At 46.0% G+C, this 142,950-nt stretch overlaps 1 protein-coding gene across 1 annotated transcript; it reads left to right on the top strand.

The window, feature by feature from the left end:
• Positions 1–2,215: 2,215 nt before the first annotated feature.
• On the top strand, positions 2,216–73,195 carry eif2ak2 (eukaryotic translation initiation factor 2-alpha kinase 2). Its single transcript, XM_068020462.1, has 21 exons — positions 2,216–2,423; positions 6,484–6,623; positions 10,027–10,150; positions 12,223–12,365; positions 15,390–15,519; positions 24,000–24,070; positions 25,737–25,836; positions 29,663–29,775; positions 30,159–30,267; positions 32,742–32,809; positions 41,548–41,626; positions 42,702–42,730; positions 43,799–43,856; positions 47,412–47,452; positions 49,769–49,888; positions 52,226–52,309; positions 56,464–56,653; positions 63,073–63,201; positions 68,606–68,710; positions 69,416–69,478; positions 69,578–73,195. The coding sequence occupies exons 2-21, from the start codon at positions 6,496–6,498 to the stop codon at positions 69,686–69,688; spliced, it is 1,995 nt and encodes a 664-aa protein (XP_067876563.1). The 5' UTR covers positions 2,216–2,423; positions 6,484–6,495; the 3' UTR covers positions 69,689–73,195.
• Positions 73,196–142,950: the final 69,755 nt, after the last annotated feature.

Consider the following 142,950-nt stretch of genomic DNA (forward strand, 5'->3'; position numbering starts at 1 on the left):
GCCTGTCCACCATCTACAATGTACAAGTCAGGAGTGTGATGGAATACTCTCCACTTGCCTGGATGGGTGCAGCTCCTACAACACTCAAGAAGCTCGACACCATCCAGGACAAAGCAGCTGCTAGATTGGCACCCCATCTACAAACATTTACTCCCTCCAGTACCAATGCAATGTGACTGCAGGATGTACAATCTACACGATGCACTGCAGCAATTTGCCAAGACTTCTTTGACAGCACCTTCCAAACTCATGACCTCTACCACCTAGAAGGACAAGGGCAGCAAATGCATTGGAACACCACCACCTGCAAGTTCTCCTCCAAATCACACACTGTTCTGACGTGAAAAAATATTGTTTTTTTCATTGTCGCTGAGCCAAAATCTTGATCCAAGGATGGTGAAGGATCATCCAATATGGGTGCGTGTGCCTTGGAGGGAAACTTGGAGGTGATGGTGTTCCCATGCACTTGGGGCCCTCACCCTTCTAGCTGGTAAAGATCGAGGGTTTGGGAGGTGTTGTTGAGGAAATTACTGTTAGTTGCTGCAGAGTTTGATAAGACATTTGGCAAAGAAGTGAGGCTGTGTATTGTTTTGGGAATTCCAAACACCCTGCATAATGAAAATAAGGAAGACCAGTTCATAAGGGCAGGGCGCATTATACTTTAAGACCTTATGGCCGTACTTGTCGCTACCCCTGGGACCTGCACATGGCCACGTCAGTGGTGTGCAATGTCTTCTGCCTGTGTTTCACAAGGCAGCACTTCAAGGAGCTGTGCCAGCTGTTGCCCATTTATCTGTGCCCAACATCTGGATCAGGGATGGCTCTTCCTGTGTAACACCTTCATCACCACTCCTGTGGAGAGGAGGCATCAGCTGAACAGAATACAAAGTTTTCACTGGGTGACAGGGTTTCATCTATTGAAAAGAGATGCAATGGAACCCACGTGGGCACCAGGCCTCTTAATGCAAACTGCATGGCTTTCATCAAGAGAAAGGATTTATGACTGATTTTATCTGCAGGGGTTAGCAGATTACAGGTACATCATCATGTGTGTCGATGACCACTATCCAGGAAGCAGCTATGATGCTTCTGCTGTCCAAGATGCCCCACAATTTGAAGGGTGAGAAACGTTGAGGACAGATGGTTCTCAGGACACCAGGGCTGCTGATCCCACTAAAAAAGGCACTAACAGCAGACTTGGCAATGTATTCCTGCTCATTGGTGCCCCTTCAAATGTGTCACGAGTCAGCAGTGAAAAACACCTTCCCCACTATTAGCACTCACCCTGCATAGGTTTTGTTTTGGGTTGGGGGGGGGGGTTTGCTGGTTTTTTGGCTGGCACGGTCACGACGGACTGAATGGCCTCCTTCTGTTGCTGTAATTTTTCTATGGTTCTATGATATATATTATATTATATATTGTTATATATTATAATATTTTATTATACAAGGCCTAGGTGAGACCACATCTGGAGTATCGTGTGCAGTTTTGGTCTCCTTATCTGAGTAAGGATGTTCTTGCTATGGAGAGAGTGCAGCGAAGGTTCACCAGACTGATTCTTGGGATGGCAGGACTGACGTATGAAGAGAGATTGAGTTGATTAGGCTTGTATTCTCTGGAGTTTAGAAGAATGAGAGGGGATCTCATAGAAATCTACAAAATTCTAACAGGACTGGACAGACTAGATGCAGGAAGGATGTTCCTGATGGTGGGGGAGTCGAGGACCAGGAGTCACAGTCTAAGGATAAGGGGTAAACCATTTAGGACTGAGATGAGGAGAGATTTCTTCACCCAGAGAGTGGTGAACCTGTGGAATTCTGTACCACGGAAAGCAGTTGAGACCAAATCATTAAATATATTCAAGAAAGAGTTAGATATAGTTCTTAGGGCTAAAGGAATCAAGGGCAACAGGGGGAGAAAGCAGGAACAGGTTACTGAGTTGGATGATCTGCCATGATCAGAATGAATGGTGGTGCAGGCTCGAAGGGCCGAATGGCCTACTCCTGCTTCTATTTTCGATGTTTCTATGAGCACCCATTCTGCATCTCACCTCATTGACACACTCTCCTTTCATTAGCCCCGCCTTCCTTAACAGTTTCTCCCTGCAGTAACACTCTTTCTTTACATTAGCCCCTCTCCCTGCAGTAAACCTCTCTCTCCTTCTGCTTCCTGTCATTCACCCTGTTTGCAGTGATACAGTCATACAGCGACCTATCTCTGACAGGAACGCCGTAATACCTCATCGCCTGGCTCTCGGGAGCTGCGCCGGCCTCGAACCTCTGCCTCTGTGAATTGGAGGAAAGCGAAAGTAAAAGTCCCAGAGACCGAGAAACGAAACTCGACGTCCAGCTGAGCGAAGAGGGAAACAGCTTTCAGTTGGAGATGGACGGCTTCCAGTGAGGGAGATTGAGACTGCAAATACTGTGAGTTGGTATATTTTCTATTGAAAGATGTAGACTAATGTTACAGCTACATAATGAGTGCATACCGTATATGGTCATCTCAAAAGCTGTAAAGTGCTATGAGGACGTCCTGAGGTTATTAACGATAGGTACTATATGTGAGCAGTGTAACCTATACGAGGGTGCGGAAGAAAACTCACGTTGAACCTCAAAACCGTAGTACAGCTGCAGTAATAGGGAGACTTGAGCACAGAATTAAGGAGGTGCTGTCTTTCACATGAGACGTTAAATCTAGGCCTGGACTGCTCTCAGATAAACACAGAACTGGGGCACTTGCACATATAGTGCCTGGACGTCGCAAAGCACTTTGCAGCTTTTGAATTGTTGACACTGTTACATAAGAATAAGAGATGACCATTTAGCCCTTCGAGCCTTTTCTGCCGTTCATTGAGATTGTAGTTGATCTGTGATCTAACTCCATTTACCTGCATTTGTCCTGTAGCCCTTACTACTTTTGGTTAACAAAAACCTAGCAATCTTGTTTAAAATTAATAATTTCTGTTTGCAGAAGGACGTTCTGAACTTTTACTCCCCTTTGCATGTTGAAATGATTGCTCATTTCAATCCTGAAAGATCTGCTACCCCCAGACTTCTTATAATGTAGGAAACACAGCAGCAAATTTGTGCACAACAAGGTCCCCAAACAGGAATGTGATAAGACCAGATAATCTGTTTAATGATGTTTGAGGGATAAATATTGACCAGGACACTGGGGAGAATTTCCCTACTCTTCTACAAATAGTGACCATGGGATCTGTTAAGTACTCCTGAGAGATACATAGGTCCTTGGTTTAATAGCTCACCTAAGACAGCACCTTGGTACTGGATGTAACAGCCTGGATAATGTGTTCAATTCTCAAGGTGTGCATTGAACTTATGACCTCTGAAATCTTAACTCTGGCTTTAAGCAGCATGTTTAATGCCTGCTTTGCTCTGGAGTCAAGTAAAGTCAGGAAATTATTTGTACAGATGCTGCGTTTGTGGTGTAAAGGCATCTTTAGAGTATTGCACAAGAACTGTATCATGTTTCCAATTCAGGACCTCTCTAAATACTTGTGCCTAGCAGAAAGGGCCACTTGTACAAAAAAGATCAGGTTTCCCATGAGCTGTAATATGACTTTTTATAGGAAATAATCAGGAAAGTAGTGTGCCCAGTTTGCAATCTCTTGTTTGCCATCAATGGAGTGAGTGGGGAGGGGTGGGTGATTTTGACTTTGGATGGTAGTGTAGATCAGGCAATATCTGATCAGCAGCCTGATATATATACATCCTAGTTTTTGTTCCCCACTGAAGTCCTCGGAAGGTCTGATGTTGAGTTCAATCACTTGAAAGTTCTCCAAATATTTAAAAAAAAATAGTGTTTTGGAATCAGAGAAATCATCCCAAGTTTTCCTTATCCAAGAGGATGCTATGCTCATTTGTGGGAGCCTTGCTAAGTTCAGTTAGAAGCCAACGGGACAGATAACTGATAATCAACTGAGACTCTCCATCTTGTTTCTGGGAACATAAAATCCTGGGTCCCCATGGATGAGGGAATGTAATACACATTGTCAGATAGGAATGGACCAGAGCCGCAAGGTAACGGAGCCTCCACATCTACAATACGCTCTTCATGTCTTGCGGGCTGCGCCATCATGCAAGACCATTCTGACTCCCTTGCCCAGGCAGCAGCAATATCCTGCCTACAGCAGCTTCATATGTTTGCACCACGCCACGTCAATCTGTCCAGTCTAGTGCCCAGCCTCTGTGTAAGTAGAATTGAGCAAAAGCAGTGCGATTTGATGCAGGTGCATCATAGCTCAGTGGGCGTCACGCTCACCTCTGAGTCAGAAAGTGGTGAGTTTAAGTTCTGCTGCAGAGACTTGAGCACAAAAACTTTGCTAACACTCCCACTGCAGTACTGAGGGAGTACTGCACTGTCAGAGGTGCCATCTTTCGGATGAGAAATTAAACCAAGGCTCCATCTGTCCACTCGTGTTGGTGACAAAGATCCCACGGCACAATTAGCCGGGGCGGGGTGGGTGGGGGTTCTCCCTGGTATTCTGGCCAATATTTATCTCTCAATCAACATCACTAATACAAATGATCTGGTCAGCATCACATTATTGTTTGAGGGATTTGCTGTGAGCAATTGGCTGCCACGTTTCCCACATTAGAACAGTGGCTGCACTTCAGAAGTACTTCATTGGCTGTGAAGCGCTTTGGGGCGTCCTGAGGTCACGAAAGGCACTCTATAAATGCAAATCTTTTGTTTTTATTTGAAATTGCAGTCCAGCACAGAATAGATTTCTCTCATAAAACAACCTGACTATTAACTTCAGGCTGCCTTTGGGCCTAGTAGGACAGACAAGTAATATAAGATGCAATAGGCAATGACAGGTGTTCTCATAGTAGCTTATCACGCTACGTTCAATAATCCCAGCTACTGTCACTACTTTCTGAAGTGGTTTTCTTTTATTTTTAATAGTGGTCCAGGTGATGTGGTGAGATTTCTAATCTCCTGTCCTGTGACACAGAACCTAACCACATTGATGTTGGGCCTGCAGTGGTTGCTGGTGACAGCAATGCAGGAAATCATTGCTGGTGGAAGAAGTTGACCCACTGTCATGTCCCTTGTTACTTGGAGAGAACTCTCCTCAGCAGAATCCCTTTGCATCGGGGACAGTGATGGATCCGATAATGGTGGATGAATCCTGTGTCTGTCCTTGTACAGCAGCTACTACTTGGAGGGGTTGAGGTGAATAAATTAAATGCATTTAAGGGGAAGCTAGATAAACACATTTTGAAAGGGTTTGATAGGGTAGACGTAGAGAGAATGTTTCTACTGGTGGTGGAGACCAAGAGATCATAAATATAAGATGGTCATTAATAAATCCAACAAGGAATTCAAGAACAACTTTTTTCCCAGAGAGCAGTTAGAATGTGGAACTTGCTACCACATACAGTCATTGAGATGAATATCACCCCTGCATTTAAAAGGAAGCTAGATAAGCACATGAGTGAAAAAGGAATAGAAGGTGAGATGAAGAGGGCTGGGGGAAGGCTCATGTGGAACATAAACACTGGCATCGAACAGTTGGCCTGAATTGCCTGTTTCTGTGCTGTAAATACAATGAGTGTCATTTATTTCTAAATGTGCCTACTTTATTGCCCCGAAGGGATGGAGAGATGAGGAGATAAACACTGAAAGCTGTTCCCCCAACTAACCGCTTTCGGAAGAAGGCCCTTGGGCTTCCATTAATAGCACTCTTGTCGCTGAGTCCGAAGGTTTTAGGTCCAAGTCCAGGAGTTGAACACATAATCTAGGCAGACACATCAGTGCTGTAGTGAGGGGGTGCTCCATTGTTGGATCTTGCTATGCACAGATTGGCTGCCTTTTTGTCTATGTAATAACAGTATGTGCATCTCATTGGTTGTGAATTGCTCCGGGCCATTCTGGGAATATGACGGGCAACTGCCATAAATGCTCGTTCTTCCTTCTTTGAATCTACACTTGATGTGATAGCTAGATTGAAAAGATAGGAACTGGAGGAACCTACTCAGGCCTTTGACTGATCTATATCTTAACTCCATTTATCCATCTTGGTTCCCTAACCTTAATACTTTTACCTAACAAAAATCTATCAATCTCCATTTTGAAAATTTTAATTGACCCCCAGCCTCAGTAGGATTTTTTGTAGCGAGCTCTAGGTTTCCACTACTCTTTGTGTGAAAATGTGCTTCCTGACAGCCTAGTTCTAATTTTAAGGTTATGCCCCCTGTTCTGCACTGCCCCCACCAGAAGAAATAGTTTCCCTCTACCCTATCAACTCTTTTAATCATCTTAAACACCTCAATTAAGATCATTCCTTAATCTTCTAAACTCAACGGAATACAAACCTAGTCTATGCAACCAGTCCTTGTAATTTAATACTTTTCACGGTATCATACAGGTGAATCTGTGCTGTTTTGTTAATTAATAGATTGTTTATTACTTCATGATATCCTGTTTTCTTTGAATTGAGAATTTTATATTTTGCAGCCAGTGGAAGAAATGGCGACTCAAGTATCACCAGAATCTGCTTCACACACATATGTGGAGAAACTCGCGTTGTATGCTGGCAAAATTGGAAAGTCCTTGACTTGGGAATCGAAAGTATGCGGGCCCGCTCACAACATTGAGTAAGCAATTTAGGAATATATTTCTTTGACCTTGTCATCCACAACTGCAACACTCCATGGCCTTACTCCTCCCCATATCTGTAATCTCCTGCAGTTCTACAACCTGCCAAGATCACTCTGCGCCAATTCTGGCCTCTTATGTATTTCCCATTTTCATCACTCCAGCATTGGCGGCCGTGCCTTCAGCTGCTGAAGCCCTAAGCTTTGGAATTCTCTCCCTAAAGCTCTGAGCCTCTCTACCTCTCTCTTGTCTTTTAAGACACTCCTTCAAACCTATCCCTTTGGACAAGATTTTGGCCACCTGTCCTAATATCTCGTTATGTGGCTTTATGTCAAATTTTGTCTGATAACATTCCAGTGAAGCATCGTGGAATATTTTACTACATTAAAGGCACTACATAAATGCAAGTTATTATTGAGTGCGTCTTGTAATTTCAGTGCCAGTCAATTTTGAGCTTTCAGTTAGCCAGGAATATTAGCCATGCTATTGTTGGAATTTCGGCGTTTTGACTGTGACCAATTTTTGAGTGCCAGAAAGGAACCTTGCTTGCCAGTTGTGCTGGGTTTGTTAGTATGTGGGTTGTGTTACTGGCCTATTAATCCAGCAAATGTAGTTCAAACCCCACCCATGGGCAATTTGAGAACTTGGAATTCAGTTTTTAGAAAGCCGGTGTCAGTAAATGTGACTATGAAGATGTTGGATTGTTGTAAAAATCCAGCCCATTAACTGATGTCCGTCAGGGAAGGAAACGTGATGTCCTTACCCAGTTTGGCTTATAAGTGATTCCAGCCGCACACCATAGAGAGAGTCATAGAGAGATACAGCACTGAATCAGACCCTTCGGTCCACCGAGTCCATGCTGACCATCAACCACCCATTTATACTAATCCTACATTAACCACGCTCTGGAAGTGGTTCAAGAGTTCACCTACCTAGGCTCAACTATCACCAGTAACCTGTCTCTAGATGCAGAAATCAACAAGCGCATGGGTAAGGCTTCCACTGCTATGTTCAGACTGGCCAAGAGAGTGTGGGAAAATGGCGCACTGACACGGAACACAAAAGTCCGAGTGTATCAGGCCTGTGTCCTCAGTACCTTGCTCTACGGCAGCGAGGCCTGGACAACGTATGCCAGCCAAGAGCAACGTCTCAATTCATTCCATCTTCGCTGCCTTCGGAGAATACTTGGCATCAGGTGGCAGGACTATATCTCCAACACAGAAGTCCTTGAAGCGGCCAACATCCCCAGCTTATACACACTACTGAGTCAGCGGCGCTTGAGATGGCTTGGCCATGTGAGCCGCATGGAAGATGGCAGGATCCCCAAAGACACATTGTACAGCGAGCTCGCCACTGGTATCAGACCCACCGGCCGTCCATGTCTCCGTTATAAAGACGTCTGCAAACGCGACATGAAATCGTGTGACATTGATCACAAGTCGTGGGAGTCAGTTGCCAGCATTCGCCAGAGCTAGCGGGCAGCCATAAAGACAGGGCTAAATTGTGGCGAGTCGAAGAGACTTAGTAGTTGGCAGGAAAAAAGACAGAGGCGCAAGGGGAGAGCCAACTGTGCAACAGCCCCAACAAACAAATTTCTCTGCAGCACCTGTGGAAGAGCCTGTCACTCCAGAATTGGCCTTTATAGCCACTCCAGGCGCTGTTTCACAAACCACTGACCACCTCCAGGCGCGTATCCATTGTCTCTCGAGATAAGGAGGCCCAAAAGAAAGAACATTAACCCCATATTCCCTACTACATCCCCACCTTCCCTCAATTCTCCTACCACCTACCTATACTCGGGGCAATTTACAACGGCCAATTTACCTATCAACCTGCAAGTCTTTGGCTGTGGGAGGAAACCGGAGCACCCGGCGGAAACCCACGCGGTCACAGGGAGAACACCAATGTGACTGAATCTTAACTACCCCTGAAGTGGTATGGCAAGAGACTCTGTTGTATCAAAATTGTGACAAAGAATCCTCAGGGTACCATGGGAGCACTTTCACAGTGCGGACTGCAGCAGTTCAAGAAGACAACCCATCAACACCTTCTCAAGGGCAACTAGGGATCAGCAAGAGATGCCAGCCTTGCCAAAGATGCCAATATTCCAAGAATGAATACATGAAATGAAGGAACTCAACCCTTATTTACTAATGCTCATAGCAACAAACCAGTTTCCATGGTCTACGCATGCCTCCAGTGAAAGGGTTAGTGTGTCACAAGAATAACAATTACTCTTTTCTCAAGGTTTAGGATACTCATCATATTCTGGTCCCATAGGTGGACAAAACATCGCAGAGCAAGACTATATTTCAGGTTGACATCAGAATTGCTAGATGAAAATAGGTCCATCTAGTTCACCTTCTAACATCCTGGTAGTCGCACAATATGTAGAACAATTATACCAATCAACCTCTATCAAGTAGGCTACAACAGACCAAGGCATGAGGATAGGAAATCCTCAATGGTGGAAAGTTTTAGGAACTAGAGGTTCAAAGTCACCTTGTTCTCCCAAGCATGGACCACACGTCATGTCTCAAATTACTCATATACTGTATCCCAAAAAGTCAAATGAAAAATAATAAATCATAAACTGCATTAATTACAAGGTGTAAATTTATACAGAACCAAAATAAATCAGTAGCTATGATATGGCCACTTATCTCCTCTGTATATTGTCAAGCAAGGCTCCATGCTGAGAGCCCATGATCCCTTATATTTCCATGGATCTTGGCAACCTCAATCACTGGTTGGAGAAATGGAAGGTGCAGTTTAATACTCGGAAATGTAAGGCTATGAGATTTTAGAAAGGGAAGATTGATGTGAGTTATGTGCTTATTCTTTCTTGAAATTTTTTTCCTCACCATGTTTTATAATACATAAAATGTACAGTACAAAACCAACTATTCAGCTCAACAACCTTTTATTCCTTTCTCCCTCATGTGTCACCCTTAAATGCATCTATGTTATTCACTTCAATTACTCCTTGTGGTGACGAATTCTGCATTCTCACCACTCTCTGGGTAAAGAAGCATCTCCTGAATTCACTATTGAATTTATTAGTAACTATCATATATTTATGGCCCCTAGTTTTGTCTTGTCTTACAAGTAGAAATAACTTCTCTACATCTACCCTATCAAATCCTTTCATAATTTTAAAGACCTCTGGCAGTCTTCTCTTTTGTTTTGAGAGAAAGGTACCTCAGCCTATTCAGTCTTTCTGCAGACTGGTCTTTGCTCCAACGCACTTGAACCGCGGAGCAAAACAAAGCAGGTCTGCATGAATCTCGAGACCCTCAGCTAATTTTTTCAGCTGTCTTATGTATCAATAAAATTCGAGACAGGAAATAAGAAATGTGTACTGGTTGCTCTTAGCCCATTGCTCCTTTTGCTTTACTTTAGCTTCACATTCTGTGCAAAAATTGGTGAACAAACATTCCCCGAAGCCCAGGGCAAAACCAAGAAGGATGCTAAGTACAGTGCAGCTAAAATTGCTTTTGAGCATTTGAATCTTCCGGATGATATGGTGAGTAGTATTTGTTGCACTTTATTCCTTAAAAAAATAGTTATGGTTTTATTTTTCAATCTTTTTAGTGTTTGTCTTCAATGAGGCAACACTGAATTGTCTTTCAGATGAGACGTTATACCCTGTCTGCCTGCTCGGGTGGCATGAAAGATCCCAGTGGCCACTACACATAGAAGAGTGTGGGAGTTTTCCAGGTGTCCAGACCAACGTTCACCCCCTTGGCCAACATTCCCTCTTCAACCCAATGAGCAAAAACCAAAATAATTACCTGCTCACCTCATTTGCTCACTTTCCACATTTGTCTACCCAGCAACAGTGGTTACTCTTCAAAACAAATTTGACAGTTCTAAAGCATTGTGAGACATCCTGAAGGCACAGCAAGGGGCTACATAAATGCAAGCTACTTCTTTCTATAAAGGGTTGCCAAGATAACATTCCTCGTATCCCAAGACACAAGCAACCCTTTGACTAGATGTGGTACCATGCAGTTCTAAATGAGTTGCAGGAAATCTATGTACTAGGTGATCCAGTTCCTTTTCAAATTGTTCAGACCAATGGCTCATCCTCTAACTCTTGTTTTTTTAACCTTTCTAGGGCTGTGTTTTTTCTTCCACTGGCCTCTCCACCCTTGCCCCTTCCCTCACCCGCCCCGGATTCTTCTTCAATCAATGACCTCTTCCTATCATGGCCCAACCCAATCCACTCTTGATCACCCTCCATCTGTATCCATCTCCTTCAGATTGTACATCCTCATTGCTCACAGTCCCAATCCCGATCCCAGTGAAATTGCTGAACCGCCACCCTTTAATGCCTCCTCTTCTAGCAAACTCTATTTCCTTCATTTTCACTTGCCTGTCAAATTATACTCAGTAACTGCCCATAAAGCCCAAATACGTGCATTTAGATCCAGAAACTCCCCTCGTCAGACTCTGATGCAGTGGAATGTGGCCAATTGTCCTTTCAACACGGAGATCCTTTGCTCCAGAGACACGATTATTTGATCCTTGGGTCAAATAAGTAGAAAGAAAGACTTGCATTTAGACTTGCTCCCTTCAAAACCGTGGGATATCCCAAGGCACTTTACAGCCAAAGAACAACAAAGTACTTTTGAAGTGTAGTCACTGTTGTAATATAGCAAATGCGGCAACCAATTTGCTCACAGCAAACTCCCACAAACAGCAGCATGATAACAACAAGATCACCTTTTTTTGATTTTTAGTGATGTTGGCTGAGGGATAAATATTGGCCCAGGACAAATGTTCTGATTCTACATACACTGAGGCTCCATGATGGCCCACATATCCTTCTCCACACACATCACAAGGGTTCCCAGCACTGTCATCTTTCTGGTTGTTCCTGGCTAAGGGACACCCCCATACAATGTGCCATTCTTGGCTAACTTAAAAATATGGTTACTGTTAGCCTGAACTCCCACGTTCAAACCCATGGGAGTCAAACTCTGCCTATTCACTGCACACGAATATTAACCTGACCTTGTGGCTTCAGGCTAAAAGTCTGTTTAGTCCTGATTTGAGCAACATTTCCTTCCTATATCTGATACCTTTGTCCTTCATCAAAGCTGTTTTATTGATTGGTTGAGAGAGAACAATCCAGTGTTGGGTTATTGGGCCTTAGTAAAAGGCAAAATGGGTCACTGATCTGCCCTCACCTCCTGCTCAGAGTCCAACTTGGTACATTGACCAGGAGAGGGTTTAAGGTCACAGAAACCAGTTGTGGTTGGCCAACATGCGCTAGTATTTCCGCACATGTCTCTGATTTGTGATTTGCATCAAATTCTGCTCTTCCCTAAGTGCAGGAAGATCTTCTGTTCCCAACAGGTTATGCAATCGTTAAAGGGATAGACTCATGAAGTGACATTTCCCAATAGAATGATGGCAGTATCCTATTAATCTTTGGAGCTTAAAGCTTTCTCAAAGAATGACCTTCAATTGGTAATTAAACATGTCTAATACTTCTTGTACACAGATGAGAACTTTTTAAACACTTTCAGTGTGAGTTGGTGTATGGTTGTATAAACCGAGGCAGTGCCTTCTGATTTGTCTGTGATGTAGTCTTTTTATAGTACTTCACGAACAGTATCCCCAGCCGGCATAGGAAACTACATCAGCAAGATCAATGAGTACGGGCAGAAGAGAAACATTCATATTGATTACAAGTCTATACAGAAAGATACAGGGTTGGAACACGTACAACAGTAAGTTAACCTTTTAAAAATAAATTATGATGCTGTTCTTTCTCTTTCTCAGCCACCCCACACAACACAGAATTCTTGTTTAAGCGACCACCCTATACAAAAAACCATGCCAGGTTAATGGGTCTCCCCATGCCACTGGTTAATGGAACCTTCCCATGTACTGTCCCTGGTTAATGAGCATGCCCATGCTGTGTACCATTCCTGGTTACTGGGTCTCCTCATATAACACACCATCCTTTACTAAGAGGTCTCAGCATACAACAAACCATCCCTGGCTGATGGGTCTACCTCTCCCATTTACCATCCCTGGCTAATGAGTCTCCCTTTCCCATTTGTCATCCCTGGCTAATGGGTGTCCCTCTCCCATTTACCATCCCTGGCTAATGAGTCTCCCTTTCCCATTTGCCATCCCTGGCTAATGAGTCTCCCTTTCCCATTTGCCATCCATGGCTAATGAGTCTCCCTTTCCCATTTGCCATCCATGGCTAATGAGTCTCCCTTTCCCATTTGCCATCCCTGGCTAATGGGTGTCCCTCTCCCATTTACCATCCCTGGCTAATGAGTCTCCCTTTCCCATTTGCCATCCCTGGCTAATGAGTCTCCCTTTCCCATTTGCCATCCATGGCTAATGAGTCTCCCTTTCCCATTTGCCATCCATGGCTAATGAGTCTCCCTTTCCCATTTGCCATCCCTGGCTAATGGGTGTCCCTCTCCCATTTACCATCCCTGGCTAATGAGTCTCCCTTTCCCATTTGCCATCCCTGGCTAATGAGTCTCCCTTTCCCATTTGCCATCCCTGGCTAATGAGTCTCCCTTTCCCATTTGCCATCCCTGGCTAATGAGTCTCCCTTTCCCATTTGCCATCCCTGGCTAATGGGTGTCCCTCTCCCATTTACCATCCCTGGCTAATGAGTCTCCCTTTCCCATTTGCCATCCCTGGCTAATGGGTGTCCCTCTCCCATTTACCATCCCTGGCTAATGGGTGTCCCTCTCCCATTTACCATCCCTGGCTAATGAGTCTCCCTTTCCCATTTGCCATCCCTGGCTAATGAGTCTCCCTTTCCCATTTGCCATCCATGGCTAATGAGTCTCCCTTTCCCATTTGCCATCCATGGCTAATGAGTCTCCCTTTCCCATTTGCCATCCCTGGCTAATGGGTCTACCTCTCCCATTTACCATTCTTGGTTAATGGGACCTTCCCATGCCGCAACTGTCCCTGGTTTGTGGTTCTCCCCATACTATGTACCAGCCCTGGATAGGGGAACAGGCAACAAATTGCCTATAAGTTGTTCTGAGATTTATTGGGGATGACTCTTAGATTTATTTATTTATTGCTCCATTCACTGCAAGGAAATAGCTAGTTTCTGCTGGTCTTCTTGCTGTAGCCGAAGACTTAGCACATCAGGGATTGAAAGCAAGAAGCCACACATTTCTACTTTATGACCAAGCAGTGCAAGATGGTACCATTTCAGTTGTTGTTTTCATGGACTTGCTGTGGACCTATTGATGTAGGGTTCCTATTTTTGACTAGAAAAATAGTTTGATGTTCAAATGTGTAGCGCAATAACTGAAGAGGTCCCTTGTTTCTCAATATATTTTCATTCCTTTCATCTGTGCTCGCTGACCTATACTGGCTCCCAGTGCAGCAATGCCTCGATCTAAAAATTCTTATCCTTGTTTTCTAATCCCTTCATAACCTGACCCCTCCTCGTCTCTGTAATCTCCTCCAGCCCTGCAACCCTCTGAGATCTCTGTGCTGCTCCAATTCTAACCGCTTGCATATCCCCAATTTCCATCACTCCACCGCTTCAGCTCTCTGGGCCCTAAGCTCCAGAATTCCCTATCTTAACCTCTCCACTTTGCCACCTCTCTCTTCTCCTTTAAGATGCTCATCTTAAGATACTTCTTTGATCGAGCTTTTGGTCACCTGCTCTAATATGCCCTTATGTGGCTCATTGTCAAATTTTGCTTGATAATCGCTCCACTGAAGCCCTTTGGGATGTTAAAGCACCATATAAATGCAAGTTATTTTTGTAGTATGCAAAGTCCTCTGTTGAACAACGAGCGGGATGGCGCATATTGTTATTTTGAAGTGTTCCATCTATTAGCCCAGACTAATACTAACCAGACGTGTGATAAAGATGGTTAAAGCTGGAGCTTGAATTTGATGCCCTGGGAATATCAGCCCCATTCGAGGACTGAGTTGTCCTGGTGTCCCTCTTCTGTCTTGGCTCTTAATCTCCCAATGCCTCAGCTTTAACTTTCTCCTTCTGTGTTAAAATCCCTCCATGACATCATCCCCTCTATCTCTGTAGCTTCCTGCAACCCACACCCCCTTACTGCCCCCGTCTCGCTGTCAAACTTTCCATTCTTCTGACTTGGCATTCCCTGACCGTTAGCAGCCAAGCCTTCAGCCATTCAGGCCCCATATTCTGAAAATCTCTCTCTAAATACTTCCCATCTCTCCACTTTCCTCTCGTCCTTTAAGATGCTTTTCCCAAGTTCTTGCTTGCCTATCCTAACAGTGTCAGCTGCGGCCAAGTTAATGCACTCTCGTCTCTGAGTCAGATGATTGTGGATTAAACCAAGGCCCTGTCTATCCTCTTAGGTGGATGTAAGAGAACCTCTGGCATTATTTGAAGAAGAGCAGGGGAGTTACTGCAGTACCGTGACCAATATTTATCTCTGAACTAACATCATGCAAACACATGATCTGGTGATTATCACATTGCTGTTTGTGGGATCTTGCTGTGCACAAATTAGCTGCTGCATTTCCTACATTACAACAATGACTACACTTCAAAAGTACTTTTTGGCTGTAAAGTGGGATGTTTTGCAATTGTGAAAAACATTATATAAATGCAAGTCTTTCTTACTTTCTCTTTGACGTGTCATCCATTTTTTCTTGATGGTCTGTGTGTGAAATACTTTGGGACTTTTAATGTTAAAGGGGGTATGTAAATGTCAGGTTTTTTGCATGGGGTTAATGTGGCAATAGGTAAAGCACCTGTCATTGTGTTACAGGTTCTCCTGTAGAGTTTTCATGGATAATAAAGAATATCCAATAGGCTTGGGTAGAAACAAACAAGAAGCCAAACGTGAAGCAGCAAGACTCGCCTATGAGATAATTTTCCCAAATCAGTCACTTTCCGAGGTACGTGTAATTACTCAGTGAAAGTGTGCAAGCACTATTGGACTACGGCAGCAACAGGGCCAGAGAGTCTGGAGAACCGTGGAAAATAAGATAGGAAATCTTCACTGGACTCCTGTCACAACTAGCCCACAGGGCCATTGGGCTTGTACTGTGACCAGGTTGCTTGTTCTCTCTGTCCATTCAACTACAAGAACTGTGTGATAGATAATAAAGGAAAATGGGGAGGGACAAATTATATTGGCAAAAACAATCTTTGAAACCTAGTGGTCATAATGTGTCACTGAGTGAATTTTCCACTAATGTATTCTACTTCTCACACTTTCGAAACATCTTCAGCTCAGGATTTTGACTGCAGCTTGTATTTCTCATTCCAGCTTTAAGAAGGGCAATTCAATTTGACAGTGAAACGCAATGAGAAAATACAGTCCCTGCTTTCTAATAGTGAACACTATTCATCCACTGTAAACAATGGCCTGTATAATGGGATAACGCCATTACAACATTTGACTATATAGCAAAAATGGATTTTCTGTGTAGTATGAGTTTGCTCAGTTGTTTCCAGCTCCACTCTAACCTGAGGAATTATTTAGACTGAAGTCCATGCTTAGTACTTACTAGCCCATACACCACTTAGAGGGGATTAAAAGGCTTTAAGTCACAAAAAGTAATTGCACATTAACAAGTTGTTAAAAAACAGAAAATGATGGAAACACTCAGCAGGCCAGGCAGCATCTGTGGAGAGAGAACAGGGTTAACATTCAGGTCATATCTTTTTCCACAGATGCTGTCAGAGCTGCTGAGTATTTCCTGCATTTTCTGTTTTCATTTCAGATTTCCAGCATCTACAGTATTTTACTTTTGTGTTAACAAGGTGTTATTTGTTTAATTATGTTTGTGCATTCAGTGCACCTTAACAAGGTGCAAACTAGTGGGGAAGCTCAGTTATTCCTGCCCAAAATAAATGGCACATTTAAGAAACATACGAACATATAAATTAGGAGCAGAAGTAGGCCATTCGGCCCCTCGAGCCTGCTCTTACGTTCAATAAGATCATGATTGATCTGTTTGTGACTCGAATTCCACACTCCCATCTACCCCCGATAACCTTTGATTCCCTTGCCTAATAAGAATCTATCTACCTCCGCCTTAAAAATAATAAATGACCCTGCCTTCTGAGGCTGAGAGTTCCAAAGTCGCACAACCCTCTGAGAGAAAAAATTTCTCCTCATCGCTGTCCTAAAAGGGCGACCCCTAATTTTAAAACAGTGCCCCCTAGTTCTGGACTCACCCACAAGAGGAAACATCCTTTCCACATCCACCTTGTCAAGACCATTCAGGATCTTATAAACTTCAATCAAGTCCCCCCTCATTCATCTAAACTCCAGTGAAAATAAGCCCAGTCTGTCCAACCTTTCCTCATAAGACAACCTGCTCATTCCAGGTATCAATCTAGTAAACCTCCTCTGAACTGCCTTCAAGGCATTTACATCCTTCCTTAAATAAAGAGACCAAAACTGCACACAGTATTCCAGATGTGCTCTCACAAATACCCTGCATAACTGAAGCATAAAATCCTTTCTTTTATTTTCAATTCCTCTCGTAATAAAGGAAAGCATTCCATTAGCCTTCTTTACAACTTGCTGGACCTCTATACTAACTTTTGTGACTCATGCACCAGAACACCTAGATCCCTCTGCAGCCTGGATTTCTGCAGTCATTCTCCATTTAAATAATACTCTGCTTTTTTTATTCTTCCTGCCAAAGTGAACAACTTCACATTTTCCCACATTATACTCCATCTTCCAGATTTTTTCCCACTCACTCAACCTATCTATATCGGTCTGCAACCTCCTTATGTCCTCTTCAGAACATACTTTCCTACCTATCTTTGTGTCATCTACAAATTTGGCTACCAAGCCATCGCTCCCCTCATCTAAGTCACTGATATAAATTGTAAAAAGTTAAGGCCCCAGCACAGACCCCTGCAGGACTCCACTCATCACATTCTGCCAGTCAGAAATTGACCCATTTATGCATACCCTCTGTATTCTGCCAGCCAGCCAATCTTCTGTCCATGCTAATATGTTGCCCCCTACACCAGGAGCTTCTACTTTGCGCAATAACCTTTTATGTGGCACCTTGTCAAATACCTTCTGTAAATCCAAGTACAGTACATCAACGAGCTTCTGTTTATCCACAGCATGTGTTACTCCTTCAAAGAACTCCAATAAATTGGTTAAACATGATTTCCCTTTCACAAAACCATGCTGACTGTTCCCGATTACCTTGAGTTTTTCTATGTGCCCAGATATAACCTCCTTCATGATTGATTCTAACACCTTCCCCACGACAGATCTCAAGCTAACTGGCCAATAGTTACCTGCTTTCTGTCTCCTCACCCGCCGCCCCCCCCCCCCCCCACCAACTTCTTGAATAGAGGGGTTATATTTGCTACTTTCCAGTCTGATGGAACCTTTCCAGAATCCATCGAATTTTGAAAAATTAACACCAGTGCATCTACTACCTCAGTAGCCACCTCTTTTAAGACCCTAAGATGAAGCTCATCAGGACCCGGGGACTTGTCAGTCTGCAACTCCATCAGTTTGCTCAGTACCATTTCCCTGGTGGTTGTAATTTCACCAAGTTCCTCTCTTCCTCTGCCTCCTGATTTACAGCTATTACTGGAATGTTTTTGTATCCTCTATAGTGGAGACAAGCAAAATATTTCGGATGCTGGAAATCTGAAATAAAAACAAGAAACGCTGGAACCACTCAGCAGGTCTGGCAGCATCTGTGAAAAGAGAAGCAGAGTTAACATTTCGGGTCAGTGACTCTGCTTCTCTTTTCACAGATGTTTTTATTACAAGTGAAATATTTGTTCATTTCATCTACCATTTCCTTATTATCTACTATTAACTCCTCATTCTCACTCTCTAGAGGACCAACACTCACTTTACACTTTACTTACTCTTTTCCTTTTTAAATACCTGTAGACACTCTTGCTATCCGTTTTTACATTTCCAGCTAGCTTCCTCTCATACGCTAATTTCTTTCTCCTGATTAACCTTTTAGTCATTCTTTGCAGTTCTTTATATTCTGACCTGCCACTCAACTTTGAGCAATTATATGTTTTTTTCCTTAAGTTTGATGTTTTCCTTAACTTCTTTAGTTAACCACGGATGTTGGGTCCTCCCCTTAGAATTTTTCTTTATAGTAGGAATATACTTATTCTGAGTATTCTGAAATATCCCCTTAAATGTCTGCCACTGCTTCTCTGTTGATCTGTCTCCGAGTCTAGTAACCCAGTTCACTTCAGCTAGCTCAGCTTCATGCCCACATAGTTGCCCTATCTATGTTTAAGATACTAGTTTTCGACCCACTCTTCTCTCTTTCAAACCGGATGTAAAATTCAATCATATTATGGTCGCTGCTACCTGGAGGTGCCTTTACTCTGAGGTCATTAATTAATCCTGTCATATTACACAAAACCAAGTCTAATATAATAAAAGCAAAATACTGCGGATGCTGGAAATCTGAAACAAAAACAAGAAATGCTGGATTCACTCAGCAGGTCTGGCAGCATCTGTGGAAAGAGAAGCAGAGTTAACGTTTCGGGTCAGTGACCCTTCTTCGGAACTGACAAATATTAGAAAAGTCACAGATTATAAACAAGTGAGGTGGGGGTTGGGCAAGAGATAACAAAGGAGAAGGTGCAGATTGGACCAGGCCACATAGCTGACCAAAAGGTCACGGAGCAAAGGCAAACAATATGTTAATGGTGTGTTGAAAGACAAAGCATTAGTACAGATTAGGTGTGAATATACTGAATATTGAACATCAGCAAGTGCAAACCTGAAGAAAAACAACCTGAAAAAAACAGTGGGTAAGCAAACTGAACAAACTAAGATGAAATGAAATAAATGCAAAAAAAGATTGTAAAAAATGTAAAAAGGAATGCAAAAAAAAAGGAAGAAAAAATAACTAAAAATGAAAGTAAAGTGGGGGGCTGTCATGCTCTGAAATTATTGAATTCAATGTTCAGTCCGGCAGGCTGTAGCGCTCCTTTCAGGTGAAGCAGCGATCTACTTGTACTTCTTTCAATGTAGTATACTGTATTCGCTGCTCACAGTGTAGTCTCCTCTACATTGGGGAGACCAAGCGCAGACTGGGTGACCGCTTTGCGGAACATCTCCGCTCAGTCCGCAAGCAGGACCCTGAGCTTCCGGTTGCTTGCCATTTCAACACTCCCCCCTGCTCTCATGCTCACATCTCTGTCCTGGGATTGCTGCAGTGTTCCAGTGAACATCAACGCAAGCTCGAGGAACAGTATCTCATCTACCGATTAGGCACACTACAGCCTGCCGGACTGAACATTGAGTTCAATAATTTCAGAGCATGACAGCCCCCCACTTTACTTTCATTTTTAGTCATTTTTAGTTATTTTTTCTTCCTTTTTTTTGCATTCCTTTTTACATTTTTTACAATCTTTTTTTGCATTTATTTCATTTCATCTTACTTTGTTCAGTTTGCTTACCCACTGTTTTTTTCAGGTTGTTTTTCTTCAGGTTTGCACTTGCTGATGTTCAATATTCAGTATATTCACACCTAATCTGTACTAATGCTTTGTCTTTCAACACACCATTAACATATTGTTTGCCTTTGCTCCGTGACCTTTTGGTCAGCTATGTGGCCTGGTCCAATCTGCACCTTCTCCTTTGCTATCTCTTGCCCAACCCCCACCTCACTTGTTTATAATCTGTGACTTTTCTAATATTTGTCAGTTCCGAAGAAGGGTCACTGACCCGAAACGTTAACTCTGCTTCTCTTTCCACGGATGCTGCCAGACCTGCTGAGTGAATCCAGCATTTCTTGTTTTTGTTTCAAGTCTAATATAACCTGCTCTCTGGTTGGTTCCAGATAATGCTGCTCTAAGAAACTATCTCAAAAGCATTCTATGAACTCATCATCCAGGCTACTATTGCCAATCTGATTTTTCCAGTTTATATGTAGATTAAAATCACCCATGATTGTTGCCATCCTTTATCACAAGCACCCAATATTTCTTCTTGTATACTTGTCCTACATTGTGATTACTGTTGGGGAGCTTGTGGACCACTCCTACTAGTGACTTCTTTCCCCAGTATCCCTCACTTCCACCCAAACAGATTCTACATCCTGATTTCCTGAACCAACGTGTTGGAGAAATCCAGATTATGCCAAATTATTCAACAAATTCTCCGGACGCAGACGTTGAGAATAAACACTTTATTCATGATATCATGGGGAGCACACCTTACCTAAAAGCAGTCCAGTGCTACTCCACCGGACAAAGGAAATCCACAACGGATATACAGTTACTCAGCCCATCCCGGCTGGACACAATCCAATCAGAACGGTTATTGATTACATACATTACACATATTACCAATTAGATTACTGATTAGGCATCATGTGGCTACGTGATCAGCTCATGCAAGCCCCTGATCACCAATTGATGAGCTCAGGCCCTATCAATTATCCTTGAGTCTTCCAACTGTCACGTTTAATTGGGCCTGCATTCCTGAGGGTTTTGCGCAGTCTGCAGTTACACTGATAAGAGGGGCCCCCTTTTGGTATCTGTGCCATGCTGTACCAAGCTCCAACTGTGAGCTAACTAATCTGTCCCACAATGCCTCGGTCAAATACTCCATTTTGTACCAATATGTAGCTATTCTTTCAACTCATGTATGAAAGAATATATGTATACGTATTCACTAGGATTATATTAATCTACTTACTCAAATAACAGTTATAGAAGCAAAAGCTCAGCAAACTTCTCCCACACAACGTCATCTCTAACTATTGCACCAATGCCATCCTTGATTAATGCTACCCCTCCACCGTTACCTAGCTTCCTATTCTTCTTGAATATCATATACCCCTCAATATTCAGGAACCCAATCCTTGTCATCCTCCACCCACGTCTCCGTAATGGCTATCAGATCATATTTATTTACTTCAATGTGCGCTATCAGTTTGTCTACTTTGTTATGAATGCTACGTGCATTCATATACAGAGCCTTTAGTTTTGTCTTTGTTATCCTTTTAACATCTAGTCTTCACTGTTGGTGTGGTCTTCGTTTTTTTTTCTCTCTGTCCCTTTTTGCCATTCTCTGACCTTAATTTCCCATATTACTATTCTGCTGTCAGAGTCATAGAGTCGTACAGCATAGAAACAGGCCCTTCGGCCCACCGCGTCCATGCCGATCATAATGCCTATCTATACTAATCCCACCTGCCTGCATTAATTCCATATCCCTCTATGCCTTGCTCATTCAAGTACCTGTCCAGATGCCTCTTAAATGTTGCTACTGTTCCTGCCTCCACCACCTCCTCTGGCAGCTCATTCCAGATACCCACTATTCTTTGCGTGAAAAATTTACCCCTTTGATCCCATTAAACCTCCTCCCTCTCACCTTAAATCTATACCCTCTAGTTTTAGTCACCCCTACCATGGAAAACTTTACTGCCTTAACTCTACCCCTTGATTTGCTACCTCTGATCCCTCTCCAAACCTTGTTTAGTTTAAAGCCCTCTCTACTTCTCTAGTTATACGATTTGCTAGAACACTGGTCCCAGCACAGTTCAGGTGCAGACCGCCCCAACGGTACAGTCCCCACATTCCCCAGTACTGGCGCCAGTGCCCGACGAACCGAAATCCACTTCTCCCACACCAGTCTTTGAGCCACGTAATCATTTCACTAATCTTCTGTACCCTCTGCCAGTTGACACGGCTCAGGTAATCCAGAGATTATTACCCTTGAGGTATCTGCTATTCAATTTGGTGCCTAGCTCCTCATACTGACTAAGCAGAACCTCTTTCCTAGTCCTATCTATGTCATTGGTACCTACATGGATCACGACAACTGGATCCTCCCCCTCCCTCTCCAAGTTCCTGTCCAGCCCAGACGTCCCAAACCCTCACCCCGGGTAGGCAACACAACCTTCTGGATTCACGCTCTCGGCTGCACAGAACAGTGTCAGTCCCCCTCACTATACTATCCCCTACTGCCACTACATTCCTCTTTGCTCCCCCCACTTGAATGGTTTCCAGTACCACAGTGCCATGGCCAGTCTGCTCATACACCCTCGCTTTCGTCCACACAGGTTGAGAGCACATCAAACCTGTTTGACAATTGCAAAGTCTGAGGCTCCTCCACTACTGTCTGTTTGGACCCTTTACCTGCCTCACTCACGGTCACATACTCTTGTCCCTCACTGCTGACCACAACAGGTGACCCTGTTCTAAGAGGTGTGACCATCTTCTGGAACAAAGAGTCCAGGTATTTCTCCCCCTCTCTGTTGCACAGTTCAGCTTCCAGATCAATAATCCTGATCTGGAATTCCTCCAGCTGCTTACGCTTTCTGCAGATGTGTTTGTCCTGGATCACCTTGGCATCCAAAAGCTCCCACATACCACAGCTGCAACATAACACCTGTCCTGCCATTGTTACTTATGCTATTAGTTAAATTTAATTACTTTCTTCATTAACTTTGAATAATTCCTATGTATAGTAGAATTTACTGTGTTTATTATATGCTAGTAACACCTACAGCTAAAGTTATACTTTTCCTGAATACACAGATGTGTAAACCTTTCTACTGGTAATGACCTTACCAATGCTAATAAAGCTTTGCAAATACTAATAAACCTTACTACTATTAGTAAACCTTATGAATACTGATAAACCCTAAAGATACTTTATACAGTTTATGTATTAAGTTGTCCTAATTTGAACTAATACACTCCCTGCTGGTCTCTCTCTCACTCTGTTATAAATTATAAAATCCACCTTAGTTTCTGGTTTATATACTAATAAATTGATCAAGTCTTATTTGATATTTGATTGCTTTAGATGAAATTAAAAGCTCACTCAGCCTGGCCGGCTTTCTGTTTCCCTGCTCGCTCTTGATGATGACATCACTCTGTCACACACACATGCACGCCTATAAAGTGCATTGATAGGAAAGAGGAGATGGCTAAATGGTGGAATTGATAGCATAAGATAACAGGAGGCACAAAGGGAAAAAAATTAAAGATATTTCTGGTACATGGCAAACACTTGAGTAGCTGAGGAGGTGGGTGGAGGGCAGAAAGAAAAGAAAGGACAGAAAATCTGTGAGAAGAGAAAGCCGGTCAACACCAAGGGTGCAGACTCTCCCTGCCAGCACGGTGTTCTGATAGAAGGTCCCCACCATGGAACACCAATAGACTCATCCACATGACCAGCAGTCCCTGCCAAAGAGATACTGGGCACAGTCGTCGAGCTCTGCTGTTTAACTAAAGTCAGTGTTAAGACCAGAGAATGGCAGAGTGCCTAATACACAAATAAGGTTCCTTGAAAATGTGTTGGGTTCAATGTTTTCTTGTCATTCAAAATCGTCAGTTAGGCACTAAGGTCTTCTTGTTTTCTTCCTTTATGAATAATATTGCAAAACAGTCACTAGATACAGGAGATGAGGAAGAGCACAAAAGCATTGCAGAAGACTCCTTTGGCCAGAATCCCAAAAGGTAGGGTCAGATTTTTTTTAAATGGTATCTTTTTCTTGTGTCCTATTCTAAGTGAAGTGATGCTATATCCAAAAACCTGATTCACTGCAGCTTAATTTTTTATGTTTTTTTCAAAACAACTTGCGAAATAATGTGTTCTCTCTGTCTCGTGTGATCTCTCTCTCTCCCTCCACCCACTCTCCTTCCTCCCTTCCTCTCTGTTTGTCTCTTTTTTCTCTCTCTGCTCCCCTCTTCAGACCTCTCCCTCTCCTTCCCTTCTTTCTCTCTCTCTCCCCACCTTTCCCTCCCTCCTCTCTCTCTTTCTCTCAGTAGGCTTTAAGTGTCTTTTGAACCTGCGCTTGATAATACTGGTTTATAAGTCTGTACTTGTGTCCATCATGCGTTGTTATGCCAACCAATCACTTTGGGTGATGAACTATCAAGTTAATTGCCCACTAATCAGCTATTCAGATGTGCTGGATTCATCAATGGTCCAATTTCCTGCCAGCAGTTTCCTGGGGGAGTGAAAATCTGGAGGGAGCGTTGCTGTCATTTCACAGCAGGAGCTATCAGTGGCTGAAGCTCTGTGGAGGGAGTGTGCATATGAAAAGTGTGGTCTGAGCAGTTATTGCGCACCAGCATAATGGAATGAGTCTTCGAAGGGGAGATTTCCATCTGTGGGTACCTGTGGGGAGGAACGTCTTGCCTCAGGCCGCTTGCTTTAATCAGGATGCGCTCCCACCTCCTGGCTGGAGGAGAGAAGAACAGCAGCGCAGCTTTGAGAGGCCCGCAGCTCTGAGAGGCCCGCAGCTGTGCTCCTGGTTGCCGTCTCTGACACTTCTTGGCGGTTGCTTCCTGTTCTCCTGGGGGGAAAGAGTTGGAGGTAGATGTGAATAGCCTGTCCCCATGACCCTCACATGTCCTATGGTCTGTGGAGGGGGGGTGGGTGGAGTTGGTGGTGGTTCTGGGACTAGGCTCTTATTTGCATCTCTTCAGGCCCTTCTCTGTTACAGTCCTTGGATAATAAAGCAAAAGGCTGGATGTGGCCCCCTGCATCATAATAGCTAATAGATAGCTTGCAGATTTCATGTGGGAGCGGACCAAGTAAGTTTTCAGTGTAAGATGGCATGAGTAGGTGATGTGGCACGTTGATGTGACAAATGATGTAACAAGTGTCTGCCTTTTTTTTTTGCTCTTTTCCTGCACCAAGTTGATTGCCCCAAGAGCAAAAACTACCTTTGTGTGTCAATAGATGCGAAACATGATTACTTGACTGTCAACTTTAGATTTGAATTTACTTAAGCACATAATCCAGGCTGACATACCCAGTACGGTACCAAGGGGGTGCCGCAGTGTTAAGGGTGCCATCTTTTCAATGAGATGTTAAACCGAGGTTCCGTCTGCCCTCTCAGGTGGGCGTAAAAGCGCTCATGACACCATTTTGAAGAAAGCATGGGAATTCTCCCTGGTGTCCTAGCCAATATTTATCCCTCAACTAATATCACTAAACCAGATGATCTGGTCATTTATCACATTGCTGCTTATGGGAGCTTGCTTTCGCAAATTGGCTGCTGCGTTTCCTACATTACAGCACTTCAGAAGTACTCCATTAGTTGTAGAGTGCATTTGGACATCCTGAAATTGTGAAAGATGGTGCAATATAAATGCAAGTTTTTTTCTTTTTTAGTTTAACAGATGATCTCACTGGTGAGAGTAAGGAAAGGGATGAAGATTGTACACCCACAACGAGTACGGATGGCAGTACATCAGATTTCAATTCCAGCATGGTAACGTCGTTTTCAAGATGTTCCACTTTCTTAGGGATAAATGTTTATAATTCTGTTGCCTTTCCTGAGAGATATCCATTATCATTGCAATCCAAACTGAGCTGGGTCACCCAGTTGCTGAGGAAATGAGGGTGGGATTCAGTTTCCCAAATGAGAAACTTCCAGTGTAAACAACAATCTTCTGATACAAGCTGCCTGATTTTTCCTCTTATGGTTGGGAATTTCCTTACGGGTTCTCCTTAACTGCCACCCCATACCTTCAACAGCTGCCCTATATACATTGTGTGACTGAGGTTCTCAAAAACGACAATTTTCATCCTTGATTTCAAATCCCTCCATGGCCTCCATAAAGCCAATGAGCTGAAGGCCCAGATAGACACATGGCAACATGATGTCATTGCTAGAACGGAAACTTGACTTAAAGAGGGGCAAGAATGGCAGATCAACATCCCTTGATATAGAGTTTTCAAACGGGATAGAGAGGGGAATAAAAAAGGAGGAGGTGTAGCATTATTGGTTAAGGATTCAATAACAGCTATGAGAAGGGATGATGTGCTAAATGAATCATCAAATGAGGCGATATGGGTTGAGCTCAAGAAATAAAAAAGGGGTAGCCACACTACTTGGCGTGTGCTTTAGACCCCCCCCCCCCCAAATGTGGGAGGGAGATAGAAGAACAAATATGTAGGCAAATTTTTGAGTGCAAAAACTATAGGGCAATAATAGTTGGGGATTTCAACGACCCTAATATCAACTGGGATACAAACAGTGTTAAGGGCACAGAGGGGACGAAATTCTTGAACTGCGTTCCAGAGAACCTTTTTAGCCAGCATGTAACAAGCCCAACGAGAGGGGGCACAATTCTAGATTTAGTCTTCGGTAGTGAAGCTGGGCAAGTGGATGAAGTAACAGTGGGTGACCATTTTGGAGATAGTGACCATAATACAGTTAGTTTTATCATAATCATGGAACAGGACAAAGATAAAACAGGAGCAATGGTTCTAAATTGGGGGAAGGCAAATTTTATTAAACTGAGAGATGATCTGGCAAAAGGACTGGATACAGCTACTTGAAGGAATATCAGTGGCCAACCAGTGGGAGGTATTCAAAAGCGAGATTCTCCAGGCACAGTGTAGGCATGTCCCCACAGAGATAAAGGGTGGTACTGCCAAATCTAGAGCTCCCTGGTTATTTAGCAGCTTTGAAGGGTGAGTTAAAGCAGAAAAAGAAAGCTTATGAAATTCACAAAAAACTTAATACTTTAGAAAGCCTAGAGGAGTTTAGAAAGCGCAGGGTGAAGTAAAAAAAGAAATTAGGATAGCAAAGCGAGGACATGAAAAATTATTGGCAGGTAAAATCAAGAAAAACCAAAAGATGTTTTATCAGTACTTTAAGAGCAAGAGGATAACTAAGGAAAGGGTACAGCCTATCAGAGATGTACAGGGGAACTTATCTGTGGATGCAGAAGATGTGGGCAGGGTTCTTAATGAGCTTTTTGTCTCTGTCTTCACAAAGGAGAGGGTTGATGTAGACATTGTAGTTAAAAAGGAGAAGTGTGAAATATTAGATACGATAAGCATAATGAGAGAGGAAGTACTAGAGGGGCTGACATTCTTGAAGGTGGATAAATTGCCAGGGCCGGATGGATTGTATCCCAGGTTGTTAAAGGAAACCAGGGGGGAAATAGATGCACTAAGGATCATCTTCAAATCCTCACTGGATACGGGCGAGGTGCCAGAGGACTGGTGGTCTGCAAATGTTATACCATTGTTTAAAAAGGGTATGAGGGATAGGCCAAATAATTATAGGCTGGTCAGTCTGACCTCAGTGGTGGGTAAATTATCTGAAGGACAGGATAAACTGCCACTTAGAAAGGCACAGATTAATCAGGAATAGTCAGCATGGATTTGTTAAGGGAAGGTCATGTCTTATTAACTGGATTGAATTTTTTGAGGAAGTAACAAAGAGGATTGATGAGGGTAGTGCAGTGGATCTGGTTTACATGGATTTTAGTAAGGCATTTGACAAGGTCCCACATGGCAGACTGGTCAGTAAAATGAAAGCCCATGGGATACAGGGGAATGTGGCAGGTTGGATCCAAAATTGACTCGGGGCCAGGAAACAAAGGGGTAGAAGTCGACTGATGTTTTTGAGAATAGAAAGCTGTTTCCAGTGGCGTTCCACAGGGCTCAGTGTTGGGTCCCTTGCTGTTTGTGGTATATATTAATGATTTGGACTTAAATGTGGGAGGCAGGATTGGGAAATTTGCTGATGACAGAAAAATTGGCCATATAGTTAATAGCGAAGAGGATAGCTGTAGACTCCAGAATGATATCAATGGTTTGGTTGAGTGGGTGGAAAAGTGGCAAATGGAATTCAATCCAGAGAAGTTTGAGATTATGGATTTGGGGGGGGCAAATAAAGCAAGGGAATACAGAATAAACGGGAGGATATCGAGAGGGGTAGAAGGAGTGAGAGACCTTGGAGTGCATGTCCACAAGTCCCTGAGGTGGCAGGACAGGTAGATAAAGTGGTGAAGAAGGCATATGGAATGCTTTCCTTTATTGGCCGAGGTATAGAATACAAAAGCAGGGATGTAATGCTGGAACTGTATAAAACACTGGTTAGGCCACAGCTGGAGTATTGTGTACAGTTCTGGTCACCACATTACAGGAAGGATATAATTGCTCTGGAGAGAGTGCAGAGGAGATTTACAAGAATGTTGCCAGGGCTTGAAAGTTGCAGATATGAGGAAAGATTGGATCGGCTAGGGTTGTTTTCCTTAGAACAGAGGAGGCTGAGGGATGACTTAATTGAGGTATACAAAATTATGAGGGGCCTAGACAGAGTAGACAGGAAGGACCTGTTTCCCCGAGCGGAGAGGTCAATTCCCAGGGGCCACAGGTTTAAGGTGATTGGTAGAAGAATTAGAGGGGACATGAGAAAAAACATTTTCACCCAGAGGGTGGAGGGTGTCTGGAAGTCACTGCCCGGTGGTGGAGGCAGAAACCCTCCACTCATTTAAAAGGTACCTGGACATGCACCTGAAGTGCTGTAACCTGCAAGGCTATGGACCAGGTGCTGGAAGGTGGGATTAGATTGGGGGGCTAGTTTTTTCAGCTGGCGCAGAGACGATGGGCTGAATGGCCTCTTCTGTGCTGTAATTTTTCTCTGGCTCTTTGGCCTTTCCCCTCCCGATGTCTGTAAATCCTCCAACCCTACAATCCTCTGAGATATCTGGACTCTGCCAATTCTTGCACACCCTTGATTTTAATTGCTTCACCATTGGTGGCCGTGCCATCAGCTGCCGAGGCCCTAAGCTCTGAAATTTCCTTCAGAAACCTCTCCACTTCTCTCGTCCTTTAAGACGCTTCTTTAAAACCTACCTCTTTGACCAAACTAATATCTAATGCCCCAATATCTCCACATGCGGCACGGTGTTAAAATTTTGTCAGGCAATGCTTCTGTGAAGCACCTTGGAATATTTAATTATGTTAGGGCACTATATGGATGCAAGTTGTTGCTGAATATTCCATATTTCACTCAGCCAAGTGATGTTCACCAGACAACAGACCCAGACATGAGGTGAGGAAATGCTGCGTGGCGGAGAGTTTTAGGAGCCAATGGTCCAGTGTCACCTGTTCTGCCCAGTCATGTTGCACTTACAATGCGTCATGTTATAATCACTCATAACTGACTCACTCCTTCTCCCTGGCCGAGACTTGGCTGAAGGCAGGAGCACACATGTGCAAAATTCACCTTATTTGAAAGATAAAGTAGAAACAAACTCCACTTTTTAAATGATCTGTTCTTTAAACAACTGCAGCAGAACTATGGTACAAGAAATGTAATCGGAAAATTGAACGAATATTGCCAAAAAAACACTCTGACCTGCGAGACTGTGGAAGTGGACAAGCGTGGACCTTCTCATTCTCCAGAGTAAGTAAACAAGTGTGCATTCCAGATCACAGCAACTTGCTGCATAAAAAGAAAGATGTGTGTTTTTTTTTTAAACAGCTCCTGTGCAGTTTCCTGCTCTCATCTGAAGTGAAATGTTATGATCTGGAAAGCATTGCCTGAAAATGTGGTGCAAACAGATTCAATAATAACTTTGAAAAAGGGAATTGGATAGATACTCGAAAAGGAAAACATTTGCGATGCTATCTTTCAAAATAGTTGACACAGGCACAATGGGCCGAAAGGCCTCCTTCTGTACTAGACAGTTCTATGATTTATGATGTATGTAGGTGTGTGTGTATTTAAGTCCTGGTCAGCATTTTGTTTTGAAGGTTCTTGACTAATCGTGCTGTTCTCTTTTCCAGATTTATCATAAAATTTGTAATAAATGGCAAATCTTTTCCAAGTGCTTCTGGAAAAAACAAACAGGAGGCCAAACGGAATGCTGCCCACCTTGCTTTGGAGGAACTTCAGGTACTGCTCGAGCTGTTTTTCACTCCTCCCAGTTGTTTAACGTTTATCCCAAGTAAATATTTTGGGCTTCAGTAGGAGTGTCCATCTTGAGGATAAAGGGTCTTCCTCACTGTTACTTTATTTAAGTCGCCCAATCCTACAAGAGGGTGGAAGTTTTTAACATGATTTATCTCGGAGTGGATTCCGCTTTGCAGATAAATTGTGATACCGTCATAATTTCAACACAGTTCGGAGGCCATTTGGCCCGTTGTGCATGTGCCAGGGCTGGCTCCACATCAGCACTATTGGGTATGTAGTTGAGTGGAATACTGGTTGTGGTACTGAATTTGTAATCCAGAGGTTTTGAGTTCAATCCCCCTTCTCTCAATGGCAAGCTACAAAATTTGGTTAATTGTTCACTGGCTCCACCCCATCAATCTGTTTGCAAAGCCCCCTTTCTGTTGTAAAACCCCCAATCAGTTCCTTAATGTCTTTCAGGGGAAGGAACCTGCCACCACATGATTGCAGCTCCACATTAGGTGGTTGACTCCTAATGCCCTCTGGGAATGTGGCTAAGTTGGACAATCAGGTCCATTTTAATCCTACCCAGTACCACTTGTGACTCAGTGGGTAGCACTCTTGTCTCTGAGTTAGAAGATTGTCGGTTCAAGTTGCATCCCAGTGATGTCAGCACAGATTCCAGGCTGACACTCCCAGTGCAGAGCTGAGGGAGCTCCTCCATTTCAAGCAGTACATTCCAGATCATCATAACTTGCTGCATAAAAAAATTAATTCTCCTCAGCTCTGGTTCTTCTGCCAATTATCATAAATCTGTGTCCTCTGATTACTGACATTCCTGCCAGTTTTTCCCTATCCACTCGATCAAAACTATTCATGATTTTGAATACTTCTATTAAATCCCCTCTTAACCTGTTCTGCTTTAAGAAGAACAACCCCACCTTCTCCAGCCTCTCCACATAACTGAAGTCTTTCATCCCTGGTATCATTCCAGTAAATCTCCTCTGCATTCTCTCTAAGGCCTTCATTAACTATACATTCAAACATATTTGGGCTTTATCTCTTCAGTGGGACTATGATCTAGCCCACTAAACCTCTCTTGGTTCATGGTCTATGGATCATTTCAATCCTTTTATCATTGAATATTATGGTCCTAAAGTTCCACAAGGTCTCTCCTGGTCTCCTGGGCTATCTCTAATGGTGGAATCTCCAAATAAAACCAGCAGAAGCTTACCATAATGGTTGTGCTGGTTTCTGACTCTTCTTTTGGGTTCTATGGTCTCCTGCTGGTGATTCAGTGGAAGTCTGGGGAGTGGGGGCGGGGGGGGGGGAGGAAATCCTATAGAATTTCATGGCTTCTGAGTGGATTTGGCACCATCTCAAGCTCCAGCTCCACCTACGCACTGAGCACTTTCATGAAGTTAAGAGGTTCCCTAATCGAGGTTTTCAATAAGATGAGAGCTTTTGATAAAGTTGATAGAGAAAAACTATTCCCACTGGCAAATGGTTCATTAACTGGAGATCATAGATTTTAATATCATTGATAAAGGATCCAGTGGGAAGATGAGGAGAAATATTTTCGCCCAGAGAGTTGTCAGGATCTGGAACGTTCTACTGGAAAAGGTGGTGGAAGCTGATTTCATAAATAATATTAGAAGGGAGTTGGATAGGATCGGGAACGTGCGGGTTATGGACAAAAAGCGGGAGTGTGGGACTAAGAACAACAGTGCTCTCATAGAGCTAGCACAGGTATGATGGGCTGAATGGCCTCCTTTTGTGCTGCATGTTTCTATGATTCTACGATAAGGACTTCGAGACATTTCTCTACCCCGAGAATGGTTAGTATGTGGAACTCACTACTGCAAGGAGTGATTGAGGGGAATAGAATAGATACATTTCAGGGGAAGCCAGATAAGCACATGAGGGAGAAAGGAATAGAAGGATATGGTGATAGAGGGATGAGAGGAGACCCATGTGGAGTATAAACACTGGCATAGACCAGTTGGTCCAAATGGCCTGTTTCTGTGCTGTAAATGCAATATAATGTAATTACATCAGTGGTTGAAAGAACTTCACAAATGCCTGTTGCGGTGGTTGTTGCTCATATTGCACAGTGAGATTTTACACTCTAAGAGAAAGGTGGAAGGTCTGAAGATATCCAGACAAACCATGAACCAAGAGGGGTACAATAGGCTAGAAAAGCTTCCCTTTGATGAACAAATGCCTTGGAAAGGAAAGCCCAAAGACGCCTGAAGATACATTTAACACAGAAGTCTGTAATGGGTTAATTACCGCAGTATTATCATTTAGCTAATTTGTGAATTGGCAAGTCTGTTACTAAGTATACAAAGTTCACAATGTAAATAAAGTGAATTCAATTTAGGACATCAGGTTTTGGGTATGATTAGTTGGTTTTCTTGAACTCTAATTCATGTTTTTGTTCCCCCGATTCTGTTTTATGAACTTTGTAAACTAAGAACTCTGGTATATCAAGGGAGTCACAGAACCAATCGGGCAGTGTTTCACAAGATGGATTTTCCTTGCAGTAAGTATGTGAAAAATACCCTTGGTAACTGCACTTTAATCTTAGCAGCAAGTGAAATTCCAAATCACATGCAAAATCTGTTCCAAACAATTTAGAACTTCAGTTTTCAGCCTTGATTTTTTTCAAAGATAAAATTTGAATGAAACCACCTCTGCAAGTTGTTTTGGGTAGGTCATGGTCATTGTTTTTATTAGTACGACATATTCTGATCAGTGATTCTCTTATGTCAGCTATTCCTTTTGGATATTCAGCCCTCAAGAAGAAGTGCATGGCCTGATAATTAACAGTTACTCTGCCTCTGATTAGCCATGCTGCTGAACAGAATCTTCCTCCAATTAAATATTGGAAGACTGAAACCATTGTCTTCAGTCCATGTTACAAACCCTGGTCCCTTGCTACTGACTCCATCTCTCTCTGGTCAATGTCTGAGGCTGAATCAGATCGTTTGCAAACTTGCCTTCCTATTTGACTCTAAGATGGGTTTCTGACCCCATATCCTCTCCACCACCAAGACTGCCGACTTCCACCTCCATAACACTGCCTGACTCCACCCTTGCCTTAGCCATGAGCTGCTGAAGCCCTCACCTATGCTGTTGTTACCTCTAGACTTGACTATTCTAGTGCTGTCTTGCACCCCGCAAAACTCAAGCTCATCCAAAACTCTGCTGCCCGTATCCTAACTGGCCTCAAGTCCCATTCACCTATCATCCCTGTATTTGCTGATACATATTGGCTCCCAGTCAATTTTCAAAATTCTCTCCCTTGTTTTCAAATCGTTCCATAGCCTGACCTTCCCTATCTCTGTAACCTCCTCCAGCCCTGCAATTCTTCACGATCTTTATGTTCCTTCAGTTCTGGTCTCTTTGCGCATCCCTGATTTTCCTTTACTTGACCTTTTGTGGCCATGCCTTCAGCTTATAGGACCTGTCCTAATACCTCCTGAATAGTAACAGAAAATGCTGGAAATACGCAGCAAGTCACCCAGCATCTGTGGAGAGAGAAATAGAATTAAAGTTTCAGACTGATGAGCTTTGGAAAGGTTCATCCTACTTTTCTCTGTCCACTGACCTGTTGAGTATTTCAGCATTTTCTGTTTTTATTTCAGATTTCCAGACTCCACAGTATTAGTCCTCTACAAGTAAACATACAAATGTATAGAATCTGATTCCACCACCCTTTCAGATAGTGTATTCCAAATCTTAACAAACCCCTGTGCAAAATAATTTTTCTTCTTTCCCCCTCTAGAGCTTTTGCTAATTATTTTAAATCTATGATCTCTAGTTAATGACTCACTTGCCAGAGGAACTAGTTTCTTCCTACTTGCTCTATCAAAACTCCTCATAGTTTACAATACCGCTATTAGGTCTCCCTTAGCCTTCTCTGCTCCAAGGAGACAAAACGCAGCATCTCCTGTCTCTAACTGAAGTCCCTCTTCCCTGATATCACCCTAATAAATCTCCTCTGTATCTTTTCTAAAGCTTTGACGTCCTTCCTAAAGTGTGGTGCCCAGAATTCTATGAAATACTCCAGCTGAGGCCTAACCAGAGATTTGTAAAGGTTTAGCATGACTTTCATGTTTTTCTATTCAGTGTCCCTGTTTACAAAGCCAAGTATCTCATACACTTTCTTAACTGCCTTATCAACTTGCCCTGCCACCAAGGTCCCTCTGCTCTTGCAATCCCCTCAAAATAGTCTGCTTTTAAATTATACTGACTCTGCAAGTTGTTTCTCCCAACTTACCCACATTAAATTGCATCTGCCATGTTCCTGCCTATTTCATCTGTCTGTCCACCTGAAGTCTCCTACTACCCTTTTCACTATTGACTATATTGGCAAGTTTTGTACCATATGCAAACTTCAAAGTTGTACTCCTTATACTCAAGATCAGGCTGTTTACATACAACAAGAAAAGCAATGGTCCTCATACCAACCTCTGGGGGACCCTACTGTTATACTCCAGAAAGCATTTATTTACCTAGACACACATTACAAGCACCTCCGAACCCAAAAATCGGCTTCAGTGTGTCCCTAGGTAGAGGGTCACAATTGAATCTCCAGTTAATAAAATTAACAGATTCCCTTCTCTCTCTTTAAATAAAAATTAGAGTGCATATATACAACCAAAATCTCAAAACAAATCAAAGACCTCCATATTCCATACAAAGCATTACATTGCATGGTACCCCTACTCTAGACCCCAAACAGTTTCTTTGTATGTGAATTTCCTTTGTAAAACAATCAGACAGATGATGACTTACATCCACCAATTTAATTTGAGATATTTCCTTTCTGTCCAGCATTTGTTTCAGGCCAGCAAGGTCAATCCATAACCTTTTCTCACTCATACTTTTCGTAAAGTGTACATTATCCCATAAGGAATGATTATCTATTTAACATTCAATGGGTATATTGTCTTCTGTACATCCATAGTACAGAATCTCACTTCAAATATATGACAAATAGAATGCCATATCCACTGAGAGAGCCAGTGTTTCAGCAGCTAAAGTACTTGCAACAACTCTTTTAATTTTCTTAGCTTCCCAAACCAAAGGACATTTCCCATTTTCACCCATCAGAAATATTATGAAACCAATTGCACTATAATATCCATCTGAAAGATTAGCATGTGAAGCATCACTAAAAATGACTAGCTTCATGTTCTTTGGGTGACCTAAGGATGGCAACTTAAGTACACACTTCTCCAGGTTTAATTTTCTTAAATAAAAACAAGAAATGCTGGAAATACTCAGCAGGTCTGGCAGCATCTGTGGAGAGAGAAACAGAGTTAACGTTTCAGGTCAGTGACCATCAGAACTGACAAATATTAGAAATGTAAAAGGTTTTAAGCAAGTAAAGCGGGGGTGGGGCAAGAGATAAAAAAAGAGAAGGTGTTGATAGGACAAGGTCACCGAGAATAACTTACCATGGAACAAAGGCAAATGGTATGTTAATGGTGTGCTGAAAGACAAAGCGTTAGTACAGAGTGGGAGTGAATAGACTGTAAAATGAACAGCCCTGGCTACAAGCACAAGCATAAAAAAAAGTGGGTAGGCACAGTAGAAACAAACTAAAATAAAATAAACAAATAAAAAAAGAAAAAAATAACTAAAAATAAAAAAGGGGGCCCGTCATGCTCTGAAATTAGTGTTCAATGTTCAGTCCGGCAGGCTGTAGCCTGTCTGATCGGTAAATGAGATGCTGTTCCTCGAGCTGATGTTCACTGGAACACTGCAGCAATCCCAGGACAGAGATGTGAGCATGAGAGGAGGGGGGAGTGTTGAAATGGCAAGCAACTGGAAGCTCGGGGTTGTGCTTACGAACTGAGTGGAGGTGTTCCACAAAGCGGTCACCCAGTCTGCGTTTGGTCTCCCCAATGTAGAGGAGACCATGTTGTGAGCAGTGAATACAGTATACTACATTGAAAGAAGTACAAGTAAATCATTGTTTCACCTGAAAGGAGTATTTGGGGCCTGGGATAGTGAGGGGAGAGGAGGTAAAAGGGCAGGTATTACACCTCCTGTGATTGCAGGGGAAGGTGCTGTGGGAAGGGGACAAGGTGGTGGGGGTAATGGAGGAGTGGACCAGGGTGTTGCAGAGAACGATCCCTTCAGAATGCTGACAGGGGTAGGGAGGGGAAGATGCGTTTGGTAGTGGCATCACGCTGGATGTGGCGGAAGTGGGGGAGGATGATCCTTTGGATATGGAGGCTGATGGGGTGGAAAGTGAGGACAAGGGGAACCCTGTCGCGGTTCTGGGAGGGAGGGGAAGGGGTGAGGGTAGAGGTGTGAGAAATGGACCGGACACAGTTGAGGGCCCTGTCAACCACAGTGGGGGGGAATCCTCGGTTGAGAAAAAAGGAAGACATATCAGAAGCACTGTTATGGAAGGCAGCATCATCAGAGCTTCTGCGTCGGAGACGGAGAAATTGGGAGAATGGAATGGAGTCCTGACAGGAGGCAGGGTGTGAGGAAGTGTAGTCAAGGTAGCTGTGGGAGTCGGTGGGCTTATAATGGATATTAGTAGACAGCCTATCCCCAGAGATGGAGACAGAGCAGTCGAGGAAGGGAAAGGAAGTGTCGGAGATGAACCATGTAAAGGTGAGAGAAGGGCGGAAATTAGAAGCAAAGTTGATAAAGTTTTCTAGTTCGGGGCGGGAGCAGGAAATGGCACCGATAGAGTCATCAATGTACTGGAAAAAGAGTTGGGGGAGGGGGCCTGAGTAGGACTGGAACAAGAAATGTTCGACATATCCCACAAAAAGACAGACATTTCTAGGACCCATGCAGGTACCCATAGCAACACCTTTTACTTGAAGGAAGAGCGTGGAGTTAAAGGAGAAGTTGTTCAATGTGAGAACAAGTTCAGCCAGGCGGAGGAGGGTGGTGGTGGATGGGGACTGGTTGGGCCTCTGTTCAAGGAAGAAGCGGAGAGACCTTAAACCGTCCTGGTGGGGAATGGAGGTGTAGAGAGATTGGACGTCCATAGTGAAGAGGCAGTTGGGACCAGGAAACTGGAAATTGTCAGAAGAGTCACGGATGTAGGTGACTGGACCAGGGGAGAAAAGATAGAGTCAAGATAGGAAGAAATAAGTTCAGTGGGGCAAGAGCAGGCTGACACAATGGGTCTGCCGGGACAGTCCCGTTTGTGGATTTGGGAAGGAGGTAGAAGCGGGCTGTCCGGGGTTTATTTCCTTAATGTTTGATCTGCTAAAGGTGCTTTCATCTTCACTCTACCTCTCTTTAGTCCTTCCATTTTATTGACACCTGTGTCCCTGTATATGGACTATTTTGAAATCTGGCAATCGTTGAGTCTTCGATTCTTTGTCACTGCGGAATGTTTCATTTGTTCCATGAAGGCTAAAGGAAATGACTGTTTTCCCAGGATTTTTTAAGGTAGCAGACATCTGATCTAGCAGGATCTCCTCCAAGAACCGAACACCAGCTCGAACTAGTTGCCTGTCCATGAGAGATACCTTTGCACAATCCAGTAATTTAAATGCTAGTCCTGGTCTAGGGATCCCCGTCAATCCTATATTCAGTTTGATAAAGTCCATGATATATTCATCCATGGAGTAATCATCTGTTTTCTGAAATCTATCAAATTCTGACCATGCCTCGTAAGTATTTAATGGATCACCTTTCTTGTAGATTTCATCCAAGAACTCTAATAGAAGGTCCAAATCATCATCACTGATGAGCATCCATTTCACAGAACACTTTACTTCTGATTTTACTTCTTGTAGAAAGTAACAAGGGAAAAGCAATATCTTGTTTCCTATTTGGTGGAGACATAACCCGTGTCCATATATTCATATCATTCTTCCACTGGTCATATGGTTCAGACTCCGAGAACATCGGAGGGTAATCATACCCTGACAGTTTTCACTTGCTTTCTGCCATTTTCCACAATGGCCACTAGGATTTTAGTTTTCTGACTGAATGTTCTTTCTTAATTTTCAACCCTCACATTTAGGCAACCATCCTCTGCTACCATGTTATATTCCAGAAAGTCAAGTGATGAAGAATAGAACTGGAGCCAATCTTTATACACTTGTTTAAGTATTTATTTACAGAGCTGCACATTACAAGCATGTACTTCCTAACACAACAACCACAGTTTCAGTCAGTTCCTATTTATAGGGTCACAAAGTGAATCCCCAGTTAATGCCCATCACCTGGATAGAATTATATAGAAACATAGAAAATAGGATCAGGAGTAGGCCATTGGGCCCTTCGAGCCTGCTCCACCATTCATTATGATCATGGCTGATCATCCAACTCAGTAACCTGTTCCCGCTTTTGCCCCATACCCTTTGATCCCTTTAGACCCAAGACCTATATCTAGCTCCTTCTTGAAAACATACAATGTTTTTTGCCTCAACTGCTTTCTGTGGTATCAAATTCCACAGGCTCACCACTCTCTGGGTGAAGAAATTTCTCCTTATCTCAGTCCTGAATGGTTTACCCCGTATCGTTAGACTATGACCCCTGGTTCTGAACTCCCCCACCATCGGGAACATCCTTCCTGCATCTACCCTGTCAAGTCCTGTTAGAATTTTATAGGTTTCTATGAGATCTCCCCTCACTCTTCTGAACTCCAGCAAATATAATCCTAACCGACTCAATCTCTCCTCATACATCAGTCCCGCTATCCCAGTAATCAGTCTAGTAAACCTTCACTGCACGCCCTCGATAGCAAGAACATCCTTCCTCAGATAAGGAGACCAAAACTGCACACAATATTCCAGGTGTGGCCTCACCAAGGCCCTGTATAATTGCAGCAAGACATCCCTGCTCGAATCTTCTCGCTATGAAGGCCAACATACTATTTGCCTCTTTTACCGCCTGTTGCACCTGCATGCTTACCTTCAGCGACTGGTGTACATATTTCCCTCTCTCAGTTTATAGCCGTTCAGATAATAATCTGCCTTCCTGTTTTTGCTACCAAAGTGGATAACCTCACATTTATCCACATTAGCCCACTCACCCAACTTGTTCAAATCACCCTGAAGCCTCTCTGCATTCTCCTCACAACTCACCCTCCCACCCAGTTTTGTTGTATCTGCAAATTTGGAGTTATTTCATTTAGTTCCCTCATCTAAATCATTATTGTATATTGTGAATAGCTGGGGTCCTAGCACCGATCCCTGCGGTAGCCCACTAGTCACTGCCTGCCATTCGGAAAAAGACCCATTTATCCCTACCCTTTGTTTCCTGTCTGCCAACCAATTTTCTACCCACCGAAATACACTACCCCCAATCCCATGCGCTTTAATTTTACACGCTAATCTTTTATGTGGGACTTTGTCGAAAGCCTTCTGAAAGTCCAAATAAACCACATCCACTGACTCCCCCTCATCAACTCGACTAGTTACATCCTCGAAGAATTCTACTAGATTTGTCAAGCATGATTTACCTTTCGTAAATCCATGCTGACTCTGCCCAATTCTACCACTGTTCTCCAAGTGCTCTGCTATAAAATCTTTGATAATGGACTCTAGAATTTTCCCCACTACTGATGTCAGGCTGACTGTTCTATAATTCCCTGCTTTCTCTCCACCTCCTTTTTTAAATAGTGGGGTTACATTAGCTACCCTCCAATCTGTAGGAACTGTTCCAGAGTCTATAGAATCTTGGAAGATGACCACCAATGCAGCCACTATTTCTAGGGCCACTTCCTTAAGTACTCTGGGAGGCAGATCATCAGGTCCTGGGGATTTATTGACCTTCAATCCCATTAATTTCCCCAATACCATTTCTCTACTAATACTGATTTCTTTCAGTTCCTCTCTCTCTTTAAGCCCTGTGTTCCCCAACATTTTTGGTATGATATTTGTGTCCTCCTTTTTGAAGACAGAACCAAAGTATGTATTTAGTTGGTCAGCCATTTCTTTGTTCCCCATAATAAATTCCCCTGTTTCTGACTGTAAGGGACCTACATTTGACTTCACCAATCTTCTTCTCTTCACATACTTATAGAAACTTTTACAGTCAGTTTTTATGTTCCCCGCAAGCTTGCTCTCGTACTCTATTTTCCCCTTCTTATTCAATCCCTTGGTCCTCCTTTGCTGAATTCTAAACTGCTCTCAATCCTCAGGTCTGTTGTTTTTTCTGGTGAATTTATATGCCTCTTCTTTGGATCTAATGCTATCTCTAATTTCCCCTGTAAGCCATGGTTTGGCTACCTTTCCCGTTTTACTTTTCTGCCAGACAGGGATAAACAATTGTTCATCCATGCACTCTTTAAATGTTTGCCATTGCCTATCTACCGTCATCCCTTTAAGTAATGTTTCCCAATCCGTCATAGCCAGCTCGCGCCTCATACCTTCACAGTTTCCTTTACTAAGATTCAGGACCCTAGTCTCAGAATCAACTACGTCACTCTCCATTTTGATGAAGAATTCTCTCATATTATGGTCGCTCATCCCCAAGGGGTCTCGCACCACTAGATTCTTCCTCGCTCATTACACAATACCCAGTCTAGGATGGCCTGTTCTCTAGTTGGTTCCTCAATGTATTGGTCCAGAAAACCATCCTGTATACACTCCAAGAATTCCTCCTCTACGGTATTGTGACTAATTTGATTTGCCCAATCTATATGCAGATTAAGGTCACCCATAATTACAGATGTTCCTTTATCGCATGCGGCTCTAATTTCCTGTTAATTAATATACAATTACAATATTAAGATACAATTAACACCCACTGTATACTTCTCTACCGTCAGGAAAACAATTGTTCATCAGTACTCTTTGTGTCCACCCCTTAGCCAATTATATACCCAAGTTGCCACTGTCCTTTTAATACTACATGCTTCTATTTTTGAATAAGCCTGTTATGAGGTGCTTTATGAAATGCCTTTTGAAAGTCCATATATGCAACATCTACTACACTACTTTCATCAATTCCCAATTCATCAAAGGACTCCAATATCGCCCCTATATGGCTTAATGTTAAATATTATCTGATTACGCTCCTGTGAAGTGTCTTGGGATGTTTTACTACATTAGAGGTGCTATATATATGTAAGTTGATATTGCCCGTTTATTGGATTCAAATGGCTGAATGAAATCCATCATGCGACTTGTTTGGAAAAGTATTTGATATTCCTTGCAGAGCTATAGTTAGTTTTAATAACACTTCTCAGGTATGCTCTGTGAAATGTATTTGTGTATTGCCACGGAATGAGTTAAAATGTGTAAGTCTGAATGGCCCCTTACACATTTCTGGTTCCCTTAGGGAGAATTCTAAACATTCAGATGGTTCCAGCTTCATCGTGTTCCAGAACACTTCAACAGCATCTTCTACTCCCAGAGTGGTACGGTACTATTTTTAAGGCAGAATACTGGACCCTTTGTCTGTGTTGGTGTGCTAGCTTAGCTTTGCTTTCTCATCTGTCAGATGAAACATTAAACTGAGGCTCTGTCTGCCCTCACAGCTGGATCCCACAGCAGTACTAGAAGAAGGGCAGAGGAATTCTCCCCAGTGCCCTGGTTGATATCTGTTCTTCAACCAACATCACTATTACCTGGTCCTTATCACAGTGCTGCTTGTGGGAGCTTGTGCATAAATTGTCTGATGCATTTCCTACATGACAACAGTAACAATACTTCAAAAGTACTTCACTGGATTGTAAATCACTTTGAAGTCCTGAGGTTGTGCAAGGCACGATATAAATGCAAGTCAGTCTTTCTCTATTTCTGAATTTAAGTCACAACCTCAGAAGGTCCCATACAGATGGCACAGTGGCGCAGTGGTTAGCACCGCAGCCTCACAGCTCCAGCGACCCGGGTTCAATTCTGGGTACTGCCTGTGTGGAGTTTGCAAGTTCTCCCTGTGTCTGCGTGGGTTTCCTCCGGGTGCTCCGGTTTCCTCCCACAAGCCAAAAGACTTGCAGGTTGGTAGGTTAATTGGCCATTATAAATTGCCCTTAGTATAGGTAGGTGGTAGGGAAATATAGGGACAGGTGGGGATGTGGTAGGAATATGGAATTAGTGTAGGATTAGTATAAATGGGTGGTTGATGGTCGGCACAGACTCGGTGGGCCGAAGGGCCTGTTTCAGTGCTGTATCTCTAAACTAAACAGACGCAGCACATCTCTGGAGCTAGCGCGGCTTGGCTCCATTGTGGGAGTAAGGTCCTGCTCTGTCCTCTCGCTCCGTCCCCATCAGTCATCAGAACTGCAGAAACTCAAATTAGATATACTTTAGATATTATAATACCAAAATAGCAAAATGCTGCCAGGTTCCTGGTATATTGCAGAGTGCTGAGAACTTCCTGCTAACAGACAAGCTTTGTCTATGAGGCCTTTTGGTTATAACGTGCCAATTCGCTCCAGTGTTTTATATTACCTTGTATTAGGAATTAGTTATTAATGTGTTTTTGTTTTGTAGGACATTACTGGCGGAACCAGATCAAAAAGGTATAACTATTCATCACTCAATTTTTATAGCCTGCCTGTGTTTTTCATGCATTTTATAAGTACTTATTTCCTAATCTATAGTGTCAGTTGTGGCTCAGTGGGTAGCACCCTCATCTATGAGTTAGAAGGTTATGAGTTCAAGTCCTGCTCCACAGACTTGAGTCTGTAATGTACATTATCACTCTCAGTGTAGTACTGAGGGAGTGCTGCACTGTTGGAAGTGCTATCTTTTGGATGAGACTTTCAACTGAGGCCTCTTTTGCCCTCTCAGGTAGATGTGATACTATTTCAAAGAAGAGCAGTGGAGTTCTCCCCGGTGACCTGGCCAATATTTATTTTTCAACCAGCTTCACTAAAACCGATTATCTGGTCATTATCATGTTGTTTGTGAGATCGTGCTGTGCACAAATTGGCTGCCATGTTTCGTACATTACAACTGTGACTACATTTCAAAAGTACTTGATTGGCTGTAAAGTACTTTTGAATATCTTGAGTCTGTGAAAGGCAAAATGCAAGTTTTTCTTCCAGATATCTTTTAAGCCCTTGCAATCTGAACTGCCTAAAATGTATTTATTTAGAGATACAGCACTGAAACAGGCCCTTCGGCCCACCGAATCTGTGCCGACCAACAACCACCCATTTATACTAACCCTGCAGTAATCCCATATTCCCTACCTACACTAGGGGCAATTTACAATGGCAAATTTACCTATCAACCTGCAAGTCTTTGGCTGTGGGAGGAAACCAGAACACCCGGCGAAAACCCACGCAGTCACAGGGAGAACTTGCAAACTCCGCACAGGCAGTACTCAGAACTGAACCCGGGTCACTGGAGCTGTGAGGCTGCGGTACTAACCACTGCGCCACCTTAAAATGTTGACAAGGATTGTACCACCTGCTTTTACTGTAATATTCTATCTCCTTGACTTGAAGCTTCCTTAATTCCATCCCTTTGTGAGTTACAAGTTCTTTTCTGGCTGTTGCTGACTGATGTTTGATTATTTTGAAAGTCAGAATTACCAGCTTTTATTCTGATTGATTGATAATCATTTCTTGTTATAACATTAGGCGATTAGCACCAACCTTTAACAGACTGGACGGGGAAAGTGATTCCACATCTTCTCAGGTACAATAGTTTATTTGTCAAGAGACGAATCATTTGACGCATCGCTGGTTGAACTTGATGCTTTCTCCATTCATAGAATGACCAGAATTACTGTACAGAAGAGGCCATTCAGCCCAACATGTCTATGATAGCTCTTCAACGGCAGCCGTGCAACTAATCCCGTGCAACTGCAACTAATCCCATTTCTCTGTATCCTTTTCTATTCTTCCCTTTCAAATCCTTATCCAGACCCTTTGGCCTCTGATGCAATATCCACTTACGATGGATATTCCATATTTTAATAACCCTCTTTATGCGAACCTTTCATATAAATTCCCATTAATTCTTCTGATGAGAATAGTTGGGCCATGTCTTGAGTTTAGCTCAATTGGCAGCTTTGTTGCTTCTGAGTTGTATGTCATGGGTTCAAGTTTCCCTCCAGGGACTTGACCTCATAATCCAGGCTGATACTGCCAGTGCAGTATGGAGGGGATGCTGTCTTTTGGATTGGATGTTAAAACAAGGCCCTGTCAGCCCCCTCAGATAGCTAAGAAGGGCAGTCAGGTCCCTAATATCCTGATTAGTATTGCTCTGTGTCAACCAAAATCACCAGCAAAAGAACAGGTTGTTCTTCATTTACCTCATATGCTGTGTGAGAGAGGTACTATTTACAAATTGGCCGTTGTCTTTACCTACATTGCAACAGTGACTGCATTCTGCAAAACACCTAATTCATTGGTTGTACAGTGCTGTCATTTTTATTTATGCCCTCTTGTTACTGATTGAGTCAGAAGGTGATGGGTCCGAGCTCCACTCCAGACACCTGAGGCACGTAATCCAAGCTGGCACTTCAGTGCAGTGCTGAGGGAGTGCTGAACTGTTAGTGGTGCTGTCTATTGGATGAGACCTTAAACTGGGACCCTGTCTGTCCTCGTGGGTGGACGCCAAACAATCCTGCTGCAAGAATGCTACACTGAGCCCAGGTGGACACCAGCAGAGGGCAGTAAGAGCCCAAGTTGTGTTACACAGTCAGTGTAATTGAGAGGTTTTGCTGGCATTGTCAAACTTCACAGTGAATTTATGAGCACTGGAAAACATTGAAACCAGCTGCAAGGACTAGTAACCCATTGTGATTTATCCAAACCATTCTGTCCCAAACATTTGTCCTTTTCCCCTGGCTGCTTACAGTCTAAATCTCTACCCTCAACATTCCTGCCACAGAGTTTCAGGTCTTGGGAATGCATAACAGGAATTCAGGCATGTGCCCTCAAACATCATGGAAAAGTTGTGTGCCTGAATTCCTTATGCACGCCTAAGGAAATGTCTCCTCAATAGGAATAGAGAATGCTGGAAATATTCAGTAGGTCGGGCAGCATCTGTTGGAGAAAGAAACAAAGTTAACATTTCAGATCGATGACCTTTTCAGAACTGGAAAAGTTACAGATGTAACAGGTTTTTAGCAAGTACGGAGGCTGGGAATGGATGGGTGGGGTGGGGTGGGGGAGTGGTGGGGTTGCTGGGGAAAGAACAAAAGGGAAGGTCTGTGCTAGGGTGAAAGGTAGGAGATGGAATGGAAGAGATGATGGTGTAAGGCAAAAGGAGATGGTAATGGGACAAGTAAAGAAACAAAACATGGATCTGGAGGAGGTGTAAGTGGGAAAAGCAGAATCATCACCTTCAGCTGCCTTCCAAAAAACAAATGGGGGCAGATGTTATGATCCAAAATGATTGAATTCAGTGTTGAGTCCAGAAGGCTGTCAAGTGCCAGATTGCAAGATGAGTTACTGTTCCTCGAGATTACATTGAACTTTATAGGAGAGCGAGGTCAGAATGTGAATTGGTGGAGAAATAAAATGACAAGCAACAGGAGGCTCAGGGTCATGCTTGCAGACTAATTTGTGTTTGGTCTCCCTAAAGTAGAGGAGACCATGAGCAGTAAATACAGCATAATTGACGAAACGAAGTACAAGTAAATTGATATTTCACCTGGAAAGAGTGTTTGGGGTTTTGGCTGGTGAGAAGGAATGAGGTAAAAAAGCAGGTGTTGCATCTCTGTGCTTGCGTGGAAAGGTGCCATGTGAAGGGGACGGGGTATTGGAGACGATTGAGGACTGGGCCAGGGTGTTAGCAAGGGAACGGTCCCTTTAGAATGCTGAAAGATGTGTTTGGTGGTGGCATCACGCCAGAGGTGGCAGAAATGGTGGAGGATGATCATTGAATGTGGAGAACAAAGGGAACCCTATCATGATTTTGAGGGGGAAGAGCAGAAATGTGGGAAATAGCATAGGCACAGTTGAGGGCCCTGTCAACACAGTGAAGGAGAATCGTTGGTTGAGGAGAGAGGAAGACATATTGGAAGCACTGGTATGGAAGAAGGCATTGTCTGAACAGGTGAGAAGGCTCATGATGCTGCCTGCATTTTTAAAGTTTTTGTTTATTTTTCCTGTTTTCGGACGGCAGCTGTTGGTGATGATTCTGCTTTTCTCATTTACACCTACAAAAGCAAAATACTGCGGATGCTGGAAATCTGAAATATAAACAGAATATGCTGGAAATACAAAGCATCTGTGGAGAGAGAAACAGAGTTAACTTTTCAGATCAATAACCAGTTCTGATGAAAGGTCACAGACCTGAAACCTTGGTCAGAATTTAATGGTGAGGCAGTGATCCCGCCCACTGGCTTGAAAGTTGGAGGCGAGCCCGCCTCTGACGGGCCTGAAAGTCGCGCTCTATTTTTGTTGGCCCAGGCCTTTAATTGGCTTCAGTCGGGGCTTCCACCCCTATGAGGTAGGATATCCCGCCTCCAAGAGCTGCTAGCCAATCAGAGGGCCGGCAGCTCTTCAGTCCCAGCAGCGTCACCAGGAGCGGTGGCCGCTGCTGGGACTGCACCCATCCAGGACCAGCAACAATGTTGGGGACCTAGAAAAGGTAAGTGGGTGTTGGACCTCGCCGGGGAAAATCAGCTAAGCCGTGGCGAGGTGGGGGGAGTTGTCGAACTCTATGGCATGGGGGATTGTTTAGGAGGTGGGTGGCCTGTGACGCTGCCCGCCCTCCATAGGGCACAGGGTGCCCAATCAGGTGGCACCCCACAGCCTGCAAGGAGGCCACCAGGTATTACTAGGCAGCCTCCTCAGGCGCTGAAGTGCCCATCAGCCGCAGTTAATGGAAGGCAACGGACACAGCACCACCCAACTCCCACCCTATTTTTACATCTTCTCCCTGCTACCTAGCCTGCTTCTGATGGCGAAGGCATTAAATTCCAGCTGTTCACTCTGTTTTTCTCTCCACAGATGCTGTCAGACCTGCTGAGTATTTCCAGCATTTTCTGTTCTTATTTCTTTTGTTTCTTTACTTGTCCCTTGCCATCTCCTTGTACTACCATCCCTTTTGTCATTTAATCTCTCCTGCCCTATCACAGACCTTTCCTTTTATTCACTTCCTTCTTTCCCAGCCTCTGTACTTGTTTAAAGCCAGTTACATCTCTAACTTATTCCAATTCTTACTTTTTAATGAAAATCTCCTTAATGTCCAAAACAAAACAGAAAATTAATCACCTCTACACCTTGTATATTACAGACCAACGGAAACAGCAAACCAAATCCAAGCCAGCAAGTGAAGTAAGAGACAATTCAAACACCAAATGCTCTTTATCTATATCGGGGTGACACTCACTACAATGTGTGGAAAGCTGGTTAGGGCTGGTCACCTGAAACTTCCATTAAACCAGATGATGCTCCCCATGGTTTGAACACAGAAGAAGAGGAACAGCATCAGCCATGGCTCAGAAGGTTCAAATCCCACACTGGGACGCCTGAGCACACTTCAGTGCTGCACTGTCATAGGTGCCATCTTTCGGGTGAAATGTTAAACCCCCCTGCCCCGTTTTGCCCCCTTAGGTGGCTGTAAGAGATCTCACAGCACTATTTCAAATTAGTCTGGCCAATGTTGATCCCTCAGTTGGAGCAAGACTGGAGTCACATATAGGCCGGACTAAGGACAGCAGGTTTCATTCCCCGCAGGACATTGGTGAAACAGTTGGGTTTTCACGACAATCTGACCACTTCATGGTCACTTTTACTGTGAACACCTTTTTATTTCTGGATTTTATTTTTAAGCTGAACTCAAATTCTCAAACTCACACAGTGGTAATGGGAAGTTAGTCTCAGTAATCGTGCCAGGAAACGATCATGGATTGTCATTTTAAAAACCCATCTGGTTCACTAATGTCCTTTTAGGGAAGGAAATCTGCTGTCCTTACCTGGTCTGGCCTACATGTGATTCCAGACCCACAGCAATGTGGTTGACTCTTAACTGCCCTCTGAAATGGCCTAGCAAGCTACTCAGTTCAAGGGCAATTCGGGATGGGCAACAAATACTGGCCTTGCCAACGATGCCCACACCCCATGAAGGAATAAAAAAAACTCACCTTCAACTGGATTACTAGTCCAGTAACATAACCACTACACAACCGTGCCTGCCTAGAATGACAAAGCAATGATTCTCTTACAGTTCCTTTGCCTCTGCTTGTGGCTGCACCCAGCCAATATTCAATTCAGTTGGAGAATGTGGTGCGGGCGACAATGGGGTAAATTCCCCACAGCTTTCTCTCCCTACAGAGCAGAATGGGAGTTAAAGCCTTCCCTAGATTAGTAGGCCCATGATTTTTTGTTCATTATTTAAATGGCCGGGAAATCAGTAAGAATGGAAATTGAGCACACTCAGGATTATTGGAATAAAAACAAGAAATGCTGGAACCACTCAGCAGGTCTGGCAGCATCTGTGGAAAGAGAAGCAAAGTTAACATTTCGGGTCAGTGACCCTTCTTCGGAACTCAGGATTATTGGATTTGGGAGTCAGAATCCCATGCATGCTGCCCCCTTCCTCTGATTCTCTGTCCGTTAAAAATTAAACAAAAATGGAAAATGTACTTGTATCTCTGTCCCTGTGGTGTCACAGGCCCTGCAACCTGAAAACTCAGTCTGTAACTCAACTATTTCAATGCTTTTCTGGCCAGCCTCCCATCTTTCACCCTCTATAAACTTGAGCTCTTCCAAACCTCTGCTGTCCGTGTTCTATCTCGCACCAAGTCCTGCTCACCCATTACCCTCTGCGCACTGCCTTACATTGGCTCCCAGTTTAACAATGCCTCGATTTTAAAATTCTTATCCTAGTTTTCAAATCCCTTCATGGCTTCACCCCTCCATATCTCTGTAATCTTCTCCAGCCCTACAACCCTCCATATCTCTGTAACCTTCCCCAGCCCTACAACCCTCCATATCTCTGTAACCTTCCCCAGCCCTACAACCCTCCATATCTCTGTAACCTTCCCCAGCCCTACAACCCTCCATATCTCTGTAACCTTCCCCAGCCCTACAACCCTCCATATCTCTGTAACCTTCCCCAGCCCTACAACCCTCCATATCTCTGTAACCTTCCCCAGCCCTACAACCCTCCATATCTCTGTAACCTTCCCCGGCCCTACAACCCTCCATATCTCTGTAACCTTCCCCAGCCCTACAACCCTCCAAGATCTCTGTGCTCCTCCAATTCTGGCCTGTCGTGCATCCCTGATTTTAATCGCTGTACCATTGGGGGTCGCGCCTTCAGCTGTCTGGGCCCCAAGCTCTGGAATTTCCTTATCTCTCCCTCAGTATCTCTCACTCCTCCTTTAAGATGCTCCTTAAAACCTACCCCTTTGACTAAGCTTTTGGTCACCTCTGCCAATATCTCCTTAAATCTCCACTCGGTGTCAAACCTTGTCTGATTATGTCCCTGTGAAATTTCCTGGGATGCTTACTATGTTAAAGGCTTTATATAAATATAAGTTGTTATTGTAAATTAATTGGTGAAATAGATGGGATGTTACAAAAGTCTTATGTTCTCCTAATGTTTGTGTTTCTTTTTAATTGCCCTGATGAAATGAACATTCCCAGAATTGAAGGATTTTCAAACATCGAAACAATCGGTAATGGTTCCTTTGGCCATGTTTACAAAGCAAAGAAGAATCTTGACAAAAAGTCCTACGCTATCAAGGAAGTCTTATTGAAGAATGAGTGAGTCAATTTTTAATTTTCCTCGTATTTTTGTTATTGTAAAGGAAGGGAGGGCAAATCTCCGAGAACCCCCTTCCTCCTTCCTGTACACCCCCTCCTCTACCCCTGGCAGCACCCACCCCCCCCCGCCAACCCCAATACACACCACCACTCAGCCTCACAGGCAACCGCCTGGATCTGGGGAATCAGGGGTCAGACTATCCCCTCACTTTCCATCCATTGTTAGTTAGGTGACAGTGGGAGTATTGTGTGGGATTTTGGGCACTCTATTATAGAAAGGAACTAAAAGCAATTGGAAATGGTGCAGAGAATGTGGGACTTCAGTTATTGTTGGGAGACTGGAAAAGTTGGGATTGTTCTCTCTGGAGCAGAGAAAGTTTAGGAAAGATTTAATCGAAGTGTTCAGAATCATGAGGGGCTTTGATAGAGCAAATAAAGAGAAACTATTTTTAAGTGGCAGGATGGTTGGGAACCAGTGGACACAGATTTAAGCTGATTGCCAAAAGAGCCAGAGGGGAGAGGAGGAGAATTTTTTCTGCATAGTTGTTGTGACCTGGAAGGCACTGCCCAAAAGCATGGCAGAAGCAGATTTAATAGAACCTTTCACAGGGGAATTGGATAAATAAACAATTGCTGAGTATCAGGAAAGAACCGGCACAGGCGTGATGGGTGAATGGTGGTCTCCTGTGCGGTATGTTTTTTTTTGTTTATTCATTTATGGGAAGTGAACGTCACTGGCTAGACTGGCATTTATTGCCCATCCCTAATTGCCCTTGAGAAGTATCATTCCAGTAGGCCCGCCAAGATATTATTGGAGCTGGGCTGGGCTGAGTGAGGTAATTGTTAAGCACGTTTAGTTTACTCTCCTTGGAAAAGGGAATTCGTCCATTCACACACTGAAAATAGGATCTGTACTGGAATGCAGAAGCTTCAAGCAATGAGTGTTTAATTGCTTATAAGAATTTCAAATTACATCAATAATTTCAGATAACATTACAGTAAGATTTTTGTGTGTTTAGGTGGGTTGTTGACTAGCTTTTGACCCACAAGGTACAAACTCTGGCTTCTTAATCAAGATAGTTTATTAAGTACAGCGAGAACATACAAGCAATACTTAACCAATGGTAGTAATTATACAGCAGGATATCGGGTGTCCTCGATCCTTGCCTTCCGAGCTGCTGTGACACTGTCTTCTTTCTTGAGGTATTCTGTTAACTGTAGGTTGGTTTCTCCTTGAATCGGTGCACCCCGAGTTGTCCCAGCACCTGCCATTTATAGCCCCCTCCGAGGGTTCCTTCCTTCCATATTAGGTTATAGTCACCTTTACCCTTTGATTGGTCAGCTTTAACCTCACCTTCTGTACATTGTCCTTTCTTGACTAGATTATAGTAATCAGATTACAGCAGATATGACCCTACCCTTGATACACTGTCTCTGCAGACAGCTTGATGGCCCAGTCATTGTCACACAATGGGGAATGTTTGCTGTCAGTTCAAGTCTTGAATGGTCTCTGAATATCTTTATTTGCATTATCATCCTTCGTGAAGCATACAAATCTATCCCTTATTGTGACTGAGTCTGTCTTAGTTTGAAATACAGAATGGCCATCTGGTCTCATAGCAATGGTACTTCTGTTATGGTTGTGAAAATAAACACCGTCTCTCACCAGCTCCCCACTACAGTGTACCCATATACATTTCATATTTAACAACATGATTCTAAACACAAAATCCACAATTTAGTTCTAATCTAATACAGTGAGATTATAAAGTATAACTATTCCCGAGCATAACCGCAACATCATTGGAAATCATTCTAACTTAAAACATAGCATCTCATGAGTTTTATCAGACCATAACTAATATATTCACCCATCAGATAAAACATGGCAGAGGTTAACCCTTTAATTCCTACAACAGCGACAATGAAAAGTTAAGACTTTTTCACAGCAGCTGAGAAGGTTCAGGATTTGACAGAGATCTTCAAGATTATGAAGAGTTCTAATCAGTCGATAATGATGGATTGTTTCATCTGCTCAGTGAGATGGTAATGAGGGTGCACATGTTTAAGATTATCACAAAAAAAATTGAGGAGGGGAGGTTTGAAAAACCTCTGTATACAGAGGGTGTTCAGATGGGGAATTCTTGGCCACAAACCGTTGTAGCAGAGTCCATGAATTCTTCTCAAAGACAATTGATAGTTGTTTGTAGAATAGTGGATGGGGAATGGGATTGAACTAGGTGGTTCACTTGATCTCTGACACAGACTTGATGGGCCGAATAGCCTGTTTTATAATGATTTCATGATTCTTACATTTTGCTTTCTTAATCAAATTAGGAAAACGGTACGTGAGGTTGAATCCTTGGCTGAGATGGATCATCGCAACATTGTTCGATACTACAATTCCTGGATAGGGTCAAGGTGACTAGACACAGGGGTTAAGATCCATTGGTTCTGTTATTGTCTAAAGCACTTCTAAGCTTCTTAAGAGAAATATGTTTCAAAGCTTCAATTCAGCGGGTAGCACTGTGAGTCGGAGGTCATGAATTCAAGTCAAACTCCAGAGACTTGAGCACAAAATCTCAGTTGACACTCCATTGCACGACTGAGGGAGTGCTGCACTGCTGGTGGTACCATCTTTCAGATGAGACATTAAGTCGAGGCCCTGTCTGCTCTCTCAGGTGGATGTAAAATAAATCCCATGGCCGCTATTAGGGCGGCACAGTGGCGCAGTGGTTAGCACCGCAGCCTCACAGCTCCAGCAACCCGGGTTCAATTCTGGGTACTGCCTGTGCGGAGTTTGCAAGTTCTCCCTGTGTCTGCGTGGGTTTCCTCTGGGTGCTCCGGTTTCCTCCCACCTCCAAAGACTTGCAGGTTGATAGGTAAATTGGCTATTATAAATTGCCCCTATTGTAGGTAGGTGGTAGGAGAATGGTGGGGATGATGTAGAGAATATGGGGTTAATGTAGGATTAGTATGGATGGGTGGTTGTTGGTCGGCACAGACTCGGTGGGCCGAAGGGCCTGTTTCAGTGCTGTATCTCTAAATAAAGAAGAGCAGGGGAGTTCTCCCTGTTGTCCTGGTAATATTTATCCCTCAATCAACATCACAAAAGCAGATTATCTGGTCATCATCACATTGCTGTTTGTGGGAGCTTGAAAGGTGCTGTGCAAATGCAAGTTCTTTATTTCCTTCTAAAGGGATATAACTCTTGCATTCCTTTTTTTGGATGTATTTTCCCTGGCAGTGAGTCTAGGTGGGCTCCTTTACTGATACCATCCTCAACACTCACCACCGATGAATGAGGCAAGACTCACTCTCCTCTGAGGAAAATATGTGGGCTGCACTCATTGCTTCCCTCAGTCTAATAAATTTGTAGAAAGCTCCACATAGAATGAGGCCATTTGGGCCATTGCACCTGTGCAGTTACTTCATCCCTTACCAGTTCTACTCTAACCCAGCTCCCCTGCTCTTTTATGGATCCTATGGCACTGTTTGAGGCAGAGGACTTCTCCCTGGTGTCCTGACCAAAATTCATCCCTTAACCAACATCACTAAAGCAGATTATCTTGTCATTATCACATTGCTGTGAAACTTTGCTGTATGCAAATTGTCTGCCATGTTTCCTACATTACAACAGTGACTGCACTTCAAAAAATACTTCTTTGGCTCTAAGGCACTCTAAGATGTCCTGAGGTCAAAAAAGACACTATGTAAATGCTGGATCATTGAATTCATCCTGCAAATATGACACCATCCTGATTATCACAAACAGTTGTGAGTAAGACACCAGGAGCAGGGATGCCTTGCCTCTGATATCCCATCACTTTCAGGTTCAGTGTTACAGATCCCGACAATGTTGAGTGAAAAAACTTCTCCACATCGCCTCTCTTGATCTTTTGGCAATGATTTTAAATCTGGTGATTGACTCACTCTCAGTGAGAATAGTTTTTCTCCCTCTAATCTACCAAACCCGCTCATCATCTTGAAAACCCCCATTAGGTCAGTTCTTAACCTTCTCTGTTCCAGGGAGAACAGTCCGAACTTTTCCAACCACTCCTCATAACTGAAGTGAACTCTTGAAGTACAGTCAACATTGATTCGGAATATTTTAGCATAGAAGGAGAGCTATTCACCAGTGTCTACTCTCTGAAAGAGCTCTCAATAATCTATCCCCTGTTGCTCCCCTGTACTCTTTAAATGTTTACCCTTTTCAAATATTTATCCAGTCCCCTTTCAAAGTTTAATCATGGATTCTGTACTCCACCCCCTTCCCATTTCTGGTAGGACATTCTATGTCGCAACTGCCCTCTGTATAAGGAAATTCTATCTCTTCCTTTTTTCTTTTAGAGATAGTCTTAATTTTATTCCCTCTGGCGACTCTCTGAGCAGTGGAAATAGTTTTCCCTGATTTACCTTATCAAAATGCCCCATAATTTTGAACTCCTCCATCAGATCTTTTTAACCTTCTTTGTTCCAATGACAAGAGCCCTAGTTTTTTTACATCTCTCCTCATAGCTAAAACCTCGAATCCCTAGCGTTATCTCCTACGCCCCCTCTCCAATGCCTTGACATTCTTTCTAAGTAAGGCACCCAAGACTGGACGCAATTGGCTGAAATAATAATGTTGTGTTAATGATATATGCCGTTATTAATATGCAAATTAGCCAGCATATTCAGGGGATTAAGAAATATGCCGTAGGTTGTGAATCCAGAATTTGCTGGCCAGTTTACAGTGCTCTAACATTTGCCTTGCACAAATGCCATCGCACTCTTGGCCTCCCCAATATTTTAAAGAAGTTGTTGGATTTGCACCTTAATTGTTCATTAACTTCACCGCCAAAGGTTGGGGCATGGAATTTAACAGCACAAGTGCCCTTTTAACAACTGTTGATGCAATGCCAGCAAGGGAACAACTTAAAGTGTTAATTGTCATTCCTACAGGTAATAAATGGTTAATTGACATTAAAAACGTCAAATTTAATGTTTTACATTTTGTTGTACTGTTCCTTTCAATTTTTTCTCTCTTAAGCCAATCTTTCTTTCCCTCTCTATTTCTCTTTCTGTATCTGATTTGACTGTAATACACCCTGTTTCCTTTACTGCCCTTCCTCTGTTTCTTTCTCAATCCTTAAATCTCATTGGTTAAGGAGATCGACTGATGATGCCAAGTGCACTAATGTCCTAGATGTTCATTACCCTCACCTCACTGTCAACAACTCACACTTTGAGCAAGGTACAGCACAAAAACGTTTAGAGCTGATGCATACAGGCAAAGGTCTAACTAACTAACGAGGCATGCCACGAGATACTGCACTCCAGTAAGATCCAGCCCATTAGTCTAACTGCGCTTGATATGTTGATTTAGATGTAGTATTAGCTCTTTGCTTTTAGATTCTTCATCCCTATTGATAAATTGGCCTATTTTTACATTTTGATCAATTTCTCTGTTCTCCCAACCACTTTTTTAAAAACCTGTTTGTCTGAACTGTTACAGGGTTAGATTTCCACAAGAGGAGATTCTTTCCTACTCGTCTGACAAAAACTCCCTTGGGAGAGGAAAAAATGGTATAAGCGTTGATGCTGTCCCATTGCCAGGGTTTCTCCAGCTCTGCCAGTTACGCTATGATGAACAATGGATAGAAACCCCTCCTGCCCAAACTATCTCCCCTAACCATCCTCACCCAAGCCACTCTGCAACTTTTTTATTTATTTATAGGTACAGCACTGAAACAGGCCCTTCAGCCCACCGAGTCTATGCCAACCAACAACCACCCATTTATACTAACCTACATTAACCCCATATTCCCTACCACATCCCTACCATTCGCCTACCTACACTAGGGGCAATTTACAATGGCCAATTTACCTATCAACCTGCAAGTCTTCAGCTGTGGGAGGAAACCGGAGCACCCGGCGGAAACCCACACGGTCACAGGGAGAACTTGCAAACTCCGCACAGGCGGTACCCCGAACTGAACCCAGGTCACTGGAGCTGTGAGGCTGCGGTGCTAACCACTGTGCGGCCCAACTTCTAACATTTCTTGGCATTTGGGAGAGCTATCATGGTGTAAAGATTAGTCGGGTGTTCAGAGATTTGCCTTTAGACAGCTTTACTTTTTGTAAATGGGCCGCCCATTTCCCTATATGATATATGCTCTTCTGACCTCTTTTCCATCCTCCATTTCCTTTGCCTATCCCTTAGTGATTATGCCTTCAGTCGTCTGGAATTTCTTCCCACAACCTCTCTATTTCTCACTCCTCCTTTAAGATGCTTCTTAAAACCTACCTCTTTGGCCAAACTTTTGGTCATCTGATCTAATATCTCCTTTTGTGGCTCAGTATCAAATGTTCTTTGGTAATTGTTTCTGTGAAGTGCCTTGGGACATTTTACTAGCTTAAAGCTGCTATATAAATGTTTTAGTTTGAACTGGACTTCAAACATCATGGCATTGGCACATGATGAAGCACCTTACAAATGCATATTCTTAATGCAACCACTTTGGAATGTGAACAATGTTTATTAATAATAATGTAAAAAATCTGATGTATTAAATTTTACTTTTGCATTTCAGCTTCTTTTGCACAGGCAGGAAAGCCCTTTTTATTCAAATGGATTTGTATGAGAAGAACTTGAGAGAATGGATAGAGAATGCTGAAAATAATCAACCTGCGCAGGAGAAAGTTGCTTTGACAATATTCCTTCAATTGTTGGATGGAGTCATTTACATTCATCAGAAAAAGATGGTTCATCGGGACCTGAAGGTCAGACCATTGAGATTGTGGCCCTCATGCACTCAAACACAAGTTCACTTTCTATCAAATAGTTTTTGGTCACACCTCCCCACACGTATACATGCCCATCTAATGATGCCCATTCCCCAATTCCTTCATACACTATTAGTAGCAGTCCCTACAGTCATCTAGGCCCTAAACACTTGAATTCCCTTCATAAATCTTTCCACCTCTCTTTCCTCCCCACATCTCCCTCCTTTAAGACTCTTCTAAAACCTACCTCTTTCACCAAGTATTTGGCCACCTGTCTCATGTCTCCCTATCTCTATCTCCCTCCTCCATCCAGCCTTACACCCTCCGAGACCTCTGCACTCCTCCTATTTGTCCTATTCTTCCTTCTCCTATGTCTCTTTCACATCTTTAATTTTCTTCACCCCACCTTTGGGGTGATCATGCTTTCAGCTGCCTAGGCCCTTGGCTTTAAAATTCCCTCCCTGAGAGTGGTAGCACAGAGTCATAAAAGGAGTGCAGCATTAAAAGAGTGCTAAAGTCAGGAATTTGTTGCAAGTGGGAATTCAGTGCAGAGGGGGAAGGAGATGCTGCTTTTGCCTCCAATACTTATAGTGGTTTGCGTAAACATGAGACAGTATTTAAATTTTTGGTTCACTGCTTAGTGCAAGTTAATATACAGAAAAAGGAAAAAATTATTACAAACTAAAAATTAGATATAAATATGATAAATAACATAGACTAAGAAATGGCAGAGCAGGTTGTATGTCTGGACTGCAGTATGTGGACATTTGTGGACAGGGAGACTGTAGCGAGCGAACGCAGCTGCAGTAAATGGCTCCATCTCTGTTCCAACCAGGTGAGAAAGGGGTCTAGGTGTTCCCTCTCAGCCTTTTCTTGGTTTAACTGTAACAGGGTTTAATTTTTTTAAAACACCATGTTTTTAGCTCCCCCTCAGTGAATCTTTGTTCACTGCTTTCCAACTGTAAAGCAAAGAAATCAATCAGACAGGTTTTCTTAGATTTAAACAAGAAAAGTGGAAGTTTATTAACCTTAAACTCTAATTCGGTTAACGACTACGAGTACGCGACGTGACCAAGCTAGCATGCAAACGCGATAAACACACATGCAGGTAGAGACAGAAAAAATAGAAAGAATAAAGGGGAAAAGTTTGAGGCAATAGCTGGGTTGTAATTACAGTCCTTTGAGTTCTCTGTGGAATCTTTAGTTGCTGGTAAGTCTTGCCATTCGTTGGGGCCCAGTGCACACTTTAACTTGTTTTGATGTTGGAGTCTTTTCTCTCTTGAAGTTTAAGCGACTTCAGTGGGTCTGGAGGTTTGTGAGAAAGCAAGAGAGAGCCAGCCAGGAGAGAGGCTCTCTTGTTGCAGGTTCAGTTGCAATCTGCAGTCTGTCTTCAAACAGTCCTGTGAGCACAATTCAAAACTCCAAGTTGGCCAGCAGGTTAGTCATGTGGTTTAACCACTGCTGCGTTTGTGGATTCTCCATCTTAGCAGACACTGGAATGCAAGCTTTCTTACACCTTCAGTATCTGGTGATCAAAATCCATTTGGGTTAATTGGACCAGGGAGTAGTTTAGTTTAGTTTAGTTTAGAGATACAGCACTGAAACAGGCCCTTCGGCCCACCGAGTCTGTGCCAACCATCAACCACCCATTTATACTAATCCTACACTAATTCCATATTCCACATCACCACCTATCCTTATATTTCCCTACCACCTACCTATACTAGGGGCAATTTACAATGGCCAATTTACCTATCAACCTGCAAGTCTTTGGCATGTGGGAGGAAACCGGAGCACCCGGAGGAAACCCACGCAGACACAGGGACAACTTGCAAACTCCACACAGGCAGTACCCAGAATTGAACCCGGGTCGCTGGAGCTGTGAGGCTGCGGTGCTAACCACTGCGCCACTGTGCCGCCCTGTAGTTGCTTTGTGTCTCCGAGCACTGTCTCTTAGCATGCAAATGTCCTGCAGCCAGATGTCTGCTGATCTCTTTAAACAAGTCATTTCTTGACTCCAGCAACAGTTTAAAATTAATGTTCATATGACATGCCTCATTCTTGGCAGGTGGGGGTCTTCATGATACCTTCACACCCAGCGGAACTCGTTGGGGATTCAATAATTAAGGTGACAGATGGCATCCTTTTAAAGCAACATTGAAAGTCCTGCATGGTTTGTTGCCTCCCTGCTACCGGAATGAGGGACATCTCAAATTGGCTTAAAAGGATATTGGAGAGGGAGTGGGAGAATCCAGTTGTTGTGGTCCATGTTGGGACCAAAAACATAGCAAAGTGTAGGCAGGAGGTCTTGTTTGGAGAGTACCAGGAACTAGGAGCTAAATTAAATAACAGGATGTCAAGGGTTATAAATCTCTGGATTATTACCTGTATCGCATGCAAATTGGCATAGAGGTAAGCAGATTAGGGAGGTGAACATGAGACTAAAGGAGTGGTGTGGGAAAGAGGGGTTCCATTTTATGGGACACAGGCACCAGTACTGGGGCAGGAAGGAAGTGTACCACTGTGATGGGCTCTACCTGAACCAGGGTCTTAGCAGAAAGGATAACTAGGATGGTCACAAGGATTTTAAACTGGTAAATGGGGGGAGAACTCCGGTGGAACAGGTAGTGTTGATAATAGTTCAAAAACAAGCAAAAGGGAAGACGGCAAAGTAACATTCCGAAATTGTGCTTTAGACTGCACAGGTACAGGGAAAACGAAAAGATGTAAAGTAATTAAACCTGGAGACAGAAATAGGAAACATGCAAGTAAAGTGTTAGACCAGAAGGACAGTTTAGGGTGTGTGGCCCAAATAAACTTTCTTTATAACAAATGCATGGGGAACAAATTGAATGAAATGCAGGTACAGATTCTACTTGGAAATTATGACATGGTAGCCATTGTGGCGACATGGCTGCAGGACGGTCAGCAATGGGAACTATATATACCTGGTTATAAGATTTACAAGAAACATAGGGAAAATGGTAGAGGGGAAGGAGTAGCATTAATGATTAAAGATGGCAACAGCATAAAAGAATTAAATGACCTTTCCAAGCATTTTCCCAAAACATTCCTGCCCTTTTCCCCCTGGAATTCCTATATTGAGAATTTGACCTTTTTCTCCCCCCCCCCACCCTACCCCCTCCCACGAAGTTCAGCACCTTTGTCCTTTATCCCCTCCCATCACCCCCACCCCCGGACCAATCTGCAGTGACGTCACCACCACCCCCCCCCCCCCCACCGCCCTCCTGCCCCCGCACCGAGAGAAAAACCTCCTCCCCCTTCCCCACAGGTGTCATGCCAAGTTTCCCCGAAAGGGGATTCGAAGGCAGGGCATTATCAGCCGCCCAAATGAAGATCAATGCAGTGATTAAGGAGGCAATGGGACCCTCATTAAATCAGGTATGTAAGTTAGTTTACATATTGAAATGGGGGTCCTGTCACGGAGTGGCAGGGCAGCTGCCAAGAGGCCTCGCCACCATCGCAGAGATTGGCGTCTCTGCCTTACTAATCTTCATTGACCCCCTGCCATCTTTCCCGATGACGGAGGGGCTTTAAGATCCAGTCCAGGGTGACTGAAAACCTTGGAAACTTTCAGCTGATCAGAGAGAGCCAGCATGGATTTGTAAAGGGCAGGTCATGCTGAGGAATTTGATAGAATTCTTTGAAGAGGCAACTAAGATAGTGGACAGGGGAATGTCTTTGAATGATATTTATATAAACTTCCAGACGGCATTTGATAAAGTCCCTCATAAGAGTCTGTTCGCTAAACTCGAAGCTCATGGAATTGAAGGCAAATTATTGACCTGGTTAGGAAATTAGCTGAGTGGAAAGAGACAGAGAGTCGGGAGAATGGGCAGGTACTCTAAATGGCAAAATGTCACTAGTGGTGTCCCTAAAGGATCAGTGTTTGGTTCACCATATTTATTAACAACATAGATAATGGGACAGAAAGCCTCATATCCAAATTTGCCGAAGACCACAAAGTTAGACGGCATTGTAAGCAGTGTGGATGGAAGCATAAAATTACAAAGAGATATTGAATGATTAAGTGAATGGGCAAAACTGTGGCAAATGGATTTCAATGTAGGCAAATGTGAGGTCAGCCACTTTGGACCTAAAAAGGATCGAACAGGGTACTTTCTAAATGGTGAAAAGCTAGAAACAATGGAGGTTCAAAGAGACTTGGGGGTCCACATACATAGATCATTAAAATGTCATGAGCAAATACAGCAAATAATGAAAAAGGCTAATGAAGAATACAAGGGGGTAGAAGTCATGCTTCAGTTATATAAAGCCCTGGTTAGACCACACCTGGAGTACTGTGAGCAGTTCTGGGCAACACATCTTAGAAAGAAAATATTGGCCTCGGTGGGAGTACAGGATAGATTTACTAGAATGATACTTGGAATCTAGGGCTTAGCTACAAAGAGAGATTAAGCAAACTACAATTGCATTCCCTTGAATTTAGACAGTGAAGGGGTGATTTGGTCCAAGTTTTCAAGATATTAAGGGAGATAGAAGCTAGTTCTGCTAGTCTCGGACTAGGAGGCATAGTCTAAAAATTAGAGCCAGACCTTTCAGGAGTGAAGTTAGGAAACACTTATTTACAGAAAGGGTGAAAGATGTTTGGAACTCTCTACTGCAAATTGCAATTGATACCAGATCAATTATTAAACTTCAAAACTGAGATTGATAGATTTTTCTTAGCCAAAGGTATTAAGGGATATGGGGCATAGGCAGATCTATGGAGTTATGGTGCAGAGCAGCCATGATCTCATTGAATGGCAGAGCAGGCTTGACGGGCTAAATGGCCTCCTCCTGTTCCTGTGTTCCTAAATTTCTTCACCTCTCACCCTTTTACGATGCTTCTTAAAGGCTACCTTTTTGACCAAGCAACCTGTCCTAATATCTCCTTATGTGCTTTGAGGTCAAATTCTTAATGTTCCTGTGAAGTGCCATGGGACGTTTTACTGAGTTAGAGGCGCTCTGCAAATGCAGATTGTTGTTGTTGCTGTTATGTGGCAGAGCATCCTGGTTCTTGTCTGGATCGGACTGCTCTGTCCATTCAGATATTAGATTGAAAGTTTCTATGAGAGTCGAGTGGTCAAAGTCCCAGCTCCATGACAGATAAACTCTGCTCGATTCCATCACTGACCCAGGCTGGCTGGTCAATGACCAATGAGGTCCTGATGCACCTGCTTCAAGAGATCAACCATAGACTACCTTCCATCACCAGACATGTCATCTTGACAAAAAAAAAACCTTTACTTCGCACACCCCCTCCAAAAAAAAAAGACAGAAGTTGTCAATGCTCGGGTTTGTTCCTTCACTAGCAGAACCCATTGAGCAGTGATCCTACCTATTGGCTATGTGCAGCTTCAGCATCAGTTATCTGTCTCTCCACAAGCAGCTTAAGACAAGCATTGGGCCCACTGTGCCTGTGGTTTTATTGTCAGCTGTAGCTCTGACCTCTGAGTCAGAAGATCATGGATTCAAGTCACAATCCAGAGACTTGAGTGCAAAATCCAGGCTGACACTCGCAGTGTAGTACTGAGGGAATGCTGTACTCTCAGAGATGCCATCTTTCAAATGACATGTTAAACTGTGGTCCCATTTGCCCTATTCAGGTGGTTGTACAGGATCCCAAGGCACTATTTTGAAGAAGAGATGAGGAGTTCTCCCCGGTGTCCTGGTCAACAATTATCCCTCAACTAGCATCAATAAAAACTAATTATCTGGCCATTGTTACATTGCTGTTTGTGGGATCTTGCTGTATGCAAATTGGCTGCTGTGTTTCCCATATTACAACAGTGACTACACTTCAAAAAAAAACACTTCACTAGCGGCAATGGACTTTGAGATGCCCTGAGATTCTTCCTTTCTTTCTTTGTTTCCTTCTCATAAAAAAAACTCTGTTGATCTCTGTCATAAAATGGTTACCGTGTTCAGTTTTGGACACCATACCTCAGGAGGGGTATAATGGCCTTGGAGGAGTGCAGCGCATGTTGCTAGGGCTTAAAGAAAGTAAAGGTAAGAAAGACTTGCACTTATATAGCACCTTTACCGACCACTGGATGTCCCAAAATGCTTTACAGCCAATTAAGTACTTTTTTGAAGTGCAATCACTGTTGTAATGTAGGAATGTGTTAAATGGTTAAGATTATGAGGACAGATTGCATCAACTTAGCTTGTATTTCCTTGAACATTAAGGTGTGATCTAATTGAAGAGTTTAAAATGATAAAGGGGTTCGATATGGTAGAAAAAGCGAAACTATTCCCTCTGGTGGGAGAATTCAGAACAAGAGGGCATTACCTTAAAATTAGAGCTAAAATCACAGCTGGTTTGAATTTTTCTATTGTTTTAATGTTTCCAAATGCAGTAAAGTAACTATTTTTTATTTTTTTTTAAAAAGCCAGATAATATCTTCCTTACAGACAAAACAGAGGTAAAGGTAGGCGACTTTGGCCTTGTTGTAACAATGGACGATCAAAAATCACTCACCAAGAACATCGGAACACCTAGGTACATGAGTCCGGAGCAGGTGAGAAAACAGGCTGAGCTCTGAGTAACCAGTTACTATTGAAGCTGCTTCCAACTTCTTTTCAGGCACCGCATTCCAGATCACAACAAGTCACTGCATGAAACAATCCCTATCTCACCGCTGGTCTTTTGTCAATTATCTTAAATATGTGTCCTCTGGTTACCAACTCTTCTACCACTGGGAACAGATTCTCCTTATTTACTCTATCAAAACCCTTGCTAATTTTGAATTCCTCTGTTGGATTTCCCCTTAACCTTCTCTGCTCTAAGGAGAACAACCCTAGCTTTTCTAGTCTCTCTAAGTAACCGAAGCCCCTCATCCCTGCAAGCATTCTAGTAAATCTGTTCTGCACCCTCTCCAACACCTTGACATCCGTCCTAAAATGTAGTGCCCAGAATTGGACACAATAGTTCAGGTACTAGAAGCTTTACTGCTGTTACTTTGCTTTTTGTGAATAACTCAGCCCCAAAGGTGCAAGACTGGTTCTGGCAGAGTCTTGATTGATGGGAAAGAAGGTCAGCAGAGAGGGCTTGCTTTAGAGCACCCTATTTACTCACTTTTCCCAAATCCTCTAAGGCCAGAAAGTCATTCGGGTCACAGACTGAGTGTAAAGTATTCTATGCCTCAGAACCTCATAAACCCCCTGCACCACCACCCCTCCAACCCCCCAATCCCCATTGCAAGGAAGCTCCACAACTCCTTTAACTCCTAAATTTACCCTGTAGCAACAAGCTGCAATTATATAACGTTGCTGAAGTGCAGGGCTTTACTCCAGGGCATTTCAAGCTATTCTCACATTGACTGTTTCCCACTGGTTCCTGCACTCTACATCTCCCAGCTGTACTCTTCCCACTGGTTCCTGCACTCTACATCTCCCAGCTGTACTCTTCCCACTGGTTCCTGCACTCTACATCTCCCAGCTGTACTCTTCCCACTGGTTCCTGCACTCTACATCTCCCAGCTGTACTCTTCCCACTGGTTCCTGCACTCTACATCTCCCAGTTGTACTCTTCCCACTGGTTCCTGCACTCTACATCTCCCAGCTGTACTCTTCCCACTGGTTCCTGCACTCTACATCTCCCAGCTGTACTCTTGAGTCAGAAGGTTGTGAGTTCAAGCCCCTTCTCCAGAGACTTGTACACAAAATCTAGGCTGATATTCCCAGTGCAGTGTTGAGGAATAGCTGCACTGTCGGAGGTGCCATTTTTCGGATGAGATGTTAAACCGAGGCCTTGTCTATCCTTTCAGGAAGATGGAAAAGATATTATGGCATTATTTTAAAGAAGAGAAATTCTCCCCAGTGTCCTGGCCGACATTTATCCCTCAGCCAACATCACTGAAAACAGATTTTCTGGTCATTTATCTCATTGCTATTTGTGGGAGCTTGCTGTGCACAAACTGGCTGCCATGTTTCCTTTATTACGATAGTAACTACACTTCAGAAGTATTTTCTTGGCTTTAAAATGCTTTAGGACACACTGAGGGACACCCTTTTCCCCAGTGGCTGCCTGACAGATAAATACAACTTGCCAGCCATTGTACAACCAGCTTCAAGGAAGGTGCGCTAATCCCCCGGATAGTAACACCTGGTTACAGGTCTGATCGGGGACTGTAAAAGTGGTTCCCATGTCTAATGAACACACCTATGGCATGGATCTGAGCAGAGCTGGAGGAAGCTCAGGAGATAGAGTTCATGGTGTCAGGCCGCTGCCCCAAACCCCAGCCAATAATACCAAAGGCCCTTAAATGTCTACTAGGTGCATGGACTAGATCCACCATAGGTGTTGCCAACATTCCAGGATTGTCCTGGAGTCTCCAGGAATTAAAGATTAATCTCCAGGATACTGCTGCAAGCAAAATACCAGGGGAGAAAAATCATGGTAATGTTCAAAATAATGGTGTTTTTAAAAAAAAAAAATACTTTGAACACATTTGTTTGTTTAGTTATAAGATATTACGTTTATCTGTCAGGCAGCCACTGGGGAAAAGAAAAACTTGCAGTTCTCTCGTGTATCTCAGGATGCACTGAAGCATTTTACAGTCAATGTAATACTTTTGAAGTTTAGTTACTGTTGTAGCAAAATATTGGAAATGGGAATAAAGGTTGTTTGACTGACAGCGAAGTATCATCAGTATCCAATTGGCCGTGGAAAGGCAGGCACCGCGAAGATAGACATGTTAAGTGACCAGTGGCGGGATTTTGGGCTAGGGTGGGCCACTGTGTTTGGAGCTTGGGTGTTGTGATCAAGAAATTGTATAGGACCCTGATTAGGCTGCACTGAGAGCACTGTGCAGTTTGGACTCCATACTATAAAAAGGACATAGAAGCACTGGAGAAAGTGCAAAAAAGATTTACAAGGATGGTACCAGAACTGAGAGATTACAGCTATTGGTCAAGATTGGAGGTGATTAGAGGTTATGAATGGGTTGGACAGAGTAGATGTGGAGCGGATGTTTCCACTTGTAGGCGAATGAAAAACTAGGGCCATCAATGCAAGCTAGTTACTAATAAATCCAATAGGGAAATAAAGAGAAATTTCTTTACTAAGAGTGGTTAGAATGTGGAACATGCTACCACAGGAAGTGGTTGAATCAAATAGCTTAAATGCTTTTAACAGGAAACTAGACCAGTACATGAGAGCACTTCCTTTAAGACTCTAGGATGCGGGCCATCAGGTCCAGGGGACTTGTCAGCCTATAGTCCCATTAGTTTTCCTAGTACCTTTTCTCTAGTGATAGTGATTGTTTGAAGTTCCTCCCTTCCTTTTGCCTCCTGGTTTTCTACTATTCTTGGGATTTTTTTTGTGTCTTCTACAGTGAAGACAAATACAAAATACATGTTCAAAGTCTCTGCCATTTCCTCCTTTCCCATTATTAATTCCTCAGTCTCCCCCTCTAAGGGACCAATGTTTACTTTAGATACTCTTTTCCTTTTTATATATTTATAGATGCTTTTACTGTCTGTTTTTATATTTTTTGCTAGTTTTCTCACGTTCTCCAATTTCTCCCTCTTTATTTTTAGTCATCCTTTGCTGCTTTCTAAAATTTTCCCAATCTTCTGGCCTTCCACTAATCTTTGCAGTATTGTATGCTTTTTCTTTCAATTTGATACCATCCTTAACTTCCTTAGTTAGTCACGGATGGTGCATCCTTCTGGTCGTCTTTCTTCCTCAATGGAATATATCTTTGGTGAGAGTTATGAAATATCTCCTTAAATGTCTGCCACTGCTTCTCTACTGTCTTACCTTTTAATGAGAGGTGATTTCATTGAAACCTACAAAATACTTAAAGGGATAGACAAGATTGATGCAGGTAAGATGTTTTCCCTGGTTGGGGAGTCTCGAACCAGGGGGACATAATTTCAAAATAAGGGGGAAGGCACTTAGGACCGAGATGAGAAGAAATTTCTTTACTCAGAGGGTTGTGAATCTTTGGAATTCTCTACCCCAGAGGGCTGTGTAAGCTCAGTCATTGAGTATGTTTAAAGCAGAGATTGACAGATTTATTTATTTAGTGATACAGCACTGAAACAGGCCCTTCGGCCCACCGAGTCTGTGCCGACCATCAACCACCCATTTGTACTAATCCCACATTCCTACCACATCTCCTCAATTCCCCTACCACCTACCTATACTAGGGGCAATTTATAATGACCAATTTACCTATCAACCTGCAAGTCTTTGGCTGTGGGAGGAAACCAGAGCACCCGGCGAAAACCCACACAGTCACAGGGAGAACTTGCAAACTCCGCACATGCAGTACCCAGAATTGAACCCGGGTCACTGGAGCTGTGAGGCTGCGATGCTAACCACTGCGCCACTAAATACAAATGACATAAAGGGATATGGGGATAGTGTGGGAAAAAGGCATTGAAGCGGACAATCATCCATGATCATATTGAATGCTGGGGCACGCTCAGTGGGCTGAATGGCCTACTCCTGCTCCTATTTTCCCAGTCCACTTTAGCCAACTGTGTCTTCATACCCTTGTAATTGCCTTTATTTAAATTTAAGACACCATTGATGAACCCACATTCCTCACCCTCAACTGTCTGTGAAATTCTATCATGTTATGATCACTCCTGCCTAGAGGATCCTTTCCAATGAGGTCTTTAATTAATCCTGTTTCATTACACATTACCAGATCCAAAATAGCCTAGTGCCTGGTAGGTTGTAGAATGTATTGTTCAAAGAAACTATCCTGAATACAATCTATGAACTCATCTTCCAGGCTACCTTTGCCAATTTGATTTGTCCAGTCGATGTGAAGATTAAAATCACCCACGATTATTGCAGTACCTTTCTTGTACGAGTCTCCTTCTGGTTCAAAGGCAGGAAGCAAACTGTATTGGTTGATGGGTGTTTTTATCATTGGAAGACTGCTTCCAGTGGGGTTCCAGGGGGCTCATTACTAGGACCCTTGCTTTTTGTGGTATATATTAATGATTTGGACTTACATGTAGGGGCATGATAAAGAAGTTTGCAGATGATGCAGAAATTGGCTGTGTGGTTGATAGTGAGGAAGAAAGCTGTAGACTACAGGAAGATATCATTGGACTAGTCAGGTGGGCAGAAAAGTGGCAAATAGAGTTCAGTCTGGAGAAATGTGAGGTGATGCATTTAGAGAAGGTTAACAAGGCAAGGGAATACGCAATAAATAGTGAGATACTGAAAAGTGCAGGGGAATAGAGGGACCTTGGAGTGCATGTCCACAGATTCCTGAAGATAGCACGACAAATAGATAAACTCTTTAAGAAGGCATACAGGATACTTTCCTGTATTAGCTGAGGCATAGAATATAAAAGCAGGAGATTTGTGTCTTATAGAGTTCTGGCATAGTTAGCCCACAGCCGAGTACTGCGTACAGTTCTGATCACCACATTACAGGAAGGATGTGATCACACCAGAGAGGGTACAAAGGAGATTTATGAGGAAGTTGCCAGGAATGGAGAATTTTAGCTATGACGAAAGAGTGGACAGACTGGGTTGTTTTCTTCAGAACAGAGGAGGCTGAGGGGAGTTTTAATTGAAGTGTTTAAAATTAAGAGGGACCTAAACAAAGTGGGTAGGAAGGACCTATTTGCCTTAGCAGAGAGGTTAATAACCAGGAGCGATAGATTGAAAATAATTGGTGGAAGGATTAGCAGAGAAATTGTTTTCACCCAGAGGGTGGTGGGGGTCTGTAACACACGGCCTGAAAGGGTGGTAGAGGCAGAAACCCTCAACACATATAAAAAGCACTTGGATATGCACTTGAAGTACCGTAACCTACAAGACTATGATGGGCCAAATGGTCTCCTTCTGTGCCATAAATTTCTATGATTCCAAGAGAGGTAGAGTGACTTAGAAAGGGAATTCCAGAGTTGTTGTGGCCAATTTTCAGCCTTCTTGTCCTCTCTCTGCAGCGTAATGATGAAGAATACAACCACAAAGTCGACATCTATGCACTGGGACTGATTTTCTTTCAGCTTCGTTGGATACGTTGTGGGACCGTAACGGAAAGTTGCAAGGCATGTCAGTCACTTATACCTAGTGGGGTGGTTGATAATTGGCGGCACTTCCCTTTGAAGGCCACCAGTGAAAGAGAAGCCTAGTTAGAGTCCTAGGGCTCCATGGGCCAGAGAGTTCCTATATCCCCAGCTTAGGAACGGAGCAGGTGGAGCATATGTGGTGACTTAAATATGGTTGGGCAGTGTGTGTCCAGGCCAGAGGCTCACCTCAAACCCGCTCTCCCAATGACACCTGCACAATACACTGAGAGCAGAAAGTCCAGAGAGGTAACAATATGGCCACTCGTCCAGCGCTATCATCGTGAGCCATGCCTTCTGTCCTGAAACCAAGATTCCAGTGCTTGGATTGGAGATGTTTGTAGCTGAGCCATGACTTATAAACTTGCCTGTAGCAACTGTGACCCCTAACTTTCTGTGGCCAAGGTCCAATCCTTGGCCTAAGCCAAGGTAACAGTAGGAGTGGCTGCAATCAGCATCAGCTTCCTGGGGTGAGGGACAGGGACATGGTTCATGCTCTTTATTACCACCTAGCAACCTGGACTCCCTCTACCATCCCTATAGTCAAGACTCACTTAATGAACGTCCCTTAGCTAAGGTGCCTGTGGGGTGGGGATACTGGAGTATCAACAGGTTCACAGGCTGAGGGGAGATAAAATAGAAGAATGATCAGTTGGTGCTATTGATGTTTATTTTTGGTTTATGTAGAACTGGAAAGAGATTCGAATGGGCAGGCTGCCTCAGTCCTTTATTGAGATGTGTCCCTGCGAGGTAACAGTACAACATTTCAGTGCGATATGGGAGTGGATTTTATGTTGCTTGATCTGTTGGCAGTGGGTGTTAAAACTCTTTTGTGTCTCTCATCCTTAGTGTCTCTTAATCCGAAAAATGCTCTCTCGAGCTGCGAGTGAAAGACCAGAAGCAGACGAGGTAAAGCGATATCTCGAATCTGATGGTGCACCGGAATTAAAAACCATTTAAAGAAATCCGAACTGAGGAGACACCTCCCAGATAACAAACTAGGATTGAGAAGTCAATCACTTAAAGAAAAAAATCCTGTCATGGAATCTTTGAAATTCATTTTTAATACTGTCATAACCTACGCATTGTTACTTTGTTATGTATAATCCTACCATTGCAAAGCAATCTAGTCTTTGAACTAATATGGTGAGTGCCAGATCAGATACACTAGAATCTGATGTTTATGTGCACAGGCCCTACAATTTTGCAATCATTCTCCCAGTCTCCAACTATAGCACATTACACAACCTCAGGACACCTCAAAGAGCTTTTACAATCAATGAAGTACATTTCAAAGTGTTGCTGCTGTTGTAATGTAGGAAACGTGGCAGTCAATTTACACACAGCAAGCTCCCATAAACAGCAATGAGTTCATGAGCAGATCATGTGTTTTTAGTGCAGTAGATTGCAGGATAAATACTGTCCAGGGGGAACTCCTCTGCTCTTCTTTCAGATAATGGCCATGTGTCCAACCGACCTTTCACCGTTTGTTAATTGAGGGATAAATATCAATCAGTGCCATTTTGCCACTGGCAACTTTGAATATGTTCTCTCAGACTTTAAAAATACAGCAGTTCCTATCCAGGGGATGAGTGAAGAAATGAGCGCGGTTGGTCAGTGTTTTGGTGTGAATTTGAAATATGCACACAGGCCCTGAATAGTTAGTTTCTGTTGTACATTTATGTATGTGCTAGTCATGGTGCAGTGGCTAGCACTAACTCCTCTCAGTCAAAAGGGCAGGGTTCAAACCCCATTCTAGAGATTTGAACAGAATATCCCGGGCGGGCATTCCTAGTACAGTGCTGAGGGAGTGCTGCACTGTTGGAGGTGCTGAGGCCCTTTCTGCCCTCTCAGGTGGGTCTAAAACATCCCCTGTGATTATTTTTAAAAAAGAGCAGGGGAGTTCTGCCTGGTGTCCTGGCCAATATTTACCCCTCAACCAACATTATCAGTACAGATGATGTGTTCATTATAACATTGCTGTTTGTGGGATCTTGTGTACAATTTGGTTGCCATGTTTCCAACATTACAACAGTTAACTACACCTCAAAAATACTTCATTGACTGTAAAGAGCATTGATGCGTATTGAGGATGTGAAAGGCACTATGTAAATGTGCATTCTTTAACAGTGGGTTCTCTATAGACTTGTGAGAAAAGTGGCCGCCTGGGTAGGTTCAGTAACCACCCACTCGCAGTGTCCAGCTTCGCTACATGGAAGGGCAGCTTGGAATATCAGGCTTCATCATCATCAGATAGGTGGTCTATAATCTGCACTCCCATCCAACAAGGCTCCATCCAGGACTGGGGTTCCTCCTGTTCACTCAGAGAGTTGTGAATCTTTGGAATTCTCTGCCCCAGAGGGTAGTGGATGTTGCATCGTTGAATATATTTAAGACTGGGATAGAGAGATTTTTGGTCTTTCAGGGAATCAAGGGATATAGGGAGCTGGTGGGAAAATGGAATTGAAGGAATGGGCGGCACAGTGGCGCAGTGGTTAGCACCGCAGCCTCACAGCTCCAGCGACCCGGGTTCAATTCTGGGTACTGCCTGTGTGGAGTTTGCAAATTCTCCCTGTGTCTGCGTGGGTTTTCTCCGGGTGCTCCGGTTTCCTCCCACATGCCAAAGACTTGCAGGTTGGTAGGTAAATTGGCCATTATAAATTGCCCCTAGTATAGGTAGGTGGTAGGGAATTATAGGGACAGGTGGGGATGAGGTAGGAATATGGAATTAGTGTAGGATTAGTATAAATGGGTGGTTGATGGTCGGCACAGACTCGGTGGGCCGAAGGGCCTGTTTCAGTGCTGTATCTCTAACTAAACTAAAGCCCAACATCAGCTGTGATTATGTTCTGATGTACAGTGTTGGAATACAGCTTTGTAATTTTACAACTTGGGACTCTTCTTAATCTGGTTTTCCGCACCAACCTGGCTTGTAACTGAACCACGCAGGCTGAGGGCTTGGAGTGGAATCGCTCCAGGAAACTGAATAATACTGGTAACCAATGTCCTCTCTGAGCTATGCAGTCAGGCAGCTATCCACAATGTACCAGACAGTGAAGCAACAAGCTGTGGATAACTAACGTTCCTTTGAACGTGCGTGTAAGCACAGCTGCACATCAATCTTAAAGGGACTGTGCAGTGCAACAAACAGACTGCGCATAGCGAAGAAAAATTCAAAGAAACATTGCCAGTGATTAGTGAATTTGAGCTAATCTTGCATCAGTATGAAAGCTTGAGGTTCTAAAGAATAGGGCTCCCATGAAATTAAGATTCATGGAGCAAGCCTGGAATTTAAAATTCTCATCCTGGTTTTCAAATCACTTCATGTCCCCTCAACTATCCCTATCTCTATAACCACCTCTAGCCCCACAACCCTCTGATATCTCTGCACTCCTCTACTTCTGGCCTCTTGATTTTAATCACTCCACTATTGGTGATCATGCCTTCAGCTGCATAGGCCCCAAGCTCTTGAATTCCCTCCCTAAGCCTCTCTGTGCCTCTCCTGTTAAGATGCACCTTAAAACCCACCTTTTGACCAAGCTTTTGGTCATCTGTCCTAACATCTCTTTATGTGACTCGGTGTCATATTCTATCTGATAAAACTATTGCAAAGCAATTCGGGACATTTTATGTTAAAGGCACTAGATAAATGCAAGTTGTTGGTGTATGCCAACAGTAAAGGAAGAGGGGGTAGAAAAATAGGATATGATAAAATTAGATAAAGAGGAGGTGCTTAAAAGGTTAGCAGCATTCAAAGCAGAAAAGTCACTTGGTCTGTATGGGATGCATTCTAGGTTACTGAGGGAAGTAAGGATGGAAATTGTGGAGGCTTCAGCCACAACCTTCCAATCCTCCTTGGATATGGGGCTGGAGCATTGCAAGCATTAGACCCTGTTCAAAAAAGAGAGGATAAACCAGGCAATTATAAGCCTGTCAGCCTAACGTCAGTGGTGGGGAAACTTGAAGAGACAATAAGCCAGGACAAAATTAATTGGCACTTGGAAAAGTATGGGCTAAAAATGAAAGTCAGCATGGATTTGTTAAAATCATATTTGACTAAATAATGGAGAAGGCTAATGTAGGGTGCTGGAACAGACTTCAGGAAGCCATAGAGAGTCTGCAATGGGCAGACACATGACAGATGAGATTTAATACAGAGAATTGTGAAGTGATGCATTTGAGAAGGAAGAATGAGGTCAGGCAGTATGAATTAAATGGTGTGATTTTCTAAGTGGGTGCAGAATCTGAGAGATTTGAGGGTTCACATACAGAAATCTTCGAAAGATGATAAGGCTGTTAAAAAAAAAACATGGTATCATTAGCTTTATAAATAGAAGCATAGAGTACAAAAACAAGGAAATCATCCTAAACCTCATAAAACATTAAATAAAAACAAGAAGTGCTGGAACCACTCAGCAGGTCTGGCAGCATCTGTGGAAAGAGAAGCAGAGTTAACGTTTCGGGTCAGAACCGAAGAAGGGTCACTGACCCGAAACGTTAACTCTGCTTCTCTCTCCACAGATGCTGCCAGACCTGCTGAGTGCTTCCAGCACTTCTTGTTTTTATTTCAGATTTCCAGCATCTGCAGTATTTTGCTTTTATCTCATAAAACATTAGTCAGGCCCCATCTGGAGTACTGTGTTCAATTCTGTGCACCACACTTTAAGAAGGATGTCAAGGACTTAAGAGAGGGTACAGGGAAATTTACTAAAATGATACCAGGCATGAGGTACTTCAGGTGAAATTTCAGAAAGACTTGAATTTGCATATAGCATTTCACAAACTCAGTACCAACATTCCTTGGAGGTCAGTGTTAATGAAAATTGGGCAGTGTAAAACCGACTGGAGGCTCACTATTGCCAAACACAAATTTCAACCCCAGTTTCTCCATGTCTATCCTATCAAATCTCTTCATAATGTTAAAGATGTCCATCAGGTCTCCTCTGAGTCTTCTCCTATCCAGAGAGAAGAGCCCTGTGCTTGCTCAACCTTTCCTGACAGTTGCATCGTCTCAATTCTGTTACTGTCCTTGTGAATCTGTTCTTCGCCTACCTTGCACTATCTCTGAAATCCCTTCTCTTTGGTCAGGCCTTTGCTTCTTCAAGCCCTGCAAAATTATCATTTGACTGTTCATCTTTCAGTTCCCGACATCCCCCCCCCCCAACCCCACAGTCGCTCCTTGTTGAGTGAAATATTTGTTTTATTGTAGGGGCTGGGGGGTAAGAAGTTGTATTGTAAGCAGGTGCTACAGGTGCAGGGCCTTGTCCCCCTCACCAGCTCCTCCCTATCCGTTCCCTGCTCCACTCTCCACCCCCACTTCCACACCCCAATCTCTCCATAATATAAAAAGGATGGCAAAGCACTGGAGAAATAGAAGAAAAAGATTTACCAGGATGATACCAGAACTGAAAGGTTATAACTATCAGGAAAGATTGAACAGGCTGGGGGCTTTTTGCTCAGAGAAGAATGAGGGGCGACCTGATGGAGGTCTTTAAAATTATTAAAGAGTTGGATAAGATAGATATAGAGGAGATATTTCCACTTGTGGGGAGACCAAAATTAAAGGTCATAAATAAAAGGGTGTCACTAATCAATCCAATAGGGAATTTAGGAGAAACTTCTTTACCGAGACAGTGATGAAAATATGGAAGTCACTATCACAAGGAGTAATTGAGGCAAATAGGAAAAAATGCATGTAAGCTGGATAAGTATCACAATCACAGAATTGTTACAGCGCAGAAGGAGGCCATTCGGCCCATCATGTCCTCACTGTCTCTCAGAAAGAGAAATTCCCTCAGTTCCATTCCCCTGCCTTCTCCCCATAACCCTGTATATTCTTCCTTTTCATAAAACTGTCGAATTCCCTTTTGAATGCTTCAATTGAACCTGCCTCCACCACGTTCTCAGGCAGTCCATCCCAGACCTTAACCATTTGCTGCGTGAAAAAGTTTTTCCTCATGTCACTTTTGCTTCTTTTACCAAATACTTTAAATCTGTGCCCTCTTGTTCTCGATCCTTTCACGAGTGGGAACAGTTTCTCTCTATCTACTCTGTCCAGACCCCTCATGATTTTGAATACCTCTATCAAATCACCTCTCAGCCTTCTCTTCTCCAAGGAAAACAGTCCTAACTTCTCCAATCGATCTTCAGAACTGAAATTCCTCATCCTTGGAACCATTCTCATGAATCTTTTCTGTACTCTCTCCAGTGCCCTCACGTATTTCCTCAAGTGTGGTGCCCAGAATTGGACGCAATACCCCAGCTGATGCTGAACTAGTGTCTTTTACAAGTTCAACATAACCTCCTTGCTCTTGTACTCTGTGCCCCTATTAATAAAGCCCAGGATACTGTATGCTTTATTAACTGCTTTGTCAACCTCTCCTGACACCTTTAATGACTTATGCACATATACCCCAAGGTCCCTCTGCTCCTGCACCCCCTTTAGAATTGTACCCTTTATTCTATATTGTCTCTCCATGTTCTTCCTACCAAAATGAATCACTTCACATTTCTCTGCATTGAACTTCATCTGCCACCTGTCTGCCCATTCCACTAACTTGTCTATGTCCTTTTGCAGTTTTACATCCTCCTCACAGTTCACAATGCTTCCAAGTTTCCTATCATCTGCAAATTTTATGCTGTCTCTCCATGTTCTTCGTACCAAAGTACATGAGGGAGAAAGAAATAGAAGGATATGCTGATAGAGTGAGATGAATTAAGTTAAGAGGAAGCTCGTGTGGAGCATAAACACTGCATGAACCAGATAGGCTGAAGAGCCTGTTTCTGTGCTGTTAACTCAGACAAACACATGTTGCTGATAATGTTAGCTAGACTGCACTGAAGGCATTAAAGGGATGGTTGAATGGTGTGGTGATGGGACCACAGGTTTCTTGGTAAGATGGGTCGAGCTGTCTGTCTCTGTCGTGTCTGTGCTCTAAGCTGTGGAGTGAGTTTGTTGGGTATTTGCAGGAGTTTTGAAAGAACTGCAGTAGCTGAATAAACTAATTCTGCCCAGTAAGTCGTCTTCTACATTGGCTGTGGTTCAGGGAACTTAGAAGCAAGAATTTGTCCATGTGAGTTGTAGCTGTAACACACACGCAGAATGAATTCCATACTCCATGAGTAAATTTATGGTGATGCAATTGTATGTTTTTCGATTCTTAAACAATTTTTTATTACTTTTAAATAAATAGTTTTACAGAGAGTTGCCCCTGTGCAAGGAATGATACATTTTATTGAACAGGAAGACTTGTAATAAAAGGGAACAATAATCTCCAGTCCAAATGGAGCCAATACTACCACAATGGGAGATGTTATATTTTTGAAAAATATGTAATAGATGAGTGTGAATGTTGGTGTCACTTGGAGTCAAGTCCACCAGGTGCTTGATGTAACTCACTGTTAAAAATAAACATTGCTGCCTGTGTGATATCGGGTCCAATTGATATGTTCAATTATTTGGTGCCAACTGTGGTTCAGTGGGCGTCACTGTCACTTCCTGGTTCCTGGTCTGTGTTCTGTTAACTTGTCTCAGTTATGGCTGTTGCCTTGTCCTGTAGACTCAGGAGGGGAAAGAAATCAGATAGGTTTTTGAACAGCGGTTGACCAAGATGTAGTGAATGTTCATCTGTGGCCATAATGAGAAAAACCTTTTTCACCCAGAGGGTGGTTGCAATCTCGGACACACTGCCTGAAGAGGTGGTGGAGGCAGGAACCCTCACAACATTTAAGAAGTATTTAGATGAGCAGTTGAAACGCCATAGCATACAAGGCTACGGGCCAAGTGCTGGAAAATGGGATTAGAATAGTTAGGTGCTTGATGGCCGGCACGGACACAATGGGCCGAAGGGCCTGTTTCTGTGCTGTATAACTGTATGTATGTATGACTTCAGAGTCCGGAGGTTCTAGGTTCAAGCTCCACTGCTGACAACAGAACAGAAAATCTAGGCTGACAGACGCAGTGCCAGTACTGAGGGAGTGCTGCTTTGTTCGGGATGCTGTCTTTCAGATGAAACATTAAACTGAGGCCCCGTCTGCTCTCTCAAGTGTACATAGAACATCATTTGACACTATTTCCAAGATGAATGGAGGAGTTTGGTTCCAGAATTGGATGGTAGGTGGCACAGGAGTTAGGGTCTGGGGAGTCAGTGGACAAGATTGGCAAGGGGTTTGCCTAGTTTGAGGTCCAGGGAGCCACAGCAACAAAGTAGCGAGTGGAAGCAGCATGGGGGCAAGTGGGAGAGACGCTGCGAAAGGAGGAGCCAGTAAAGCGGTGAGAGAGAGACAGAGGAGTATCCAGTAAAGGGGTGAGAGAGAGACAGAGGAGTATCCAGTAAAGGGGTGAGAGAGAGACAGAGGAGTATCCAGTAAAGGGGTGAGAGAGAGACAGCTGGGAGGTCAGTTTCAGTGTAAGTTAAAAGTTAATTCCCTTTTGTTTTCGGAGGACCAGGGGACTGCTGGGTAAATAAAAACTATATATTTGGGCGGTGGCTGTACCCGAGACACTACACGTGTAGTGTCTCCCACCCATCCTCCTCCTCTAACCAAAAAAAAGGACTCTGGTGTGTTGATAAGGTAAGCTTTTTATTTAAAAAGTTCTGTCCGTCGGATTGCTAAGCTAACAAGTTTTGACTTTTTTTTTTGGTTTTTCAGTAGATTTGTTGGGAATTTAGAATAGTGGGAATGGAGGTTAAGGCAGTTGTATGTTCCTCCTGCAGAATGTGGGAGGTAAGGGTCGCCAAGAGTGTCCCTGCTGACTGCATCTGCGGGAAGTGCACCCAACTCCAGCTCCTCGAGAACCGCGTTAGGGAACTGGAGCTGGATGAACTTCGGATCATTCGGGAGGCGGAGGGGGTTATTGAGAGGAGTTATGGGGAGGTAGTCACACCTCAGGTAAAAGAAGTAGGTAGATGGGTTACCGTCAGGGGAAGGAGAGGGAACCAGCAGGCAGTGCAGGGATCCCCTGTGGCCGTTTCCCTCAACAACAGGTATACCGTTTTGGATACTGTTGCGGGGGACGACTTACCAGGGGTAAGCAATGGGGTACAGGTATCTGTCCCTGTTGCTCAGAAGGGAAGGGGGAAGAGGAGCAGAGCATTAGTCATTGGGGACTCCATAGTTAGGGGAACAGATAGGAGGTTCTGTGGGAACGAGAGAGACTCACGGTTGGTGTGTTGCCTCCCAGGTGCCAGGGTTCGTGATGTCTCGGATCGTGTTTTTGGGATCCTTAAGGGGGAGGGGGAGCAGCCCCAAGTCGTGGTCCACATAGGCACCAACGACATAGGTAGGAAGAGAGATGGGGATTTAAGGCAGAAATTCAGGGAGCTAGGGTGGAAGCTTAGAGCGAGAACAAACAGAGTTGTTATCTCTGGGTTGTTGCCCGTGCCACGTGATAGCGAACCGAGGAATAGGGAGAGAGAGGAGTTGAACACATGGCTGCGGGGATGGTGTAGGAGGGAGGGTTTTGGTTTCCTGGATAATTGGGGCTCTTTCTGGGGTAGGTGGGACCTCTACAAACAGGATGGTCTTCACCTGAACCAGAGGGGTACCAATATCCTGGGGGGGAGATTTGCTAGTGCTCTTCGGGGGGGTTTAAACTAATTCAGCAGGGGAATGGGACCCTAAATTGTAGTTCCAGTGTACAGGATGTTGAGAGTAGTGAGGTCAGGGATAAGGTTACAATGACGCAAGAGGACACTGGCAAGCAAGAACTTGGTTTAAAGTGTGTCTACTTCAACGCCAGGAGCATCCGGAATAAGGTGGGTGAGCTTGCAGTATGGGTTGGTACCTGGGATCTCGATGTAGTGGCCATTTCGGAGACATGGGTAGAGCAGGGGCAGGAATGGATGTTGCAGGTTCCGGGATTTAGATGTTTCAGTAAGAACAGAGAAGATGGTAAAAGAGGGGGGGGGGGGGGGGTGTGTGGCATTGTTAATCAAGGAGAGTATTACAGCGGCAGAAAGGACGTTTGAGGACTCGTCTACTGAGGTAGTATGGGCCGAGGTTAGAAACAGGAGAGGAAAGGTCACCCTGTTGGGAGTTTTCTATAGACCTCCGAATAGTTCCAGAGATGTAGAGGAAAGGATAGCGAAGATGATTCTCGACAGGAGCGAGAGTAACAGGGTAGTTGTTATGGGGGACTTTAACTTTCCAAATATTGACTGGAAATACTATAGTTCGAGTACTTTAGATGGGTCAGTTTTTGTCCAGTGTGTGCAGGAGGGTTTTCTGACAGTATGTAGACAGGCCAACCAGGGACGATGCCACATTGGATTTGGTACTGGGTAATGAACCCGGCCATGTGTTAGATTTAGATGTAGGTGAGCACTTTGGTGATAGTGATCACAATTCGGTTAGGTTTACCTTAGCGATGGGCAGGGACAGGTATATACCGCAGGGCAAGAATTATAGCTGGGGGAAAGGAAATTATGATGTGATTAGGCAAGATTTAGGATGGGGAAGGAAACTGCAGGGGATGGGAACAATCGAAATCTGGAGCTTATTCAAGGAGCAGCTACTGCGTGTCCTTGATAAGTATGTACCTGTGAGGCAGGGAGGAAGTTGTCGAGCGAGGGAGCCGTGGTTTACTAAAGAAGTTGAAGCGCTTGTCGAGGAAGAAGAAGGCTTATGTTAGGATGAGACGTGAAGGCTCAGTTAGGGCGCTTGAGAGTTACAAGCTAGCCAGGAAGGATCTAAAGGGAGAGCTAAGAAGAGTGAGGAGAGGACACGAGAAGTCATTGGCGGATAGGATCAAGGAAAACCCCAAGACTTTCTATAGGTATATCAGGAATAAAAGAATGACTAGAGTTAGATTAGGGCCAATCAAGGATAGTAGTGGGAAGTTGTGTGTGGAATCAGAGAAGATAGGGGAAGCGTTAAATGAATATTTTTCGTCAGTATTTACAGTAGAGAAAGAAAATGTTGTCGAGGAGAATACTGAGATTCAGACTACTAGGCTAGATGGGATTGAGGTTCACAAGGAGGAGGTGTTAGCAATTTTGGAAAGTGTGAAAATAGATAAGTCCCCTGGGCCAGATGGGATTTATCCTAGGATTCTCTGGGAAGCCAGGGAGGAGATTGCAGAGCCTTTGTCCTTGATCTTTATGTCGTCATTGTCGACAGGAATAGTGCCGGAAGACTGGAGGATAGCAAATGTTGTCCCCTTGTTCAAGAAGGGGAGTAGAGACAGCCCTGGTAATTATAGACCTGTGAGCCTTACTTCGGTTGTGGGTAAAATGTTGGAAAAGGTTATAAGAGACAGGATTTATAATCATCTTGAAAAGAATAAGTTCATTAGCGATAGTCAGCACGGTTTTGTGACGGGTAGGTCGTGCCTCACAAACCTTATTGAGTTTTTCGAGAAGGTGACCAAACAGGTGGATGAGGGTAAAGCAGTGGATGTGGTGTATATGGATTTCAGTAAGGCGTTTGATAAGGTTCCCCACGGTAGGCTATTGCAGAAAATACGGAAGTATGGGGTTGAAGGTGATTTAGAGCTTTGGATCAGAAATTGGCTAGCTGAAAGAAGACAGAGGGTGGTGGTTGATGGCAAATGTTCATCCTGAAGTTTAGTTACTAGTGGTGTACCGCAAGGATCTGTTTTGGGGCCACTGCTGTTTGTCATTTTTATAAATGACCTGGAAGAGGGTGTAGAAGGGTGGGTTAGTAAATTTGCGGATGACACCAAGGTCGGTGGAGTTGTGGGTAGTGCCGAAGGATGTTGTAGGGTACAGAGGGACATAGATAGGCTGCAGAGCTGGGCTGAGAGATGGCAAATGGAGTTTAATGCGGAAAAGTGCAAGGTCATTCACTTTGGAAGGAGTAACAGGAATGCAGAGTACTGGGCTAATGGGAAGATTCTTGGTAGTGTAGATGAACAGAGAAATCTTGGTGTCCAGGTACATAAATCCCTGAAAGTTGCTACCCAGGTTAATAGGGCTGTTAAGAAGGCATATCGTGTGTTAGCTTTTACTAGTAGGGGGATCAAGTTTCGGAGCCACGAGGTCATGCTGCAGCTGTACAAAATTCTGGTGAGGCCGCACCTGGAGTACTGCGTGCAGTTCAGGTCACCGCATTATAGGAAGGATGTGGAAGCTTTGGAAAGGGTGCAGAGGAGATTTACTAGGATGCTGCCTGGTTTGGAGGGAAGGTCTTACGAGGAAAGGCTGAGGGACTTGAGGTTGTTTTCGTTGGAGAGAAGGAGGAGGAGAGGTGACTTAATAGAGACATATAAGATAATCAGAGGGTTAGATAGGGTGGATAGTGAGAGTCTTTTTCCTCGGATGGTGATGGCAAACACGAGGGGACATAGCTTTAAGTTGAGGGGTGATAGATATAGGACAGATGTTAGAGGTAGTTTCTTTACTCAGAGAGTAGTAGGGGTGTGGAACGCCCTGCCTGCAACAGTAGTAGACTCGCCAACTTTAAGGGCATTTAAGTGGTCATTGGATAGACATATGGATGAAAATGGAATAGTGCAGGTCAGATGGTTTCACAGGTCGGCGCAACATCGAGGGCCGAAGGGCCTGTACTGCGCTGTAATTTTCTATGTTCTAGGAGTATCCAGTAAAGAGGTGAGAGAGAGACAGAGGAGTATCCAGTAAAGGGGAGAGAGAGACAGAGGAGTATCCAGTAAAGGGGTGAGAGAGACAGAGGAGTATCGAGTAAAGGGGTGAGAGAGAGACGGAGGAGTATCCAGTAAAGGGGTGTGAGAGACAGAGAAGTATAAAGTAAAGGGGTGAGAGAGAGACAGAGCAGTATCCAGTAAAAGGGTGAGACAGAGGAGTATCCAGTAAAGGGGTGAGAGAGACAGAGGAGTATCGAGTAAAGGGGTGAGAGAGACAGAGGAGTATCGAGTAAAGGGGTGAGAGAGACAGAGGAGTATCGAGTAAAGGGGTGAGAGACAGAGGAGTATCGAGTAAAGGGGTGAGAGAGAGACAGAGGAGTATCCAGTAAAGGGGTGAGAGAGACAGAGGAGTATCCAGTAAAGGGCTGTGAGAGACAGAGGAGTATCCAGTAAAGGGGTGAGACAGAGGGGTATCCAGTAAAGGGGTGAGAGAGACAGAGGAGTATCCAGTAAAGGGGTGTGAAAGACAGAGGAGTATAAAGTAAAGGGGTGAGAGAGAGACAGAGCAGTATCCAGTAAAAGGGTGAGACAGAGGAGCATCCAGTAAAGGGGTGAGAGAGAGAGACAGAGGAGTATCCAGTAAAGGGGTGAGAGAGACAGAGGACTAACCAATAAAGGGCTGTGAGAGACAGAGGAGTATCCAGTAAAGGGGTGAGAGAGACAGAGGAGTATCGAGTAAAGGGGTGAGAGAGACAGAGGAGTATCAAGTAAAGGGGTGAGAGACAGAGGAGTATCGAGTAAAGGGGTGAGAGAGAGACAGAGGAGTATCGAGTAAAGGGGTGAGAGAGAGACAGAGGAGTATCGAGTAAAGGGGTGAGAGAGAGACAGAGGAGTATCGAGTAAAGGGGTGAGAGAGAGACAGAGGAGTATCGAGTAAAGGGGTGAGAGAGACAGAGGAGTATCCAGTAAAGGGCTGTGAGAGACAGAGGAGTATCCAGTAAAGGGCTGTGAGAGACAGAGGAGTATCCAGTAAAGGGGTGAGACAGAGGGGTATCCAGAAAAGGGGTGAGAGAGACAGAGGAGTATAAAGTAAAGGGGTGAGAGAGAGACAGAGCAGTATCCAGTAAAAGGTTGAGACAGAGGAGTATCCAGTAAAGGGGTGTGAGAGAGAGACAGAGGAGTATCCAGTAAAGGGGTGAGAGAGACAGAGGAGTATCGAGTAAAGGGGTGAGAGAGAGACGGAGGAGTATCCAGTAAAGGGGTGAGACAGAGGGGTATCCAGTAAAGGGGTGAGAGAGACAGAGGAGTATCCAGTAAAGGAGTGTGAGAGACAGAGGAGTATAAAGTAAAGGGGTGAGAGAGAGACAGAGCAGTATCCAGTAAAAGGGTGAGACAGAGGAGTATCCAGTAAAGGGGTGAGAGAGAGAGACGGAGGAGTATCCAGTAAAGGGCTGTGAGAGACAGAGGACTAACCAATAAAGGGCTGTGAGAGACAGAGGAGTATCCAGTAAAGGGGTGAGACAGAGGGGTATCCAGTAAAGGGGTGAGAGAGACAGAGGAGTATCCAGTAAAGGGGTGAGAGAGACAGAGGAGTATCGAGTAAAGGGGTGAGAGACAGAGGAGTATCCAGTAAAGGGCTGTGAGAGACAGAGGAGTATCCAGTAAAGGGGTGAGACAGAGGGGTATCCAGTAAAGGGGTGAGAGAGACAGAGGAGTATCCAGTAAAGGGGTGTGAAAGACAGAGGAGTATAAAGTAAAGGGGTGAGAGAGAGACAGAGCAGTATCCAGTAAAAGGGTGAGACAGAGGAGTATCCAGTAAAGGGGTGTGAGAGAGAGACAGAGGAGTATCCAGTAAAGGGTTGAGAGAGACAGAGGTGGATCCAGTAAAGGGTTGAGAGAGACAGAGGAGTATCCAGTAAAGTGGTGAGAGAGAGACAGAGGAGTATCCAGTAAAGAGGTGAGAGAGAGACAGAGGAGTATCGAGTAAAGGGGTGAGAGAGACAGAGGAGTATCCAGTAAAGGGCTGTGAGAGACAGAGGAGTATCCAGTAAAGGGCTGTGAGAGACAGAGGAGTATCCAGTAAAGGGGTGAGACAGAGGGGTATCCAGAAAAGGGGTGAGAGAGACAGAGGAGTATAAAGTAAAGGGGTGAGAGAGAGACAGAGCAGTATCCAGTAAAAGGGTGAGACAGAGGAGTATCCAGTAAAGGGGTGTGAGAGAGAGACAGAGGAGTATCCAGTAAAGGGGTGAGAGAGACAGAGGAGTATCGAGTAAAGGGGTGAGAGAGAGACGGAGGAGTATCCAGTAAAGGGGTGAGACAGAGGGGTATCCAGTAAAGGGGTGAGAGAGACAGAGGAGTATCCAGTAAAGGAGTGTGAGAGACAGAGGAGTATAAAGTAAAGGGGTGAGAGAGAGACAGAGCAGTATCCAGTAAAAGGGTGAGACAGAGGAGTATCCAGTAAAGGGGTGAGAGAGAGAGACGAAGGAGTATCCAGTAAAGGGCTGTGAGAGACAGAGGACTAACCAATAAAGGGCTGTGAGAGACAGAGGAGTATCCAGTAAAGGGGTGAGACAGAGGGGTATCCAGTAAAGGGGTGAGAGAGACAGAGGGGTATCCAGTAAAGGGGTGAGAGACAGAGGAGTATCGAGTAAAGGGGTGAGAGAGACAGAGGAGTATCGAGTAAAGGGGTGAGAGAGACAGAGGAGTATCGAGTAAAGGGGTGAGAGAGAGACAGAGGAGTAGAAAGTAAAGGGGTGAGAGAGAGACAGAGCAGTATCCAGTAAAAGGGTGAGACAGAGGAGTATCCAGAAAAGGGGTGTGAGAGACAGAGGAGTATCCAGAAAAGGGGTGTGAGAGACAGAGGAGTATCCAGTAAAGGGGTGAGAGAGAGACAGAGGAGTATCCAGTAAAGGGGTGAGAGAGAGACAGAGGAGTATCCAGTAATGTGGTGAGAGAGAGACAGAGGAGTATCCAGTAAAGGGTTGAGAGAGACAGAGGAGTGTCCAGTAAAGGGGTGGGAGAGAGAGACTAGTATCCAGTAAAGGGATGTGAGAGACAGAGGAGTATCCAGGAAAAGGGTGAGAGAGAGGAGTATCCAGTAAAGGGGTGGGAGAGAGAGACTAGTATCCAGTAAAGGGGTGTGAGATACAGAGGAGTATCCAGTAAAGGGGTGTGAGAGACAGAGGAGTATCCAGTAAAGGGGTGAGACAGAGGAGTATCCAGTAAAAGGGTGAGACAGAGGAGTATCCAGTAAAGGGGTGAGACAGAGGAGTATCCAGTAAAGGGGTGAGAAAGAGACAGAGGAGTATCCAGTAAAGGGGTGAGAGAGAGACAGAGGAGTATCCAGGAAAGTGGTGAGAGAGAGACAGAGGAGTATCCAGAAAAGGGGTGAGAGACAGAGGAGTATCCAGTAAAAGGGTGAGACAGAGGAGTATCCAGTAAAGGAGTGTGAGAGACAGAGGAGTATAAAGTAAAGGGGTGAGAGAGAGACAGAGCAGTATCCAGTAAAAGGGTGAGACAGAGGAGTATCCAGTAAAGGGGTGAGAGAGAGAGACGGAGGAGTATCCAGTAAAGGGCTGTGAGAGACAGAGGACTAACCAATAAAGGGCTGTGAGAGACAGAGGAGTATCCAGTAAAGGGGTGAGACAGAGGGGTATCCAGTAAAGGGGTGAGAGAGACAGAGGAGTATCGAGTAAAGGGGTGAGAGAGACAGAGGAGTATCGAGTAAAGGGGTGAGAGACAGAGGAGTATCCAGTAAAGGGCTGTGAGAGACAGAGGAGTATCCAGTAAAGGGGTGAGACAGAGGGGTATCCAGTAAAGGGGTGAGAGAGACAGAGGAGTATCCAGTAAAGGGGTGTGAAAGACAGAGGAGTATAAAGTAAAGGGGTGAGAGAGAGACAGAGCAGTATCCAGTAAAAGGGTGAGACAGAGGAGTATCCAGTAAAGGGGTGTGAGAGAGAGACAGAGGAGTATCCAGTAAAGGGTTGAGAGAGACAGAGGTGGATCCAGTAAAGGGTTGAGAGAGACAGAGGAGTATCCAGTAAAGTGGTGAGAGAGAGACAGAGGAGTATCCAGTAAAGTGGTGAGAGAGAGACAGAGGAGTATCCAGTAAAGGGTTGAGCGAGACAGAGGAGTATCCAGTAAAGGGGTGGGAGAGAGAGACTAGTATCCAGTAAAGGGGTGTGAGAGACAGAGCAGTATCCAGTAAAAGGGTGAGAGAGAGGAGTATCCAGTAAAGGGGTGGGAGAGAGACAGAGGAGTATCCAGTAAAGGGGTGAGAGAGAGACTGAGGAGTATCCAGTGAAGGGGTGAGAGAGAGACTGAGGAGTATCCAGTGAAGGGGTGAGAGAGAGACTGAGGAGTATCCAGGAAAAGGGGTGAGAGAGAGACTGAGGATTATCCAGTAAAGGGGTGAGAGAGAGACTGAGGATTATCCAGTAAAGTGGTGAGAGAGAGCCTGAGGATTATCCAGTAAAGGGGTGAGAGAGAGACTGAGGATTATCCAGTAAAGGGGTGAGAGAGAGACTGAGGATTATCCAGTAAAGGGGTGAGAGAGAGACTGAGGAGTATCCAGTAAAGGAGTGAGAGAGAGACTGTGGATTATCCAGTAAAGGAGTGAGAGAGAGACTGAGGAGTATCCAGTAAAGGGGTGAGAGAGAGACTGAGGATTATCCAGTAAAGGAGTGAGAGAGAGACTGAGGATTATCCAGGAAAGGAGTGAGAGAGAGACGGAGGAGTATCCAGTAAAGGAGTGAGATAGAGACTGAGGATTATCCAGTAAAGGGGTGAGAGAGAGAGTGAGGAGTATCGAGTAAAGGGGTGAGAGAGAGACGGAGGAGTATCCAGTAAAGGGGTGAGAGAGACGGAGGAGTATCCAGTAAAGGGCCGTGAGAGACAGAGGAGTATCCAGTAAAGGGGTGAGACAGAGGGGTATCCAGTAAAGGGGTGAGAGAGACAGAGGAGTATCCAGTGAAGGGGTGTGAGAGACAGAGGAGTATCCAGTAAAAGGGTGAGACAGAGGAGTATCGAGTAAAGGGGTGAGAGAGAGACAGAGGAGTATCGAGTAAAGGGGTGAGAGAGAGACAGAGGAGTATCGAGTAAAGGGGTGAGAGAGAGACAGAGGAGTATCGAGTAAAGGGGTGAGAGAGAGACAGAGGAGTATCCAGTAAAGGGGTGAGAGAGAGACAGAGGAGTAGAAAGTAAAGGGGTGAGAGAGAGACAGAGCAGTATCCAGTAAAAGGGTGAGACAGAGGAGTATCCAGAAAAGGGGTGTGAGAGACAGAGGAGTATCCAGAAAAGGGGTGTGAGAGACAGAGGAGTATCCAGTAAAGGGGTGAGAGAGAGACAGAGGAGTATCCAGTAAAGGGGTGAGAGAGAGACAGAGGAGTATCCAGTAATGTGGTGAGAGAGAGACAGAGGAGTATCCAGTAAAGGGTTGAGAGAGACAGAGGAGTGTCCAGTAAAGGGGTGGGAGAGAGAGACTAGTATCCAGTAAAGGGATGTGAGAGACAGAGGAGTATCCAGGAAAAGGGTGAGAGAGAGGAGTATCCAGTAAAGGGGTGGGAGAGAGAGACTAGTATCCAGTAAAGGGGTGTGAGATACAGAGGAGTATCCAGTAAAGGGGTGTGAGAGACAGAGGAGTATCCAGTAAAGGGGTGAGACAGAGGAGTATCCAGTAAAAGGGTGAGACAGAGGAGTATCCAGTAAAGGGGTGAGACAGAGGAGTATCCAGTAAAGGGGTGAGAGAGAGACAGAGGAGTATCCAGTAAAGGGGTGAGAGAGAGACAGAGGAGTATCCAGGAAAGTGGTGAGAGAGAGACAGAGGAGTATCCAGAAAAGGGGTGAGAGACAGAGGAGTATCCAGTAAAAGGGTGAGACAGAGGAGTATCCAGTAAAGGAGTGTGAGAGACAGAGGAGTATAAAGTAAAGGGGTGAGAGAGAGACAGAGCAGTATCCAGTAAAAGGGTGAGACAGAGGAGTATCCAGTAAAGGGGTGAGAGAGAGAGACGGAGGAGTATCCAGTAAAGGGCTGTGAGAGACAGAGGACTAACCAATAAAGGGCTGTGAGAGACAGAGGAGTATCCAGTAAAGGGGTGAGACAGAGGGGTATCCAGTAAAGGGGTGAGAGAGACAGAGGAGTATCGAGTAAAGGGGTGAGAGAGACAGAGGAGTATCGAGTAAAGGGGTGAGAGACAGAGGAGTATCCAGTAAAGGGCTGTGAGAGACAGAGGAGTATCCAGTAAAGGGGTGAGACAGAGGGGTATCCAGTAAAGGGGTGAGAGAGACAGAGGAGTATCCAGTAAAGGGGTGTGAAAGACAGAGGAGTATAAAGTAAAGGGGTGAGAGAGAGACAGAGCAGTATCCAGTAAAAGGGTGAGACAGAGGAGTATCCAGTAAAGGGGTGTGAGAGAGAGACAGAGGAGTATCCAGTAAAGGGTTGAGAGAGACAGAGGTGGATCCAGTAAAGGGTTGAGAGAGACAGAGGAGTATCCAGTAAAGTGGTGAGAGAGAGACAGAGGAGTATCCAGTAAAGTGGTGAGAGAGAGACAGAGGAGTATCCAGTAAAGGGTTGAGCGAGACAGAGGAGTATCCAGTAAAGGGGTGGGAGAGAGAGACTAGTATCCAGTAAAGGGGTGTGAGAGACAGAGCAGTATCCAGTAAAAGGGTGAGAGAGAGGAGTATCCAGTAAAGGGGTGGGAGAGAGACAGAGGAGTATCCAGTAAAGGGGTGAGAGAGAGACTGAGGAGTATCCAGTGAAGGGGTGAGAGAGAGACTGAGGAGTATCCAGTGAAGGGGTGAGAGAGAGACTGAGGAGTATCCAGGAAAAGGGGTGAGAGAGAGACTGAGGATTATCCAGTAAAGGGGTGAGAGAGAGACTGAGGATTATCCAGTAAAGGGGTGAGAGAGAGACTGAGGATTATCCAGTAAAGGGGTGAGAGAGAGACTGAGGATTATCCAGTAAAGGGGTGAGAGAGAGACTGAGGATTATCCAGTAAAGGGGTGAGAGAGAGACTGAGGAGTATCCAGTAAAGGAGTGAGAGAGAGACTGTGGATTATCCAGTAAAGGAGTGAGAGAGAGACTGAGGAGTATCCAGTAAAGGGGTGAGAGAGAGACTGAGGATTATCCAGTAAAGGAGTGAGAGAGAGACTGAGGATTATCCAGGAAAGGAGTGAGAGAGAGACGGAGGAGTATCCAGTAAAGGAGTGAGATAGAGACTGAGGATTATCCAGTAAAGGGGTGAGAGAGAGAGTGAGGAGTATCGAGTTAAGGGGTGAGAGAGAGACGGAGGAGTATCCAGTAAAGGGGTGAGAGAGACGGAGGAGTATCCAGTAAAGGGCCGTGAGAGACAGAGGAGTATCCAGTAAAGGGGTGAGACAGAGGGGTATCCAGTAAAGGGGTGAGAGAGACAGAGGAGTATCCAGTGAAGGGGTGTGAGAGACAGAGGAGTATCCAGTAAAAGGGTGAGACAGAGGAGTATCGAGTAAAGGGGTGAGAGAGAGACAGAGGAGTATCGAGTAAAGGGGTGAGAGAGAGACAGAGGAGTATCGAGTAAAGGGGTGAGAGAGAGACAGAGGAGTATCGAGTAAAGGGGTGAGAGAGAGACAGAGGAGTATCCAGTAAAGGGGTGAGAGAGAGACAGAGGAGTATCCAGTAAAGGGCTGTGAGAGACAGAGGAGTATCCAGTAAAGGGGTGAGACAGAGGGGTATCCAGTAAAGCGGTGAGAGAGACAGAGGGGTATCCAGTAAAGGGGTGAGAGACAGAGGAGTATCGAGTAAAGGGGTGAGAGAGACAGAGGAGTTTCGAGTAAAGGGGTGAGAGAGACAGAGGAGTATCGAGTAAAGGGGTGAGAGAGACAGAGGAGTATCGAGTAAAGGGGTGAGAGAGACAGAGGAGTATCGAGTAAAGGGGTGAGAGAGAGACAGAGGAGTAGAAAGTAAAGGGGTGAGAGAGAGACAGAGCAGTATCCAGTAAAAGGGTGAGACAGAGGAGTATCCAGAAAAGGGGTGTGAGAGACAGAGGAGTATCCAGAAAAGGGGTGTGAGAGACAGAGGAGTATCCAGTAAAGGGGTGAGAGAGAGACAGAGGAGTATCCAGTAAAGGGGTGAGAGAGAGAAAGAGGAGTATCCAGTAATGTGGTGAGAGAGAGACAGAGGAGTATCCAGTAAAGGGTTGAGAGAGACAGAGGAGTGTCCAGTAAAGGGGTGGGAGAGAGAGACTAGTATCCAGTAAAGGGATGTGAGAGACAGAGGAGTATCCAGGAAAAGGGTGAGAGAGAGGAGTATCCAGTAAAGGGGTGGGAGAGAGAGACTAGTATCCAGTAAAGGGGTGTGAGATACAGAGGAGTATCCAGTAAAGGGGTGTGAGAGACAGAGGAGTATCCAGTAAAGGGGTGAGACAGAGGAGTATCCAGTAAAAGGGTGAGACAGAGGAGTATCCAGTAAAGGGGTGAGACAGAGGAGTATCCAGTAAAGGGGTGAGAGAGAGACAGAGGAGTATCCAGTAAAGGGGTGAGAGAGAGACAGAGGAGTATCCAGTAAAGGGGTGAGAGAGAGACAGAGGAGTATCCAGGAAAGTGGTGAGAGAGAGACTGTGGATTATCCAGTAAAGGGGTGAGAGAGAGACTGAGGATTATCCAGTAAAGGTGTGAGAGAGAGAAAGTGGATTATCCAGTAAAGGAGTGAGAGATTGAGGATGATCCAGTAAAGGAGTGAGAGAGAGACTGAGGATTATCTAGTAAAGGAGTGAGAGAGAGACTGAGGAGTATCCAGTAAAGGGGTGAGAGAGAGACTGAGAATTATCCGGTAAAGGGGTGAGAGAGAGACTGAGGATTATCCAGTAAAGGAGTGAGAGAGAGACTGAGGATTATCCAGTAAAGGAGTGAGAGAGAGACTGAGGATTATCCAGTAAAGGGGTGAGAGAGAGACGGAGGAGTATCCAGTAAAGGAGTGAGATAGAGACTGAGGATTATCCAGTAAAGGGGTGAGAGAGAGTGAGGAGTATCGAGTAAAGGGGTGAGAGAGAGACGGAGGAGTATCCAGTAAAGGGGTGAGAGAGACAGAGGAGTATCCAGTAAAGGGCTGTGAGAGACAGAGGAGTATCCAGTAAAGGGGTGAGACAGAGGAGTATCCAGTAAAGGGGTGAGACAGAGGGGTATCCAGTAAAGGGGTGAGAGAGAGACAGAGGGGTATCCAGTAAAGGGGTGAGAGAGAGACAGAGGGGTATCCAGTAAAGGGGTGAGAGAGAGACAGAGGAGTATCCAGGAAAGTGGTGAGAGAGAGACAGAGGAGTATCCAGAAAAGGGGTGAGAGACAGAGGAGTATCCAGTAAAAGGGTGAGACAGAGGAGTATCCAGTAAAGGGGTGAGAGAGAGACAGAGGAGTATCCAGGAAAGTGGTGAGAGAGAGACTGAGGATTATCCAGTAAAGGGGTGAGAGAGAGACTGAGGATTATCCAGTAAAGGTGTGAGAGAGAGAAAGTGGATTATCCAGTAAAGGAGTGAGAGACTGAGGATGATCCAGTAAAGGAGTGAGAGCGAGACTGAGGATTATCTAGTAAAGGAGTGAGAGAGAGACTGAGGAGTATCCAGTAAAGGGGTGAGAGAGAGACTGAGGATTATCCAGTAAAGGGGTGAGAGAGAGATTGAGGATTATCCAGTAAAGGAGTGAGAGAGAGACTGAGGATTATCCAGTAAAGGAGTGAGAGAGAGACTGAGGATTATCCAGTAAAGGGGTGAGAGAGAGACGGAGGAGTATCCAGTAAAGGAGTGAGATAGAGACTGAGGATTATCCAGTAAAGGGGTGAGAGAGAGTGAGGAGTATCGAGTAAAGGGGTGAGAGAGAGACGGAGGAGTATCCAGTAAAGGGGTGAGAGAGACAGAGGAGTATCCAGTAAAGGGCTGTGAGAGACAGAGGAGTATCCAGTAAAGGGGTGAGACAGAGGGGTATCCAGTAAAGGGGTGAGAGAGACAGAGGAGTATCCAGTAAAGGGGTGTGAGAGACAGAGGAGTATAAAGTAAAGGGGTGAGAGAGAGACAGAGCAGTATCCAGGAAAAGGGTGAGACGGAGGAGTATCCAGTAAAGGGGTGAGAGAGAGAGACAGAGGAGTATCCAGTGAAGGGGTGAGAGAGACAGAGGACCAACCAATAAAGGGCTGTGAGAGACAGAGGAGTATCGAGTAAAGGGCTGTGAGAGACAGAGGAGTATCGAGTAAAGGGGTGAGAGAGACAGAGGAGTATCGAGTAAAGGGGTGTGAGAGACAGAGGAGTATCGAGTAAAGGGGTGAGAGAGACAGAGGAGTATCGAGTAAAGGGGTGAGAGAGAGACAGAGGAGTATCGAGTAAAGGGGTGAGAGAGAGACAGAGGAGTATCCAGTAAAGGGGTGAGAGAGACAGAGGAGTATCCAGTAAAGGGCTGTGAGAGACAGAGGAGTATCCAGTAAAGGGGTGAGACAGAGGGGTATCCAGTAAAGGGGTGAGAGAGACAGAGGGGTATCCAGTAAAGGGGTGAGAGAGACAGAAGAGTATCGAGTAAAGGGGTGAGAGAGACAGAGGAGTATCGAGTAAAGGGGTGAGAGAGACAGAGGAGTAGAAAGTAAAGGGGTGAGAGAGAAACAGAGCAGTATCCAGTAAAAGGGTGAGACAGAGGAGTATCCAGAAAAGGGGTGTGAGAGACAGAGGAGTATCCAGAAAAGGGATGTGAGAGACAGAGGAGTATCCAGTAAAGGGGTGAGAGAGAGACAGAGGAGTATCCAGTAATGTGGTGAGAGAGAGACAGAGGAGTATCCAGTAAAGGGTTGAGAGAGACAGAGGAGTGTCCAGTGAAGGGGTGGGAGAGAGTGACTAGTATCCAGTAAAGGGATGTGAGAGACAGAGGAGTATCCAGTAAAAGGGTGAGAGAGAGGAGTATCCAGTAAAGGGGTGAGAGAGACAGAGGAGTATCGAGTAAAGGGGTGAGAGAGACAGAGGAGTATCGAGTAAAGTGGTGAGAGACAGAGGAGTATCCAGTAAAGGGCTGTGAGAGACAGAGGAGTATCCAGTAAAGGGGAGAGACAGAGGAGTATCCAGTAAAGTGGTGAGAGAGAGACAGAGGAGTATCCAGTAAAGGGTTGAGAGAGACAGAGGAGTATCCAGTAAAGGGGTGGGAGAGAGAGACTAGTATCCAGTAAAGGGGTGTGAGAGACAGAGCAGTATCCAGTAAAAGGGTGAGAGAGAGGAGTATCCAGTAAAGGGGTGGGAGAGAGACAGAGGAGTATCCAGTAAAGGGGTGAGAGAGAGACTGAGGAGTATCCAGTGAAGGGGTGAGAGAGAGACTGAGGAGTATCCAGGAAAAGGGGTGAGAGAGAGACTGAGGATTATCCAGTAAAGGGGTGAGAGAGAGACTGAGGATTATCCAGTAAAGGGGTGAGAGAGAGACTGAGGAGTATCCAGTAAAGGAGTGAGAGAGAGACTGTGGATTATCCAGTAAAGGAGTGAGAGAGAGACTGAGGATTATCCAGTAAAGGAGTGAGAGAGAGACTGAGGATTATCCAGTAAAGGAGTGAGAGAGAGACTGAGGATTATCTAGTAAAGGAGTGAGAGAGAGACTGAGGAGTATCCAGTAAAGGGGTGAGAGAGAGACTGAGGATTATCCAGTAAAGGAGTGAGAGAGAGACTGAGGATTACCAGGAAAGGAGTGAGAGAGAGACGGAGGAGTATCCAGTAAAGGAGTGAGATAGAGACTGAGGATTATCCAGTAAAGGGGTGAGAGAGAGAGTGAGGAGTATCGAGTAAAGGGGTGAGAGAGAGACGGAGGAGTATCCAGTAAAGGGGTGAGAGAGACGGAGGAGTATCCAGTAAAGGGCTGTGAGAGACAGAGGAGTATCCAGTAAAGGGGTGAGACAGAGGGGTATCCAGTAAAGGGGTGAGAGAGACAGAGGAGTATCCAGTGAAGGGGTGTGAGAGACAGAGGAGTATCCAGTAAAAGGGTGAGACAGAGGAGTATCCAGTAAAGGGGTGAGAGAGACAGAGGAGTATCGAGTAAAGGGGTGAGAGAGAGACAGAGGAGTATCGAGTAAAGGGGTGAGAGAGAGACAGAGGAGTATCGAGTAAAGGGGTGAGAGAGAGACAGAGGAGTATCCAGTAAAGGGGTGAGAGAGACAGAGGAGTATCCAGTAAAGGGCTGTGAGAGACAGAGGAGTATCCAGTAAAGGGGTGAGACAGAGGGGTATCCAGTAAAGGGGTGAGAGAGACAGAGGGGTATCCAGTAAAGGGGTGAGAGACAGAGGAGTATCGAGTAAAGGGGTGAGAGAGACAGAGGAGTTTCGAGTAAAGGGGTGAGAGAGACAGAGGAGTATCGAGTAAAGGGGTGAGAGAGACAGAGGAGTATCGAGTAAAGGGGTGAGAGAGACAGAGGAGTATCGAGTAAAGGGGTGAGAGAGAGACAGAGGAGTAGAAAGTAAAGGGGTGAGAGAGAGACAGAGCAGTATCCAGTAAAAGGGTGAGACAGAGGAGTATCCAGAAAAGGGGTGTGAGAGACAGAGGAGTATCCAGAAAAGGGGTGTGAGAGACAGAGGAGTATCCAGTAAAGGGGTGAGAGAGAGACAGAGGAGTATCCAGTAAAGGGGTGAGAGAGAGACAGAGGAGTATCCAGTAATGTGGTGAGAGAGAGACAGAGGAGTATCCAGTAAAGGGTTGAGAGAGACAGAGGAGTGTCCAGTAAAGGGGTGGGAGAGAGAGACTATTATCCAGTAAAGGGATGTGAGAGACAGAGGAGTATCCAGGAAAAGGGTGAGAGAGAGGAGTATCCAGTAAAGGGGTGGGAGAGAGAGACTAGTATCCAGTAAAGGGGTCTGAGATACAGAGGAGTATCCATTAAAGGGGTGTGAGAGACAGAGGAGTATCGAGTAAAGGGGTGAGAGAGACAGAGGAGTATCGAGTAAAGGGGTGAGAGAGAGACAGAGGAGTAGAAAGTAAAGGGGTGAGAGAGAGACAGAGCAGTATCCAGTAAAAGGGTGAGACAGAGGAGTATCCAGAAAAGGGGTGTGAGAGACAGAGGAGTATCCAGAAAAGGGGTGTGAGAGACAGAGGAGTATCCAGTAAAGGGGTGAGAGAGAGACAGAGGAGTATCCAGTAAAGGGGTGAGAGAGAGACAGAGGAGTATCCAGGAAAGTGGTGAGAGAGAGACAGAGGAGTATCCAGAAAAGGGGTGAGAGACAGGAGGAGTATCCTGTAAAAGGGTGAGACAGAGGAGTATCCAGTAAAGGGGTGAGAGAGAGACAGAGGAGTATCCAGGAAAGTGGTGAGAGAGAGACTGTGGATTATCCAGTAAAGGGGTGAGAGAGAGACTGAGGATTATCCAGTAAAGGTGTGAGAGAGAGAAAGTGGATTATCCAGTCAAGGAGTGAGAGACTGAGGATGATCCAGTAAAGGAGTGAGAGAGAGACTGAGGATGATCCAGTAAAGGAGTGAGAGCGAGACTGAGGATTATCTAGTAAAGGAGTGAGAGAGAGACTGAGGAGTATCCAGTAAAGGGGTGAGAGAGAGACTGAGGATTATCCAGTAAAGGGGTGAGAGAGAGACTGAGGATTATCCAGTAAAGGAGTGAGAGAGAGACTGAGGATTATCCAGTAAAGGGGTGAGAGAGAGACGGAGGAGTATCCAGTAAAGGAGTGAGATAGAGACTGAGGATTATCCAGTAAAGGGGTGAGAGAGAGTGAGGAGTATCGAGTAAAGGGGTGAGAGAGAGACAGAGGAGTATCCAGTAAAGGGGTGAGAGAGACAGAGGAGTATCCAGTAAAGGGCTGTGAGAGACAGAGGAGTATCCAGTAAAGGGGTGAGACAGAGGGGTATCCAGTAAAGGGGTGAGAGAGACAGAGGGGTATCCAGTAAAGGGGTGAGAGAGACAGAAGAGTATCGAGTAAAGGGGTGAGAGAGACAGAGGAGTATCGAGTAAAGGGGTGAGAGAGACAGAGGAGTAGAAAGTAAAGGGGTGAGAGAGAAACAGAGCAGTATCCAGTAAAAGGGTGAGACAGAGGAGTATCCAGAAAAGGGGTGTGAGAGACAGAGGAGTATCCAGAAAAGGGGTGTGAGAGACAGAGGAGTATCCAGTAAAGGGGTGACAGAGAGACAGAGGAGTATCCAGTAATGTGGTGAGAGAGAGACAGAGGAGTATCCAGTAAAGGGTTGAGAGAGACAGAGGAGTGTCCAGTAAAGGGGTGGGAGAGAGTGACTAGTATCCAGTAAAGGGATGTGAGAGACAGAGGAGTATCCAGTAAAAGGGTGAGAGAGAGGAGTATCCAGTAAAGGGGTGGGAGAGAGAGACTAGTATCCAGTAAAGGGGTGTGAGATACAGAGGAGTATCCAGTAAAGGGGTGTGAGAGACAGAGGAGTATCCAGTAAAGGGGTGAGACAGAGGAGTATCCAGTAAAAGGGTGAGACAGAGGAGTATCCAGTAAAGGGGTGAGACAGAGGAGTATCCAGTAAAGGGGTGAGAGAGAGACAGAGGAGTATCCAGTAAAGGGGTGAGAGAGAGACAGAGGAGTATCCAGGAAAGTGGTGAGAGAGAGACAGAGGAGTATCCAGAAAAGGGGTGAGAGACAGAGGAGTATCCAGTAAAAGGGTGAGACAGAGGATTATCCAGTAAAGGGGTGAGAGAGAGACAGAGGAGTATCCAGGAAAGTGGTGAGAGAGAGACAGAGGAGTATCCAGGAAAGTGGTGAGAGAGAGACTGTGGATTATCCAGTAAAGGGGTGAGAGAGAGACTGAGGATTATCCAGTAAAGGTGTGAGAGAGAGAAAGTGGATTATCCAGTAAAGGAGTGAGAGACTGAGGATGATCCAGTAAAGGAGTGAGAGAGAGACTGAGGATGATCCAGTAAAGGAGTGAGAGCGAGACTGAGGATTATCTAGTAAAGGAGTGAGAGAGAGACTGAGGAGTATCCAGTAAAGGGGTGAGAGAGAGACTGAGGATTATCCAGTAAAGGGGTGAGAGAGAGACTGAGGATTATCCAGTAAAGGAGTGAGAGAGAGACGGAGGAGTATCCAGTAAAGGAGTGAGATAGAGACTGAGGATTATCCAGTAAAGGGGTGAGAGAGAGTGAGGAGTATCGAGTAAAGGGGTGAGAGAGAGACGGAGGAGTATCCAGTAAAGGGGTGAGAGAGACAGAGGAGTATCCAGTAAAGGGCTGTGAGAGACAGGGGAGTATCCAGTAAAGGGGTGAGACAGAGGGGTATCCAGTAAAGGGGTGAGAGAGACAGAGGAGTATCCAGTAAAGGGGTGTGAGAGACAGAGGAGTATAAAGTAAAGGGGTGAGAGAGAGACAGAGCAGTATCCAGGAAAAGGGTGAGACGGAGGAGTATCCAGTAAAGGGGTGAGAGAGAGAGACAGAGGACTATCCAGTGAAGGGGTGAGAGAGACAGAGGACCAACCAATAAAGGGCTGTGAGAGACAGAGGAGTATCGAGTAAAGGGCTGTGAGAGACAGAGGAGTATCGAGTAAAGGGGTGAGAGAGACAGAGGAGTATCGAGTAAAGGGGTGAGAGAGACAGAGGAGTATCGAGTAAAGGGGTGAGAGAGACAGAGGAGTATCAAGTAAAGGGGTGAGAGAGAGACAGAGGAGTATCGAGTAAAGGGGTGAGAGAGAGACAGAGGAGTATCCAGTAAAGGGGTGAGAGAGACAGAGGAGTATCCAGTAAAGGGCTGTGAGAGAGACAGAGGAGTATCCAGTAAAGGGCTGTGAGAGACAGAGGAGTATCCAGTAAAGGGGTGAGACAGAGGGGTATCCAGTAAAGGGGTGAGAGAGACAGAGGGGTATCCAGTAAAGGGGTGAGAGAGACAGAAGAGTATCGAGTAAAGGGGTGAGAGAGACAGAGGAGTATCGAGTAAAGGGGTGAGAGAGACAGAGGAGTAGAAAGTAAAGTGGTGAGAGAGAAACAGAGCAGTATCCAGTAAAAGGGTGAGACAGAGGAGTATCCAGAAAAGGGGTGTGAGAGACAGAGGAGTATCCAGAAAAGGGGTGTGAGAGACAGAGGAGTATCCAGTAAAGGGGTGAGAGAGAGACAGAGGAGTATCCAGTAATGTGTTGAGAGAGAGACAGAGGAGTATCCAGTAAAGGGTTGAGAGAGACAGAGGAGTGTCCAGTAAAGGGGTGGGAGAGAGAGACTAGTATCCAGTAAAGGGATGTGAGAGACAGAGGAGTATCCAGTAAAAGGGTGAGAGAGAGGAGTATCCAGTAAAGGGGTGGGAGAGAGAGACTAGTATCCAGTAAAGGGGTGTGAGATACAGAGGAGTATCCAGTAAAGGGGTGTGAGAGACAAAGGAGTATCCAGTAAAGGGGTGAGACAGAGGAGTATCCAGTAAAAGGGTGAGACAGAGGAGTATCCAGTAAAGGGGTGAGACAGAGGAGTATCCAGTAAAGGGGTGAGAGAGAGACAGAGGAGTATCCAGTAAAGGGGTGAGAGAGAGACAGAGGAGTATCCAGGAAAGTGGTGAGAGAGAGACAGAGGAGTATCCAGAAAAGGGGTGAGAGACAGAGGAGTATCCAGTAAAAGGGTGAGACAGAGGATTATCCAGTAAAGGGGTGAGAGAGAGACAGAGGAGTATCCAGGAAAGTGGTGAGAGAGAGACAGAGGAGTATCCAGTAAAGTGGTGAGAGAGAGACTGAGGAGTCTCCAGTAAAGTGGTGAGAGAGAGACTGTGGATTATCCAGTAAAGGACTGAGAGGGAGACTGAGGATTATCCAGTAAAGGGGTGAGAGAGAGACTGAGGAGTATCCACTAAAGGGGTGAGAGAGACGGAGGAGTATCCAGTAAAGGAGTGAGAGAGAGACTGAGGATTATCCAGTAAAGGGGTGAGAGGGAGTGAGGAGTATCGAGTAAAGGGGTGAGAGAGAGACGGAGGAGTATCCAGTAAAGGGGTGAGAGAGACAGAGGAGTATCCAGTAAAGGGCTGTGAGAGACAGAGGAGTATCCAGTAAAGGGGTGAGACAGAGGGGTATCCAGTAATGGGGTGAGAGAGACAGAGGAGTATCCAGTAAAGGGGTGTGAGAGACAGAGGAGTATAAAGTAAAGGGGTGAGAGAGAGACAGAGCAGTATCCAGGAAAAGGGTGAGACGGAGGAGTATCCAGTAAAGGGGTGAGAGAGAGAGACAGAGGAGTATCCAGTGAAGGGGTGAGAGAGACAGAGGACCAACCAATAAAGGGCTGTGAGAGACAGAGGAGTATCGAGTAAAGGGCTGTGTGAGACAGAGGAGTATCGAGTAAAGGGGTGAGAGAGACAGAGGAGTATCGAGTAAAGGGGTGTGAGAGACAGAGGAGTATCGAGTAAAGGGGTGAGAGAGACAGAGGAGTATCGAGTAAAGGGGTGAGAGAGAGACAGAGGAGTATCGAGTAAAGGGGTGAGAGAGAGACAGAGGAGTATCCAGTAAAGGGGTGAGAGAGACAGAGGAGTATCCAGTAAAGGGCTGTGAGAGACAGAGGAGTATCCAGTAAAGGGGTGAGACAGAGGGGTATCCAGTAAAGGGGTGAGAGAGACAGAGGGGTATCCAGTAAAGGGGTGAGAGAGACAGAAGAGTATCGAGTAAAGGGGTGAGAGAGACAGAGGAGTATCGAGTAAAGGGGTGAGAGAGACAGAGGAGTGGAAAGTAAAGGGGTGAGAGAGAAACAGAGCAGTATCCAGTAAAAGGGTGAGAGAGAGAAAGTGGATTATCCAGTAAAGGAGTGAGAGACTGAGGATGATCCAGTAAAGGAGTGAGAGAGAGACTGAGGATGATCCAGTAAAGGAGTGAGAGCGAGACTGAGGATTATCTAGTAAAGGAGTGAGAGAGAGACTGAGGAGTATCCAGTCAAGGGGTGAGAGAGAGACTGAGGATTATCCAGTAAAGGGGTGAGAGAGAGACTGAGGATTATCCAGTAAAGGAGTGAGAGAGAGACTGAGGATTATCCAGTAAAGGAGTGAGAGAGAGACTGAGGAGTATCGAGTAAAGGGGTGAGAGAGACAGAGGAGTAGAAAGTAAAGGGGTGAGAGAGAAACAGAGCAGTATCCAGTAAAAGGGTGAGACAGAGGAGTATCCAGAAAAGGGGTGTGAGAGACAGAGTCGTATCCAGAAAAGGGGTGTGAGAGACAGAGGAGTATCCAGTAAAGGGGTGAGTCAGAGACAGAGGAGTATACAGTAATGTGGTGAGAGAGACAGAGGAGTATCCAGTAAAGGGTTGAGAGAGACAGAGGAGTGTCCAGTAAAGGGGTGGGAGAGAGAGACTAGTATCCAGTAAAGGGATGTGAGAGACAGAGGAGTATCCAGTAAAAGGGTGAGAGAGAGGAGTATCCAGTAAAGGGGTGGGAGAGAGAGACTAGTATCCAGTAAAGGGGTGTGAGATACAGAGGAGTATCCAGTAAAGGGGTGTGAGAGACAGAGGAGTATCCAGTAAAGGGGTGAGACAGAGGAGTATCCAGTAAAAGGGTGAGACAGAGGAGTATCCAGTAAAGGGGTGAGACAGAGGAGTATCCAGTAAAGGGGTGAGAGAGAGACAGAGGAGTATCCAGTAAAGGGGTGAGAGAGAGACAGAGGAGTATCCAGGAAAGTGGTGAGAGAGAGACAGAGGAGTATCCAGAAAAGGGGTGAGAGACAGAGGAGTATCCAGTAAAAGGGTGAGACAGAGGATTATCCAGTAAAGGGGTGAGAGAGAGACAGAGGAGTATCCAGGAAAGTGGTGAGAGAGAGACAGAGGAGTATCCAGTAAAGTGGTGAGAGAGAGACTGAGGAGTCTCCAGTAAAGTGGTGAGAGAGAGACTGTGGATTATCCAGTAAAGGACTGAGAGGGAGACTGAGGATTATCCAGTAAAGGGGTGAGAGAGAGACTGAGGAGTATCCACTAAAGGGGTGAGAGAGACGGAGGAATATCCAGTAAAGGAGTGAGAGAGAGACTGAGGATTATCCAGTAAAGGGGTGAGAGAGAGACGGAGGAGTATCCAGTAAAGGGGTGAGAGAGACAGAGGAGTATCCAGTAAAGGGCTGTGAGAGACAGAGGACCAACCAATAAAGGGCTGTGAGAGACAGAGGAGTATCGAGTAAAGGGGTGAGAGAGACAGAGGAGTATCGAGTAAAGGGGTGAGAGAGAGACAGAGGAGTATCCAGTAAAGGGGTGAGAGAGAGACTGAGGAGTATCCAGTAAAGGGGTGAGAGAGAGACTGAGGATTATCCAGTAAAGGAGTGAGAGAGAGACTGAGGATTATCTAGTAAAGGAGTGAGAGAGAGACTGAGGAGTATCCAGTAAAGGGGTGAGAGAGAGACAGAGGAGTATCCAGTAAAGGGGTGAGAGAGAGACAGAGGAGTATCCAGTAAAGGGGTGAGAGAGAGACAGAGGAGTATCCAGTAAAGGGGTGAGAGAGAGACAGAGGAGTATCCAGCAAACGGGTGAGAGAGACAGAGGAGTATCCAGTCAAGGGGTGAGAGAGACAGAGGAGTATCCAGTAATGGGGTGAGTGAGAGAGACGGAGGACAATCCAGTAAAGGGCTGTGAGAGACAGAGGAGTATCCAGTCAAGGGGGGAGAGAGACAGAGGAGTATCCAGTCAAGGGGTTAGAGAGACAGAGGAGTATCCAGTCAAGGGGTTAGAGAGACAGAGGAGTATCCAGTCAAGGGGTGAGTGAGAGACAGAGGACAATCCAGTAAAGGGGTGAGAGAGAGACGGAGGAGTATCCAGTAAAGGAGTGAGACAGAGGAGTATCCAGTAAAGGGTTGAGAGAGAGACAGAGGAGTATCCAGTAAAGGGGTCAGACAGAGGGGTATCCAGTAAAGGGGTCAGACAGAGGGGTATCCAGTAAAGGGGTGAGAGAGACCGAGTAGTATCCAGTAAACGGGTGAGACAGAGGAGTATCCAGTCAAGGGGTGAGACAGAGGAGTATCCAGTAAAGGGGTGAGAGAGAGACAAAGCAGTATCCTGTAAAAGGGTGAGACAGAGGAGTATCCAGTCAAGGGGTGAGACAGAGGAGTATCCAGTAAAGGGGTGAGAGAGAGACAGAGGAGTATCCAGTAAAGGGGTGTGAGAGACAGAGGAGTATCCAGTAAAGGGGTGTGAGAGAGACAGAGGAGTATCCAGTAAAGGGTTGAGAGAGACAGAGGAGTATCCAGTAAAGGGGTGGGAGAGAGAGACTAGTATCCAGTAAAGGGGTGTGAGAGACAGAGGAGTATCCAGTAAAGGGGTGTGAGAGACAGAGGAGTATCCAGTAAAGGGGTGTGAGAGACAGAGGAGTATCCAGTAAAGGGGTGTGAGAGACAGAGGAGTATCCAGTAAAGGGATGTGAGAGACAGAGGAGTATCCAGTAAAGGGGTGAGACAGAGGAGTATCCAGTAAAAGGGTGAGACAGAGGAGTATCCAGTAAAAGGGTGAGACAGAGGAGTGTCCAGGAAAGTGGTGAGAGAGAGACAGAGGAGTATCCAATAAAGGGGTGAGAGAGAGACTGAGGAGTATCCAGTAAAGTGGTGATAGAGAGACTGTAGATGATCCAGTAAAGGGGTGAGAGAGAGACTGAGGAGGATCCAGTAAAGGGGTGAGAGAGAGACTGAGGATTATCCAGTAAAGGGGTGAGAGAGAGACTGAGGTGTATCCAGTAAAGGAGTGAGAGAGAGACTGTGGATTATCAAGTAAAGGAGTGATAGAGAGACTGAGGATTATCCAGTAAAGGAGTGAGAGAGAGACTGAGGATTATCCAGTAAAGGAGTGAGAGAGAGACTGAGGATTATCTAGTGAAGGAGTGAGTGAGAGACTGAGGAGTATCCAGTAAAGGGGTGAGAGAGAGACTGAGGAGTATCCAGTAAAGGGGTGAGAGAGAGACTGAGGATTATCCTGTAAAAGGGTGAGAGAGAGACTGAAGATTATCCAGTAAAGGAGTGAGAGAGAGACTGAGGATTATCCAGTAAAGGAGTGAGAGAGAGACTGAGGATTATCCAGTAAAGGAGTGAGAGTGAGACTGAGGATTATCCAGTAAAGGAGTGAGAGAGAGACTGAGGATTATCCAGTAAAGGAGTGAGAGAGAGACTGAGGAGTATCCAGTAAAGGGGTGAGAGAGAGACTGAGGATTATCCAGTAAAAGGGTGAGAGAGAGACTGAGGAGTATCCAGTAAAGGGGTGAGAGAGAGTGAGGAGTATCCAGTAAAGGGGTGAGAAAGAGACGGAGGAGTATCCAGTAAAGGGGTGAGAGAGAGACATAGGAGTATCCAGTGAAGGGGTGAGAGAGAGACGGATGTCTATCCAGTAAAGGGGTGAGAGAGAGACGGAGGTCTATCCAGTAAAGGGGTGAGAGAGAGACGGAGGAGTATCCAGTAAAGGGGTGAGAGAGAGACGGAGGTCTATCCAGTAAAGGGGTGAGAGAGAGACGGAGGTCTATCCAGTAAAGGGGTGAGAGAGAGACGGAGGAGTATCCAGTGAAGGGGTCAGAGAGAGACGGAGGAGTATCCAGTGAAGGGGTCAGAGAGAGACGGAGGAGTATCCAGTAAAGGGGTGAGAGAGAGACGGAGGTCTATCCAGTAAAGGGGTGAGAGAGAGACGGAGGTCTATCCAGTAAAGGGGTGAGAGAGAGACGGAGGTCTATCCAGTAAAGGGGTGAGAGAGAGACGGAGGAGTATCCAGTAAAGGGGTGACACAGAGACTGAGGAGTATCCAGTAAAGGGGTGAGAGAGAGACATAGGAATATCCAGTAAAGGGGTGAGAGAGAGACTGAGGATTATCCAGTAAAGGGGTGAGAGAGAGACTGAGGATTATCCAGTAAAGGGGTGAGAGAGAGACGGAGGAGTATCCAGTAAAGGGGTGAGAGAGAGACGGAGGAGTATCCAGTAAAGGGGTGAGAGAGAGACTGAGGATTATCCAGTAAAGGGGTGAGAGAGAGACTGAGGAGTATCCAGTAAAGGGGTGAGAGAGAGAATGAGGATTATCCAGTAAAGGAGTGAGAGAGAGACTGAGGATTATCCAGTAAAGGAGTGAGAGAGAGACTGAGGAGTATCCAGTAAAGGGGTGAGAGAGAGACAGAGGAGTATCCAGTAAATGGGTGAGAGAGACTGAGGAGTATCCAGTCAAGGGGTGAGATGGAGACAGAGGAGTATCGAGTAAAGGGGCGAGTGAGAGACTGAGGAGTATCCAGTAATGGGGTGAGTGAGAGAGACGGAGGACAATCCAGTAAAGGGGTGTGAGAGACAGAGGAGTATCCAGTCAAGGGGGGAGAGAGACAGAGGAGTATCCAGTCAAGGGGGGAGAGAGACAGAGGAGTATCCAGTCAAGGGGTTAGAGAGACAGAGGAGTATCCAGTAAACGGGTGAGTGAGAGACAGAGGACAATCCAGTAAAGGGGTGTGAGAGACAGAGGAGTATCCAGTAAAGGGGTGAGAGAGAGACGGAGGAGTATCCAGTAAAGGAGTGAGACAGAGGGGTATCCAGCAAAGGGGTGAGAGAGACCGAGTAGTATCCAGTAAACGGGTGAGACAGAGGAGTATCCAGTGAAGGGGTGAGACAGAGGGGTATCCAGAAAAGGGGCGAGAGAGAGACAGAGGAGTATCCAGTCAAGGGGTGAGACAGAGGAGTATCCAGTAAAGGGGTGAGAGAGAGACAGAGGAGTATCCTGTAAAAGGGTGAGACAGAGGAGTATCCAGTCAAGGGGTGAGACAGAGGAGTATCCAGTAAAGGGGTGAGAGAGAGGAGTATCCATTAAAGGGGTGTGAGAGACAGAGGAGTATCCAGTGAAGGGGTCAGAGAGGGACTGAGGATTATCCAGTAAAGGGGTGAGACAGAGACTGAGGATTATCCAGTAAAGGGTTGAGAGAGACAGAGGAATATCGAGTAAAGGAGTGAGAGAGAGAGACTGTGGATTATCCAGTGAAGGGGTGAGAGAGAGACAGAGGAGTATCCAGTCAAGGGGTGAGAGAGAGACATAGGAGTATCCATTAAAGGGGTGAGAGAGAGACTGAGGAGTATCCAGTAAAGGGGTGAGAGAGAGACTGAGGAGTATCCAGTCAAGGGGTGAGACAGAGGAGTATCCAGTAAAGGGGTGAGAGAGAGACAGAGGAGTATCCAGTCAAGGGGTGAGACAGAGGAGTATCCAGTACAGGGGTGAGAGAGAGACAGAGGAGTATCCTGTAGAAGGGTGAGACAGAGGAGTATCCAGTCAAGGGGTGAGACAGAGGAGTATCCAGTAAAGGGGTGAGAGAGAGACAGAGGAGTATCCAGTCAAGGGGTGAGACAGAGGAGTATCCAGTACAGGGGTGAGAGAGAGACAGAGGAGTATCCTGTAGAAGGGTGAGAGAGAGACTGAGCAGTCTCCAGCAAAGGGGTGAGAGAGAGACTGAGGAGTCTCCAGTAAAGGAGTGAGAGAGAGACTGAGGATTATCCAGTAAAGGGTTGAGAGAGACAGAGGAATATCGAGTAAAGGAGTGAGAGGGAGAGACTGTGGATTATCCAGTAAAGGGGTGAGAGAGAGACATAGGAGTATCCAGTAAAGGGGTGAGAGAGAGACGGAGGAGTATCCAGTAAAGGAGTGAAAGAGAGACTGAGGATTATCCAGTGAAGGGGTGAGAGAGAGACTGTGGATTATCCAGTGAAGGGGTGAGAGAGAGACTGTGGATTATCCAGTAAAGGGGTGAGAGAGAGACGGAGGAGTATCCAGTAAAGGAGTGAGAGAGAGACATAGGAGTATCCAGTAAAGGGGTGAGAGAGAGACGGAGGAGTATCCAGTAAAGGAGTGAGAGAGAGACTGAGGATTATCCAGTAATGGAGTGAGAGAGAGACTGAGGATTATCTAGTAAAGGAGTGAGAGAGAGACTGAGGAGTATCCAGTAAAGGGGTGAGAGAGAGACAGAGGAGTATCCAGTAAAGGGGTGAGAGAGAGACAGAGGAGTATCCAGTAAAGGGGTGAGACAGAGGAGTATCCAGTAAAGGGGTGAGAGAGAGACTGAGGATTATCTAGTAAAGGAGTGAGAGAGAGACTGAGGAGTATCCAGTAAAGGGGTGAGAGAGAGACAGAGGAGTATCCAGTAAACGGGTGAGACAGAGGAGTATCCAGTCAAGGGGTGAGACAGAGGAGTATCCAGTAAAGGGGTGAGAGAGAGACAAAGCAGTATCCTGTAAAAGGGTGAGACAGAGGAGTATCCAGTCAAGGGGTGAGACAGAGGAGTATCCAGTAAAGGGGTGAGAGAGAGACAGAGGAGTATCCAGTAAAGGGGTGTGAGAGACAGAGGAGTATCCAGTAAAGGGGTGTGAGAGAGACAGAGGAGTATCCAGTAAAGGGTTGAGAGAGACAGAGGAGTATCCAGTAAAGGGGTGGGAGAGAGAGACTAGTATCCAGTAAAGGGGTGTGAGAGACAGAGGAGTATCCAGTAAAGGGGTGTGAGAGACAGAGGAGTATCCAGTAAAGGGGTGTGAGAGACAGAGGAGTATCCAGTAAAGGGATGTGAGAGACAGAGGAGTATCCAGTAAAGGGGTGAGACAGAGGAGTATCCAGTAAAAGGGTGAGACAGAGGAGTATCCAGTAAAAGGGTGAGACAGAGGAGTGTCCAGGAAAGTGGTGAGAGAGAGACAGAGGAGTATCCAATAAAGGGGTGAGAGAGAGACTGAGGAGTATCCAGTAAAGTGGTGATAGAGAGACTGTAGATGATCCAGTAAAGGGGTGAGAGAGAGACTGAGGAGGATCCAGTAAAGGGGTGAGAGAGAGACTGAGGATTATCCAGTAAAGGGGTGAGAGAGAGACTGAGGTGTATCCAGTAAAGGAGTGAGAGAGAGACTGTGGATTATCAAGTAAAGGAGTGATAGAGAGACTGAGGATTATCCAGTAAAGGAGTGAGAGAGAGACTGAGGATTATCCAGTAAAGGAGTGAGAGAGAGACTGAGGATTATCTAGTGAAGGAGTGAGTGAGAGACTGAGGAGTATCCAGTAAAGGGGTGAGAGAGAGACTGAGGAGTATCCAGTAAAGGGGTGAGAGAGAGACTGAGGATTATCCAGTAAAAGGGTGAGAGAGAGACTGAAGATTATCCAGTAAAGGAGTGAGAGAGAGACTGAGGATTATCCAGTAAAGGAGTGAGAGAGAGACTGAGGATTATCCAGTAAAGGAGTGAGAGTGAGACTGAGGATTATCCAGTAAAGGAGTGAGAGAGAGACTGAGGATTATCCAGTAAAGGAGTGAGAGAGAGACTGAGGAGTATCCAGTAAAGGGGTGAGAGAGAGACTGAGGATTATCCAGTAAAAGGGTGAGAGAGAGACTGAGGATTATCCAGTAAAGGGGTGAGAGAGAGTGAGGAGTATCCAGTAAAGGGGTGAGAAAGAGACGGAGGAGTATCCAGTAAAGGGGTGAGAGAGAGACATAGGAGTATCCAGTGAAGGGGTGAGAGAGAGACGGATGTCTATCCAGTAAAGGGGTGAGAGAGAGACGGAGGTCTATCCAGTAAAGGGGTGAGAGAGAGACGGAGGAGTATCCAGTAAAGGGGTGAGAGAGAGACGGAGGTCTATCCAGTAAAGGGGTGAGAGAGAGACGGAGGTCTTTCCAGTAAAGGGGTGAGAGAGAGACGGAGGAGTATCCAGTGAAGGGGTCAGAGAGAGACGGAGGAGTATCCAGTGAAGGGGTCAGAGAGAGATGGAGGAGTATCCAGTAAAGGGGTGAGAGAGAGACGGAGGTCTATCCAGTAAAGGGGTGAGAGAGAGACGGAGGTCTATCCAGTAAAGGGGTGAGAGAGAGACGGAGGTCTATCCAGTAAAGGGGTGAGAGAGAGACGGAGGAGTATCCAGTAAAGGGGTGACACAGAGACTGAGGAGTATCCAGTAAAGGGGTGAGAGAGAGACATAGGAATATCCAGTAAAGGGGTGAGAGAGAGACTGAGGATTATCCAGTAAAGGGGTGAGAGAGAGACTGAGGATTATCCAGTAAAGGGGTGAGAGAGAGACGGAGGAGTATCCAGTAAAGGGGTGAGAGAGAGACGGAGGAGTATCCAGTAAAGGGGTGAGAGAGAGACTGAGGATTATCCAGTAAAGGGGTGAGAGAGAGACTGAGGAGTATCCAGTAAAGGGGTGAGAGAGAGAATGAGGATTATCCAGTAAAGGAGTGAGAGAGAGACTGAGGATTATCCAGTAAAGGAGTGAGAGAGAGACTGAGGAGTATCCAGTAAAGGGGTGAGAGAGAGACAGAGGAGTATCCAGTAAATGGGTGAGAGAGACTGAGGAGTATCCAGTCAAGGGGTGAGATGGAGACAGAGGAGTATCGAGTAAAGGGGCGAGTGAGAGACTGAGGAGTATCCAGTAATGGGGTGAGTGAGAGAGACGGAGGACAATCCAGTAAAGGGGTGTGAGAGACAGAGGAGTATCCAGTCAAGGGGGGAGAGAGACAGAGGAGTATCCAGTCAAGGGGTTAGAGAGACAGAGGAGTATCCAGTAAACGGGTGAGTGAGAGACAGAGGACAATCCAGTAAAGGGGTGTGAGAGACAGAGGAGTATCCAGTAAAGGGGTGAGAGAGAGACGGAGGAGTATCCAGTAAAGGAGTGAGACAGAGGGGTATCCAGTAAAGGGGTGAGAGAGACCGAGTAGTATCCAGTAAACGGGTGAGACAGAGGAGTATCCAGTGAAGGGGTGAGACAGAGGGGTATCCAGAAAAGGGGCGAGAGAGAGACAGAGGAGTATCCAGTCAAGGGGTGAGACAGAGGAGTATCCAGTAAAGGGGTGAGAGAGAGACAGAGGAGTATCCAGTAAAGGGGTGAGAGAGAGGAGTATCCATTAAAGGGGTGTGAGAGACAGAGGAGTATCCAGTGAAGGGGTCAGAGAGGGACTGAGGATTATCCAGTAAAGGGGTGAGACAGAGACTGAGGATTATCCAGTAAAGGGTTGAGAGAGACAGAGGAATATCGAGTAAAGGAGTGAGAGAGAGAGACTGTGGATTATCCAGTGAAGGGGTGAGAGAGAGACAGAGGAGTATCCAGTCAAGGGGTGAGAGAGAGACATAGGAGTATCCATTAAAGGGGTGAGAGAGAGACTGAGGAGTATCCAGTAAAGGGGTGAGAGAGAGACTGAGGAGTATCCAGTCAAGGGGTGAGACAGAGGAGTATCCAGTAAAGGGGTGAGAGAGAGACAGAGGAGTATCCAGTCAAGGGGTGAGACAGAGGAGTATCCAGTACAGGGGTGAGAGAGAGACAGAGGAGTATCCTGTAGAAGGGTGAGACAGAGGAGTATCCAGTCAAGGGGTGAGACAGAGGAGTATCCAGTAAAGGGGTGAGAGAGAGACAGAGGAGTATCCAGTCAAGGGGTGAGACAGAGGAGTATCCAGTACAGGGGTGAGAGAGAGACAGAGGAGTATCCTGTAGAAGGGTGAGAGAGAGACTGAGCAGTCTCCAGCAAAGGGGTGAGAGAGAGACTGAGGAGTCTCCAGTAAAGGAGTGAGAGAGAGACTGAGGATTATCCAGTAAAGGGTTGAGAGAGACAGAGGAATATCGAGTAAAGGAGTGAGAGGGAGAGACTGTGGATTATCCAGTAAAGGGGTGAGAGAGAGACATAGGAGTATCCAGTAAAGGGGTGAGAGAGAGACGGAGGAGTATCCAGTAAAGGAGTGAAAGAGAGACTGAGGATTATCCAGTGAAGGGGTGAGAGAGAGACTGTGGATTATCCAGTGAAGGGGTGAGAGAGAGACTGTGGATTATCCAGTAAAGGGGTGAGAGAGAGACGGAGGAGTATCCAGTAAAGGAGTGAGAGAGAGACATAGGAGTATCCAGTAAAGGGGTGAGAGAGAGACGGAGGAGTATCCAGTAAAGGAGTGAGAGAGAGACTGAGGATTATCCAGTAAAGGGGTGAGAGAGAGACTGTGGATTATCCAGTGAAGGGGTCAGAGAGGGACTGAGGATTATCCAGTAAAGGGGTGAGACAGAGACTGAGGATTATCCAGTAAAGGGTTGAGAGAGACAGAGGAATATCGAGTAAAGGAGTGAGAGAGAGAGACTGTGGATTATCCAGTGAAGGGGTGAGAGAGAGACGGAGGAGTATCCAGCAAAGGAGTGAGAGAGAGAGACTGAGGATTATCCATTAAAGGGGTGAGAGAGAGACAGAGGAGTATCCAGTCAAGGGGTGATCGAGACAGAGGAGTATCCAGTCAAGGGGTGATCGAGACAGAGGAGTATCCAGTCAAGGTGTGAGAGAGACAGAGGAGTATCCAGTAAAGGGGTGAGAGAGAGACAGAGGACAATCCAGTAAAGGGGTGTGAGAGACAGAGGAGTATCCAGTAAAGGGGTGAGAGAGAGACGGAGGACGATTCAGTAAAGGGGTGTGAGAGACAGAGGAGTATCCAGTCAAGGGGTGAGACAGAGGTGTATCCAGAAAAGGGGCGAGAGAGAGACAGAGGAGTATCCAGTCAAGGGGTGAGACAGAGGAGTATCCAGTAAAGGGGTGAGAGAGAGACAGAGGAGTATCCATTAAAGGGGTGTGAGAGACAGAGGAGTATCCAGTAAAGGGGTGAGAGAGAGACAGAGGAGTATCCAGTAAAGGGGTGTGAGAGAGAGAGTAGTATCCAGTGAAGGGGTGTGAGAGACAGAGGAGTATAAAGTAAAGGGGTGAGAGAGAGACAGAGCAGTATCCAGTAAAAGGGTGAGACAGAGGAGTATGCAGTAAAGGGGTGAGAGAGAGAGACAGAGGAGTATCCAGTAAAGGGGTGAGAGAGACAGAGGACCAACCAATAAAGGGCTGTGAGAGACAGAGGAGTATCCAGTAAAGGGGTGGGAGAGACAGAGGAGTATCGAGTAAAGGGGTGAGAGAGACAGAGGAGTATCGAGTAAAGGGGTGAGAGAGAGACAGAGGAGTATCCAGTAAAGGGGTGAGAGAGAGACTGAGGAGTATCCAGTAAAGGGGTGAGAGAGAGACTGAGGATTATCCAGTAAAGGAGTGAGAGAGAGACTGAGGATTATCTAGTAAAGGGGTGAGAGAGAGACAGAGGAGTATCCAGTAAAGGGGTGAGAGAGAGACAGAGGAGTATCCAGTAAACGGGTGAGAGAGACAGAGGAGTATCCAGTCAAGGGGTGAGAGAGACAGAGGAGTATCCAGTCAAGGGGTGAGTGAGAGAGACGGAGGACAATCCAGTAAAGAGGTGTGAGAGACAGAAGAGTATCCAGTCAAGGTGGGAGAGAGACAGAGGAGTATCCAGTCAAGGGGTTAGAGAGACAGAGGAGTATCCAGTAAACGGGTGAGTGAGAGACAGAGGACAATCCAGTAAAGGGGGGTGAGAGACAGAGGAGTATCCAGTAAAGGGGTGAGAGAGAGACGGAGGAGTATCCAGTAAAGGAGTGAGACAGAGGAGTATCCAGTAAAGGGTTGAGAGAGAGACAGAGGAGTATCCAGTAAAGGGGTCAGACAGAGGGGTATCCAGTAAAGGTGGTGAGAGAGACCGAGTAGTATCCAGTAAACGGGTGAGACAGAGGAGTATCCAGTGAAGGGGTGAGACTGAGGGGTATCCAGAAAAGGGGCGAGAGAGAGACAGAGGATTATCCAGTAAAGGGGTGAGAGAGAGACTGTGGATTATCCAGTGAAGGGGTCAGAGAGGGACTGAGGATTATCCAGTAAAGGGGTGAGACAGAGACTGAGGATTATCCAGTAAAGGGTTGAGAGAGACAGAGGAATATCGAGTAAAGGAGTGAGAGAGAGAGACTGTGGATTATCCAGTGAAGGGGTGAGAGAGAGACGGAGGAGTATCCAGCAAAGGAGTGAGAGAGAGAGACTGAGGATTATCCATTAAAGGGGTGAGAGAGAGACAGAGGAGTATCCAGTCAAGGGGTGATCGAGACAGAGGAGTATCCAGTCAAGGGGTGATCGAGACAGAGGAGTATCCAGTCAAGGTGTGAGAGAGACAGAGGAGTATCCAGTAAAGGGGTGAGAGAGAGACAGAGGACAATCCAGTAAAGGGGTGTGAGAGACAGAGGAGTATCCAGTAAAGGGGTGAGAGAGAGACGGAGGACGATTCAGTAAAGGGGTGTGAGAGACAGAGGAGTATCCAGTCAAGGGGTGAGACAGAGGTGTATCCAGAAAAGGGGCGAGAGAGAGACAGAGGAGTATCCAGTCAAGGGGTGAGACAGAGGAGTATCCAGTAAAGGGGTGAGAGAGAGACAGAGGAGTATCCATTAAAGGGGTGTGAGAGACAGAGGAGTATCCAGTAAAGGGGTGAGAGAGAGACAGAGGAGTATCCAGTAAAGGGGTGTGAGAGAGAGAGTAGTATCCAGTGAAGGGGTGTGAGAGACAGAGGAGTATAAAGTAAAGGGGTGAGAGAGAGACAGAGCAGTATCCAGTAAAAGGGTGAGACAGAGGAGTATGCAGTAAAGGGGTGAGAGAGAGAGACAGAGGAGTATCCAGTAAAGGGGTGAGAGAGACAGAGGACCAACCAATAAAGGGCTGTGAGAGACAGAGGAGTATCCAGTAAAGGGGTGGGAGAGACAGAGGAGTATCGAGTAAAGGGGTGAGAGAGACAGAGGAGTATCGAGTAAAGGGGTGAGAGAGAGACAGAGGAGTATCCAGTAAAGGGGTGAGAGAGAGACTGAGGAGTATCCAGTAAAGGGGTGAGAGAGAGACTGAGGATTATCCAGTAAAGGAGTGAGAGAGAGACTGAGGATTATCTAGTAAAGGGGTGAGAGAGAGACAGAGGAGTATCCAGTAAAGGGGTGAGAGAGAGACAGAGGAGTATCCAGTAAACGGGTGAGAGAGACAGAGGAGTATCCAGTCAAGGGGTGAGAGAGACAGAGGAGTATCCAGTCAAGGGGTGAGTGAGAGAGACGGAGGACAATCCAGTAAAGAGGTGTGAGAGACAGAAGAGTATCCAGTCAAGGTGGGAGAGAGACAGAGGAGTATCCAGTCAAGGGGTTAGAGAGACAGAGGAGTATCCAGTAAACGGGTGAGTGAGAGACAGAGGACAATCCAGTAAAGGGGGGTGAGAGACAGAGGAGTATCCAGTAAAGGGGTGAGAGAGAGACGGAGGAGTATCCAGTAAAGGAGTGAGACAGAGGAGTATCCAGTAAAGGGTTGAGAGAGAGACAGAGGAGTATCCAGTAAAGGGGTCAGACAGAGGGGTATCCAGTAAAGGTGGTGAGAGAGACCGAGTAGTATCCAGTAAACGGGTGAGACAGAGGAGTATCCAGTGAAGGGGTGAGACTGAGGGGTATCCAGAAAAGGGGCGAGAGAGAGACAGAGGAGTATCCAGTCAAGGGGTGAGACAAAGGAGTATCCAGTAAAGGGGTGAGAGAGAGACAGAGGAGTATCCTGTAAAAGGGTGAGACAGAGGAGTATCCAGTCAAGGGGTGAGACAGAGGGGTATCCAGAAAAGGGGTGAGAGAGAGACAGAGGAGTATCCAGTAAAGGGGTGTGAGAGACAGAGGAGTATCCAGTAAAGGGGTGGGAGAGAGAGACTAGTATCCAGTAAAGGGGTGTGAGAGACAGAGGAGTATCCAGTAAAGGGGTGTGCGAGACAGAGGAGCATCCAGTAAAAGGGTGAGAGAGACGAGTATCCAGTAAAGGGGTGGGAGAGAGAGACTAGTATCCAGTAAAGGGGTGTGAGAGACAGAGGAGTATCCAGTAAAGGGGTGTGAGAGACAGAGGAGTATCCAGTAAAGGGATGTGAGAGACAGAGGAGTATCCAGTAAAGGGGTGAGACGGAGGAGTATCCAGTAAAAGGGTGAGACAGAGGAGTATCCAGTAAAGGGGTGAGACAGAGGAGTATCCTGTAAAGGGGTGAGAGAGAGACAGAGGAGTATCCAGTAAAGGGGTGAGAGAGAGACAGAGGAGTATCCTGTAAAGGGGTGAGAGAGACAGAGGAGTATTCAGTAAAGGGGTGAGAGAGAGACAGAGGAGTATCCAGAAATGGGGTGAGAGACAGAGGAGTATCCAGTAAAAGGGTGAGACAGAGGAGTATCCAGGAAAGTGGTGAGAGAGAGACAGAGGAGTATCCAGTAAAGGGGTGAGAGAGAGACAGAGGAGTATCCTGTAAATGGGTGAGAGAGACAGAGGAGTATTCAGTAAAGGGGTGAGAGAGAGACAGAGGAGTATCCAGAAATGGGGTGAGAGACAGAGGAGTATCCAGTAAAAGGGTGAGACAGAGGAGTATCCAGAAAAGTGGTGAGAGAGAGACTGTGGATTATCCAATAAAGGGGTGAGAGAGAGACTGAGGAGTATCCAGTAAAGTGGTGAGAGAGAGACTGTGGATTATCCAGTAAAGGGGTGTGAGAGACAGAGGAGTATCCAGTCAAGGGGTGAGACAGAGGTGTATCCAGAAAAGGGGCGAGAGAGAGACAGAGGAGTATCCAGTCAAGGGGTGAGACAGAGGAGTATCCAGTAAAGGGGTGAGAGAGAGACAGAGGAGTATCCATTAAAGGGGTGTGAGAGACAGAGGAGTATCCAGTAAAGGGGTGAGAGAGAGACAGAGGAGTATCCAGTAAAGGGGTGTGAGAGAGAGAGTAGTATCCAGTGAAGGGGTGTGAGAGACAGAGGAGTATAAAGTAAAGGGGTGAGAGAGAGACAGAGCAGTATCCAGTAAAAGGGTGAGACAGAGGAGTATGCAGTAAAGGGGTGAGAGAGAGAGACAGAGGAGTATCCAGTAAAGGGGTGAGAGAGACAGAGGACCAACCAATAAAGGGCTGTGAGAGACAGAGGAGTATCCAGTAAAGGGGTGGGAGAGACAGAGGAGTATCGAGTAAAGGGGTGAGAGAGACAGAGGAGTATCGAGTAAAGGGGTGAGAGAGAGACAGAGGAGTATCCAGTAAAGGGGTGAGAGAGAGACTGAGGAGTATCCAGTAAAGGGGTGAGAGAGAGACTGAGGATTATCCAGTAAAGGAGTGAGAGAGAGACTGAGGATTATCTAGTAAAGGGGTGAGAGAGAGACAGAGGAGTATCCAGTAAAGGGGTGAGAGAGAGACAGAGGAGTATCCAGTAAACGGGTGAGAGAGACAGAGGAGTATCCAGTCAAGGGGTGAGAGAGACAGAGGAGTATCCAGTCAAGGGGTGAGTGAGAGAGACGGAGGACAATCCAGTAAAGAGGTGTGAGAGACAGAAGAGTATCCAGTCAAGGTGGGAGAGAGACAGAGGAGTATCCAGTCAAGGGGTTAGAGAGACAGAGGAGTATCCAGTAAACGGGTGAGTGAGAGACAGAGGACAATCCAGTAAAGGGGGGTGAGAGACAGAGGAGTATCCAGTAAAGGGGTGAGAGAGAGACGGAGGAGTATCCAGTAAAGGAGTGAGACAGAGGAGTATCCAGTAAAGGGTTGAGAGAGAGACAGAGGAGTATCCAGTAAAGGGGTCAGACAGAGGGGTATCCAGTAAAGGTGGTGAGAGAGACCGAGTAGTATCCAGTAAACGGGTGAGACAGAGGAGTATCCAGTGAAGGGGTGAGACTGAGGGGTATCCAGAAAAGGGGCGAGAGAGAGACAGAGGAGTATCCAGTCAAGGGGTGAGACAAAGGAGTATCCAGTAAAGGGGTGAGAGAGAGACAGAGGAGTATCCTGTAAAAGGGTGAGACAGAGGAGTATCCAGTCAAGGGGTGAGACAGAGGGGTATCCAGAAAAGGGGTGAGAGAGAGACAGAGGAGTATCCAGTAAAGGGGTGTGAGAGACAGAGGAGTATCCAGTAAAGGGGTGGGAGAGAGAGACTAGTATCCAGTAAAGGGGTGTGAGAGACAGAGGAGTATCCAGTAAAGGGGTGTGCGAGACAGAGGAGCATCCAGTAAAAGGGTGAGAGAGACGAGTATCCAGTAAAGGGGTGGGAGAGAGAGACTAGTATCCAGTAAAGGGGTGTGAGAGACAGAGGAGTATCCAGTAAAGGGGTGTGAGAGACAGAGGAGTATCCAGTAAAGGGATGTGAGAGACAGAGGAGTATCCAGTAAAGGGGTGAGACGGAGGAGTATCCAGTAAAAGGGTGAGACAGAGGAGTATCCAGTAAAGGGGTGAGACAGAGGAGTATCCTGTAAAGGGGTGAGAGAGAGACAGAGGAGTATCCAGTAAAGGGGTGAGAGAGAGACAGAGGAGTATCCTGTAAAGGGGTGAGAGAGACAGAGGAGTATTCAGTAAAGGGGTGAGAGAGAGACAGAGGAGTATCCAGAAATGGGGTGAGAGACAGAGGAGTATCCAGTAAAAGGGTGAGACAGAGGAGTATCCAGGAAAGTGGTGAGAGAGAGACAGAGGAGTATCCAGTAAAGGGGTGAGAGAGAGACAGAGGAGTATCCTGTAAATGGGTGAGAGAGACAGAGGAGTATTCAGTAAAGGGGTGAGAGAGAGACAGAGGAGTATCCAGAAATGGGGTGAGAGACAGAGGAGTATCCAGTAAAAGGGTGAGACAGAGGAGTATCCAGAAAAGTGGTGAGAGAGAGACTGTGGATTATCCAATAAAGGGGTGAGAGAGAGACTGAGGAGTATCCAGTAAAGTGGTGAGAGAGAGACTGTGGATTATCCAGTAAAGGGGTGAGAGAGAGACTGAGGAGTATCCAGTAAAGGGGTGAGAGAGAGACTGAGGATTATCCAGTAAAGGAGTGAGAGAGAGACTGAGGATTATCCAGCAAAGGGGTGAGAGAGAGACTGAGGATTATCCAGTAAAGGAGTAAGAGAGTGACTGAGGATTATCCAGTAAAGGAGTGAGAGAGAGACGGAGGAGTATCCAGTAAAGGGGTCAGAGAGAGACGGAGGAGTATCCAGTAAAGGAGTGAGAGAGAGACATAGGAGTATCCAGTGAAGGGGTGAGAGAGAGACAGAGGATTATCCAGTAAAGGGGTGAGAGAGAGTGAGGAGTATCCAGTGAAGGGGTGAGAGAGAGACGGAGGAGTATCCAGTAAAGGGGTGAGAGAGAGACATAGGAGTATCCATTAAAGGGGTGAGAGAGAGACTGAGGAGTATCCAGTAAAGGGGTGAGAGAGAGACTGAGGAGTATCCAGTAAAGGGGTGAGACAAGGGGTATCCAGAAAAGGGGTGAGAGAGAGACGGAGGAGTCTCCAGTAAAGGGGTGAGAGAGAGACTGAGGAGTCTCCAGTAAAGGGGTGAGAGAGAGACTGAGCAGTCTCCAGCAAAGGGGTGAGAGAGAGACTGAGGAGTCTCCAGTAAAGGAGTGAGAGAGAGACTGAGGATTATCCAGTAAAGGGTTGAGAGAGACAGAGGAATATCGAGTAAAGGAGTGAGAGGGAGAGACTGTGGATTATCCAGTAAAGGGGTGAGAGAGAGACATAGGAGTATCCAGTAAAGGGGTGAGAGAGAGACGGAGGAGTATCCAGTAAAGGGATGTGAGAGACAGAGGAGTATCCAGTAAAGGGGTGAGACGGAGGAGTATCCAGTAAAAGGGTGAGACAGAGGAGTATCCAGTAAAGGGGTGAGACAGAGGAGTATCCTGTAAAGGGGTGAGAGAGAGACAGAGGAGTATCCAGTAAAGGGGTGAGAGAGAGACAGAGGAGTATCCTGTAAAGGGGTGAGAGAGACAGAGGAGTATTCAGTAAAGGGGTGAGAGAGAGACAGAGGAGTATCCAGAAATGGGCTGAGAGACAGAGGAGTATCCAGTAAAAGGGTGAGACAGAGGAGTATCCAGGAAAGTGGTGAGAGAGAGACAGAGGAGTATCCAGTAAAGGGGTGAGAGAGAGACAGAGGAGTATCCTGTAAATGGGTGAGAGAGACAGAGGAGTATTCAGTAAAGGGGTGAGAGAGAGACAGAGGAGTATCCAGAAATGGGGTGAGAGACAGAGGAGTATCCAGTAAAAGGGTGAGACAGAGGAGTATCCAGAAAAGTGGTGAGAGAGAGACAGAGGAGTATCCAATAAAGGGGTGAGAGAGAGACTGAGGAGTATCCAGTAAAGTGGTGAGAGAGAGACTGTGGATTATCCAGTAAAGGGGTGAGAGAGAGACTGAGGAGTATCCAGTAAAGGGGTGAGAGAGAGACTGAGGATTATCCAGTAAAGGAGTGAGAGAGAGACTGAGGATTATCCAGTAAAGGGGTGAGAGAGAGACTGAGGATTATCCAGTAAAGGAGTAAGAGAGTGACTGAGGATTATCCAGTAAAGGAGTGAGAGAGAGACGGAGGAGTATCCAGTAAAGGGGTCAGAGAGAGACGGAGGAGTATCCAGTAAAGGAGTGAGAGAGAGACATAGGAGTATCCAGTGAAGGGGTGAGAGAGAGACAGAGGATTATCCAGTAAAGGGGTGAGAGAGAGTGAGGAGTATCCAGTGAAGGGGTGAGAGAGAGACGGAGGAGTATCCAGTAAAGGGGTGAGAGAGAGACATAGGAGTATCCATTAAAGGGGTGAGAGAGAGACTGAGGAGTATCCAGTAAAGGGGTGAGAGAGAGACTGAGGAGTATCCAGTAAAGGGGTGAGACAAGGGGTATCCAGAAAAGGGGTGAGAGAGAGACGGAGGAGTCTCCAGTAAAGGGGTGAGAGAGAGACTGAGGAGTCTCCAGTAAAGGGGTGAGAGAGAGACTGAGCAGTCTCCAGCAAAGGGGTGAGAGAGAGACTGAGGAGTCTCCAGTAAAGGAGTGAGAGAGAGACTGAGGATTATCCAGTAAAGGGTTGAGAGAGACAGAGGAATATCGAGTAAAGGAGTGAGAGGGAGAGACTGTGGATTATCCAGTAAAGGGGTGAGAGAGAGACATAGGAGTATCCAGTAAAGGGGTGAGAGAGAGACGGAGGAGTATCCAGTAAAGGAGTGAAAGAGAGACTGAGGATTATCCAGTAAAGGGGTGAGAGAGAGACTGTGGATTATCCAGTAAAGGGGTCAGAGAGAGACTGTGGATTATCCAGTAAAGGGGTGAGAGAGAGACGGAGGAGTATCCAGTAAAGGAGTGAGAGAGAGACATAGGAGTATCCAGTAAAGGGGTGAGAGAGAGACGGAGGAGTATCCAGTAAAGGAGTGAGAGAGAGACTGAGGATTATCCAGTAAAGGGGTGAGAGAGAGACTGTGGATTATCCAGTGAAGGGGTCAGAGAGGGACTGAGGATTATCCAGTAAAGGGGTGAGACAGAGACTGAGGATTATCCAGTAAAGGGTTGAGAGAGACAGAGGAATATCGAGTAAAGGAGTGAGAGAGAGAGACTGTGGATTATCCAGTAAAGGGGTGAGAGAGAGACGGAGGAGTATCCGGTAAAGGAGTGAGAGAGCGAGACTGAGGATTATCCATTAAAGGGGTGAGAGAGAGACAGAGGAGTATCCAGTCAAGGGGTGATCGAGACAGAGGAGTATCCAGTCAAGGTGTGAGAGAGACAGAGGAGTATCCAGTAAAGGGGTGAGAGAGAGACAGAGGACAATCCAGTAAAGGGGTGTGAGAGACAGAGGAGTATCCAGTAAAGGGGTGAGTGAGAGAGACGGAGGACAATCCAGTAAAGAGGTGTGAGAGACAGAAGAGTATCCAGTCAAGGGGGGAGAGAGACAGAGGAGTATCCAGTCAAGGGGTTAGAGAGACAGAGGAGTATCCAGTAAACGGGTGAGTGAGAGACAGAGGACAATCCAGTAAAGGGGGGTGAGAGACAGAGGAGTATCCAGTAAAGGGGTGAGAGAGAGACGGAGGAGTATCCAGTAAAGGAGTGAGACAGAGGAGTATCCAGTAAAGGGTTGAGAGAGAGACAGAGGAGTATCCAGTAAAGGGGTCAGACAGAGGGGTATCCAGTAAAGGTGGTGAGAGAGACCGAGTAGTATCCAGTAAACGGGTGAGACAGAGGAGTATCCAGTGAAGGGGTGAGACAGAGGGGTATCCAGAAAAGGGGCGAGAGAGAGACAGAGGAGTATCCAGTCAAGGGGTGAGACAAAGGAGTATCCAGTAAAGGGGTGAGAGAGAGACAGAGGAGTATCCTGTAAAAGGGTGAGACAGAGGAGTATCCAGTCAAGGGGTGAGACAGAGGGGTATCCAGAAAAGGGGTGAGAGAGAGACAGAGGAGTATCCAGTAAAGGGGTGTGAGAGACAGAGGAGTATCCAGTAAAGGGGTGGGAGAGAGAGACTAGTATCCAGTAAAGGGGTGTGAGAGACAGAGGAGTATCCAGTAAAGGGGTGTGCGAGACAGAGGAGCATCCAGTAAAAGGGTGAGAGAGACGAGTATCCAGTAAAGGGGTGGGAGAGAGAGACTAGTATCCAGTAAAGGGGTGTGAGAGACAGAAGAGTATCCAGTAAAGGGGTGTGAGAGACAGAGGAGTATCCAGTAAAGGGATGTGAGAGACAGAGGAGTATCCAGTAAAGGGGTGAGACGGAGGAGTATCCAGTAAAAGGGTGAGACAGAGGAGTATCCAGTAAAGGGGTGAGACAGAGGAGTATCCTGTAAAGGGGTGAGAGAGAGACAGAGGAGTATCCAGTAAAGGGGTGAGAGAGAGACAGAGGAGTATCCTGTAAAGGGGTGAGAGAGAGACAGAGGAGTATCCAGAAATGGGGTGAGAGACAGAGGAGTATCCAGTAAAAGGGTGAGACAGAGGAGTATCCAGGAAAGTGGTGAGAGAGAGACAGAGGAGTATTCAGTAAAGGGGTGAGAGAGAGACAGAGGAGTATCCAGAAATGGGGTGAGAGACAGAGGAGTATCCAGTAAAAGGGTGAGACAGAGGAGTATCCAGGAAAGGGGTGAGAGAGAGACAGAGGAGTATCCAGTAAAGGGGTGAGAGAGAGACAGAGGAGTATCCTGTAAATGGGTGAGAGAGACAGAGGAGTATTCAGTAAAGGGGTGAGAGAGAGACAGAGGAGTATCCAGAAATGGGGTGAGAGACAGAGGAGTATCCAGTAAAAGGGTGAGACAGAGGAGTATCCAGGAAAGTGGTGAGAGAGAGACAGAGGATTATCCAATAAAGGGGTGAGAGAGAGACTGAGGAGTATCCAGTAAAGTGGTGAGAGAGAGACTGTGGATTATCCAGTAAAGGGGTGAGAGAGAGACTGAGGAGTATCCAGTAAAGGGGTGAGAGAGAGACTGAGGATTATCCAGTAAAGGAGTGAGAGAGAGACTGAGGATTATCCAGTAAAGGGGTGAGAGAGAGACTGAGATTATCCAGTAAAGGAGTAAGAGAGAGACTGAGGATTATCCAGTAAAGGAGTGAGAGAGAGACGGAGGAGTATCCAGTAAAGGGGTGAGAGAGAGACGGAGGAGTATCCAGTAAAGGAGTGAGAGAGAGACATAGGAGTATCCAGTGAAGGGGTGAGAGAGAGACTGAGGATTATCCAGTCAAGGGGTGAGAGAGAGTGAGGAGTATCCAGTAAAGGGGTGAGAAAGAGACGGAGGAGTATCCAGTAAAGGGGTGAGAGAGAGACATAGGAGTATCCAGTGAAGGGGTGAGAGAGAGACGGAGGAGTATCCAGTAAAGGGGTGAGAGAGAGACGGAGGTCTATCCAGTAAAGGGGTGAGATAGAGACGGAGGTCTATCCAGTAAAGGGGTGAGAGAGAGACGGAGGAGTATCCAGTAAAGGGGTGAGAGAGAGACGGAGGTCTATCCAGTAAAGGGGTGAGAGAGAGACAGAGGTCTATCCAGTAAAGGGGTGAGAGAGAGACGGAGGAGTATGCAGTGAAGGGGTGAGAGAGAGACGGAGGAGTATCCAGTAAAGGGGTGAGAGAGAGACGGAGGTCTATCCAGTAAAGGGGTGGGAGAGAGACGGAGGAGTATCCAGTAAAGGAGTGAGAGAGAGACTGAGGATTATCCAGTAAAGGGGTGAGAGAGAGACTGAGGAGTATCCAGTAAAGGGGTGACAGAGAGACTGAGGAGTATCCAGTAAAGGGGTGAGAGAGAGACATAGGAATATCCAGTAAAGGGGTGAGAGAGAGACTGAGGAGTATCCAGTAAAGGGGTGAGAGAGAGACTGTGGATTATCCAGTAAAGGGGTGAGGGAGAGACTGAGGATTATCCAGTAAAGGAGTGAGAGAGAGACTGAGGATTATCCAGTAAAGGGGTGAGAGAGAGACGGAGGAATATCCAGTAAAGGGGTGAGAGAGAGACTGAGGAGTATCCAGTAAAGGGGTGAGAGAGAGACTGAGGATTATCCAGGAAAGTGGTGAGAGAGAGACGGAGGAATATCCAGTAAAGGGGTGAGAGAGAGACTGAGGAGTATCCAGTAAAGGGGTGAGAGAGAGACTGAGGAGTATCCAGTAAAGGGGTGAGAGAGAGACTGAGGATTATCCAGTAAAGGGGTGAGAGAGAGACTGAGGAGTATCCAGTAAAGTGGTGAGAGAGAGACGGAGGAATATCCAGTAAAGGGGTGAGAGAGAGACTGAGGAGTATCCAGTAAATGGGTGAGAGAGAGACTGAGGATTATCCAGTAAAGGTGTGAGAGAGAGACTGAGGAGTATCCAGTAAAGGGGTGAGAGAGAGAATGAGGATTATCCAGTAAAGGAGTAAGAGAGAGACTGAGGATTATCTGGTAAAGGAGTGAGAGAGAGACTGAGGAGTATCCAGTAAAGGGGTGAGAGAGAGACAGAGGAGTATCCAGTAAATGGGTGAGAGAGACAGAGGAGTATCCAGTCAAGGGGTGAGATGGAGACAGAGGAGTATCGAGTAAAGGGGCGAGTGAGAGACTGAGGAGTATCCAGTAATGGGGTGAGTGAGAGAGACGGAGGACAATCCAGTAAAGGGGTGTGAGAGACAGAGGAGTATCCAGTCAAGGGGTTAGAGAGACAGAGGAGTATCCAGTAAACGGGTGAGTGAGAGACAGAGGACAATCCAGTAAAGGGGTGTGAGAGACAGAGGAGTATCCAGTAAAGGGGTGAGAGAGAGACGGAGGAGTATCCAATAAAGGAGTGAGAGAGAGAGACTGAGGATTATCCAGTAAAGGAGTGAGAGAGAGACTGAGGATTATCCAGTAAAGGAGTGAGAGAGAGACTGAGGATTATCCAGTAAAGGAGTGAGAGAGAGACGGAGGAGTATCCAGTAAAGGGGTCAGAGAGAGACGGAGGAGTATCCAGTAAAGGAGTGAGAGAGAGACATAGGAGTATCCAGTGAAGGGGTGAGAGAGAGACAGAGGATTATCCAGTAAAGGGGTGAGAGAGAGTGAGGAGTATCCAGTGAAGGGGTGAGAGAGAGACGGAGGAGTATCCAGTAAAGGGGTGCGAGAGACAGAGGAGTATTCAGTAAAGGGGTGAGAGAGAGACAGAGGAGTATCCAGAAATGGGGTGAGAGAGAGACTGAGGAGTATCCAGTAAAGGGGTGAGAGAGAGACTGAGGATTATCCAGTAAAGGAGTGAGAGAGAGACTGAGGATTATCCAGTAAAGGGGTGAGAGAGAGACTGAGGATTATCCAGTAATGGAGTGAGAGAGAGACGGAGGAGTATCCAGTAAAGGGGTGAGAGAGAGACGGAGGAGTATCCAGTAAAGGAGTGAGAGAGAGACATAGGAGTATCCAGTGAAGGGGTGAGAGAGAGACTGAGGATTATCCAGTCAAGTGGTGAGAGAGAGTGAGGAGTATCCAGTAAAGGGGTGAGAAAGAGACGGAGGAGTATCCAGTAAAGGGGTGAGAGAGAGACATAGGAGTATCCAGTAAAGGGGTGAGAGAGAGACGGAGGTCTATCCAGTAAAGGGGTGAGAGAGAGACAGAGGTCTATCCAGTAAAGGGGTGAGAGAGAGACGGAGGAGTATGCAGTGAAGGGGTGAGAGAGAGACGGAGGAGTATCCAGTAAAGGGGTGAGAGAGAGACGGAGGTCTATCCAGTAAAGGGGTGGGAGAGAGACGGAGGAGTATCCAGTAAAGGAGTGAGAGAGAGACTGAGGATTATCCAGTAAAGGGGTGAGAGAGAGACGGAGGAGTATCCAGTAAAGGGGTGAGAGAGAGACGGAGGTCTATCCAGTAAAGGGGTGAGATAGAGACGGAGGTCTATCCAGTAAAGGGGTGAGAGAGAGACGGAGGAGTATCCAGTAAAGGGGTGAGAGAGAGACGGAGGTCTATCCAGTAAAGGGGTGAGAGAGAGACAGAGGTCTATCCAGTAAAGGGGTGAGAGAGAGACGGAGGAGTATGCAGTGAAGGGGTGAGAGAGAGACGGAGGAGTATCCAGTAAAGGGGTGAGAGAGAGACGGAGGTCTATCCAGTAAAGGGGTGGGAGAGAGACGGAGGAGTATCCAGTAAAGGAGTGAGAGAGAGACTGAGGATTATCCAGTAAAGGGGTGAGAGAGAGACTGAGGAGTATCCAGTAAAGGGGTGAGAGAGACAGAGGACCAACCAATAAAGGGCTGTGAGAGACAGAGGAGTATCCAGTAAAGGGGTGGGAGAGACAGAGGAGTATCGAGTAAAGGGGTGAGAGAGACAGAGGAGTATCGAGTAAAGGGGTGAGAGAGAGACAGAGGAGTATCCAGTAAAGGGGTGAGAGAGAGACTGAGGAGTATCCAGTAAAGGGGTGAGAGAGAGACTGAGGATTATCCAGTAAAGGAGTGAGAGAGAGACTGAGGATTATCTAGTAAAGGGGTGAGAGAGAGACAGAGGAGTATCCAGTAAAGGGGTGAGAGAGAGACAGAGGAGTATCCAGTAAACGGGTGAGAGAGACAGAGGAGTATCCAGTCAAGGGGTGAGAGAGACAGAGGAGTATCCAGTCAAGGGGTGAGTGAGAGAGACGGAGGACAATCCAGTAAAGAGGTGTGAGAGACAGAAGAGTATCCAGTCAAGGGGGGAGAGAGACAGAGGAGTATCCAGTCAAGGGGTTAGAGAGACAGAGGAGTATCCAGTAAACGGGTGAGTGAGAGACAGAGGACAATCCAGTAAAGGGGGGTGAGAGACAGAGGAGTATCCAGTAAAGGGGTGAGAGAGAGACGGAGGAGTATCCAGTAAAGGAGTGAGACAGAGGAGTATCCAGTAAAGGGTTGAGAGAGAGACAGAGGAGTATCCAGTAAAGGGGTCAGACAGAGGGGTATCCAGTAAAGGTGGTGAGAGAGACCGAGTAGTATCCAGTAAACGGGTGAGACAGAGGAGTATCCAGTGAAGGGGTGAGACAGAGGGGTATCCAGAAAAGGGGCGAGAGAGAGACAGAGGAGTATCCAGTCAAGGGGTGAGACAAAGGAGTATCCAGTAAAGGGGTGAGAGAGAGACAGAGGAGTATCCTGTAAAAGGGTGAGACAGAGGAGTATCCAGTCAAGGGGTGAGACAGAGGGGTATCCAGAAAAGGGGTGAGAGAGAGACAGAGGAGTATCCAGTAAAGGGGTGTGAGAGACAGAGGAGTATCCAGTAAAGGGGTGGGAGAGAGAGACTAGTATCCAGTAAAGGGGTGTGAGAGACAGAGGAGTATCCAGTAAAGGGGTGTGCGAGACAGAGGAGCATCCAGTAAAAGGGTGAGAGAGACGAGTATCCAGTAAAGGGGTGGGAGAGAGAGACTAGTATCCAGTAAAGGGGTGTGAGAGACAGAGGAGTATCCAGTAAAGGGGTGTGAGAGACAGAGGAGTATCCAGTAAAGGGATGTGAGAGACAGAGGAGTATCCAGTAAAGGGGTGAGACGGAGGAGTATCCAGTAAAAGGGTGAGACAGTGGAGTATCCAGTAAAGGGGTGAGACAGAGGAGTATCCTGTAAAGGGGTGAGAGAGAGACAGAGGAGTATCCAGTAAAGGGGTGAGAGAGAGACAGAGGAGTATCCTGTAAAGGGGTGAGAGAGACAGAGGAGTATTCAGTAAAGGGGTGAGAGAGAGACAGAGGAGTATCCAGAAATGGGGTGAGAGACAGAGGAGTATCCAGTAAAAGGGTGAGACAGAGGAGTATCCAGGAAAGTGGTGAGAGAGAGACAGAGGAGTATCCAGTAAAGGGGTGAGAGAGAGACAGAGGAGTATCCTGTAAATGGGTGAGAGAGACAGAGGAGTATTCAGTAAAGGGGTGAGAGAGAGACAGAGGAGTATCCAGAAATGGGGTGAGAGACAGAGGAGTATCCAGTAAAAGGGTGAGACAGAGGAGTATCCAGAAAAGTGGTGAGAGAGAGACAGAGGAGTATCCAATAAAGGGGTGAGAGAGAGACTGAGGAGTATCCAGTAAAGTGGTGAGAGAGAGACTGTGGATTATCCAGTAAAGGGGTGAGAGAGAGACTGAGGAGTATCCAGTAAAGGGGTGAGAGAGAGACTGAGGATTATCCAGTAAAGGAGTGAGAGACTGAGGATTATCCAGTAAAGGGGTGAGAGAGAGACTGAGGATTATCCAGTAAAGGAGTAAGAGAGTGACTGAGGATTATCCAGTAAAGGAGTGAGAGAGAGACGGAGGAGTATCCAGTAAAGGGGTCAGAGAGAGACGGAGGAGTATCCAGTAAAGGAGTGAGAGAGAGACATAGGAGTATCCAGTGAAGGGGTGAGAGAGAGACAGAGGATTATCCAGTAAAGGGGTGAGAGAGAGTGAGGAGTATCCAGTGAAGGGGTGAGAGAGAGACGGAGGAGTATCCAGTAAAGGGGTGAGAGAGAGACATAGGAGTATCCATTAAAGGGGTGAGAGAGAGACTGAGGAGTATCCAGTAAAGGGGTGAGAGAGAGACTGAGGTCTATCCAGTAAAGGGGTGAGACAAGGGGTATCCAGAAAAGGGGTGAGAGAGAGACGGAGGAGTCTCCAGTAAAGGGGTGAGAGAGAGACTGAGGAGTCTCCAGTAAAGGGGTGAGAGAGAGACTGAGCAGTCTCCAGCAAAGGGGTGAGAGAGAGACTGAGGAGTCTCCAGTAAAGGAGTGAGAGAGAGACTGAGGATTATCCAGTAAAGGGTTGAGAGAGACAGAGGAATATCGAGTAAAGGAGTGAGAGGGAGTGACTGTGGATTATCCAGTAAAGGGGTGAGAGAGAGACATAGGAGTATCCAGTAAAGGGGTGAGAGAGAGACTGTGGATTATCCAGTAAAGGGGTCAGAGAGAGACTGTGGATTATCCAGTAAAGGGGTGAGAGAGAGACGGAGGAGTATCCAGTAAAGGAGTGAGAGAGAGACATAGGAGTATCCAGTAAAGGGGTGAGAGAGAGACGGAGGAGTATCCAGTAAAGGAGTGAGAGAGAGACTGAGGATTATCCAGTAAAGGGGTGAGAGAGAGACTGTGGATTATCCAGTGAAGGGGTCAGAGAGGGACTGAGGATTATCCAGTAAAGGGGTGAGACAGAGACTGAGGATTATCCAGTAAAGGGTTGAGAGAGACAGAGGAATATCGAGTAAAGGAGTGAGAGAGAGAGACTGTGGATTATCCAGTAAAGGGGTGAGAGAGAGACGGAGGAGTATCCGCTAAAGGAGTGAGAGAGCGAGACTGAGGATTATCCATTAAAGGGGTGAGAGAGAGACAGAGGAGTATCCAGTCAAGGGGTGATCGAGACAGAGGAGTATCCAGTCAAGGTGTGAGAGAGACAGAGGAGTATCCAGTAAAGGGGTGAGAGAGAGACAGAGGACAATCCAGTAAAGGGGTGTGAGAGACAGAGGAGTATCCAGTAAAGGGGTGAGAGAGAGACGGAGGACAATCCAGTAAAGGGGTGTGAGAGACAGAGGAGTATCCAGTCAAGGGGTGAGTGAGAGAGACGGAGGACAATCCAGTAAAGAGGTGTGAGAGACAGAAGAGTATCCAGTCAAGGGGGGAGAGAGACAGAGGAGTATCCAGTCAAGGGGTTAGAGAGACAGAGGAGTATCCAGTAAACGGGTGAGTGAGAGACAGAGGACAATCCAGTAAAGGGGGGTGAGAGACAGAGGAGTATCCAGTAAAGGGGTTTAGATTAGATTAGAGATACAGCACTGAAACAGGCCCTTCGGCCCACCGAGTCTGTGCCGACCATCAACCACCCATTTATACTAATCCTACACTAATCCCATATTCCTACCAAACATCCCCATCTGTCCCTATATTTCCCTACCAGACGGAGAGAGACGGAGGAGTATCCAGTAAAGGAGTGAGACAGAGGAGTATCCAGTAAAGGGTTGAGAGAGAGACAGAGGAGTATCCAGTAAAGGGGTCAGACAGAGGGGTATCCAGTAAAGGTGGTGAGAGAGACCGAGTAGTATCCAGTAAACGGGTGAGACAGAGGAGTATCCAGTGAAGGGGTGAGACAGAGGGGTATCCAGAAAAGGGGCGAGAGAGAGACAGAGGAGTATCCAGTCAAGGGGTGAGACAAAGGAGTATCCAGTAAAGGGGTGAGAGAGAGACAGAGGAGTATCCTGTAAAAGGGTGAGACAGAGGAGTATCCAGTCAAGGGGTGAGACAGAGGGGTATCCAGAAAAGGGGTGAGAGAGAGACAGAGGAGTATCCAGTAAAGGGGTGTGAGAGACAGAGGAGTATCCAGTAAAGGGGTGCGAGAGAGGGACTAGTATCCAGTAAAGGGGTGTGAGAGACAGAGGAGTATCCAGTAAAGGGGTGTGCGAGACAGAGGAGCATCCAGTAAAAGGGTGAGAGAGACGAGTATCCAGTAAAGGGGTGGGAGAGAGAGACTAGTATCCAGTAAAGGGGTGTGAGAGACAGAGGAGTATCCAGTAAAGGGGTGTGAGAGACAGAGGAGTATCCAGTAAAGGGATGTGAGAGACAGAGGAGTATCCAGTAAAGGGGTGAGACGGAGGAGTATCCAGTAAAAGGGTGAGACAGAGGAGTATCCAGTAAAGGGGTGAGACAGAGGAGTATCCTGTAAAGGGGTGAGAGAGAGACAGAGGAGTATCCAGTAAAGGGGTGAGAGAGAGACAGAGGAGTATCCTGTAAAGGGGTGAGAGAGACAGAGGAGTATTCAGTAAAGGGGTGAGAGAGAGACAGAGGAGTATCCAGAAATGGGGTGAGAGACAGAGGAGTATCCAGTAAAAGGGTGAGACAGAGGAGTATCCAGGAAAGTGGTGAGAGAGAGACAGAGGAGTATCCAGTAAAGGGGTGAGAGAGAGACAGAGGAGTATCCAGTAAAGGGGTGAGAGAGAGACGGAGGAGTATTCAGTAAAGGGGTGAGAGAGAGACTGAGGAGTATCCAGTAAAGGGGTGAGAGAGAGACTGAGGAGTATCCAGTAAAGGGGTGAGAGACAGACTGAGGATTATCCAGTAAAGGAGTGAGAGAGAGACTGAGGATTATCCAGTAAAGGGGTGAGAGAGAGACTGAGGATTATCCAGTAAAGGAGTAAGAGAGTGACTGAGGATTATCCAGTAAAGGAGTGAGAGAGAGACGGAGGAGTATCCAGTAAAGGGGTCAGAGAGAGACGGAGGAGTATCCAGTAAAGGAGTGAGAGAGAGACATAGGAGTATCCAGTGAAGGGGTGAGAGAGAGACAGAGGATTATCCAGTAAAGGGGTGAGAGAGAGTGAGGAGTATCCAGTGAAGGGGTGAGAGAGAGACGGAGGAGTATCCAGTAAAGGGGTGAGAGAGAGACATAGGAGTATCCATTAAAGGGGTGAGAGAGAGACTGAGGAGTATCCAGTAAAGGGGTGAGAGAGAGACTGAGGTCTATCCAGTAAAGGGGTGAGACAAGGGGTATCCAGAAAAGGGGTGAGAGAGAGACGGAGGAGTCTCCAGTAAAGGGGTGAGAGAGAGACTGAGGAGTCTCCAGTAAAGGGGTGAGAGAGAGACTGAGCAGTCTCCAGCAAAGGGGTGAGAGAGAGACTGAGGAGTCTCCAGTAAAGGAGTGAGAGAGAGACTGAGGATTATCCAGTAAAGGGTTGAGAGAGACAGAGGAATATCGAGTAAAGGAGTGAGAGGGAGAGACTGTGGATTATCCAGTAAAGGGGTGAGAGAGAGACATAGGAGTATCCAGTAAAGGGGTGAGAGAGAGACGGAGGAGTATCCAGTAAAGGAGTGAGAGAGAGACATAGGAGTATCCAGTAAAGGGGTGAGAGAGAGACGGAGGAGTATCCAGTAAAGGAGTGAGAGAGAGACTGAGGATTATCCAGTAAAGGGGTGAGAGAGAGACTGTGGATTATCCAGTGAAGGGGTCAGAGAGGGACTGAGGATTATCCAGTAAAGGGGTGAGACAGAGACTGAGGATTATCCAGTAAAGGGTTGAGAGAGACAGAGGAATATCGAGTAAAGGAGTGAGAGAGAGAGACTGTGGATTATCCAGTAAAGGGGTGAGAGAGAGACGGAGGAGTATCCGGTAAAGGAGTGAGAGAGCGAGACTGAGGATTATCCATTAAAGGGGTGAGAGAGAGACAGAGGAGTATCCAGTCAAGGGGTGATCGAGACAGAGGAGTATCCAGTCAAGGTGTGAGAGAGACAGAGGAGTATCCAGTAAAGGGGTGAGGGAGAGACAGAGGACAATCCAGTAAAGGGGTGTGAGAGACAGAGGAGTATCCAGTAAAGGGGTGAGAGAGAGACGGAGGACAATCCAGTAAAGGGGTGTGAGAGACAGAGGAGTATCCAGTCAAGGGGTGAGTGAGAGAGACGGAGGACAATCCAGTAAAGAGGTGTGAGAGACAGAAGAGTATCCAGTCAAGGGGGGAGAGAGTCAGAGGAGTATCCAGTCAAGGGGTTAGAGAGACAGAGGAGTATCCAGTAAACGGGTGAGTGAGAGACAGAGGACAATCCAGTAAAGGGGGGTGAGAGACAGAGGAGTATCCAGTAAAGGGGTTTAGATTAGATTAGAGATACAGCACTGAAACAGGCCCTTCGGCCCACCGAGTCTGTGCCGACCATCAACCACCCATTTATACTAATCCTACACTAATCCCATATTCCTACCAAACATCCCCATCTGTCCCTATATTTCCCTACCAGACGGAGAGAGACGGAGGAGTATCCAGTAAAGGAGTGAGACAGAGGAGTATCCAGTAAAGGGTTGAGAGAGAGACAGAGGAGTATCCAGTAAAGGGGTCAGACAGAGGGGTATCCAGTAAAGGTGGTGAGAGAGACCGAGTAGTATCCAGTAAACGGGTGAGACAGAGGAGTATCCAGTGAAGGGGTGAGACAGAGGGGTATCCAGAAAAGGGGCGAGAGAGAGACAGAGGAGTATCCAGTCAAGGGGTGAGACAAAGGAGTATCCAGTAAAGGGGTGAGAGAGAGACAGAGGAGTATCCTGTAAAAGGGTGAGACAGAGGAGTATCCAGTCAAGGGGTGAGACAGAGGGGTATCCAGAAAAGGGGTGAGAGAGAGACAGAGGAGTATCCAGTAAAGGGGTGTGAGAGACAGAGGAGTATCCAGTAAAGGGGTGGGAGAGAGAGACTAGTATCCAGTAAAGGGGTGTGAGAGACAGAGGAGTATCCAGTAAAGGGGTGTGCGAGACAGAGGAGCATCCAGTAAAAGGGTGAGAGAGACGAGTATCCAGTAAAGGGGTGGGAGAGAGAGACTAGTATCCATTAAAGGGGTGTGAGAGACAGAGGAGTATCCAGTAAAGGGGTGTGAGAGACAGAGGAGTATCCAGTAAAGGGATGTGAGAGACAGAGGAGTATCCAGTAAAGGGGTGAGACGGAGGAGTATCCAGTAAAAGGGGTGAGACAGAGGAGTATCCAGTAAAGGGGTGAGACAGAGGAGTATCCTGTAAAGGGGTGAGAGAGAGACAGAGGAGTATCCAGTAAAGGGGTGAGAGAGAGACAGAGGAGTATCCTGTAAAGGGGTGAGAGAGACAGAGGAGTATTCAGTAAAGGGGTGAGAGAGAGACAGAGGAGTATCCAGAAATGGGGTGAGAGACAGAGGAGTATCCAGTAAAAGGGTGAGACAGAGGAGTATCCAGGAAAGTGGTGAGAGAGAGACAGAGGAGTATCCAGTAAAGGGGTGAGAGAGAGACAGAGGAGTATCCAGTAAAGGGGTGAGAGAGAGACGGAGGAGTATTCAGTAAAGGGGTGAGAGAGAGACTGAGGAGTATCCAGTAAAGGGGTGAGAGAGAGACTGAGGAGTATCCAGTAAAGGGGTGAGAGACAGACTGAGGATTATCCAGTAAAGGAGTGAGAGAGAGAGTGAGGATTATCCAGTAAAGGGGTGAGAGAGAGACTGAGGATTATCCAGTAAAGGAGTAAGAGAGTGACTGAGGATTATCCAGTAAAGGAGTGAGAGAGAGACGGAGGAGTATCCAGTAAAGGGGTCAGAGAGAGACGGAGGAGTATCCAGTAAAGGAGTGAGAGAGAGACATAGGAGTATCCAGTGAAGGGGTGAGAGAGAGACAGAGGATTATCCAGTAAAGGGGTGAGAGAGAGTGAGGAGTATCCAGTGAAGGGGTGAGAGAGAGACGGAGGAGTATCCAGTAAAGGGGTGAGAGAGAGACATAGGAGTATCCATTAAAGGGGTGAGAGAGAGACTGAGGAGTATCCAGTAAAGGGGTGAGAGAGAGACTGAGGTCTATCCAGTAAAGGGGTGAGACAAGGGGTATCCAGAAAAGGGGTGAGAGAGAGACGGAGGAGTCTCCAGTAAAGGGGTGAGAGAGAGACTGAGGAGTCTCCAGTAAAGGGGTGAGAGAGAGACTGAGCAGTCTCCAGCAAAGGGGTGAGAGAGAGACTGAGGAGTCTCCAGTAAAGGAGTGAGAGAGAGACTGAGGATTATCCAGTAAAGGGTTGAGAGAGACAGAGGAATATCGAGTAAAGGAGTGAGAGGGAGAGACTGTGGATTATCCAGTAAAGGGGTGAGAGAGAGACATAGGAGTATCCAGTAAAGGGGTGAGAGAGAGACGGAGGAGTATCCAGTAAAGGAGTGAAAGAGAGACTGAGGATTATCCAGTAAAGGGGTGAGAGAGAGACTGTGGATTATCCAGTAAAGGGGTCAGATAGAGACTGTGGATTATCCAGTAAAGGGGTGAGAGAGAGACGGAGGAGTATCCAGTAAAGGAGTGAGAGAGAGACATAGGAGTATCCAGTAAAGGGGTGAGAGAGAGACGGAGGAGTATCCAGTAAAGGAGTGAGAGAGAGACTGAGGATTATCCAGTAAAGGGGTGAGAGAGAGACTGTGGATTATCCAGTGAAGGGGTCAGAGAGGGACTGAGGATTATCCAGTAAAGGGGTGAGACAGAGACTGAGGATTATCCAGTAAAGGGTTGAGAGAGACAGAGGAATATCGAGTAAAGGAGTGAGAGAGAGAGACTGTGGATTATCCAGTAAAGGGGTGAGAGAGAGACGGAGGAGTATCCGGTAAAGGAGTGAGAGAGCGAGACTGAGGATTATCCATTAAAGGGGTGAGAGAGAGACAGAGGAGTATCCAGTCAAGGGGTGATCGAGACAGAGGAGTATCCAGTCAAGGTGTGAGAGAGACAGAGGAGTATCCAGTAAAGGGGTGAGAGAGAGACAGAGGACAATCCAGTAAAGGGGTGTGAGAGACAGAGGAGTATCCAGTAAAGGGGTGAGAGAGAGACGGAGGACAATCCAGTAAAGGGGTGTGAGAGACAGAGGAGTATCCAGTCAAGGGGTGAGTGAGAGAGACGGAGGACAATCCAGTAAAGAGGTGTGAGAGACAGAAGAGTATCCAGTCAAGGGGGGAGAGAGTCAGAGGAGTATCCAGTCAAGGGGTTAGAGAGACAGAGGAGTATCCAGTAAACGGGTGAGTGAGAGACAGAGGACAATCCAGTAAAGGGGGGTGAGAGACAGAGGAGTATCCAGTAAAGGGGTTTAGATTAGATTAGAGATACAGCACTGAAACAGGCCCTTCGGCCCACCGAGTCTGTGCCGACCATCAACCACCCATTTATACTAATCCTACACTAATCCCATATTCCTACCAAACATCCCCATCTGTCCCTATATTTCCCTACCAGACGGAGAGAGACGGAGGAGTATCCAGTAAAGGAGTGAGACAGAGGAGTATCCAGTAAAGGGTTGAGAGAGAGACAGAGGAGTATCCAGTAAAGGGGTCAGACAGAGGGGTATCCAGTAAAGGTGGTGAGAGAGACCGAGTAGTATCCAGTAAACGGGTGAGACAGAGGAGTATCCAGTGAAGGGGTGAGACAGAGGGGTATCCAGAAAAGGGGCGAGAGAGAGACAGAGGAGTATCCAGTCAAGGGGTGAGACAAAGGAGTATCCAGTAAAGGGGTGAGAGAGAGACAGAGGAGTATCCTGTAAAAGGGTGAGACAGAGGAGTATCCAGTCAAGGGGTGAGACAGAGGGGTATCCAGAAAAGGGGTGAGAGAGAGACAGAGGAGTATCCAGTAAAGGGGTGTGAGAGACAGAGGAGTATCCAGTAAAGGGGTGGGAGAGAGAGACTAGTATCCAGTAAAGGGGTGTGAGAGACAGAGGAGTATCCAGTAAAGGGGTGTGCGAGACAGAGGAGCATCCAGTAAAAGGGTGAGAGAGACGAGTATCCAGTAAAGGGGTGGGAGAGAGAGACTAGTATCCAGTAAAGGGGTGTGAGAGACAGAGGAGTATCCAGTAAAGGGGTGTGAGAGACAGAGGAGTATCCAGTAAAGGGATGTGAGAGACAGAGGAGTATCCAGTAAAGGGGTGAGACGGAGGAGTATCCAGTAAAAGGGGTGAGACAGAGGAGTATCCAGTAAAGGGGTGAGACAGAGGAGTATCCTGTAAAGGGGTGAGAGAGAGACAGAGGAGTATCCAGTAAAGGGGTGAGAGAGAGACAGAGGAGTATCCTGTAAAGGGGTGAGAGAGACAGAGGAGTATTCAGTAAAGGGGTGAGAGAGAGACAGAGGAGTATCCAGAAATGGGGTGAGAGACAGAGGAGTATCCAGTAAAAGGGTGAGACAGAGGAGTATCCAGGAAAGTGGTGAGAGAGAGACAGAGGAGTATCCAGTAAAGGGGTGAGAGAGAGACAGAGGAGTATCCTGTAAATGGGTGAGAGAGACAGAGGAGTATTCAGTAAAGGGGTGAGAGAGAGACAGAGGAGTATCCAGAAATGGGGTGAGAGACAGAGGAGTATCCAGTAAAAGGGTGAGACAGAGGAGTATCCAGGAAAGTGGTGAGAGAGAGACAGAGGAGTATCCAATAAAGGGGTTAGAGAGAGACTGAGGAGTATCCAGTAAAGTGGTGAGAGAGAGACTGTGGATTATCCAGTAAAGGGGTGAGAGAGAGACTGAGGAGTATCCAGTAAAGGGGTGAGAGAGAGACTGAGGATTATCCAGTAAAGGAGTGAGAGAGAGACTGAGGATTATCCAGTAAAGGGGTGAGAGAGAGACTGAGGATTATCCAGTAAAGGAGTAAGAGAGAGACTGAGGATTATCCAGTAAAGGAGTGAGAGAGAGACGGAGGAGTATCCAGTAAAGGGGTGAGAGAGAGACGGAGGAGTATCCAGTAAAGGAGTGAGAGAGAGACATAGGAGTATCCAGTGAAGGGGTGAGAGAGAGACTGAGGATTATCCAGTCAAGGGGTGAGAGAGAGTGAGGAGTATCCAGTAAAGGGGTGAGAAAGAGACGGAGGAGTATCCAGTAAAGGGGTGAGAGAGAGACATAGGAGTATCCAGTGAAGGGGTGAGAGAGAGACTGAGGAGTATCCAGTAAAGGGGTGAGAGAGAGACGGAGGTCTATCCAGTAAAGGGGTGAGATAGAGACGGAGGTCTATCCAGTAAAGGGGTGAGAGAGAGACGGAGGAGTATCCAGTAAAGGGGTGAGAGAGAGACGGAGGTCTATCCAGTAAAGGGGTGAGAGAGAGACAGAGGTCTATCCAGTAAAGGGGTGAGAGAGAGACGGAGGAGTATGCAGTGAAGGGGTGAGAGAGAGACGGAGGAGTATCCAGTAAAGGGGTGAGAGAGAGACGGAGGTCTATCCAGTAAAGGGGTGGAGAGAGACGGAGGAGTATCTAGTAAAGGAGTGAGAGAGAGACTGAGGATTATCCAGTAAAGGGGTGAGAGAGAGACTGAGGAGTATCCAGTAAAGGGGTGACAGAGAGACTGAGGAGTATCCAGTAAAGGGGTGAGAGAGAGACATAGGAATATCCAGTAAAGGGGTGAGAGAGAGACTGAGGAGTATCCAGTAAAGGGGTGAGAGAGAGACTGTGGATTATCCAGTAAAGGGGTGAGGGAGAGACTGAGGATTATCCAGTAAAGGAGTGAGAGAGAGACTGAGGATTATCCAGTAAAGGGGTGAGAGAGAGACGGAGGAATATCCAGTAAAGGGGTGAGAGAGAGACTGAGGAGTATCCAGTAAAGGGGTGAGAGAGAGACTGAGGATTATCCAGGAAAGTGGTGAGAGAGAGACGGAGGAATATCCAGTAAAGGGGTGAGAGAGAGACTGAGGAGTATCCAGTAAAGGGGTGAGAGAGAGACTGAGGAGTATCCAGTAAAGGGGTGAGAGAGAGACTGAGGAGTATCCAGTAAAGGGGTGAGAGAGAGACTGAGGATTATCCAGTAAAGGGGTGAGAGAGAGACTGAGGAGTATCCAGTAAAGTGGTGAGAGAGAGACGGAGGAATATCCAGTAAAGGGGTGAGAGAGAGACTGAGGAGTATCCAGTAAAGGGGTGAGAGAGAGACTGAGGAGTATTCAGTAAATGGGTGAGAGAGAGACTGAGGATTATCCAGTAAAGGGGTGAGACAGAGACTGAGGATTATCCAGTAAAGGGTTGAGAGAGACAGAGGAATATCGAGTAAAGGAGTGAGAGAGAGAGACTGTGGATTATCCAGTAAAGGGGTGAGAGAGAGACGGAGGAGTATCCGGTAAAGGAGTGAGAGAGCGAGACTGAGGATTATCCATTAAAGGGGTGAGAGAGAGACAGAGGAGTATCCAGTCAAGGGGTGATCGAGACAGAGGAGTATCCAGTCAAGGTGTGAGAGAGACAGAGGAGTATCCAGTAAAGGGGTGAGAGAGAGACAGAGGACAATCCAGTAAAGGGGTGTGAGAGACAGAGGAGTATCCAGTAAAGGGGTGAGAGAGAGACGGAGGACAATCCAGTAAAGGGGTGTGAGAGACAGAGGAGTATCCAGTCAAGGGGTGAGTGAGAGAGACGGAGGACAATCCAGTAAAGAGGTGTGAGAGACAGAAGAGTATCCAGTCAAGGGGGGAGAGAGACAGAGGAGTATCCAGTCAAGGGGTTAGAGAGACAGAGGAGTATCCAGTAAACGGGTGAGTGAGAGACAGAGGACAATCCAGTAAAGGGGGGTGAGAGACAGAGGAGTATCCAGTAAAGGGGTTTAGATTAGATTAGAGATACAGCACTGAAACAGGCCCTTCGGCCCACCGAGTCTGTGCCGACCATCAACCACCCATTTATACTAATCCTACACTAATCCCATATTCCTACCAAACATCCCCATCTGTCCCTATATTTCCCTACCAGACGGAGAGAGACGGAGGAGTATCCAGTAAAGGAGTGAGACAGAGGAGTATCCAGTAAAGGGTTGAGAGAGAGACAGAGGAGTATCCAGTAAAGGGGTCAGACAGAGGGGTATCCAGTAAAGGTGGTGAGAGAGACCGAGTAGTATCCAGTAAACGGGTGAGACAGAGGAGTATCCAGTGAAGGGGTGAGACAGAGGGGTATCCAGAAAAGGGGCGAGAGAGAGACAGAGGAGTATCCAGTCAAGGGGTGAGACAAAGGAGTATCCAGTAAAGGGGTGAGAGAGAGACAGAGGAGTATCCTGTAAAAGGGTGAGACAGAGGAGTATCCAGTCAAGGGGTGAGACAGAGGGGTATCCAGAAAAGGGGTGAGAGAGAGACAGAGGAGTATCCAGTAAAGGGGTGTGAGAGACAGAGGAGTATCCAGTAAAGGGGTGGGAGAGAGAGACTAGTATCCAGTAAAGGGGTGTGAGAGACAGAGGAGTATCCAGTAAAGGGGTGTGCGAGACAGAGGAGCATCCAGTAAAAGGGTGAGAGAGACGAGTATCCAGTAAAGGGGTGGGAGAGAGAGACTAGTATCCAGTAAAGGGGTGTGAGAGACAGAGGAGTATCCAGTAAAGGGGTGTGAGAGACAGAGGAGTATCCAGTAAAGGGATGTGAGAGACAGAGGAGTATCCAGTAAAGGGGTGAGACGGAGGAGTATCCAGTAAAAGGGTGAGACAGAGGAGTATCCAGTAAAGGGGTGAGACAGAGGAGTATCCTGTAAAGGGGTGAGAGAGAGACAGAGGAGTATCCAGTAAAGGGGTGAGAGAGAGACAGAGGAGTATCCTGTAAAGGGGTGAGAGAGACAGAGGAGTATTCAGTAAAGGGGTGAGAGAGAGACAGAGGAGTATCCAGAAATGGGGTGAGAGACAGAGGAGTATCCAGTAAAAGGGTGAGACAGAGGAGTATCCAGGAAAGTGGTGAGAGAGAGACAGAGGAGTATCCAGTAAAGGGGTGAGAGAGAGACAGAGGAGTATCCTGTAAATGGGTGAGAGAGACAGAGGAGTATCCAGTAAAGGGGTGAGAGAGAGACAGAGGAGTATCCAGTAAAGGGGTGAGAGAGAGACGGAGGAGTATTCAGTAAAGGGGTGAGAGAGAGACTGAGGAGTATCCAGTAAAGGGGTGAGAGAGAGACTGAGGAGTATCCAGTAAAGGGGTGAGAGACAGACTGAGGATTATCCAGTAAAGGAGTGAGAGAGAGACTGAGGATTATCCAGTAAAGGGGTGAGAGAGAGACTGAGGATTATCCAGTAAAGGAGTAAGAGAGTGACTGAGGATTATCCAGTAAAGGAGTGAGAGAGAGACGGAGGAGTATCCAGTAAAGGGGTCAGAGAGAGACGGAGGAGTATCCAGTAAAGGAGTGAGAGAGAGACATAGGAGTATCCAGTGAAGGGGTGAGAGAGAGACAGAGGATTATCCAGTAAAGGGGTGAGAGAGAGTGAGGAGTATCCAGTGAAGGGGTGAGAGAGAGACGGAGGAGTATCCAGTAAAGGGGTGAGAGAGAGACATAGGAGTATCCATTAAAGGGGTGAGAGAGAGACTGAGGAGTATCCAGTAAAGGGGTGAGAGAGAGACTGAGGTCTATCCAGTAAAGGGGTGAGACAAGGGGTATCCAGAAAAGGGGTGAGAGAGAGACGGAGGAGTCTCCAGTAAAGGGGTGAGAGAGAGACTGAGGAGTCTCCAGTAAAGGGGTGAGAGAGAGACTGAGCAGTCTCCAGCAAAGGGGTGAGAGAGAGACTGAGGAGTCTCCAGTAAAGGAGTGAGAGAGAGACTGAGGATTATCCAGTAAAGGGTTGAGAGAGACAGAGGAATATCGAGTAAAGGAGTGAGAGGGAGAGACTGTGGATTATCCAGTAAAGGGGTGAGAGAGAGACATAGGAGTATCCAGTAAAGGGGTGAGAGAGAGACGGAGGAGTATCCAGTAAAGGAGTGAAAGAGAGACTGAGGATTATCCAGTAAAGGGGTGAGAGAGAGACTGTGGATTATCCAGTAAAGGGGTCAGAGAGAGACTGTGGATTATCCAGTAAAGGGGTGAGAGAGAGACGGAGGAGTATCCAGTAAAGGAGTGAGAGAGAGACATAGGAGTATCCAGTAAAGGGGTGAGAGAGAGACGGAGGAGTATCCAGTAAAGGAGTGAGAGAGAGACTGAGGATTATCCAGTAAAGGGGTGAGAGAGAGACTGTGGATTATCCAGTGAAGGGGTCAGAGAGGGACTGAGGATTATCCAGTAAAGGGGTGAGACAGAGACTGAGGATTATCCAGTAAAGGGTTGAGAGAGACAGAGGAATATCGAGTAAAGGAGTGAGAGAGAGAGACTGTGGATTATCCAGTAAAGGGGTGAGAGAGAGACGGAGGAGTATCCGGTAAAGGAGTGAGAGAGCGAGACTGAGGATTATCCATTAAAGGGGTGAGAGAGAGACAGAGGAGTATCCAGTCAAGGGGTGATCGAGACAGAGGAGTATCCAGTCAAGGTGTGAGAGAGACAGAGGAGTATCCAGTAAAGGGGTGAGAGAGAGACAGAGGACAATCCAGTAAAGGGGTGTGAGAGACAGAGGAGTATCCAGTAAAGGGGTGAGAGAGAGACGGAGGACAATCCAGTAAAGGGGTGTGAGAGACAGAGGAGTATCCAGTCAAGGGGTGAGTGAGAGAGACGGAGGACAATCCAGTAAAGAGGTGTGAGAGACAGAAGAGTATCCAGTCAAGGGGGGAGAGAGTCAGAGGAGTATCCAGTCAAGGGGTTAGAGAGACAGAGGAGTATCCAGTAAACGGGTGAGTGAGAGACAGAGGACAATCCAGTAAAGGGGGGTGAGAGACAGAGGAGTATCCAGTAAAGGGGTTTAGATTAGATTAGAGATACAGCACTGAAACAGGCCCTTCGGCCCACCGAGTCTGTGCCGACCATCAACCACCCATTTATACTAATCCTACACTAATCCCATATTCCTACCAAACATCCCCATCTGTCCCTATATTTCCCTACCAGACGGAGAGAGACGGAGGAGTATCCAGTAAAGGAGTGAGACAGAGGAGTATCCAGTAAAGGGTTGAGAGAGAGACAGAGGAGTATCCAGTAAAGGGGTCAGACAGAGGGGTATCCAGTAAAGGTGGTGAGAGAGACCGAGTAGTATCCAGTAAACGGGTGAGACAGAGGAGTATCCAGTGAAGGGGTGAGACAGAGGGGTATCCAGAAAAGGGGCGAGAGAGAGACAGAGGAGTATCCAGTCAAGGGGTGAGACAAAGGAGTATCCAGTAAAGGGGTGAGAGAGAGACAGAGGAGTATCCTGTAAAAGGGTGAGACAGAGGAGTATCCAGTCAAGGGGTGAGACAGAGGGGTATCCAGAAAAGGGGTGAGAGAGAGACAGAGGAGTATCCAGTAAAGGGGTGTGAGAGACAGAGGAGTATCCAGTAAAGGGGTGCGAGAGAGGGACTAGTATCCAGTAAAGGGGTGTGAGAGACAGAGGAGTATCCAGTAAAGGGGTGTGCGAGACAGAGGAGCATCCAGTAAAAGGGTGAGAGAGACGAGTATCCAGTAAAGGGGTGGGAGAGAGAGACTAGTATCCAGTAAAGGGGTGTGAGAGACAGAGGAGTATCCAGTAAAGGGGTGTGAGAGACAGAGGAGTATCCAGTAAAGGGATGTGAGAGACAGAGGAGTATCCAGTAAAGGGGTGAGACGGAGGAGTATCCAGTAAAAGGGGTGAGACAGAGGAGTATCCAGTAAAGGGGTGAGACTGAGGAGTATCCTGTAAAGGGGTGAGAGAGAGACAGAGGAGTATCCAGTAAAGGGGTGAGAGAGAGACAGAGGAGTATCCTGTAAAGGGGTGAGAGAGACAGAGGAGTATTCAGTAAAGGGGTGAGAGAGAGACAGAGGAGTATCCAGAAATGGGGTGAGAGACAGAGGAGTATCCAGTAAAAGGGTGAGACAGAGGAGTATCCAGGAAAGTGGTGAGAGAGAGACAGAGGAGTATCCAGTAAAGGGGTGAGAGAGAGACAGAGGAGTATCCTGTAAATGGGTGAGAGAGACAGAGGAGTATTCAGTAAAGGGGTGAGAGAGAGACAGAGGAGTATCCAGAAATGGGGTGAGAGACAGAGGAGTATCCAGTAAAAGGGTGAGACAGAGGAGTATCCAGGAAAGTGGTGAGAGAGAGACAGAGGAGTATCCAATAAAGGGGTGAGAGAGAGACTGAGGAGTATCCAGTAAAGTGGTGAGAGAGAGACTGTGGATTATCCAGTAAAGGGGTGAGAGAGAGACTGAGGAGTATCCAGTAAAGGGGTGAGAGAGAGACTGAGGATTATCCAGTAAAGGAGTGAGAGAGAGACTGAGGATTATCCAGTAAAGGAGTGAGAGAGAGACTGAGGATTATCCAGTAAAGGGGTGAGAGAGAGACGGAGGAGTATGCAGTGAAGGGGTGAGAGAGAGACGGAGGAGTATCCAGTAAAGGGGTGAGAGAGAGACGGAGGAGTATCCAGTAAAGGGGTGGAGAGAGACGGAGGAGTATCTAGTAAAGGAGTGAGAGAGAGACTGAGGATTATCCAGTCAAGGGGTGAGAGAGAGTGAGGAGTATCCAGTAAAGGGGTGAGAAAGAGACGGAGGAGTATCCAGTAAAGGGGTGAGAGAGAGACATAGGAGTATCCAGTGAAGGGGTGAGAGAGAGACGGAGGAGTATCCAGTAAAGGGGTGAGAGAGAGACGGAGGTCTATCCAGTAAAGGGGTGAGATAGAGACGGAGGTCTATCCAGTAAAGGGGTGAGAGAGAGACGGAGGAGTATCCAGTAAAGGGGTGAGAGAGAGACGGAGGTCTATCCAGTAAAGGGGTGAGAGAGAGACAGAGGTCTATCCAGTAAAGGGGTGAGAGAGAGACGGAGGAGTATGCAGTGAAGGGGTGAGAGAGAGACGGAGGAGTATCCAGTAAAGGGGTGAGAGAGAGACGGAGGTCTATCCAGTAAAGGGGTGGAGAGAGACGGAGGAGTATCTAGTAAAGGAGTGAGAGAGAGACTGAGGATTATCCAGTAAAGGGGTGAGAGAGAGACTGAGGAGTATCCAGTAAAGGGGTGACAGAGAGACTGAGGAGTATCCAGTAAAGGGGTGAGAGAGAGACATAGGAATATCCAGTAAAGGGGTGAGAGAGAGACTGAGGAGTATCCAGTAAAGGGGTGAGAGAGAGACTGAGGATTATCCAGTAAAGGAGTGAGAGAGAGACTGAGGATTATCCAGTAAAGGGGTGAGAGAGAGACGGAGGAATATCCAGTAAAGGGGTGAGAGAGAGACTGAGGAGTATCCAGTAAAGGGGTGAGAGAGAGACTGAGGATTATCCAGGAAAGTGGTGAGAGAGAGACGGAGGAATATCCAGTAAAGCGGTGAGAGAGAGACTGAGGAGTATCCAGTAAAGGGGTGAGAGAGAGACTGAGGAGTATCCAGTAAAGGGGTGAGAGAGAGACTGAGGAGTATCCAGTAAAGGGGTGAGAGAGAGACTGAGGATTATCCAGTAAAGGGGTGAGAGAGAGACTGAGGAGTATCCAGTAAAGTGGTGAGAGAGAGACGGAGGAATATCCAGTAAAGGGGTGAGAGAGAGACTGAGGAGTATCCAGTAAAGGGGTGAGAGAGAGACTGAGGAGTATTCAGTAAATGGGTGAGAGAGAGACTGAGGATTATCCAGTAAAGGGGTGAGACAGAGACTGAGGATTATCCAGTAAAGGGTTGAGAGAGACAGAGGAATATCGAGTAAAGGAGTGAGAGAGAGAGACTGTGGATTATCCAGTAAAGGGGTGAGAGAGAGACGGAGGAGTATCCGGTAAAGGAGTGAGAGAGCGAGACTGAGGATTATCCATTAAAGGGGTGAGAGAGAGACAGAGGAGTATCCAGTCAAGGGGTGATCGAGACAGAGGAGTATCCAGTCAAGGTGTGAGAGAGACAGAGGAGTATCCAGTAAAGGGGTGAGAGAGAGACAGAGGACAATCCAGTAAAGGGGTGTGAGAGACAGAGGAGTATCCAGTAAAGGGGTGAGAGAGAGACGGAGGACAATCCAGTAAAGGGGTGTGAGAGACAGAGGAGTATCCAGTCAAGGGGTGAGTGAGAGAGACGGAGGACAATCCAGTAAAGAGGTGTGAGAGACAGAAGAGTATCCAGTCAAGGGGGGAGAGAGACAGAGGAGTATCCAGTCAAGGGGTTAGAGAGACAGAGGAGTATCCAGTAAACGGGTGAGTGAGAGACAGAGGACAATCCAGTAAAGGGGGGTGAGAGACAGAGGAGTATCCAGTAAAGGGGTTTAGATTAGATTAGAGATACAGCACTGAAACAGGCCCTTCGGCCCACCGAGTCTGTGCCGACCATCAACCACCCATTTATACTAATCCTACACTAATCCCATATTCCTACCAAACATCCCCATCTGTCCCTATATTTCCCTACCAGACGGAGAGAGACGGAGGAGTATCCAGTAAAGGAGTGAGACAGAGGAGTATCCAGTAAAGGGTTGAGAGAGAGACAGAGGAGTATCCAGTAAAGGGGTCAGACAGAGGGGTATCCAGTAAAGGTGGTGAGAGAGACCGAGTAGTATCCAGTAAACGGGTGAGACAGAGGAGTATCCAGTGAAGGGGTGAGACAGAGGGGTATCCAGAAAAGGGGCGAGAGAGAGACAGAGGAGTATCCAGTCAAGGGGTGAGACAAAGGAGTATCCAGTAAAGGGGTGAGAG

Source organism: Heterodontus francisci, chromosome 3 (genome assembly GCF_036365525.1).
Source record: "Heterodontus francisci isolate sHetFra1 chromosome 3, sHetFra1.hap1, whole genome shotgun sequence".
NCBI lineage: Eukaryota > Metazoa > Chordata > Chondrichthyes > Heterodontiformes > Heterodontidae > Heterodontus > Heterodontus francisci.

Bases quoted from the DNA above. Each gene is read 5' to 3' on its own strand.
- eif2ak2 (XM_068020462.1), top strand. From the start codon at position 6,496: ATGGCGACTCAAGTATCACCAGAATCTGCTTCACACACATATGTGGAG. The intron at 6,624-10,026 runs GTAAGCAATTTA...GCTTTACTTTAG, and splicing joins GGGCCCGCTCACAACATTGA to CTTCACATTCTGTGCAAAAA. The intron at 43,857-47,411 runs GTACAATAGTTT...TGTATATTACAG, and splicing joins GTGATTCCACATCTTCTCAG to ACCAACGGAAACAGCAAACC.